General features: G+C 39.5%; 3 protein-coding genes across 5 annotated transcripts; 1 reads left to right on the top strand and 2 right to left on the bottom strand.

The window, feature by feature from the left end:
* Positions 1-10,574: 10,574 nt before the first annotated feature.
* cass4 (Cas scaffold protein family member 4) lies at positions 10,575-34,486 on the bottom strand. 2 transcript variants are annotated; one of them, XM_084726776.1, is made up of 7 exons: positions 34,328-34,486; positions 18,472-18,885; positions 16,497-16,580; positions 16,278-16,394; positions 13,446-14,756; positions 13,243-13,320; positions 10,575-11,566 (listed from the first exon to the last, which is right to left on the bottom strand). In XM_084726776.1, exons 1-7 carry the CDS (start codon positions 34,328-34,330, stop codon positions 11,153-11,155), a joined length of 2,421 nt encoding a protein of 806 aa, XP_084582902.1. In that variant the 5' UTR covers positions 34,331-34,486; the 3' UTR covers positions 10,575-11,152. The 2 variants fall into 2 exon arrangements, with proteins under 2 accessions (XP_084582902.1, XP_084582910.1); XM_084726784.1 differs by lacking the exons at positions 16,278-16,394; positions 16,497-16,580.
* A 4,014-nt stretch (positions 34,487-38,500) lies between these two features.
* cstf1 (cleavage stimulation factor, 3' pre-RNA, subunit 1) lies at positions 38,501-55,329 on the bottom strand. The gene is made up of 6 exons (XM_084726764.1): positions 55,263-55,329; positions 54,656-54,858; positions 54,151-54,428; positions 53,854-54,051; positions 49,642-50,032; positions 38,501-39,006 (listed from the first exon to the last, which is right to left on the bottom strand). Exons 2-6 carry the CDS (start codon positions 54,822-54,824, stop codon positions 38,747-38,749), a joined length of 1,296 nt encoding a protein of 431 aa, XP_084582890.1. The 5' UTR covers positions 54,825-54,858; positions 55,263-55,329; the 3' UTR covers positions 38,501-38,746.
* An 8,364-nt stretch (positions 55,330-63,693) lies between these two features.
* Positions 63,694-80,844, top strand: znf831 (zinc finger protein 831). Of its 2 annotated transcripts, XM_084726751.1 has the most exons (5): positions 63,694-64,182; positions 65,697-69,990; positions 75,031-75,305; positions 78,680-78,778; positions 78,902-80,844. In XM_084726751.1, exons 2-5 carry the CDS (start codon positions 65,745-65,747, stop codon positions 79,589-79,591), a joined length of 5,310 nt encoding a protein of 1,769 aa, XP_084582877.1. In that variant the 5' UTR covers positions 63,694-64,182; positions 65,697-65,744; the 3' UTR covers positions 79,592-80,844. The 2 variants fall into 2 exon arrangements, with proteins under 2 accessions (XP_084582877.1, XP_084582869.1); XM_084726743.1 differs by having other exon boundaries at positions 78,680-80,844.
* Positions 80,845-113,976: the final 33,132 nt, after the last annotated feature.

Genomic DNA, 113,976 nt, shown 5'->3' with positions numbered 1-113,976 from the left:
TCACCCCTTACTCTTGAACTGATACGATAACCATAACGGCACCTGGAATTCAGTACTAGTACCCAAAGGCACCTTTTTTCTGTATTTTACTTGCTCTAACAAAAACGTCACTTCTGTTGTAAAAAGTAAGTCCAAACCTCTCAATTTCAACGTTGTGATTTATTCAGAACATTTTATTTTTTTAGAACATTTTACACACCGCACAAAATGGTAAGCAGTCCCTCCTTACCTCCCTCTCCCCTTCAAACCCAACCTGCAGCCTGTCAGTCTGTCACCAGGGTATTTAATGCTGTTGTCTGCATCTCGAAGGAAGCGCATGTAATATCGTTCTTGTATGTTGTTGTTGTTCTTACTTACACAGTTCTTGCATATATTAATATTTCCCTGTTAATAATATGCAACACCTCTACAACCTGAAAACGACCTGACACATGGACGCTCTGTCCAGCTTAATTGGACATGTCCAGACATGTTTGAGCCACCAGAGCCTGAGGATGGTGACAGGATGTTTTTTTTTTCCTTCTGTGTTGGGTTGTTGGAACTGAAGCGAGCTGAAGAGAACTGCTGTACTGATTTGGACTGAGAGAGTCACTGACAGTACATTCAAAATTGACCATTAGGGAGGGCGAGGAGAGGGGGAGGCAATGTCATTTGTGGGTCTTGGACCATGGCTTCGACATGTCACCAAACCATGTTTCAGTTCCGGCAAAAACTCCTGAGCACAGAAATGATTAATGACAGTTTAATGGTTCAACTGTACAATTCAGCACTACATAGTGGTCAGTCTTTTCATATGTCTTCTGCAGCTATTTTGTAACATATATAATGTATTTAGAAGAAAAATGCTTTTCATTTTTTGAAAAAAAATTTAATCACTGGCTTTGTTTGTGTGACACAAATAATATCCTCATATGTCTGTACTGAGGAGTAAAAGCTTTGCAGTTAATAAGTGTGATGGTAAAAAATAAATTAGACCCAGTGTGAAGGAAAGCTGGTTAACTCATGATTTAAAGGGTTTCAGGAGACCCTGACATCCGCAGAAACATTTATTGGATTCCCAATGGAGGAGAATAGATGAGCAACACAAAGTGAATCACAGTGTGATTGCCGCCACAATTATGAAGGTTTCTTCCTGTGTTTAATGCAAGCGAGTTGTTGAGTGTTGTATCATAAAGAAGAAACTATCGTACCTAAGTTAACCTAAGTCATGTTTGCATGTCACCTAGAAACACCGTCAGTATCAGACTGTTTGGTTTAAGGTAAAGCACAAACATCCTCGTCTGGCCTTGGTCTCTTAACAGAGACAGAAACAGTGTGATCAGGACAGCTGCACTTATAGAGTGTGAATTACGTTGTTGCTACATACTGATTTATGTTAAAACAATCAGTGCCAAATTTTGATATGTGGGGGTGCATCTGGGTGAAAGTAATTTAAAACATAGAGAGAAAGAACGTTAACCCTGCAGCTTGTTCGAATCACAGTGAGTCAAAGCCAGATCAAGTTAAGTCGCAAGTGTAATTAAACTAATTTTCAAAACTTGACACAAACAACACTTGCTGAAATATTTGTAATACGAAATCCAAAGCTAACCAGTGCGACAAACAAACACAAAATACAGTATATCTAAAAGCTGTAGAGTACAACATTTTTCTTAGCCTGAAATCTAAGTCTGCCACAGCAGCTGCAGCTGTTTGCATATCATCAGCTAGCATCTAAACCCTCCACTGACAACAAAACTTTATTATTTTATATTTTAAACGTTATTATTTTAGCTTTTTATTGTCTTGGTTGATGTTTGCTTAGCATTTTTACTAGCATTAGCCAACACTCAGCCAGCAGCTGCATCTGAAATTTCCCTACCAGAATGATATTTACTCCCATGTGTGTAAGATTTATTAGTATGTCTGAAATCTTGGAACCATGTTCATGAATTACAGACTGGGAAATATAACAGTATGCAAGAACTATGATGGTAAAGAGAACAACAACATAAGACAGAGACACAAAAGAGAGCGTTAAATGCCCTGAGGAAAGACTGACAGGCTGCAGGAATTAGTGATGGGTTTAGGAGGAAGGAGGGATGTCCTGAATAAATAACAATGCTGAAATTAAGAAGTCTGGACTTACTTTTTACAAATGAAATTCCATTATTATTATTATTATTATTATTATTATTATTATTATTATTATTATTATTATTGTTATTGTTAGAACATGTCCCAGTATTGGTACTGTATCCGTTCAAATGAGAACAAAATGCAACACCAGCACCAAATACATCTGTCCATCAGGACAGTCCGTAAAATGCTTCCTTACTGTATAAACCCAGTCAGTCTCAGAGACTGTGTTCAGGACCAGGTGTTGCGTTAACAGCAGCTTGCAGTTACAGGTAGCTACTTGAGTGTAAGCTGCTAAAGCTATCTGACAGGAAAGCCAGTGAAAGCCACTAGGAAACTCTGTAGGCTAATTCAGTTGATAGCGACACCAGAGGGAAAACAAAACGTCTGACTCTGCCTTCTCTCCAATATAAAGGGACTAAATGGGACTTGGCTTGTGCTGCTCAAGCACCAAAAAAAAAAGATTTCCAAAAATCATGACCCTGTTACTCAAGATAATCCACAGACCTTGTGGTGAGCAGTTTCATGTTGGAACTACTTTCTTTCTTGTAAAAAAGAAAGTAGTTCTGGTAGATTCTACTGCAGAAAGAAAGTAGGTCCTATGTGAAACTGTTCTTATTTTGGGGTTAACTGTCCCTTTAACCCTCAAGGCATCTTCGGGCCAGAACGTGTACATTCTGCTTTTTTTTTTTTTTTTTTTTTTGATTCTCAATATTTCGGTCAGTTTAAAAGCTAATTGTGTGAAACTTGGCCAGGATTTGTTTTTATTATTATTTTCAAAATTCCATGATCAACTCTATTGCAAGGTGTATAGAATAGGAGATTTGCATATAGACCTACACTCTTTACCCTTGGGACCGATTTGGTCCCATTGACTTCCATTATAACCACATATTTGGGGCTATACAGCCTCATATACAACAAACTGATGCACTGTGTATTCTGACACCTTTCTATCAGAACCAGCATTAACTTCTTCAGCATATTTGAACAACAGTAGCTCGTCTGTTGGATCAGACCACACAGGCCAGCCTTCACTCCCCACATGCATCAATGAGCCTTGGTTGTCCATGACCCTGTCACCGGTTCACCACTGTTCTTCCATCAGTGTTGTGTCCATTCTGTTCATCAGTGTTGTTATCAAGGCTGTAATAACCACATCCCAAATATTCCACTTTGCACCTCATTTTTGGAAAATATTGCATATTTTATGTCTTTCTCATTTAAAAAAATAATATATACAATCTATATAATCTATATATATATATATATATATATATATATATATATGTATATATATATATATATATATAGATAGATAGATAGATAGATAGATAGATAGATAGATAGATAGATAAAATAATAAAAAACTTTATATCTTTGGTTAGGTCTGAAGTTGTTGAAAAGATTTGATGCAGTGAAAGTGAAAACAAATATTTATATATTACATTTTTACAACAATTATATAAGAGGGACCATTTTGGGACCTAAGGGAAAAAAGTGTGCAATTTTTTAAGGGTGCCTCGAGGGTTAAACATCAGTTTAGACTTAATGGAAACTTTCAGGTGAGTTATTTGTACAAATAATGTATACTCATTTGGTTTGACCACTTGTGGTATTTAAATAAACCTCCTCCACCCAAGCCTCCAGCTACTGTACAGGATGCTCTGATTTGTATAGATGTAATTTTCTCAAAATGGCAGATGATGTCTGTATCTATCTTTTCAGCTACATGAGAGAATATTTTTCTGTGTCTGAGAGTTAGTTGAGATTCCTCAGGTGTGTGACTGCTCTCATACCTATTTCTTCCAGGCTCATGAGCTGAGTTTTGAGCCCAACTCAAACTTTAAAGTTTCAAGAAAGTTTTACGACTAATGTTTTGTCCTAATCCTTTGACTTTCAGAAAAACCCCAAAATTCTTTTTCAAAAAGTAAAGTCGAGTAAAATCGAGTTATCTCAACTTTTTTCTTAAGGTTTGTTTTCGTGATGAGAGGAAGTTAAAAAATTGAGATGACCTGTTGTCTCAGCCTGAATGCATGTATTTTTTAGCATCTAGTGCGTGTATGCATGCGTATGGTAATGTGGAAATGGCAGTAACGATGGTCAGAAACAGTCATTAATGCACAAATTAATTTTATCAAGATTAATAAGGCCTGTTGTTAACTTTGGTGTGTCATTTTTAAAAAGCGAGTCCCCAGAAAAAACAAAACTGGGAAACACTGGCATATACAGTATATACAGAAGTTGCATTAGTTTAACAGACATATATATTATAGACATAATATTGTGGCCTGGGTGAATACATGATTCTGATTGGCTGCAGGGTGTCCATTAATTCCTGATAATGGATGATAGTGAAACAGTCTGTTCACTGTTCTAAATAAATGCACTGGCTATATAACATCAGCCTGTGTCATAGCAACAGGGACACAGTCAAAACCTGTTTGTGATTGATTGCAACACATTAACAAGCCACAGGATGGCGACTGTAACACACAAGCTGCATACAATTGATCGTCTCACTCTGCAGAGACAAGCTCCTGTGCTCGACAAATATCTCTGGCCTCAGATCCCCAGTTTTTGCCTTGTGATTCCTTGTGCTCTCCTGTTTCTCCTGTGTGTGTGTGTGTGTGTGTGTGTGTGTGTGTGTGTGTGTGTGTGTGTGTTGTGGGGATGACTACTTCATCAGGGCGCTTGGTGGAACTCAACACCTGTTTGAAATCACCACATCAACTCACTGCTCCAGCCATTCAGCGCCAGACTGTTCAGCCAGCTCAGTGGTAAACTATCGGCTGCTCAGTATTACTTGGTATTACTTGAGATTCTTTCCTCTTGCTATTTTTCCTAACATAGTTTTCTACTGTGCTCCAGGATTCCAGTGCCAAAGTCTCTGCTCAGCCATCTACAAACACCATCCCAGCTCATTCGTCCATCCACTCAGCCCTGCTCCTCCGTCTCTCTGTCCCCTGCCTTCACCAGTGCCCCTCACCCCTTCACCATTATTTCATAATAAATAATAATCATAATAAATCCACCATCTACAACAAGCTGCTGAGTCTGTGTCTGCTTCTGGGTCCAAAACAACAGTCCTAATACTGTCATTATCAATTAATGTATTGATTGTTCTCTCAGTTAATTGATTAGTTGTTTGTTCCATGAAAATGTCAGAAAATGGTTAAAAATGTTGAACAGTGTTTTCCAAACCCAATGTGTCCTCAAATGTTTCGTCCACAAACTAAAGATATTCAGTTTTATGTCATAAAGGACTTAGAGAACCAGAAAATATTCACATGTGAGAAGCTAAAATCAGAGATTTTTAACATTTTTTTTATTTAAAAAAGACTCAAAACAGTTATTTGATTATCAAAATAATTGCTGAGTAATGCCAATAGTCGATTACTCGTTGCAGCTCCATATGAATCATTTTCAGTAAATATGATTTTAACATGTGCAACCAATATAGATTTTTATTTCAGATTGAAAGTCAGTAATCAGGGTTTGTGTGCTTTGGATAAAAGCGTTACTTACAATTGATCAGTTAACCACACAGTGAAACTGGTGCGTTCAGAGGCCCATTTTGCCCTGTTGATAATCTAGCTTGGATTCATACACCCACAGAAAAAGTTCCCTGGTTCATTTTATGCAAGCATTTATAGGTTTCTGGTCTGTTTAACTGTGGGTGATAGACTGAGAGATGATATTAGATGCTTAAAATTGAATTTGTGAGACATTTTGTGCCAAACTGTGGAAGAAGTGCACATTTACATTGCATGTCAGTCCTCTGCAGTGTGCGTGGGTTTAACTCCCACCTGCGGCCCATTGCTGCATGTCATTCTCTCACTCTCTCTTCCCCTTTCCTGTCCTCACTTCAGCTGTTCTATCACATTCAAGGTACAAAAGCCCCCTAAAACATAAAAAATAGAATAAGGTCAGCCTACACATCTCTGTTTCAATATTGGTCATGATTGTGTTACTAGGAGAGCATAGTACTTTTTTGAGGTGGCACACAGAGTGAAAAGTTTGAGAAACACTGATCTAACAATGTGGCCCAAAGACAACCATTACTGTCTTATTTAGGGGGACAAATAATTACAATACAAAAATGGAAAATTAGCAGAAAGCTGAAAAACATTTGGAAAGATTTTTTTTAACTCTAACATTCACCACCTCTTCAGGGTGGTGTGCCAAAAATTGCAATGTATTTGGACATAAAGCCATTCTGCCTTAAAGGCAGGAAGCAACCAAAACTTTGATTGTACACTGCTGATATTGCACCTGGATTATTTTAATGACAGGACTTCAGTTTGAAAAAGATGTAATCTGTTGATACATGCATCTCGTGGTCATATTTGTGCCACTAGCAGTCTGAAGGTGAAAAGGTTCACATATTGCTGTCATCCTGTAGGTGGAAGTGGGCGGTAAAGGTTAACCATAGACAAAACTGTGTGCATCAGAGGTTTAAGCAAGACACTGAGCCTCAACCAGAACCAGGGTTTCTGTTCTGTAATGACAGACCCATGACCTCCATTTAGATCTGGTGCAGTGGAAAAGATTGTTTCTTCTGCAGTGAACAACAACAACAAATCACACTTTTAACGCAAAATATGCAAGTTCTGTAACTAGGCATCTCTCACATTAAAACAAAAACATAGTTTGATGATGTCATGAAGTAGTGTGGCATCATGGGAGTTGTTGTCTTCACTTTTTAACAGCCAGCATAGCTGATGAAATGATCTATCTGACATGACTCGGGCAGAAATCATGTTTATGGACAAGGTGATATTAATGTCTTAGTCACCTTATGTTTAGTCACGTGTGCCAACCATCTATCAAAAATATCCTGAATGAATTACAGAATCTTTGTGTTTAAACATTGTTGGAAACATTTGGGATAATGTAAGTGCTCAGCTCAACAAAATATATAACATATGCCGAGCATCTTTAGACATTTCAATGTAGATAATGTTACAGTCCTCCTGACTTTTCATTCCTAGTATGGGTGAAGCTCCAAAAACACTAGATCCTACATTTCTCATAATGCAGTCAACAGCATCTTAAAGGGATAGTTCACTCCAAAAAAAAACAAACATTTTAGGTAGGGGAGGAATTGATCCCAGTTGCGCCCGTCTTTTTCAGTGGACTTCCTCAACATGGCTTTAAGGCTCTTGTTGAACTTTCCTACCATCTGTCTGTTTGAGGGTTCTGAGGTGCTTGATCCTTAGGAGCAATCCTTAGGATCCTCAGGGTCCCCTGATCTGTCACTATTTCTTTGGGAATCCCCACTCTACTACACAGGAGGAAGAGCTCTTTGGAGATATGCTGGGCAGTGGCCTTTCTGAGGGGATAACGAGTGGCATAGTCTACCAGTACAAGAATATACTGATGGTCCCGTGCACTTTTGGGAAGGGGGTCCCACAATATTGAATCCTATCCTTTCAAAGGGGACCTCTACGATTGGGAGTGGGATCAGGGAATTCTTAAATGAGGGCCAGGAGGCAGTTAGCTGGCATTCTGGACAGCTTCTGCAATCATTTTCAACTTCTTTGTGGATGCCTGGCCAAAAGAACCACTGTAAGATTCTGTCTTTTGTCTTTTCCACTCCTAGATGAGCCCCAAGCAGGCCTGTATGGGCGAGTCTTAACACTGTGGGGCGGAATGGTTTGGGCACAGCTGCTCTGTCACTTCCCCTTGCAATTTTATTATCTGATACAGTAGACCATTCTTCACAGCAAAATGAGGTTAGAATAAGTCACTTTCCTGCCTTTGGTCCACGCCCTCTAGCACAGAACATTTTTTAAAGCATTTGTCAATGTAAGATTGTTGAGCTGAGCTGTACCATACTGGTCTGAAAGAGGTGGTGGTCTGTCAGCTGTTGGGCTGGCATCATCACTTGATGAGGGTCTGGCTGTTTCCTTGGGGCTCCTCCCCTTCAGGCCCAACCTCACTGGAGGATTAGGCAGCACCGAGCAGGGCATTCACTGGAGAAGAGATATGTGTTAAACAAGTTGTAGACCCATTTGTAGGTCTGCCTCGATTACTGCCTCTTACCTCTGGGACGTAATGTCTGGCTGGACCATCTCTCTTGTACATCCCTCCACAGTCTGTGGAACAGGGGGCAATCTCGTCCTATCAAGACTGAGACTGGCAGGGTGTCCAAAATCCCTGCATTGATTTCACACATGCCTTGTGTTGTAACTAGTTTCAAAGTAGTAATAGGATAGTGATGAGTGTCACCATGGACACAGGACACAGACTGGCTCTCGCCCTGGAGCAGGTCTGTTTCCTTAATAAGAGACTTGTGAACAAGTATGTATTCATTCCCTGTGACTAGCAATGCTTACACATCATCCAGCTTCACAGGACATGTAAAAGCTTGGTCATTGGTGCCCCCCATCAAAGAAGCATAGAGGTGTGGAGGCTGGCTGCCAGAGGATTCTGCTGTGGGCATCGGCCCATCCACTTTGTCACAATGCCACGAAATATGACCAAGTTCACCACATCTGTAACATCTTCTGGTCTCCCTGCCTGGGATTCGCCGTCTTTGCTCAGGCTCAGCTTGATATGGCCCTTTCACATCCATCTGCCTGGGTGAGCTACCTTAGGTGGGTTTTGGAGGTCGGAGACGGGTGGGGGGGACAGGTTGCTTCCATTTCCCCATGCGAAGCATTTCATTGGTGGCCTGGTACTGTTCAACTGCCTCAACCTGCCTCCAGCTGTAACAGGAGCACAATGACTAATCACTTTCTTTGCCTCATAAGGCAGGGCCCGTAGATATCAATCCACAACAATGGCCTTGACTATGGCTTCTGCAGAGTTTTTATTAGGATCAAGCCATTTCTTTGCGATACGTATCAGTTCATGCATCTGTGCCTGTGGGGGTTGGTCACTCTTGAAATTCCAGTTATGGAAATACTGAGCCATCCCAAACTTGGTAAGTCCTGTTCAACTCAATATTTCATCCTTCAGGACGTCTTCAGAATGTCTAGGTCTTGAAAAGCTTTCCCCTGACAGGAATGGGGCTAGGATGCCGACCCACTGGTCTTTAGGCCATTTTTTTCTGGTTGTGGCAGTCTCAAAGGCATGGAGATAGGCTTCTGGATCATCGGTGGGTCCCATTTTAGGAATGAAATCACTGGCACGTACCATGGGGTTAGTGGCTGGTGGCCCTGCTGCTTGTAGCTTCATCCTCTGTAATTTGAGTTCCTCCTCCTTCAACACATTAGCCCTGATAGCCTCTATTTGGAGCTGGTTGCTCTGGGTCAGCAGCTTCAACATTGCCTCCATTTCATCCTTACTGGTGCTCAGTTGTGCGAAGCGGGTGGTCAAATCACGGATGGACATCTCTTCTCACCCATGCCTCATGCTCACATTCTCCACCACTGTGGTGTCTTCAGAGGTTGGGAGCTTTTCTTTTGGGCATCTGAGGTGTGGGTGCAGGGAATGAAGACAGCCAGACTTTGCTTTTCAACTTAAACTCACTGTATTGAGTCTTCTCATAACAGGACAACTTGTTCTCAGCAGATAAACAAAACCAAAAACAAGATTTTAAATCTAACTGAAGTTAATTGTCTTCTTCCTAACCCAAAACCAAAAGGACTGCTCCTCTCTGCTTGTCTCAGAGCTGTCTCCCCTTCACACAAACTGCTCACTGCAGTCTCTGCCCCCTCTGTGGAGCAATCAGCTCATTGTACAACTGGGCAGTAACCCTTGCCCTGACTGCCCTTCTGACTGTGGGGTTTGTAGTCCTTTAGTGTATGCCATGATGGGTTGTAGTCCTTGCTGCAGCCATTGGGAGGGGATATATCTCCCCTCTATGACACAACCTCTCATGACATCACAACATATATCAAATAACAAATGTCCTATTTCTCTATTTGTCATAGTAATATTTATCCATCTAGCTTGTGATGTTCAAAATGTCAAAAAATGCATTTCAAAACTGAACAGTAGAATTTACCAAAAACTCTTTACAGTGTACTGGAAGAACTGTCTTTCTGCTAGAAAAAAGCAATTCCTAATAATTCAAGATAATCACAGACCTTGTTGTTGGTAGTTTCATGTAGGAACTACTTTCTTTCCACAGAGCAAAGAAAGTAGTTCCTCCCTGAAAGTGTCCATAGAATGCAATCTAGTGTGCGTTTGTATTGTTGATTTGGGGGTGAACTGACCCTTTAAACCCTCCCTGCCTGGTAAACACCCACATCTTTCCAACTCCATACCCCTGAATTGTAATGTTGATTATCTATTATAAAATCTGTCGACTCCAAGCTCAAGCAGAGGTTTCTGTGATGGTGAAATAAGATTTAATGTTTCATGATCTGAGTAGTAAAATTTATGTAAAAATACCTTTCATTTTAAATTATTTTACATAGAAATATATATTTATTTGTATATTTATAAATAAATATCCTTTCTACAGAAGTCAGTATTGTTTTTTTCATTAATAAAACAGCATAAAGTTTTCGGTTTCTAATTTTATTATCAATAAAAAGAAAAGTTTGGGAATGCATAACACATTTTTTAGAATATTTACATAGATATTCACAAAAAGTAGACTGTATCAAACTACTACCCTGGAGAGTATACATCTTATACAATTAAGAAATAAAATACATAAAACGTTCACATAACAAACAATATTCAGAGAATATAAAATTGTTGTAAATTATATAAAACAAATATCTTATATTTTATATTTAAAATTGCATTTCAAAATTGGCATGAGTACAGTATCCTAAATGTGCAATTTATTTCCAAACTCTGAACTCAAACACTGCATCCAAGTCTTGTTTTAGTACAAATACTTCATATTTTAAATGTTCTGCTCACCTCACTGACTTTTTCTAACATTAACATTTTGAGTAAATGTACCAGCATTCATTATGAGAACATTCAGCAAAAAGCAGTGATCTTTTTGGCAAGTGAAGCTCGAACTTAGCTGAATATGAAATTAATGAAAAACGAATAAATGACTTATGAATAAATCAAAGTCTTTTTCTGTACAAACAAATCAGTTTGTTTGATGTGTGCGCCCTCAGAGGTCAAGCGATATCCGAAAGTGCTGTGCTCTTTGAGACAGTTCTTTTGCAAACTCCAGAGCCTCGTGCAGAGCTTGCTTATCCGGGAAGTGCAGCGCCGCCTTCTTGGTGGCCACAGCCAGCTGCTTCAGGAGAGCACACAGGTGGTTGCTCTTACACAGCAGGCTCTGGCTGGACCCTCCACGTTGGGCCTCCCTGCACAGGGTGTCCACCAGTCTCTGGCCCACCATGATGACCAGCTTACTTTGCGAGATGAATTTTTCCGGTGGCTGTCCATCTTGAAGGCTGCCCACGAATCCGCTGATGGCCTTCTGGAGGGCGCCGAAGTAAAGCCGGCAGTGCTCTGACAGGGACGGTCGCTGATCCTCACTGCCGCTGCTGGACTCAGACGAGTTGCGCTTGTTATCAGGCTGAGCAGTGGAGAAATGGAACAAAGAAGGTGAAGATAGCAACATATCAAGTCTTCAGGCCTACAGTGTTTCCTGTCTTTTTATCAACAAGGAAAGCCTTAAAACAGGGATACTCAACTTGTGGCTCAGGGGCCAAATCAGGCCCCCAGTAGGGTATCCATTTAATAATTTATAAGGAAAATAAATTGATTTGCACTGTTTTTCCGCCCACTTAATTTCTGTGTACAGCTGACCACAGCGAAACTACTACGGCTGCATTTGGCAGAGATGAGTGAAGACATAAAACATAAAATAAAAGAAAGGTCAAAACAGGCAATTCAAAATTTTTCAAATGAATTTGCCTTTATTTTGCCATCTCATACGAATCCTAAATACTGTGTTTAATTTACCAAATGACAATCGTTATGAAAGGTTGCTAATATTGGCTAATATCAGCTAATGTCATGAGTCAAAATATGCTAGCTTCAGTGCAGTGTTCCCTCGAGAATTTGTCATTTTATCTGATAAATAACATTATTATTAATGTTTGATTAATAACTGGTCCTTGGCCTCCTGACATCTTGCAAAAGTGGCTCCTGGGCAAAGCAAGTTGAGTGTCCCTGCCTGAAAGCCTGGCTAACTACATTGGAGATGGATATATAAAAATCACACGTTCCAAGAAACAAAGGTGTTTTTTGTTTTCATCATGCTCATTAAAGGGTAACTTCAGCATTTTTCAATTCATTTTCCCAAGTTATTTAGGTCTAAATGACTAATAGGACAGCAATTTGTGAAACTGGTCCAGTACTGACGGAGACTGCTACAGCTGCCATAGGTCAAAATACAGCACAATCCCTCCAGGTCCACTAAAAGTGCTTGTTTTGCCACTGACATGGTTGTATCTGACATCATTATGGAAAGAATCCCTATAGACACTGACATTTTAGGGTAAGATGCATTTTGTTTAACCAGGAACAGACGATTTCTTACTCTCATCAAACTAACCAGACTAACCATTTGCAAAATCTGTCATTTGAACTTTAATCATCATCTTCATTCAAACTTGGCAGAAACAACATAAAACTCACCAAAAACATCTTGGCTCATCCCTCCACAGCTCCAGCAATCACCAACTCTTGTTATTTTAGAATAAACCATCTATTCACTGAATTAGGTGAGAACATATTCTTGCTGCTGCTTCTCACTGATGTCCCAATATTTTCACATCCAATGCTGTGAATAAAGGGTTTATTCCAACCAAACCAGAGTTGGTGATTGTTACAACAGTGGAAAGATGAGCTAAGACATTTTTGGTAAGTTTTACTTTATTTCTAATGAGTTTGAATGACAGTGATGATGAACAAATAACCCATTTTGCAAATGGAGTCTGGTCAGTTTGGTGAGATCAATAGAACAGCTGTTTCTGGTTAAACAAGACGTATCTTGCTCTTTGAAAGAAGGTCTATCTCTGTAAGGATCCTTTATATAATGTTGTCAGACACTTGTAGTAACAATCTGAGACTGCCGGTGGCAAAAAAGAATTTCTAGTGGACACACTTACATACATACATAGATAACTGTAGGGATTACATGGTAGCTCAGTTTTAGACACAATAACATGGGAAAATACTTAATACCTAAGATACCCTTTAAGTAGGAGGAATTCCCTTGCATTAATAGTAGATACTCACTTGTGCCTTGTTAGAAACTGGTGTAATGTTTTCTTTTGCTTCCTTTTGCACTTCTTTCTGCTGCTTTTCAAAATCATTCTTTGTCTGAAAAGTTAATATCAAAATTAGTACTCTAATAAGTAAGCTTTGAGTTTTCTTTGGTTAAAAGTTCAAAATTCAGTTACCATAGCAACGTGTATTATTTATGATAGATGGTTAGAAGCTTTCACCTGTAGCTCTACATAGTCGTTGTCATCCTCCACATCCTCCCCTCCTTGATCACCCCCATCAGGACTTTTCTTTGTCTCTGGCTGTCCTGTGGTGTTGAGAGGATCTGGCTCTTTCTGAGGGGCTTTGAACAGAAGCTTGCCATTGGCATTGATGATGGACACCAGGCGCTTGACGTCCTCTGGAACAGTGCGTGCCACCATAACGAAGCGCTCCAGTTGGTCAGGCGTCTGGACCTGCCCCGGGTCCTGGCAGAGTGTGTTGAGGGGCCAACCAGCCATGTTCAGAGCACTGACTGTTTGTTGTAGGATCACACCTGAGTCTTCTATAATGGACAGCTGTTTACAGAGCCTTGTCTGAAGGTTGGCATCGGTCAAACGGCGGGCATTGCCCTTGACATCAAGGGCAAAGTTCAGGAAGGACGTCAGGGAACATGCAATTCCCTCTGCTGCTTCTTTGATCTCCTTCAGATGTTTCTCCAGGTGTTGTTTGCACCTCCAGTGACTGCTGACAAAGTCCATGAGACGGGGCACAGCCTTGCAAATGGACTCCTGCAGGTCTAGAAGTCTGCGGCAGGCCTCATCCTGGCTGAGCGTCACTTCTCGCAAAGGCTCAGGTGAGGAGGAGCTCAGAGCCAGAGAGTCACAGGAGCTGGTGGAGGAGCTGGAGGCCGTGCTGATTCGTTGACTGTCTGCTGCAGAGAGACGTAAGGCCCTCCCTCGCTCGTCATCCTCCTGCGCCAGCAATTCCCCGCTTCCTTGGGAGGTTGGAAGGTTATTGAAAGATGTACAGGCCAGGAAGTTCCTCATTCTCTGAAGACGCACCCTTTTCAGTTCATGAGCATTGCTTGAGTCACCCCTGCACTCTAGGGGTATGTGATCACTGGAGGGATCACTGACAGCTCGGGTGGTGGGTTCCTCCTGGGGTGGAACTGCATATACCAACTCCTCTGTGGGCCTCTGAGTTGGGGGTTTGTCATAAATCTGGACCCTTGGCAGCACTTTGGGTGGACTTGAGGGTTTTGGTATATCATAAAGCGAGGGAGTTGGACTGCCTCTATGAACGGGCCAAGCATGTCCTGGAAGAGTGTCATAGAGCTGCCTGTAAACACCTTTGGCAGGCATGGTATCATAGGAGCCTTGGGGTGGACTTTGTTTCTCTGGACCAACTGGCACATCATAAATCCACTCAGGCTTGCAGGGATTGGGAAGGGTGCTGTATCCACCGACCATCTTCTGTTGAGCTTCTGTGGTTGAAGGAACAGGGATGTCATAGTTTGGGTCCTGAGGCAAAGGTGGTGGAACTGCATACACCTGTGTGCACAAGAACAAAATAGTCAATATCACAGCTATGCAGACAGACAAGACCTTTAGGAACGAAGAAGGCATTCATTTCTTAATGGAATGTAAGTGCTGCAGTATGCTTCCAACTAAGTGCTTCTCAGATTGTCTAAAAGTGTCTTGAATCCCGCCCCACCAACTGTTCATACTCGAAATTAGGGCTGGGTATCATTTAAAAAATTATGATACCAGTACCAATACCAGTACCCTTAAAGTGATACTGCTACTAATGGAGTACTTCATTTGATACCTTTCTAAGAAGGTTCTTCTTTATGAAGTTTTGATACTACTTGGTACATGGTCATATCAATCAGTACCTTAAAAGTGTTGAGTACTGATACCCATCCTTACTCCCTGTGCATCAAATATGGCAACTTGATCAGTGCCCCTATGCTTTAAACTATGACAATACAGGTATCCTTCTAACATCATTTCTTGATGTGCTATCCAAGTCAGGTGACACAGTATGAAGAGCAAGAAAGTATGGAGGAGGTGGGGTGGGTCAAACAAACAGTAGTTTTGCGATACTAGACAATCAGAGATCTTGCCACCTACTGATCTGCAAAGTAGTTGCTTGACCTGCTGCTAATAAAGAGAAGTGTCACAATTCTTTAAATCCATGATTTGATTTAACTTTCGATATTAAGGTCAGGATTTCAACACTGATAATTTTGCCATTGTTAAACTGTCGAGTCTTGATTAGTTAAGGTCAACATATCATTGGTTTTATGCCCTGACAACTGTTATTTACATTTTCATTTTGCTTAAAAAGATGGTCAAGTGTGACATAAGTGCCACTAAGCTGTGCAGTGTTGTCTTTGAAGTATGTTTTTTTTCTTCTGACACATGCTGGATGATGCATGAATGGGAGGAGAGGGAAAAAAACTGTGAGAATCATGATTCTGCCTTCAATTTAGATTTTGATTCGCTCATTTCGTTCAACTTTCAATTTAATATCAAAATTGTGGCTCCCCTACTAATAAACAACACCCCTTACATGAAAGTTGCTATACATGTTGCCCCCACACCTTTCTGACATCAGAACTGGGGGGCCTGTCATGGTTTGAATGTCTTCATCAAGCTCTCTTTTCTCATTTTTCAAAAAACTGCTTTTCATGTCTACAACAAAGTACAACACCATGAATGCCCTAGAGAAGAGACAGTCCAAAGTGTGCACCGGTATCTAAATTTGTTTGATTCATTGCATCAAACCTACAAAGCAGAGATAGTGAGCTCTTGGAGCGAGATGAAGAATGTAACGTGATGCAGCCAGATGGAGGATATGACTGCAGGATTTTCACCCCACCTTCGAGTGTGGCCTTTTGGAACAGGTTGCCTTGAAATGCAGTTGGGCATCACGTCACATGAACTTCTTCATTTCAAGCATAGTTGAGGTGAAGAATAATTTAAAAATGTGAAAGAAATACTGCATTTTAAAGTGAGCACATCATAGGTTCCTTGCTTCATTAAACCCTCCAAATGTCTGAGACTTACATAAGTGTCTCCTGGACTGCTACACCTTAAGCTCTCCGGAGAGTCAAATCTTTTCTCCAGCTCTGAATTTGGAACCAGTGAGTGTGCTCGTGGCATGTGTCTTGGAGTTGTTGATGCCTGCAAATAGAAGAAGAGACATCAGGCTATTACCTTCTCAAGCGGCAGATAAATTGATGTGGATTTTAATGCATTTTGTTGTGTATCTTTTCAGGAGCTCACAGTGAAAAGAGAAGCTCTTCTTCCTTGGCTTGGGACATCGTAAACCTCCCCTTTTGGACTGGACGCCATGCCTAAGAATGAAGGCTGCAGACAAGACAGACAGGCTGTAATATTGGCCTTGACTAGCAACACTTGAACTGCTTTGATCAAAGCTGCATATACCCCATTGACCCCTACATCAATGTGTTTATGGGGACAGTGTTTGCTCTGAAGCCTGTTGAGAGCACCGGAGAACCCCATTATGCATGCACTTTGCCAATTAACGTGGCTCTATAATAGAAACCATGCTGCTCATTGAATATTAGGTGGCTACTGCAGAAGGTGAACGGGGCTCCCCTGGAGCAGCAGAGGAAATGGTGAACATCTGGGCATATTTCTCCCCACCTTCTGCTGCACCGGCACCCGTACAGACACTTCTATCTTTCTGGGGTCCCTGGCGGCATGGGCTGCTGTTTGCAGTTAAAAGTGTCTGAAGTCTGTGTCTGTTTGTCTTTTACAGGCCCATAAAGACACCGGTGCTGCATGCCTGTCCCCATGGAGAGGCCCCTGGTCCCCATCTGTAAGCTCTTTTGCCAGCAGGGGTTTCACAGCGCTGCATTTCTGCAACAGTCTAGCTCTCTAATCATGAGTGAACACTTCCCAAGGAAAAGGACCAGCTTTGACCTCAGAGACAGACTCATTTCTACTCAATGGAGATGTTAGTCTGTTGTTTTGCTTTTCTCTACATTAATTCAATCATTTGCCTAATTTCAGAGGGACCCAATCCTGAACCAATCAACAGAGACCAACGTATACACCTGAATTTAACACCATTTTAAGTCACACCGGTCCACTGCCTGCCAACATACTTGGTTTTGCCTCTGTAGTCTATGGTTTTGTTAAAAAATAGCATGTGCATCTTTCTGGAAGAAAGAATTCCTCAAGGATTGCTGAGATGCTGCATAACATAAGGGGTTCTTGGTATAACACCCCCAGGTGGGTTCTAGATAAAACCCTTGGAAGATAAAAGGGTTCTTGGTAGAAATTTCTAGGTGAGCTCTAGATAAAACTTTAGGAAGATAAAAGGGTTTTTGGTAGTACCCCCTGGGTGGGTCCTAGATAAAAACCCCTGGAAGATAAAAGGGTTCTTGCAAGAGTAGGGTTCTTGGTAGAACCATCACACCATATAAAGGTGTTAATCCCTCTGTGGCACTTCTTGGCTGATCACTGGTCCCCACACGGTTCTCATTGATTGGTAATTTTTAAAAGAAACCCTGTTACATGTCACAACCACAAAATGAGCCAGCTGGGTTGAGTGGGCGGGTGTGAACCTCTGGACCAGAGATGGGACACACAAATACTGAATTACTGTACTTAATAGATTTTTCAAGTATCTGTACTTTACTTGAGTATTTATTTTTCTGACAACTTTTTACTTTAACACCCTACAATTTAAAACAAACATCCGTTATTTCTGCTCCTTACATTTTCAAAACAGGCTTGTTAATTAATAGGAATTATTAATTACTTCTTTTCCGGCATTGTGTGTCATCTTCCCAACATCAAGACTGATTTCAGCTTAAATGGATGACAATAACATGCAAAAGACGATTCTTTGGTGCAACACACGTAACAAAAGAAAATGACACAAGTAACAAGTAACAAGACGAACATGACAAAAAAAACAATTACATAAAAAATTGTAACAAGACAAAAAAAATACCTAAAAGGCAAAACATAGCAAAAACACAAAGATTTAACAAGACCAAATATGATGAAACAGACAGTGAGGCAGACTTGACTGGGGAGAAAAGCTGAGGTTCAGTTAGCTTTGCCCAGAACAGCTGGTAGAAACGTTCTTCAGAGGAAGACTTTTTACTTTTATGCTTTGAGTACATTTCAGAGCCCGTACTTTTTCCACTTTTATTTAAGTAAAGAAGTTGAATCAGTACTCAGAATGTGTGTACTTTTGTGTGTACATTTGTATGATGTTTACCTCTGGTCCGTCTGTGCTGTGCTTAAGTGCTGATGGGACTGGACTCTTTGAGGCTGATAAAGGTGTGGATGGGACCTTGTAGATCATATCCATGCGTTCGTATGCCGGGCTGTTGCAGGGCCGGGGTACGCTCGGGATCTGGTAGATGTTTTGCGCACCATCATTAGTTTTAGCATCAGATGATTTGTTTTTTTCTGCGCCGTGGTTGGGCGAGGCGGCAGTGGGTCCAGTTTGTGGTAAAAGCTGCAGTCTGTTTGCAGGGGCCAGGCCGTGCCGTCCGTACAGAGAACACATCCACCATCCGCTGGTGCCGGCCACGTTCTGATCCATCACCGTGACGATGTCCCCTTTCCTGAAGGCCAGCTCGTCTGCACACTCTGCAGTGTTGTCATACAGGGCCTTCGCAAGTTTGTTCTGCAAGAAAGAGCACAGAAAACGGAAATTAAGATTAAAGGGTAAAGCATACCTGTAGGCACATTTTAAAGGACGACAGTAAGATACTTGACAGGTATCAATAATCCCCAACAATGTTCATACGCAACAGTTACCTGGTCAGTTTCTATATTCTGATTTGCACAGTACAGATCCACATTTAGTTGGAAGTGCTTAAGTCTCTGATAACACTTTCTACGACCACCAAGTCTATAATGCATTATAACTAGAAGAGGTCACCCAGTAGAGTGCAGATCTCCGCCAGGCAACCGGAAAAACATATTTGAATGTAACCTCTTTGTAATGACCAACATTTTGGTAAGTAAGCAGTATTTTTCTCAGTAACTGTAGCAGATTCTAATTACATTTATTTGCCAAGGCCTTGTTTTCTAGCCTTGCAGTTGTTGACTCGATATGACTTGCGGCCCCTACTGACCTGTGAAGAGGACTGAGAAACCACCTGTCGGTACAGGTTATATATGTTTTATGACGGTGACTCACACAAGATTGTTGAGCACACAGTCATCAATATGCAGCAGGGAGACAATGATTTATAAACACTTTAGACCTAGCTTATAGCAGGGTATAATAATAGTTATCAGCACTCATAAATATTATGTAAGTGCTTAATTACAAAAACTATAACACATTATAAAGCATTATATAATGACTTATAAGGTCAAGTATCATAAGACTTTTTTGGGCAAGGATCATTAAGTATATACAGTTGTCATAGATGAAATATATTACAATGATTTCATAATGCACTATAATCACTGTTACCATTACAATGTGGTTAGAAGTTACTCTAGTAATGAAATCCCTGCAGTATAGACAGATATAATGCATCATGAGATGGTTATGAGGCACTATAAGTGGTCGTTGTTTGCTTTCAGTGACGGGGGAAAAAGAAAAAGCTAAAACGACAGACAAATATACTATACTATAAGCACAATATAATGTATTTTAAGTACGTTTATAATACATTTTAATGCATTATAGACATTGGCATCATAAAAAACTGTTCTACGATTCTTTCTTTCTTTCTTTCTTTTTCTTTCTTTCCTTTGTTCTTTCTTTCTTGCTGCTGCAGGCCTATGACACCACTTCCTCTTGTGAAACGCAGCTGCCAGTTGCACATCTGAGCCGTCATCAGATTCACAAGGGAGAAAATGCACAAAGTCATCTTACAAATAACAATTAACACAATTAGTCACTCTTTCCCTTGTTGTCAGATTGTGAAACAACAAAAAAGCTAAGCAGAGCTCTTTTCATTTCGAATGATATATATCTTTGCTCTGTGCTCTCACTTCCTATCTGTGCTTCCTTCTGAGAGGTAAATGGAAAACAAGTTTCTTTCGAAGCTTCCTCTTGCAGACTTATGAGCATCCTATCTCATCATAGCTCCAAATATACGTGCAAATGAGACCTCATTGCACTCTTCATATATTGAATCCTATGTGCACCCTGCAAACAAAGACTGATCACAAATTATTGTGCATGCTCTCTATCCTCAGCTAACCCAGTCCCCTTTATAACCTAAATCAGATATGGCTGCATGCAGTGACCACAAACAGACTGAGCTTCCTTTACTTTGGTGTCAACCTCTTTGCTGTGGTCGCCACTCTTGTGCAGATGGCCATCACAAGAGACAAGCTGTGAATAATGAAACATGTGTCTAAACCAAAACCACTGGGCAGAGCTGACTTCACAGCCAGCAGCTTGTGGTTTGACTTACTGTGTAGTTATATAGAAAAATGGGTGTTCACACTTATTTCATCAATATATATATGTTTGATTCTCATGAGAAAAATGTCTTATCAGATCAGCTCGCCTACATCCAAATGTGTTGTTAGAGGTTTAAGATCACAGTCACTGTGACACTTCACTCACACCTCACTACACTTCACAAGCTGTTAAATCCTCAAAGTATATATCAGAACAAGAATTTAAGAGCCAGTTTATAGGTAGTTGCTGTTCATATGACAGTAAAGCCAGTTTCAAGATCAGGAAAACACTGTTGCTCTGCCACAATAATAGGCAGAGTCACACACAGTGGAATAAAATGAGTTTTTCAGCCTCAGCTTGCAAGGGAAAACAGGGTGTCAATGAGTTCACCATTTCAAGAGAGAAACTTTCAAACTGTGAAATATCTAAGATGTTTTCTGCAAAGAACTATATGCAAAAATATCAGTCATTTCAACAGTTCACAATGGTAGTTGAGGATGTTTGTCCTCTGGAATTTTATGCATGAAAATTAAAACAAAGTATACTCATTTGGAGGCATCATTTTAGCTCCATTTTAATATCTTAAATGATCTTGCCATCTTACCAAAGAAATATACAGTTATTGTTCCAAGATGATACATCTAAACAAGAAGGCAATTTTTGATGAAAATGCAGTGTGGATGCTGAATGTGGAAAAGCTGATGCCAAACTGCAGTGTCAAGTTTAATGTGTATGAAGAAGCAGATGAAGAAATATGAAAATTTGGAGAAGTAGTAAAAGGTCACATTAGCATGGGTGGTTGACTTGTTGAATAGTAGTCAAAACATTTTAAGGTTTAAATGGACATCTGAAAGTATGAATGAGTAGATATGAGTTAGAGTTTGAAAAAGTGGGAAATAGATGAAGGATGCAAAATACAGTGTAAGTCAGGGATGTCAAACTTATTTTAGCTCATGAGCCACAAACTGCTCGGTTTGATCTCAAGTGGGCTGGACCGGTAAAACCATTGCATAGTGACCTATAAATAACAATAAAGAAGTAAACTCAGATGATGAAAAACAGATGATGAATTGCCTGAGATATTTTAAGAAATATAACTGCAGTTTCAACAATTTCAATCAGGAATAGTGGTGCATTTAATTGGAAAATTGGAATTAATGGCTTTTCTGCAATTGCCACACTTTGCAAAGTCAGTCACTAGGCCAGATCGGACCCTGTCGTATGTTTGACACCCCTAGTGTCAGCTATATTTTGACTGCCATGTTTTCCGCAGGATAGATTGTAATCATTTTGATGATCCTCTGACATTTCTGACTTTCACTGTGTTTAGTATTAATTAGCAAAAGCTTGCATCCTCACACACTAAACCACATTATAGCCTGGTGAACATCAGAGGATGTTCTACTTAATTAAGCTTCTCTTAATTAAATAGAACTGGCAGCACCAATGATGCAGAAATATGATATTACAAGTAAAATTCCAGCATTCAGAAATATTATCAGGAAAGCAAAAAGTGCTTTTGCTCAATGGTCACTTGTTAAATATTATATTTTTCAATTATTATTGCTGACACATTAACACAGAAACTTAATTTTAGATATTTGAAAAACTTTATATATTGTTTAGTAGTTTAATTAATCTGTCACATGGTTTATATTTTATAAGATAATCATATGTACAGTCTGGAAGGGAAAATTCACTAAAGCAATAAATTCCTCAATGTGTGCTATAGTGATGTGATGTCACAGTGATGTCATTAATGTTGAGGAAGAACTACAGGATATTTTCAGTTTATATTTTTGAGTCTACCTCTGGGTAGCCAGGGAATGTACTGGAAAAATGTTTTTTGTCACCTAACCCTATATTTTGGCCAACAAAGTATGGGGCGTGGATGTGAAAAGCTTGGGCGCAATGCGTCTTGGTACATGTGGGCTTTGCCAGCACAGCTCCGCAAGCAGGAGAACTCAGGTTTTCTCAGCCAATGAAGCAGCACTGAGGAATTTATTGCTTCAACTGATTACATTTACTATCAAAATTGACTGGACATCCATACGAAAAGTGGTGAATTTGACCTTTAACCTTCAAAGTCAATAGTTACAACTATCAAATACGTGTTTTGGAGTAAAAATTACAACATTTTCCTCTTAAACAGTGAAATACAGAAGCAAAAAGGGAAATACTCAATCATCATCCAACTACCTCATAACTGTACTTAATTTCCTGAGTGAAGTTACTTGTTAACATTCCACCACTGACTCATATAAAAACAGATCCAGGATAGGAATAATGGTACGGCCAGACTCGCAACAAAACAAACACACCCTCACACACCCAGACGCAGACACCACCCTCAGCTGATAAGTGTGTGTGTGTGTGGGGGGGGGGGCGGTTCTGCTGCTGCTGAGGGTGAATCCTCTGCAACAAAGAGCCCATTCACCATCGGAGCCCAACACGCTCAGCACCTGTCGGGATGCAGGCCTGTGGAGCACACTGACCGCAGCAGACTACAGCCCCCCCACCCAACACACACACACACGCACACACACAACAAGCCTCAGCAAACTCCCTGCCTAATCCTCTGGGTCATGCTACAGACATGCAAGCGAAATACACGGGGTCAGATGACAGTCAGCGACAGCACCACCAAGATTTATGTTGTTGTACTTTCCCTGCAATCATCAGTGTACACTATCCTGACATGCAGGGTTTAAAATGTATTCTGATACAGATACAAATTACCTGTCAAAAAAATGTAGTCAGTAACATAATCCAAGTATCACAGTACTAAAGTAATGTTACTTGATTATTGTCTGTAACAGTTATTTCCATCATCATTTATTTTCTCAATTAATCAGTTAACTATTTGGTTCATAAAATGTCAGAAAATGGTGAAAAATGCTCAAGATGATGTCCTCAAATGTCGAGTTTTGTCCACAGCTCAAATATATTGTTTCATGCCAGAGAAAAGTAAAGAAACCAGAAAATATTCACATTTAAGAAGCTGAAATCAGAGAATTTAAATGCAGTTTAATTAATAGTCGATCAATAATAGATGCAGCTCTAAGTGTTATTGGTAGGTTTATTAGCTTGTCCAGATGTCCCTTCCTTTGTAGTGCACAATTTATTGATTGATTTAAAGACAAAAATGGCAAACTTTCCACCCAGTGAAGTATTTTTTTTTCACTCAAAACTCCTCAAAAAATTGAGGCTATTATTTGCCACAATTTTCTTGAGTTCATAAACTCAAAAATTGGATTACAGCTAAATTAAAATGATTGATTATACCAACTCAAATACTTTAAGTAACTGCAACAAATGAATTGTCATTCAATCTTCTCATTGCACTAAAGAAAGTTAAGGTAAGTATTATTTTAATGAACACACAAAAAAGAAAATTCTACATGCACTAAACATTTTTAAGTTACTATCACTTCAAAGCAAAAGTTGAGTTTTCACTACTTACTACAAATAACTAATTCGAGTATTTGGTTTTACAGTTTGTTTTAAAATTGTAATCCTGCTAATAATCACTGTTTATTAAATGCATCTATAATCTGATTACGTCTTTTTTATCCGTAACTGTGATGGAATACAGTTACCTTTTTTGTATCCTGTCACATGTAATCCATTACTCTCCAAGCCTGCTAACGCGACATGAAACTCTGCTCGTGTTTCACTTGTACTGTTCATTCATGTCAGGAGAAAGTGTGTGTGTAAAAGCCTGCAGTTTCACTACATGTAACTGCAGTGGGCACAAACGCCATTTAAACCACAGCGTATCCTATGACCTCATTATTGGTGACAGTTTCTACCAGATTTTATAGATATAGCCATTGTTTCCAAAGCATGAGTCAGAATTCAGGTCACTTGTCCTGAGCTGAAGCCCCCGCCTGCCTCGTGTCCCTGATTCTGTGTCTGCATGTTGATCTCTGGGTACACTAACAAAGTCAGATTCAGCTGTGACTCTTTTGGATTCCTGCACACGCCTGCTTGTGCAGATCAGCCCCTCTGACAGCTGGCCTTCAGCACTTTAACTGCACAGCTGTCTCTGCCTCTCCCTCGCCTCTCCCGTCTCTCCCCGCTCCATCCTGTTCACAAATTAACATCGGCCCGTCGGACGCAGTGCGAGTAAAGCTTTCTGAAGTCCCAGATAGGAGCTCCTGTTCAGTCAGTGAGCCGCATCGAACCAAATTAAGAGGGTTCAGTCCATCAGCTACCTCAGATCCAGTGGGAAAAGTCCACACATTCTTTACTCAAATAAAAACACAGATACTTGTTTTAAAAAAGACTCTGGTAAAAGTAGAAGTACTAATTCAACTTCTTTACTCAAGTAAAAGTGAAAAAGTAATTATACTCAAAGTATGAAAGTAAAAAGCCGCTAACTGAGCCTCACCTTTTCTTTGCAGTCAAGTCTCCTTCTGTCTGTTTCATCTTGTTACGTCATTTTCATCAGTTTATATAGTTTTTGTCTTGTTTCTTCTTTTTCATTTTGATATGTTTCTTTTTTGTCTTGTTAGGTAATTTTTATTATGTAATTTTGTCTTGCTACGTCTTTTACACCTTATGTCATTTTTATCTTGCTTTACATTTTGTCGTTACATTGTTTTAATCTTGCTATGACTATTTTGTGTTGTTACATTGTTTTTGTCTCATTACTTTGTTTTTGTATCATTATGTCTTTTACCTAATTTTCATCTCATTATGTCAAATGCATTAAAACTAAAGTAACATGCCTGTTTAGAAAATGTAAAGAGTAGAAAGTACAGATATTTGTGTTAAATGTAGGGGGTAAACGTAAAAAGTTGTCAGAAATATAAATGCTCAAATAAAGTACAGATACCTGGAAAATCTACTTAAGTACAGTAACAAAGTATTTGTACTTAGTTACTCTGCTTAAATCAATACAGGTCCAGATGTGGAGTGGAGTCCTGTTTTCATGACACACTTTAAGTCAGAAAGAAGACAATTCTATTTTTAACTCACAGTATGATATGTTATATGTCAAACTGTTACCAAGACACCAAACAGTCAAACAGTCAAACAGTCAAACAGTCAAACAGGGCTGCAACTGCTGATTCTTCTCATTATGATGAATCTGTCGATTATTGCTTCAACTGACTGATTAATTGCTTAGTCAAGTCAAGTCAGTTTTATTTATAGAGGCAAAATCCTACCAGATGTTATCTCAGGACACTTTTCACAGAACAGGTCTAAACAGAACTCTTTGTAATATTATTTACAGAGACCCAACATTTCCCACCATGAGCGAGCACCTGACAACAGTGACGAGGAAAAACTCAATTATAACAGGCAGAAACCTTGTATAGAACACAACTTTTCTTTGTCTTTTTTTCCCAACCGACACTCCAAAGCCGAAAGGCCTTCAATGTTTGAAAAAAAAGGGGCTGGAACCAGAGCTTGATAAATGACTTAAAGGACTAGTCTGTAGGATTTAGTGGCATCTACACTTTGTCTTATCCTCCCCTTCCAAGTGTGCAGGAGAATCTCTGGCGGTCGCTAAAATGTGAATGCTTGTATCTGGAGCCGGTGGGTTTTTTTAGTCTGCATTCTAGGCTATCATAGAAACATGGGGGTGAAATATGGTCAGTTTGGTTAAAGAGGACCTGCTTCTGTTGATGTAAATGGCTCATTTTAAGGTTTTTAGGTGAATATACACTAATGAAAACATGCTATTATATATAACTTACTAATGAGAAGTTGGACATCTGTGTTTTGAGGGGGTTTTGATACATTCTTCAGTTATGGCAGAAAATACATTTTAAAGAGCTCTCTCTTGGCTATTTAACCTTCTAACAGGCCAACCTTCTAGTGATTACATTTCTTATTAAATATAGACGTCAACTTCGTCAGATGGAAAATCTGATGGAGTTGACGTCTTACACAGTTCACAAAGTGTTGCATTTTTTCATTTCACAGCAGAGTCATAGCGAGCAGCCATTTTACTCTTTTTAAAGTGTCTCAGAGTTCTCTTAATGTTAATCAAAATACACATTTTTAAACCATAATTCTGATTTAGCTTTGAATTTAGAAGGACTACAGAGTTGATATGATATGTTGAGACACATCTGATAGAAATATTATTGAATAAATTTGTTGAAAACTAGAATACTTGAGCAGTATTCCTGCCTTTTTTAAACCAGGAAGGGAGACAGGGGTCCTCAGGGTATAGCTGACCCTTTTTATGCCTGATTAAATTGGTAAATTGGTATAAATACGTTTTGTTCTGGTAGGATATAATTTGTCACAGTTCTCAAGAATGGGTGATATAATTGGGTAACTTTTCAGCAGTAGTAGTATTTCTTAACTGTGCTAAAGAAAGGGAATCCCCATCTTTGAATGACTGATGCTGTTGAGTAATTGCAACTTTTCTCCCACACAATCAGAGAGCACCTGTAGAGACACTACTGAGCCAACATTATAAGAGCATCCAGTCCCAGAAAGAAACTGGAACAGGAACCATTCCAGGAAGTGGCTCCCAGTGTGGGAACGACACCCTCATGGTTCACTCTGACCTTTTGGCCCTTGACAGCCTGGGCACGACCCGGGGGTCAGGTCAGCACCTCATCCATTATACATTCAGACACATGCCAGGAACAGCACAACACCCACGGTGGCTGTGAACAAATCTGTCACACACGACTAAAAGTTCACTAAAACGGAGAAAAATGTTGGTTTTCCCAGACAGAGCGGCGGGATGAGCCCGAGCACATAGTTAAGATAATCTCTTTACTTGCATTTGGACAGGAAGTCAGCCTGTAAATATGACATATTAGACTTTCCCACAGTATCTGAGATGCGGAGACGGGGGCAGGGGGAGAGACGAGGACAGACAGACAAACAGAGGGGAAAAACACTGAGAGAAATATTTGGAATTATTTTCTGAAACGTTTGGAATTTTTTCCTGGTCGATCAATTTTATCATCCTAAACGATCCTCAGATGTGCTCCGTGGAAAATCACCTCTGTCAACCATCTTCTCCAACGCAAACAAATCCAAGAGGAGGCTGCGGAGACGAATTCAGGCTCTGTGGCAGTGACACTGACTCGCTCACAGCTGCCCTGGTATTTCCTGTACGGGAACTGGTGAGAACTATGTCAAAATCTCATGCAACAACACACACGAGTGATGAAAACCTCCTAAGACCTTTTAATAGACAATCAACATTCCACATAGACAGCTAAGCATCTTCTAAAGAAACATTAAATGGATTCTGTTTTTCAAAACTAAACAAAAAAGCCTATTAAAGATGGATGACCTCCGATAGATTATTTTTTGCTTTTTGGGATGAAGATCTCAAAATGAGATTTTTCTTTGATCAGTTTATGCATGTTAAAATAACTGAAACATCAGTCTGATTTGAGAAGAACTGAACACTGGACAAAGGAAATGAGGTTGAGGACTTTTTATAGTGCAGGGGACAGAATGAGTGATGACAAACTGGAATATTCATGCAGTTTATCTGTTCTTTAATCAGTTACGTTTGCTTGTTTGGAACACACACTGTGAGCTTTAAAGTCGAGATGAAACTAAAAATGCTTTTTTTTAAATCAAACTCTTTAAGATCACATCCTCGGTCGTATTGTGCATGTATTCAAGAATATAAGCAAAAAAGAAAATTTAAAAAAAATTGTATTCTTATATCAAAATCCAGTCTTGGTTTCCTCATATAAAACAAAATATGATATGTGCTTATGCTTGAATTAAACAAGTTCTCCAATATTCATGGTGATGAACAGATCTTTTTCTCTGTTAAAGGGACCTCTGTATATGTCCATATAAAGGCTGTTGATCTGCTGTCATGTATTAAAATAAATAAATAAATAAATAAATAAATAAATAAATAAAAACTAAACAAAAAAGACATCCACCCACCAAACTTTAACTTTTAGTAATTTTAGAGCCAAGATTCACCGAGCCAAGATTCACAGTTAGCTTGCTTGCAACAGCGTGATATGCTGGGTTATGACACGCACCCTTTTTCTATTTTTAAATCCTTTCAACATGATCTCCCTTTCCTGTTTCACTCAGAAATATGTCACGAAGCAGAAGCTATATACTCTCAAATGCCGTCACCTGAACTGTTAAACCCAAACTATGAAATAACAAATACATTTATAAATGAAAAGTTTTGCACCATTTGTCAATTTATTAAACCCAGTGATTATTCTGCTCCAGCAGGGGCGTCACACTGAGTTTCATTCCAGGCCACATCAGCATTATGGTTACCATCAAAGGACCTGTTGTAAATGTGCATTTTTTAGGACAATGTATTGTAGTCATTGTAGGTGAATAAAATGAAGCTGGGGAAGGGGATAAATATTATGAGAAAAACTCATAAATTCTGAGATTAATGTTGCAAATATAAAAGAAAATAGTGCATGTATTGCAGAAATTATATTCTTTGCAATCTCTTGAGGGCCACAGAAAATGAGGTGGCGAGCTGGATTCTGCCCACGGGCCATGACTTTGACACGTGCGCAGTCGGTATGATGTTTAACATGTGAGAGAGAAACATTTGAATGACAACTTTTTTTAAGATTCCTGTGGATGAATATTTTTAAAAAATCATTCAAATGTTACCATTAAAACTTTTGAGGCTACTGTTACGAGCTGCCTACACAGCTAACCTTTTACACTGGTGTATAAAACTGTTTGCTGCCGGTGCTGCACTTGTTCATGTCTTCAGCCACTGAAGTACTGGTGTCAATAAGCTAAAAAGTCCCTGAAAACAGTGTTTTAAGAACTGTAATCACTCCCAGTTCCTTAAACTGTTCTTAGAACGATGAAAAGTTCCTCCAGTCTGGAACTGAACAACTTATCTTCCTGTTTGTGGTCCTTGTTATTTTAATATTAGTATCATTATTATTATTGTGCATTTTTTAAATTTGATCAAATTCTGTAGTGTGCAAGTACAATAAGTCATGCATTTCATTCAATTTTGTAGAGAAAGAAGTAAAAAGGGTGATTTTATTTAAGCACTACAATGACATTTAAAGACTTTGAACAAGCAGTGTTGATGATTAAAGTACTGGTGCAGCAATTTGAAGAATTTTAGAGAAGTATGAAATTGGGCCAACAAATAGCTGATTCAGCTTCATGTCACTGCATGACTCTCCTCCAGACTGCAGGTTTGTGTTAAAAGGAGAGGTCCTTTAATGGTCTGCGACAACAGATGAGGGCAGATACTGTGAGATGCTCTGCAGTGAGTCGTTTCAATCATCCACAGGACAGTTGGTTGTCTCCCTGAGGTGCAGCAGTAACAGTGGGTGACAGACTGACAATGTGAGCAGCAGCAGATAACAGGCGGACTGCAGGCTCGCTGCTCCACAGCAGGAACTTATCTTACCCTTCACACTCTGGTTTTTATTTATACTTGCACTTCCTCAGTCTCATCTTCTGACTTTTGTCACAGTGAATATATGGCTCTTAAAGTGACAGTTTCAGAGCCCGTCGGCTGCTTGAGACTGTAAGAACCAATTTTGGAAAGTTCTTACGGTCAGAATAAACTCTGGTGTTTGTGTTTCAGTGCAGATCATTGGTGGCTCCTTCTTTCTTCACAGGCAAAAACTACTGTAACTTAAAGGTGCTACATCAAATGTTTGATAAAGACTACCTTTATTTTCAGACAATATAATAAAATTGTATAAAAACAAATAAGGGAAATGTGCCATTTCCTCTGAGCCTGTATACAGCTGTTAATGTTGTGTGTAACACTGTTAAATTTGCAGGAAATCAGCTGGATAACTTAAAGGTACCCTGCAGAATTTTTGATCACCATTGGCATGATGGAGGAAAGTACTGACGAGTGGATCCTTACAAATCAGATTGCTTTATTTAGCCATGCCATTATTCCAACAGCCTATTATTCCATAACTCCAATAGCCCGAAAAATTAGTCACTGGACTGAAAGCCTATTTGTCCAACAGCCTGTTATCCCAAAAACAAACGGCCATTGCTCCAAACTTTACTCTTACATTATATACGTTATACATAAGTTTACTGACATACTTAACATTCTTATTTTAACCCAAACCATCATCTTTGCTGAAAACCTAACCAAGTATTTTGGTGCCTAAACCTGACCAAACAATTTCAAAATGGTAACCACGTGTTTATTATTGTTACTGCGACGACTGTAACTTGACTATGATGGCAAAAGTTTTTGCACATCAAAATACACTAAGTTATTAAGGTCAAAACCTCCAGTGATGGTATGTATTTTTGGAACAAAAGGCCCTTGGAGCACTGATCGTTTGTTGTAAAAATCCAATATTCAATATTCACTCCTCTCTTCTTTTAGCTCTGTTTTGGTCTCCACCAACTGGCTCTTTAGCTGCCAAATGCTCCTCCTAGCAGTTTGTTGCTAACATTGTCTGTCTGCTGTTTGGTATTGGGCAGGTTCGGTACAGTGGGTTTTCCAGAGCTTCTGTTCTCTGAAAGCAACTGCCTGCTGTGGCTGGAAACAATGCTAATGAGATGTGAAACAAGGAAATCATTTAAGATGTGGGCTGTCATTTTATTGATCGTCAATATAAAAAAAGAGGAACAAGAGCCTTAGTCTTTTTTTTTTCAGCTAAACCTCCAAGTAAAATGTTTGTCAGAGAAATGGTTGCGAAATGCCTTGATACTGTTGCAAGCCATAACTCTGTAATATTTATTCATGTTATCTCAGATTGTCCAAGTCTCAGTTCTATTCATGATTGACTCAATTATTTTTGTTTTCATACTTTGATGAGATTATTCAGGACCTTCTAGCCCAGTTGGCATGTATCCTCAAAATATTTTGGCTGACAGGATGACCGATGGGGTAGATAAATAGTCTCCAGCAGTTAAACACAGTGGCTGGATGACATAAAGGACAGATGGTGAATTAGACTCCAGAAAATGTTAATTTCAACTTCCTCGAGTGGGATGTGGAGAGGATGCTGCCACTTCTGCATGCCGGCCTCCTGCTGTGCGAGCCCTCATGACTGACTGACTCCTGCTCTCAGATGATAAAAACAGACAGCAGCGCAGCACACGAGGCGTCCCAAAAATAGCTCCCTGTGAACTAAAAAAGAAATAAATTCCAATACGAAACCTTATAGAACGGAAATGAGATTGCTTAAAATGACAATTAGTCATTGACCAAACCAGACTGTTTTTTTTTTCTAAGAAGAAACGATGAATAAGATGCACTCCATGGGAAATGTCAGGATGATGCATATCCTTTCCTTCTGCTGTGAGCAACTGATAGGAACCTGGGAAGATTATATTATATGGTATTAATCATGTCAAGGCTTTGCAAACATTTTCAACCCAAAGACCCCCAAACTAAACAAGGACTGGGCTGGTAGGCACGATCTGAGAGGAAATTCACACAAGTGTAATTACTCCCATGCAGACTTTCAATCACCAAATAACAAATAAATAAATATCCTCAGTTGAATCTTTTCTCCAGCTGCTACCTTGCTTTGCCATTAAATACTCTGACGCTTCTCTTCTCTTCTTCAGTCCCGTGTGTAAGATTTATGGGGATTTATTTTTAGAATATATCAGGAATTAATGATATAATTCACTACTCTTTCAAATATGTTTTCATTGTAGGTTCTCCTACACATATGGAAGTAGAGGGTGAGATGACGTGTTTCCAATCTACAAGTTCACCACTAGATGCTGCTAAATACTATGTACTGGTCCTTTAAAAAACACTAAACGATAGAGACAAAATGGTGCAAATACTTCCACTGATTATTTCTTGGTTAAGCTGCAAACTGTGCTGAAACTAATGATTATTTTGATTATGATTCATTATCATTATTCGTTCATTAGCATTTTTACAACTAATCGCTTGTTTAGTGTATAAAATAGTAGTGCCCAAATCCAAATATTCTTCATTTACTTTACATAAATGATGAAGAAAAGCAGCAAATCTTCACATATCGGAAGCTGGAACCAGACAAATGTTTCACATTTTACTTGAAAAATGACCAAAACAATTATCAAAGTACTACGCAGTTAATTTCTTATGATCACTTCATTGATTAATTGACAAATCGTTGCAGCTCTACTGCAAATAGACTATAAAAGCAAGTTAGTCAGTTACAGGTACTGAAACTAAGTACAACACTGATATTTGCAACATCCAGGCCAATCACAAGCCTTTTCCATCAACATGGGACTGCTCCCATTCTGGTTCATGAAGTGCACCAAAGTCTGAAAAGTTGTGAGCATTTCCACCACAAAAAGTTGGTTGATCCAAGCTGGAACCAAAAAAAAATAATAAAAGGTTTTCCTAGGGCACCAACGTGGGTGTGCCATATAATCAACGCCACAGTGTATTCTGCAATTCTCTCTGTTGATGATGAAGGTTCTGCTCAAAACTAGTGGAAACTAGAGTCACTACAATCACGAGTAATCAGAGCATTTCCAGTAAAAAATAAGGTGCTTAGGAACTCAAAAAGTGGGTTGGTCCCCAATGGAATCATAAAACGGCATGTGGATGTGACACATTCTACAAGTTGTTATGCATTGTGTGGTGCCCTTCATTGAAGAGCATCCATGACTATAATGGTTCTGACCAAAACTGGTGTAAACATGGGCTGGTTTGCCAAGTAGCACCAAGGTTCCAAGAATTATTAACAGTTTTTTGGGTGGAAAAATGCCATAGTAGAGATACAATGGTGTTAAGCTGCAAAGAGATTTAGAAAACAAGTCCACCAACTATAAGTAATCAAATTTATAAGTCAACACCAATTGTTGCAACATCTTTGAAATGCTCAGAGCATTTCAACCAAAAATAAATTAGTTCAAAACTCGAAAAGTTGGTTGATCCAAAAAATAGCAGGTTTTCCTTGGGAACCAAAGTGTGTGTGTGTGTGTGTCATGTTCTACAGGTTGTCCATTTTGCATCACCCTCTGTTGATGAACAACCTTGAATACAGTGGTTACACTAAAAACTGCTGGATACATGGGCTGGTTGGCTAAATAGCTTCAAGGCCCCAAGAATCTTGAGCAGAAGGGGTTCAAAAACAAGAGAAAATGTGGTGGAAAAGGGCCCTCTGTGACGGGTCAGTTATGAGGTTAAAGGGGCACCAAGCTGGACAGAATGCGAGGTGAGGTGAGTATGGGAACCGAACCAGCCACCAAATGTTCGCTCAGCACATCCGCCTGGTAAAAAGTACACACAGAAAGCTGCATGTAGAGCTGTAATTCATAAGTCAGTGTAAAATAAACCAAATGTACTAAGGACATGCAGATTCTCGTGTTCAAAGTGCAACATTTTAGGATATGAAACATGCACCTAACATCCCAATTATGCATCTGTGAGCAGCCTGAGTTGATAATCTGCCCTCTGAAGTCTTGTGTGTTAATGAGGCTCATAAAGTTTCACTCTCAGCTCTGTGTCAGGGTCGGTCCTCTCAGGTTACAGCCTACAGTGGAGCAGGTCAGAGAGGCTGCGAGTAGAAATAGGCGGTAGCTGACACCGCAAGTTAGAGTAAGTGAAATCCAAGCAGGTGGTCCACAGCGACATTCCTCTGGACGAGCAACAGAGTAGATACAAAAGACATCAGGGTGCACAAGTCAAAACCGAGATCGGGAATCCTTCAAAATAAAAGCTGACCGAGATACAACAAAAGTTATTTTAAGGTTGTGATTTTTAAGTCAGAGGCAGTGAAGCAGCTGCAGTACTCACCATGTTTGCTCAGCAGTTGTGTTCAGGGTCCTCTCAGAAATAAGTCCGTCCGCAGAGGGTCAGAGTTTTCAGTGAACCATCTCAACCAGGAGTGTGTGTGAAGACTCTCGGGGATTTACTCCTCCTGTGTGTCTCATGAGCATATTGTCTGAGCTGTCACTGAGAGCCAGACTGTTTTACACTCTGGGCGGAGACTCTGAGCTCTGTGTCATTGACAGAACTGCTTTTCTGCAGCCCCAATTGGCCAGAGAGACCCCCCCCCCCAGCTTCCCCGCAGCTGCCCCGCCCCACCACTGTTTTTTCTTTTTTTTTTCCACTCAGCTCATGCCACTCAGCTCTCTTTCCCCTCCATCTTTCTGATAAAGCAGAAGTACAGCGCTTAACTTACTTCAGTAGTTTACTTTTCCAACTAACAGGGAATTTTTGTCTCTCAACGTATTTTGCTTCCTCTTTTCTTATAAAGTTGACACATTCCCCAATATATGTGACAGATTTATGAGGCAGATTTGGGGGGGGGGGGGTGTTTGAAGCAGGAATTCTTGCTGCTTCGTTCGTTGTTGTCCTGACAACACAGACGGCAGCGTCTGGGAGAGTGGGGTCGGGGGTTGGGGAATGCAGAGGAGTGATGGGGGCACGGTGACCTTCCAGTCTGGGGGCGCAGACCAGAGTAGAGAAGGAAATCAGGACCTTTGATACATTTTTCTGTTCTCTTTTTTTTTTTTGAGGATGTCAACATGGTATCTTGTAATTATTACAGAAAATGACTCAGACGTCTCAGATTCAGTGCTCTTCTAACTGCTTTATGAATTAAGCCAATTAGTGAATTCATATCTATGACTATCATGGCTTTGTGTGTCTGTGTTGTGGTTGCCCATTTGTCCTCCCTGCAGGTTGCTCAGTTTTTGCAGCAACAACTGTGGTCTTAAAATATCAACAGGATATTGCCATAGCTGTGGTTATGAGTTCCGACAAGGGACTTTTTACTGTCTAATTCAATGAAGCAGCTTGTTCCTGTGAACTGTTTAATAAAAATCTGAAATTACAACAAAGGACACCGACAAAATAAAGAAGTAGAAAAGACAACAAACCAACTTAAAGGGATAGTTTGGACTTTTTGAAGTGGGGTTGTCTGAAATACTCCTTATTCAGTGTATTACCTTGAGTAGATGGTGGTCAACTCTCAGTTTGGAGAGCACCGATGTAAAAACCTGAGCCAGTACATTACTGGTGTAGACAGCGTCAGCAGCAAAATGGATTTTATACACATTAAAATGAACAATATCAGTTAAAGTGTACACTATATTTAATATTTAGAATGACAGCCTTTTCAGATGAGTTATGAAAGCCATATATCGCTCTCTTCAAACCAACCAAACTCCATTGGCAAAACAGTTATTTTACCTCGCTGAACACAGGACTTGCTGGTCTAGAACTGCCTCAACTGGTTAGTTAGTTTGTGTTACTGTGTAACTTTTGGTGTTTTTAATGGTTTGTTCGAATAAAGTCACACAATAACACAAGCAAACTAACTGATCAAGGCAGTGGTAGACCAACAACTCCTGTGTTCTGCGATGTAAAATAACTGTGGAGTTTGGTTGAGCATGAGCGAGTTTCCCGTTGCAAATAAGGCTTTCCAACAGCAGAATATAGGAGTGTAAATACTCTGCCATTGCTGCAGCAGCACGTCACTGAGACATTTGTCAGTGGCCCTCAGTAAGTGATGAAGCTACTTCAAATCAAAATGAATTAAATTGTTTTTATAGGTATTCAAGTATTCAAGTAAGTCAACTATTTTGATAATCAATATATTGTTTGAGTTTTTTTTTTCTTAAAAAAAAAGTCGAAATTGTTTGTTTTCAGCATCTTAAATGTGAATTGTGTTCTTTAATCCTCTCTGGTGGTAAACTGAATATCTTTGAGTTGTGGACAAAATGAACATCCCATTGAGTTTTGGGAAACACTGACACCATTTTCTGACATTCTGTAGACCAGGGGTCCCTAAGTGGTGGACCGCGGTCCAAGTCCGGACCCACACGCTGTCCTATACGGACCCGGACTCATAACCAATAAATCATTAATAGATTTTAAATTCTGACGGGACGCTTCTATTTTAACTGGCGCAACTTTTCTAGTCTTTCCGGCGCTGGTTTATCTGATCAGGAAACACACAGACCAACTGCAGAGAAGCTGCGTGTGGAGGAGACTGTTGTTAATGACGGAGTTTATTACAACACAAACTAACGTGATGGTTAATGACATCGACATCAACCAGATGCTCTTATAAAATGAAACAACTGTATAAGGAGGCCTGTACGTAAAACAGGAGAGTCTGTGTTTCTCTGTGAGAAACTTTCAGACCTTCTCACAGCAGAGTGAACAGGTGAGGGAGGAGAGGAGGACAGACTGATCACTAATCAATCACTGATACCGTCGTCCTCTCGGACTGATTAAAAAACATAAAAATGCCAAAGTTGGTGAAAAACCAAACCTGGGTGTCCACACAAATAAAGTCTTTGTGTGAAACACTGCAGAGTGTAACATCGTGGTGTTTACAGACAGTCTGCTGTCTGTAGTTTGACAGACAGAGACAGAGAGACAGAGAGGGTCGTGTCTAGAAGGGAACCCTAGACCCGCGAAAGATCATGAGAGTTGTGCAAATAAAGAGTTACCTTGTAGACACGACCGAAAAAGGTGCGCAGCTCAAAAAATAGAAAATCATGTCGTGGTGTCGATGTTTTTAATGCGGGTCGCCATAAATAAAACTATTCACTGAACCACAGAGAGTCACTGAAACACTGATCACTGACCTGCTGTGATGGAAAAATACTCACATTCTTTATGTAGGTATTTTTACATTGTGGTGTTAGTGTTTTTACTTAATTACAATTTAAATATTTTGCATGTTATTGTTTCCTTTTTTGAAAAATCAACATTTTTATTGCTGTTGTTGTACTTTAATTGTATTCTTATCATTATTTTTTGATGACTAAATACAGACGTGCAAACTCATGAGAGGAGAAAAAGGTGTCATGTTGGTAAACCAGTCCCCTGTCCTCTGTCCTCTGGGGGTCTGGAAGCGTCTGTCCTGCTCCAGAAGAAAAATGTTGTGATTTTAACGTGAACAAAACATTCTGGTGACTGTTTCAGTTAAAAGAGTTAGTTCACTCTTCTGTTTGTGGTTTCTGCAGACATTACTACCTTTAATTTTACCTTTGTACTTGAAAAAAAAAGTACAAAGTAAAGTAAATACAGTAAAAGTAAATCTACAGTAACAGTAAAGTTACTTTACGAGTATTTTTACTTTAGCAATTTATAGTTGTTTATTTAATAGACCTGTCTTATCTTCTCTTTTGTATATTACCATTGTTCTTAAATAAAGCAAAAGTAATGTAATAGAAAAAAAATGCAGAACACGCAATATTTCTTATCTGATTACTTGATTAATCGCCAGAATAATCAATAGATTATGCTTTAATTTTACTGGTTCGACCCACTTGAGATCAAATTGGTCTGTATGTGGCCCCTGAACCAAAATGAGTTTGACACCCTTGATGTAGACGTTGATACAACTACTACACTACTTCAGTATATATCACTTTCATAACACAAGTTAGACATTATGATGTTCCGGACCTTTGCTTTAGGAAATTTTCTCTAACTGGACCTCTTTGAATTTTAGTTGAATACGCCTGCTGTAGACCAAACAACTGATCGATTAATTGAGAAAACAATCGACTATGAAAATAATTGCTAATTGCAGCTCTATTCAAGTATTCAGGTATTCAAGATTTTCAGGAACAAAGCCCTTCTGTTAATATTCTGTATTGTGTTGTATTGTATATAGTGTATGGTCTCAGACAGACGCACTCTTCATCTCTCTCTGTTTTTTGTTTTTTTTGACATTACTGTTACGGCAGCCGAACTGCACAACTTCCCAGACATCACTGTCAAAAGTACCATTACACAAACAGTACAGGTAAAAATAGAAGATTGTACACTTCCTATGGCCTTGACCACCGTCTACTGCAGGTAATACACTATGGACAAATACCTCATGCAACCGCACTTGCCTTTAACACACTGAAGTGAGAAAAGTGAGAGGAGTTACAACTGAAGTTTCTGAGCAGTGAAAGAGTTTTTAAAGGTCAGACTTTCAAATCAATGAGACAAAAGTTTGGTTGACAAATTCACAAAGTTATTTTTTATCAAAAAGAGAAGACATGTACAGAAATCGAAATTTACTGTCCCACAAATTCCACTGAAGTGATTCAAATGACATCAAAATGAAAGTCACCACAGATGCTGAGGTCACTGAGGTCATGGAGAGCCCAGCATCATGTTTGGTTCTCAGTGAAACAAGATGAGGTGGTAAAGTGAGAGGAAGCAGAGTAGAAACATGAGGAGGAGGCTGGATGTGTCTCAGTCTGTGGTGGTGCGGCGGTACCAGAAACGGGCCCTGAAGTCGTCGCTGCAGGTCATGAAGCCGGGGTTGGTGGGCGAGTGGACGATGCAGCGGACGATGTTGTTATGTCCCAGGGACAGCAGGTTCTTCCTCTCGGCCGTGCGTGAGTCCCAGCAGCACAGGCTGATGGTGCGCTCGTCTGGCAGCAGCACGTAGTCCTCCGTGTGGTTGAACACGCCTTGTGTGCGATGCATCTGACGGCCACTCAGACCAGCGCCTACAAAACACAGGAAGAACCTGTCACTAAGACCACACAGTCCATATCAAATCAGAGCTGCCCGCTTTTGATTAACTGACCGCCTGTGAAGCTTTTCTTTCTTAGTTTACTATGACATTTACAGTAATAATGGTGGTTACCTTCAAATTCTGAGTAGTTTTCCAAACAAAGGGCTCGTTGACAGAGGTACATAAAAACAGATTCTCACTTCTCAAATGACTTTGTGAGCTGAAATGACAACTGCTGCTAGCAGATTTTAGCCAGCTTATTAAGCAGATGTTAGCTAAATGAGTTGAAAAAGCAATCTAAATAGAAGTGCAACTAATGATTATTTTCATCGTCAGTTAATCTGTCAATTATTTTCTTGATTAACTGATTAGTTGTCTGGTCTATAAAATTCCAGAAAATTATGAAAAACGTCAGTCATTGTTTCCTTGACTTTCTTCTTTTTCCCCACAGTGCAAAGATATTCAGTTTACTGTCAAAGAAACTAGAGAACTGTTACATTACAGAAGCTGATATCAGAGAAATTTGACTTTTTCCCCTTAAAGCTTATTCAAACTGATAAATCAATCATCAAAATAGTTGTAAATGAATTTAATAGTCAAACAATCAATTAATTGATTAACCACCAAAGCTCTTCAGGGAGTAGATACATTGGCTGATATTCTCTATTTATAAATATTAAATCCAAAATGACATCAGGGAAATGAAACAGTACAGTATTTTTTAATAATAATGAAATAGAACAACTAGAAAAAGTTAAATTCAGAAAAAGGATCAAACAAATAAAATTTAACTATGAAACTAAAAAACACTTAAAAAGAAACAAAAAACCCTGTCCAAACATATAAGCTGATATCAATACATATCAATATAGTTGTGTAAGGCCAATATCAGGCTGATAATATTAGCCTGTCATTAACATAAACACACTTAAACCTACACAGGAAGTGCATGTAAGTGTTTTGTTTGGTCCCAATGTGTTGTGTCTGAAACACACACTGGGCCTAAATATGTTGACAGTCAGAGCAAGACTGTGAAAAATAGTGTAAAAATGACTAAGACGGTGCAAAGTTTAAAGTGTTATTTAAAAACGGTTTGAAAATTTGAAAGCGCTGTGAATGTGAACATCAGCTGCTGTACAAACATTGCAATACTGTGCAAATTTACGAGAAATACATTAATATAAACTGCTGTAGATGTAAACATAAACTGTTGTAAATGTAAACATAAACTTTATATGTGTCAGCAGGAAGATCGCAGGTGTTCGTTTCAGTGCTTCCAGTGCTTCCAGTGGGAGCAGAGTGGTGTTTCAGTGAGTGTCTGATGGCAGGCTGGGCGACATCGCAATAGACTTGGAAATACACAAACTGCTTTGTTCTTGTACTGCAGTGTGGAGCTCCTTCAGCAGAGCTCAGTAATGAGGCTTGCCCACCTTCCTGGGGCAAGTAAAAGGCCATGTTGGGCAAGTAAATCTGTCATCTCACGCTCCTGACCAGGCAAGTGGTAAAAAAAAGAATTCAACTACTTTGATAATCAATTACTAGTTGTAGTCCTTTTTCATGCAAATTGTAAGAAAATACCATTTCAGCCTCTCAAATATGGAGATTTACAGCTTTTCTCAGTTTCTTATCATATTAAACTGAATACCTTTGGGTTTTAGACAAAATGAAATACTTTAAGACATGGGCAAGTACATATTGACTTCAGGCAAGTAGATTTCTGACCCTATTGCCCAACCAAACATTAACGTTGAACCCTGCCAGGGCTGTACCCTACCTGAATTCTGTTAGATCAGATCTGGCTGAAGATCTGACTATCAGTTCCTTTTTCTTCAGCTCAGTGCCACACTGAACTTTTACATCCGCTTTTTTTTTCAGCCTACGATGGGTTTTAATGTCTCTTCATCAACTGTGATGTGAACTGTGTGTACCTCTGGTGGTGTGTGAGGTCATTCTAGTGATACGCAAAGGAATGACACAAAATTCAGCAATTAATCAAAAGACTTCGACACTTCTAATGAAAACATATTAAATGAAATGACTGAAATGTTTCAATGTCAAGTCATGCACATAGCATTTATAATGTTTACTAAACCTGTTCACACCAAATGGCACAAGCCAGTAAGGTGGTACTTAAAGATCTCAGTATTTTCTGAGGTGGAACATGCTGTAAAAAGTTTGAGAAACACTGGATTAGAGCATTAGATTTATGCTTTATTGTTCATATCTTCAAACTGTATGTTTGAGTATTAATGTTCTAGGAGAAACGGCTCATTAGAAAGAAGGACTAACTGGTGTGTTTACTGAGTGTAATGCTACACTGTGGGGACTGTAAACTTTTCAAAGCAAATAAAGAGCAGGACAAAGTTGCTAATCTTGGTCTAGACTTCATGAAGCATCCTGGATCAGTTTCCACACAGCAGGGGAAGAGTACAATTCGTACTAAACTGGACTTAAGTTTAATTGCAGCCCCATAATGTAAATGCCCCTGGTCTTGAATGTAACTTTGAGTGACTAGTGTGGGTAGTAAGCAGTCAGCCTGGCAGGTGGCCTCCATCAGAGCAGAACAGAGTGAGAACCATATTTAATCCATTCCTTACACTTCTGCTCTTGTACTTTCTGTTCTGTGGAGGGTGAAGAAAAAAAAAAAAAAAAAAAAAAACACCATCCAAATTCTTCATAAACAGACAAGCTTTCTTTCAGCCACAGACACATCACCGTATCATGTGAAGAAATCGCAAACTCTTCAAGACTGCTTTTCATAGTCATAGTCTGGCAAAGTCACTTCTTAAATTTGGTTATAAAAAAATATGACTAAAACATATACTGAGCAGGAAATTTGACATTCTGAGCGTAAACTTGTCAGTGCCTTCTGGTGGACAAACTGTGTTACATAGTGGGGATGTTAATGACAGTAAAATGTATTAATCGACAGTATAGAAATGGTAGTAACTCTGCCTCACTTGACATTGTTTTGTCCAGCAGAGATATTTGTTGAATAAGGACATGTAAAGTGAACAGAAGAAAAGCGAAAAATGAAAATGAGGGGAAAAAATTAGAAAAGAAAGTTGTTTTGCATCTTAAAAATGACTAATGATTAAAATTTGCAACCCTACTGCATAGTTAAATAATGTAATAGTCGAGGTTCCTACATCTTTTCTGAAGTCAAATTCACTTTTCCAGCATTGTCAAGGTCCATTTTCAAGCTTTTCCATCAGCTTACAGCTGCAGTAAAAGACATGTATATACATATATGTGCTCAAAATTTTTAAATCAGATGTTACTGTGCTATAAACAACCAAAATTATGTTTTATGGCAGAATTTTACTGAAGGGAGACAAATAAAAGGAAAATATAACACCAGTCTGTGAGTGGACTTGACATCCTGTTACAGCTGCCATAATTAATCAATTAATTAGTTATTAACTGATACATTTCAGCTTCTGAAACTAATGACAATGACAACCAGTCATTGTCATTAGTGTACATGCAGTGTGAGTTCATTTGTAACATCCACAGTAAAAACTTCATCTCTCAGTTTAAAGTGATGTAACCACGACTGTCTGGTGTAACTCAGACAGAGAAAATGAGTCAAGTGTTGAAGAGACGTCAGCTAGGTGCATGAGTACAGATGAGGAAGTGCTCACACAGACTGTCATCTTGGTGTCAGTAAACATAATACAGAACAAAATATTAATACTGTCAGAGAAAAGAGGAATTAGAGCTACAACGATGAACTGATTATTGAATTATTCACCACATAATTTGATCATCCAGTGTTTCCTCTACATTCATTGGCGGGCCGCCACTCCTAAATCCTAGCCGCCACTGCTTCAAATTTCTTTTTTTTCCTTTCTTTTTTTTTTTTTTTTATTGTTGACGCAAATACACCACCGCCGCATCTCTCCACCTTCAAAACAGACTCCTGTCGAGTACTTGTGAGCACTAAGGTAAACTGCAGATAACTATCTTGCTCAGTATGGAAATATACTTGCGCGTGCTCATTTGCATGATGCTAGCGTTGTTTGGGGGGAGCGGTCGTCAAGCACGTCAAGCACCTAAGCGACAGGGCAGAGTCAGACGAGCAAATTCCCGAATTACAAATAAACAATAAAGCAGCGAATTACCGGCCGGAGAAGAGGAAGACGTAAGTTATTAGCTTGAGATAACTCGACATAGATTTTACAAGTTAAACAGACGTTCACAATATGTTGATGACCAGCTAACGTTACGTAACTTATTGGTAGTTTAAGTTAATTTGGCCCGGTGCCAACTCAGTGTCGCTAACGTGAGTAAACTAATTGATAGTATTAGGCTAACGTTAATATCTACACACCATTATGTAACAACTGACTGCATTTTTCAGATGAGTTTATTGAAATATTTCTCTAAGAAGAGAAACGGAACGCCTGCCCCCGCTGCTGAAAAAAATCCTAGAGGAAACACTGGATCATCAGTTAATCGGTTTGAGGTTTTTTTTTTTTTTGTTGTTTTTTTTTTTCAAACAAAAAACTGTCAAATGATCTGCTTCCAGCTTCTTAAATGGGAATATTTTCTGGCATTTTTACTCTTCTTTGACAATAAACTGAAAATCTGTGGGTTGTGGTCAAAACAAGACATTTGAGCACGTCATCTCAGGTCTTGGGAAAAACTGGTCAACATCACCATTTTCTGACATTTTATAGACAAAACAACTGATCGACTAATAGATTAATCCACAACGAAAATAATCGTTAGTTGCGGGAATAGAGGAAACACGAGCATTTCGATCCATCACCTGAAACACACCTGTCATATAACATGACGGTTACAAAACCAAGAAACTGACAGAAAACTGCATCTCCAAGTGTCTGCTGATGTCTTTGAATCAGGCACTCCAGTCAGTGCAGAGTAGAGGTGGAACAGTGTGCTAAATTCAAGGACCTGTGCGTACCTCATGTTTGGCGGAGCAGTTTGGTACATTTGTGTCATTTATTTTGAAAAATGTAAACATTCAACAGTGGCCAATCGTCCATAATGTCCTCAAATACTGACTTACTGTCAATATGAAAAAATAAAATAAATAAGTAAATATGCTCCATCGCAAGACTCTGACCTGTTGATAATTCCTGAAGTTGTTCTCTCAGAGCAGCACAACAGAGTGACTAACATGTACACTGAACACACCCTGTAGCAGAGCTTGAGGGTAAGTAAACTGCCGTGTCGGGGAAGTAAATCTAGCAGCTCACATGCCCACCCAGGCAAGTGGTAAAAAAGAATTTAACTATTTTGAAAATCAAATAATTGTTGAAATCATTTTTCATGCAAAAATGGCAGAAAATGCCTCTCAAACATGGGGATTTCCTACGTTTCTCTGTTTATTATCATTTTTAATGGAATATTTGGGTTTTAGACTCACAAAACAAGACATTTAGAGACCTTTGAGAAACTGGGATGGACATGTGTCACTACTTATATATTTATTATACATTTCACAACGGTGAACCCTGCTAAGTCTGGTCACAAATAAACACGCCTATATCATTAGTTATTGCTTTGGTGTGAATCTACAGAGAGAGGCTGTCTGAATGCTGTGGGGAGGAAGTGTTTCCACAGACAAGAGCGACATCAGTTGAACAATGTTGCCACAGAGTTGCCACACTAATCTTTGTTTATAGTCACTGTAACTAAGTGGAGCAGCAGCACTACATGAGGTTGACTGACAGGGCTAACCCGTAATTTACACTGAGCGCAGCTGTGCCGCGTAAGTGAGTCTGCACGGGGTCTTTTATTTTGAAAATTGACCGGATTCTCCCCAGTTTTCCGTGCCTGACTTCCTACCCATTCGACCTGCTCTGTGCCAATTGACACGCCATCTGTCAAAAATAGACTTGCTGCGTATTCTCCGCGGAGCAGAGCACCGAGCCATTTCTGGGACGCTGCTGAGATGCGCCGCGGCGCTTCTGGTGTAAATTACAGCACTGACTAGAATGGGAGTGTAGTCCTCCGAGTGCTGCGGCACAGCCGTTACGCAGCCGCGCTCAGTGTAAATTAGAGGTCAGAACACTACAGCTGATACACAACAACTGGTGCAATGCCAAAAAGTTCCAGGTAAAACTCATGCTACAATATTTCTGTTCCACATGTGTGAATATATGTGAGTATATAAATAAATGATTTGGACAGTTTAGGTCGGAGGTCTGCAGCCTCCAGTGGCACCCTGTGGCTATGCCAAAAAATTGTATAGAAATGAATAATAGTTATTTGAAACATTTTAATTTATCATTGTTGTAGATCTACACTGAAAAGGAAAAGGTGAGAAAACTAAAACTTAGAGACAAGACACTAGGGTTGGGTGACTGGACGAATACATCATCTATCGACGATGGGCTGAATCCATCGCCGATTGCTTTTTTGGCCAATTTTTAGGGTGATATTTGACATGTTATTTTGCTAATGTAACAGTGTGCAGAGCCAGCCTCTGCTCTACACAGTTCACACCCACTCAGCCAACCATGAGTGAGCTGAGCTGGATGACGAGTGAGAGGAAAACATCCTGCAGAGTCAGACTCTTTAAACTCTTTCTACATGATGAATTAAGGATTTATTTTGACCAAACCAGAGTTGGTGATTGTTGGAAGAGTGGACAGACTAACAAAGACGGTTTTGGTGAGTTTTATATGTTTTTCTGTCAAGTTTGAATTAAGTGTGTTTTCCGAGGCGTTAATGAGACAATTAAGGTCGTCTGAGTTCAGTAAAAGAGAGAAACTTGAATTCAGAAGGTGAACGGTTGTTGTTGTTTGAAACGTGTGTGAAAATGTAATTTCTAGACACTCTGTGAGTTTATTTTGTCCACAGGACGTAGAGAATGTACAGTGAATTCACCGCTTGTCCTCATCTCCCAGCTGAGACCTGAGAGGTCGGGAGAAGGTGGGAGGGGGGGACAAAGATATCGCCAATCACCAATGGATGGGCTGACGATGATGATTTAGAAAATTTTAAAATATCACCCAACTCTGCAACATACTGGAATAGATTCTTTGAGTTTTGAGTCCAAGTCAAATGCTTAGGTTTTGAAAAAGTTTTATCTAACTACAAATATTTGTTTAGATTATTAACTTTTCTTCTTCTTTGAATAAACTTAAGTCTGTGAATTTTAGAAACCATGTGCATTTGTAAACTACAATCTGTTTTATTTTCCTGGATGCCGACTGATAAACGATAGCCCGACTGGAAGAATCTCAGTAGACTGAATATTTTCAGGGAACAGCCCTGTTATTTCTATAGCTAGTTCCTGTGCACAAAACTGGGGTCATTTAATTAACGGGGTGCCAATTCTATACTGTTCATCTGAAGCAGATGTACAGATCCTAAAATTAAAGCTGAGTCTGTACTCTGCACCCCAGAATCACTATTCAATTACAAACTGAAGCTGGTGTACAGAGCCAACACATCAAAATGTGTCACTAAAATGACACACTGCTAGTTACTGTTAACTATTGCTTTATGATATTAAGTAAGAAACTAAGACATACAGTGTCTAATGCAACATGATGAAATCAGAAGTAAACTTTTCTCATAGTGACACATGAAATGCTCATAAACGATGTAAACTCCCGGCACTTTTCCCACACTGCTGTTACCTACAGACTGTTCTGCTTCTGCCTTTTTCTCACAGTTATTACTATAAGAAAGCGTACAGAGTTCAAACACCCTGATAGTCACAAAGAAAAAAAACACACTGTTCACTCAACAAGGAAAGATTTCATCTATGTGTCATATCACTACGTCACTGTGGGAAATAAATGACAACACTAAAGAAGGTGACGCCATCAGTCACTGAACACGGCGGGTTTCTCACAACAATTAGCAGAAACACATCAGCGGAAGCTGCGACATGTTGCTGTACACGTTCCTAATAATGTGGTCACTGTGATGAAACAGTCACTCTGTGATGTGTAAGAAGATTTGTGGGAAAATGGAAAATCACGTCCCTTCTTTCATTCATAGCTTTCACCAGCTCTGGCATGTTCCACCAAATCTGCAACCTTTTGCTCATTTTAATTTTTTTCTTTTATTTAACTTTATTTTTTCTATTTCCTGCTCATAAAACTGTATATCTATTCAGGATGGTGTTAACAAAATGCATGTTAACAGTGGCAGGTGAATTACTGAAAACCAATGTGTGAGACAGGACACTAAAAAACAGTTATTGAACTACATAATACTGACCTATAATATTAATACATTTTATAAAGTGTAACTCTATTTCACTCCTTATCTTATTATAATAATCATTCCTGATCAAACTCTTCGCAGCTTTGCAGCAGAGTTAAAATTAAAACACTTCTTCACTACTTGGCTAGGGGGCACTGCTGCCCAATTTAGTCTTCACAGGCTGATGAACGGCACAGACATCGACCCTCAAACGCCTCCAAATAATGTCTGAGAACTACTCAGTACAACAGATAATTGAAAAATTCTTAGTTTGCACAAAAAGGTACACTTTGAATCTTGTTGAATGCATTCCTAACTGACATATCATATACAAGCTTTTGCATTTTGAAGTTTTCAAACATTTGCTGCAAAAAGTATCTATATGGCTTTAATGTTTTTCATGCTTCACTTTGTAGTAGATGCCAGCAATGTGTATAGTTTTTAAGATCACAGATTACATGGCTTGGTTAAATACTCGATTCTGGTTGGTCAACGACAACACTGTAAGGTATGTTACTTCTGTACAGCAGACTGTTGCTGTGTATAACAGACTGTTGCTATGAAGAACAGATCGTTGCTATAGATACAGTGATCACAGACTCTGGAGGAACAATAAAATCATTGTTAAACCACCAACATAATTTTAAACTTAATATTTTGTGTCAAATTATTATTTGCTTTGGTACATAAACATGTAACAAGCAGGATAATGTACAGCGAGCAGGTCACTATTAGAAAATAAAGCCATAAAATATTTTTAAAATTAACATTTTGTGTCACATAAAAGAGGGACAATTTCTTTGGAAAGTAATCATGTAATAAGCAGGATAATGTACAGTGATGCAGGCAGAGGGGCCTTGAATATTGACCTGCTCACTGTACATTATCCCTTACTTATCTATGCCCTGTACTTTTAAAACATCAAAAAGGTAGACAGAAGACATCCATCTGAGGCATTTCCAGCTATATATATACATACACACACATATATATATGTAAATAGGACAGGTGGCTTTGCATGTTTGAACAATATGTACAGGTATGGCTGTGTTGAGTCATTTCATCTATACTGCTTTACAAGCTGTACACTGACTACTCTAAAGTATATCTAAGTTTCATTTCTATAGTATTGTCCCTTGAGAAAATATAATAAAATAGTTGTGAAACGTTTTGTGACATACTGTGTGTGTATATATACATATACATACATATATATATATATATATATATATATATATATATATATATATATATATATATATATATATATATACACATATATATATATATATATATATATATATATATATATATATATATATATATATATATATATATATATATACATATACATATACATATATATACACACACACCAGCTACATATATTAGAATTGGACAGTATCACAGCCCTCCCAAATGTGAAGCCAAAGCATCTTGATCGCCCCCTGGTGGAAGGCTGCAGTACAGGTGATAACTTCTGCCTCCCAGTGTTAATAAATGGAACAGGGCCAAACTAAAACATCAAAGTACACGTTAAATAAATCATTTCTCAAAGATGGTTTCTGAGGTTTTAGGTAGTTCTTATCACACTGATGTTTGTTCAAGTGTTCACTTCATGATCAGTTTGATTTTTAATTAGCTATTTAATGATATAAACGGGTTATTCTGCCAGGATTGAGAGCTGAGGTTTGGTCATGATTGAGTCAGCCGACTGTGTGGGCGGGAACTCGGTACTGCAGCTCCAACACTAGCCACTACCGCACAGACTCCAAATGATGCTGCCAGCGCAAGATGGCAGCGCTCGTATTCTGGATATTGAGGATTCATATTTGTACAGATGGAAGAAGTGAAGATGTGTCATCCATCTTTTATTTACCGTCACTTGTATGTACAAATTTTTCTTTCAGGATGACTAAAGCTCTACTTATCTTATCTGAACCTGTAAACCGTTTTTTTTTATCATGAGGCTGTAAGTCTTGATCTATCAATGCTGGATGGATGACACAGGTCCTAGAAGTGAGGTAAATAATAATCATACTGCATGTTACCGGTTGCAGAGGTTGCATTAACTGAATATTTTCCCCCTCTGAGTGTTTTTTTTCTAACAATGACTGAAAAATCTTAGAGCTGTCCATCATTTTGCCAGATGCACGCAGGGTGATCTACTGTAAAGAGCAGTTGTGTTGGTTGCAGCAAGGGAGAGATCGCCTCAAGTCATATAAAAGATAGAGAAATCTTTAGCCAAGTAATGCAAACTCACTACAGGAACATCATAAGTAAAAACATTCTTTAAAAATCCACAAAGCGAGGGACAAGATGAAACAAACAACAGTATCTAAGAGCTGTGCTGAATGCCATATTTTGGGCTGCAAAGCTTTGGTAGCAATAAACATGAGCCTGTTCTGTGTTTCTGGCAAAACCTCCTCCTCACCTGTGTACTTGACCAGCGTCCGGCCTGTAGAGATCTCCCACAGTTTGACCACTGAGTCTTTGCCGCTGGACAGGATGTACTTGGAGTTCTTAGAGAAGATGGCGGAGCAAACCTCGGCACCGTCGTGGGCCTTCTCAAAGGTGGTCACACAGCGGTTAGAGACCCCGTCCCACAGCTTGATGCTGCCATCCTTGCTGCAGGTGACATAGCTGTTGGCCGTGGGGTTGTAGCTGACGCCACTGATGGTGTCTGTGTGCTGGTCCAGCGGGTTGCAGGACACGAAGCACTGGAAGGTGTTGACGTCATAGAGGCGGAGGGTGGGGTGCTGCGTTCCCACCAGAAGAAAGTCACCTGAAGGATGGAAGGAGATGGAACGCAGCATTTCTGCTTCCTATAGGGTGGCAGATAAAGAGACAACTGGATTGCATCAGAGTTATAATAGTCAGCATGGTTTTACTAAATTGAAATACTGAATTTCCTCAGCCTTGTTTTCATAAGCTCAGTCAGTTTTGGGGGTGGGCTTCTAGTTTTTATATTGTCAAATTGTGTTTGCTTGCCAATAAATGATCTGATCGCTCTGATTGGAGTGAGCGGGAGAGTTACATCTCAGCTTGACAACAAAATACCTGCAAAGATGACTTGGGGTCAAGAAATGTAACAGCCACCTGGCTAATAGTGAAACCTATAATCCAGTTACCAACATAAACCTGCATGTTTTGATCAGCCACATCACAAATAATAACCAAAAAGCAACATTTACATTTTGGAATATAAAACAGCAAAATTAACATACTATCAGCCAAACATAGGCCAAAGCATGATGGGAAATGTGGGCCATCACTAGGCTAAACCATAATTATTTTGACCGTTAGATAGTGATACCATACTAAAGAGAGCTGCACGATTCTTGCTAAAATGTGAATCGCTATTTTTCTCCATAACTAAATTTCATAGGCACAGCTGCGTCGTGTAATGACCACGCTGTGGCAGCCACAGCTGTTTGCAGCCAGTCTACACAGTGCTTGTGACTCAACCAGTAGCACCTTGGAACATCCCATAAGTGTCTTTTGCTCTGCTTCAAATAAACACTGAGTCTATTTTTTTCAGTTGCCGCGTCAATTAGATCAGACAGGAAGTCAGACTAGGGCAGGACAAAATAATGATATTGTGATATGACACTAGATATCGTGATAGATTTTGGATATCGTTATATCTTGATATGTTAGAAGTGTTGTCTTTTCCTGGTTTTAAAGGCTGCATTACAGTTAAGTGATGTCATTCTGAAAATTTACCAGACTCTTCCAGCTGATCTCATATTTGCTTTTACTCACTTAGGCATTATATCCACATTACTGATGATTATTTATAAAATAATCTCACATTTTGTGAAAGCACCAATAGTCATCACTGCACTATTGTTGGAATACAATACAACAAACTTACTTTATCCCCTCAGCCTCTTCCACCCTTTGGAGTACACAACATATCAGTCACAACTTACATGATCAATAATTATCGATATCTACCGATATGAAACATATTGAAACATATGAAATATTTTTCAGCTGTATCACTGTATAACTTGAGAGAATCCAGACAGTTTTCAAAATAAAAGACTCTGTGCCAACTTGTGATCATAAAGACAGACAGAAAATAAACTACGTATTGTACTTCTCAATGGTAGAAGCATGAAGAGCAAAAAACAGGACCAAATCAACAAAATCTGAGCGACACTATCAGGCGGGCAAAACGCTCCGCTGCTGACATGCTTCTGAAACGCTGCAGGTGAGGGCTGCAGACAAGTAAAGGAAGGATTAAAACCAGTGTGCGAAATACAGGGGGGTCCGGGGGGGTCCGACCGCCCCGATTAACCCATGAGATCAACGAAAGCCTCAAAAGCAAAATTTGAAGGGGGTCTCAAATTTTGTCAAAATAAATATTTCATTGTCACTAATGGTCATTAAAATGTTTTTTTAAGCTCACCATGTCCAGTATTCAGAATTAAAAAAAAAAAAAAATACTTACAAATATTTTTTGCCAAAGGGAGCCAGCCAGTCCTGTGCATGTATGCAAATTAGCCATGTGCGCACCAAACAGAAGAAAGACGTAATGTTGAGAAGTCATGCTGGTCATACTAAAAATGGCAAGCAAGCGAAAGCTAAACCAGAGTGTATCACTCGCACACTTTGGGTTCACATTCAAAAAGGTGGCACTCAGAGATGAAGATGCTGGTGCTGGTGAAGTTGAGGCCGAGTGCTCTGAAGACGCAGCAGGTGCTGGGGTAACGTTAGCTGCTACTGCTGCTAGCACAAGTGACTTGCCACCTGGTTGGACAACAAAGCAGGTGGACGAATGGAAATACCGCAAGCTTTGGCTTGACATTAAGGCAGGGAAATATGTTCAATTATGTATCTGTCTGTCATATTTGCTGTAGATGGATGGTTAAATTATGTCACACAATCGGTCATACTGCAGACTCTCATTTGCAAGTGCACTGATTGCGTGCAGATAGGCTATACCTGACATTTATTCAGTCAATTGCTCTTGTAAATGCGCCAGATTGGTGCCAATTGTTGTTGTGTTTGCATTGTAATGCACAACTTTGCCTCTCCTTGTTATAAAACAACGTGCATCCATACAACTTTAGCCAATGCAACCTCCTATGTCAGTGTTGCTTTGCGAATACTATGGGATTATCAAAAATTGTTAAGTGTGTGCCTGTGTGCTGTCACGTAGGCTATAGACTGATTGTCTTGGCTTGCATCCATGAAATATTGTAATGTTATAGACCTACCGAATATTGAGAAAATTTAGATCGGTATTGCGCAACAATCGGGAGATGGGGACCCCCCTGAATATTGACGGGTATTTCGCACACTGATTAAAACCAATTAAACCCATGGTGCAGGCATGCCATGCCTTGTGGAATCAGCCAGTAAGAACTGAGATCATGATTCTCTCACATGATTCTTATGTTTTCAACATTAACATTTATTGCACTGAAGTAAAAAAAAAATCTGTTTGAGATGCTTGCTGTTTAGACAGGGCTTTAAACAGATGATATAAGGCATAACATATTTTAAAGTACTGGACTTAACTCAAAGTCTCTTGTAACAAGAAAATACCTCAAGTCTCCTTTCCTCTCTTACTTTAGAACATTTAATCAAAGTGGCAATGCACAATGAGGTTTATGTGGTCTGACAGCTGGGATTCTGTGATGCGATTTGTCCTACAGGAGCGAGTGAATCATCATCATTTTAAAGTGAGATTGCACAGATTTATGAATCAAGATCATGTTTTGTTTTTTTTAACAATGAATCATGCAGCCCTAACACTAAATGTTTCCCCCTGATAAAGTTTGACAGAGGAGAGAATATGAGAGGAATCAAGGGGTCTGACAAATAGAGTTCTGTCGACAACCAAAAAATTATGAGTGTAGATTATGTCTATTATCAGCCGTAATCAATCAGGTCTACAGATGCTGAATCTGTTGGATTGCACCAGAGCTAACTCTTTTCCTGTCAAAAGAGAGCAGCAAACCTAGGTTGCAAAATGTACATAAATATATATTTTTGTCTTGTTCAGTGCCTTTTTATTGGACCTTGCATATTGTCAAAAAATAGCCTTGAAGGATTGATAAGTGCTTCAGGTCGTGCTTATGCCCATGAGACACAGCTGAGACGTGAGCCTGCAGCAGCCACAGCAGACAGCTGCATAAAATAAAATGAGTGTAAAGTCACAGTCTGTGTGTCTGTACTTAAAGCAGCAATATCACAGCATCATGTTCCATTTAACATTACATTATCTCTTTCATATCATAATCGAAATCAAATCCATAACCTTAACTCCTCCAAGTTTTGATAAGCAGGTATATGGAGAACAGAGATCCAAGGAAGACACGGAAACTGAGAATTTAAAGTTATCATCATGCTGATTAACAGGCATGTTTGCTCACCGAGCCCCTGTGGGCAAAAATGCTGCTCCACCAGAAACATCTCATTATGGTACAGACTCTGGACTTATTTATGTCATTGTAGTTCTGATAGCAACTTCTTATCAAAGTCACCTTTATATCACTGTCAGAAAAATGCTTGCTGATCATGTCTTCAACTGTCCACATGAGATCACTAATCACTAATCTGCACAAGTTGATTTCAATATAACTTGCCATCTCCATGTATAACATAACTGCTGTTATTTTCCCAAACCTACCTGTATATATTTAAATGCTCTTTTTGCAGAGGGCTTGGAGTAGTCGAACAGTTTGAGGGTGTAATCTCTTGAGCCAGAAGCTAAAATCTGTTCAGTGGGATGGAAGGCAAGGCAGGTGACTTCATCTACGTGGTCATACAGTGTTCGGATCACAGGGTGGTTCTCCATGTTCTGCTGAGCTGTTTCATTCATCATCACCTGACAGACAAAAAAAAAAAAAAACAGAATAAACAGTCAACCAAAGCCTGCTGGATAAAAAACATGTAGTGTACTCTGGTCTCAGATTATCTGCCTCACCTCAATAGGCATGGCACTCTTGGCCAGCATGCGCTCAGTATCCAAGATCTTGATGGAAGCGTCAGCGGAGCCTGTGGCGATCAGCTGGCCATCACGACTGTATGAAGCTACACGGCATGGGCCTTTGTGGGACGTTACATAGCAAGTCTCATACTCTGACGCCTCTGGAGACATGGTCTGGACATCGGCATCAAACTCCAGATCAATACCCACACCAGGTGCCACTGTATCTGAGCGCCCAATGGCGTACTGAACTGCACTGTCATCATTCTCCATCCCTGGAAAAGGTTGGAAAGTGTACACTCAGGGGCTCCTGAACCTTCACACTAGAGCTGCACAAATAATCACATTTGCAATAAAATCGCAATGCAAAATTAACCATTTCCACTAATCATATCTCAATTTCCGTTATAACTGCATTATGACTTTTTTTTTTCATCAAATCGTGAAGCCCTGCTTCTCACACACAGCTCTAACATGCAGACATGTACAAAACAACCCTTACCTATCTTAGCCAGCTGCATCAGCTGTTCGGAGGGAGACACCACAGTCTGTGGTTTGACCTCGTTGATGAGACTGTTGGCGATCGTGGTGTATCCATCATAGAGCAGCTGGCTGATGATCAGCTTGTACAAATGCTGTCGGTCCTTCAGAGTTGGTTTAGGACGATACATGATGGGTCCGGTTGACCAGGAGCAACTTGTCTGGCTGTAACAAAAGACACAATGTTAACAATTTACTTCACTACTGCGTTAGCTGCTGTTAAATTACACACACCACACAAAACTAGAGTGTTATCTAATGCAGTATTGTTACCAACAGCTAACCTGCTACCATATGTTACATATGTTCCACACACACCATTAGCTGGGACTATTCTAACGCTATGGGCAGTTATAACGAATGAATGGAACTTGTAGCTAGCAGCGATGCTGAAAACGTTAGCTTTGTTGCTACAGTTCAGACATAGAAAAACCAACAGTAAGTAAAGCGCGGGAAAACCCCAAGTCAGCCTGACGTCAGTGCTGTGCAACAGCAGCGTTATGTAGCGTTTAAGGACATGGGCTAATATTAATGCACGCTATTAATGTTAAAACATAAAAATGTCGAACCCTCTTAAACTTCCAATGGCGCTCCAAGACCCAAACGTGCGTCACGCTGTACGTACTTGCGTCCTACGTGAGAGCGCTTCTTCTTCTGATGAAGTATGTGGCAACAGCAGACTGTCGGTGCTGCCCTCCACAGGTCACGTGCACAACTCCATTGGCATGAACTCTCCAAAAGCCTTTATAATATAATCTTTTCTTTGAATAACACTGATGTATATGATGTTATATGAACAGTCTGTATGAAGCCATATTCTCTCAAACAATCTAACAGAAAATTTGGCCTGAATAAACTAGAAATAAAAATAAAGATGAATCATAAATTGGATGCTAAATGAATTAAAAGAGTTGACTCAGTAGAGTACAGATCTCCACCAGGCAACAGATGAAGTATTGTAATGCCATACAACCAGTACCAGACACAACCAGTGGAAATAAAGTTTCTTTTGCATTGTGTATTAATAATATAAGTTTCCACTGAGGAGGTCTTCAGGTAAACAAATTTTCAGATGAAGTAATAATCAACATTGGTGTAATATTTCCATAGTGAATGGGACAGTAAAAGTGATATTGGATGTGACAAGCTAAGCTGTGCAATGTGACATTTAGGGAAAGAAAACAGCAGCCCTATGGCAAGCCATTTTAGCATTTAATAGCTAGGCTGGATTTGTATTGCAGAGATCTGTAATTCAGTTCTTCCTATTCAAAAATAACATTTCAGATATCCACAACATCATTCTTACTAGGACATATGATGTCACTCTCCCCCATTCATGTGTATGGGATTTGTCATTACAGATAGTTGCAGATATCCACAACTCACATTGCAGATCTACATCTGAATCTAATTCCAGTTAGAGATATCTAAAAACATAATTTTGACTTGTCATAATTCCAATTTCTTTTAAGTATGGTATAATTACATTTTTTGAATAGATTTCCCATGCCTATAGGTTGTACTCAATAAAATTCATTGAGTAAAAAATAAGTTAAGTAAATCATGGAAGTGTCACAGAATTATCTTCATTTAGTATGCTGAAATGAAAAAGAATAGGAAATGCAATGATTATATTTAAGTTCAGAAAACTTAAAATTTAAAAATAAATCACTTAATTAAGTTAACTGAATATATTTTTTACTTGCATCTGTACTTAAAAAATATTACCACTACTTAAAATATTCTTAGATAATCCATTATGACAGACATTTACAGTATTTTTTTTTTTAACATGTTCAGGTTTACAATGGACTGCTGGAGTTTCTTGTTTTCCTGTGAAACTCCAGCAGTGATTTGTGGTCTACACAAACTAAACCTGACCATCAGCATGAGAGTGAGTAAATAACTGGGTGAACTATCCCTTTAAGTAGACAATTTCATTGTTATGGTTGTCTTTTTGTCATGAATCTTTTATAGCAGAGCGCCTGCAGGTGTAGTTGCATGGCAGCTGAGGGCAGCCTGCCTTTAGGCCAAAACATTCAAAAGCCCAAACCTTTCTTTCTTTTCCTCTTTCGTGACAAACCAACAGACCTTTTCCACAGCAGCCATATTGATAGTAGTAAAATAGCAGTGTAAACACAGGTGTTACCAATGATAATTAAGGTTCCACTCAGGTCAAACAGAGTCACTGTGCCGCTATTGTGCATGTTGGCTCACTGGAAAGGCTCTGCTACACCAGATGGAAAAAGACTGTAATTAGTATCACTGATAACACCTGTGTTTACATGACTATTCATATCAATATGTTTGCCTTGGAAAGAGTCGGTAGCAACAATTAACTTTCTCCTAACTTAATTTAGAGCCTGTGATTACTTTTGAATTTGTTAATTTACATAAAATTAACTGGCAACAATTTTGATACTGATTCATAGTTTAAGTTGGATGTTTTTATTAAAAAAAAAAAAAAAAAAGCCAAATATTTGCTGTTAACTGTTTCTAAACTGTTTGGATTTGCTCCTTCTCCCTGTTTGATATAATTTTTAAATGAATATATTTTCATGTCAGAAAAACATTGTAATAGGAATTTCTCTCCTTTCTAACATTTTATAGACTAAACCAGTGATCGCCAAAGTGTGGTCCGCGGCCTGCTGGTGGGCTGTGACAGCCTTGCAGGTGGGCCTTGAGAGGCAATGAAAAAGGAATTAAAATGTTTTTAAGTTTCAAGTTTTATAAGTTTGAAATTACCATTGCATATTTATCATTGATTTGAAAAAAAATCCAAACTAATAAAACAAAGCCAATCATGTTATTCCTCATGTGTCTGTGTTACACTGTACCAGTCACATTAACACCAGAATCTATCTTAGATCTTGTCACTGGTCCTAGAGCTGCAATCAGAAATCAATTATTAAATTAATCGACAACTGATGATCAATTAATCAGTTTAACTGACTACTTTTTTTGATGAAACAGAAGTAAGAAATTCTCTGATTTCAGCTCCTTGAATGAGAATATTTTCTGGTTTCTTTGCTCCTCTCTGACGGTAAACTGAATGTCTGAGTTGAAGACAAAACAGGACATTTGAGTACATCATCTTGGACATTGTGAAACACTGATCAACATTTTTTTTACTATTTTTCTGACACTTTATAAGCAAACAATTATTAATCGATCACTCGAGAAAATAATTAACTGATTAATGGACTATGAAAATAACTGTTAGTTGCAGCCCTAATTGGTACAATTAGTCTCATGTTTTTATCAGAGTTGTGATTAAAGTGATTAAAGTTTTGGGTGGTCTGCAGAAGATTTTCAGATTTCAGATTGGGTCGTGGCATTCTTAAATTTGGAAGTGGCTGGACCGAACCATTAATGAAAAAAATAAAAATCAACAGATTAATGGATAATATAAAATAACAGTTGGTCACACTGGTTTTAGGCTCAATGCTATGTAGTTTTCTGTGTTTGGGTAGCCTCACTTCAACCACACAAATCATTTTCTTCTTCACACGTCATCATATATTTTCCCTCAGATAGGCCTACATTAATGTTCCAGCAGAGGGGGCTCAAGTGCAGCATCTCAAAGACATGAAAAAACAAAAGCTGTAAGCTTCTGCCCAGGTTTTGATCTCAGTTTTGTTGCTATAACAGAATCGGATTTGCATTTGTAAATTTAAATATGCATTTTGCCGAGCTGCATGCTGAGCACAGCAGCTACGGCTGTGTTATAGTAAAACTGAGGTGATAATTATGGTTTTCAGTTCAGCACTGACAGGTACACACACTGTGTTTGGCAGCTGGTAGTGTTACTGGTAGTGGTGCTGAAGACAAAAGTGGGGCATGAGACTGCTATTCTTTAGCTACAGAAAAAGCATAAGTGAACATGTAAGTGGATATAGGCCTCCAGCAATTCAGCACCACCGCCCACACACAGTCTCTCAGTTGCCACCTCCTGCAACGTGGCTCATCAGTTCAAATGCTGGCCAAAAAGACAGAAATGTATTGTAATACATGCAGATGGAAGATTAGCCCGTTCGAGCGATAGGCCCATTGAAATCATACATCTGTTAGTTGTCATTTCTTGTGCAAAAATGCAGCATGGGACCCATTCCAACAGTAATGAAGTAAGCTGGATATTTCCCCTGGGTACCTTCAATCGAGGGCAATAACTTGAAAAAGCTTCTCTGTTACAGTGTGCAGAGGCAGGCAACTTCACAGTCCTCATAAAATTAGATAAATGGCGAGGAAATGTTTGTCTCAAGTTATCAAAAATGTACATTTTTCCTCTTACCTGTAGTTCTATGTATCCACCTAGATTGTTTTGGTGTGAGCTGCTGAATTTTGGAGATACTGGATGCACAAGCTAGCTCAGTGGCACTAACATCACAGCTCAGTCGAGGAGGATGCCATTAATGTTTATGAGCACAAGCCTCTTGTCCTTGAGTAGACGGACACTTCCTTTAACTGATACATTTGGCGGGTTTAGTTTGGTAGACAGAAAGTAGTTCCTGCATGAAGCTGCTCACAACAAGGTTTGTGGATCATCTTGATTAATTTGGCCATGTTTTCTGGAAAGAGACTGTATATTCAACAAAAATGTACATTTCTTTACACCCATTTGTTATGAGTTGAGGCTGAAAAAAATATGATGTCTTCTCTACACACAAAAGGTTTATTCCTCTCAGATTTTGTTCACAAAATCTGTGTAAGTGAGCACTTCTCCTTTACCATGATAATCCATCCGCCTGACAGGTCTGGCATGTAGAGATGCTGATTAAACAGCAAGATTACTGCACAGGTGAACCTTGGACTTATTACAATGGAAGGGCACTCTAAAATGTGCAGTTTATATTCAAAAAAGATATGTATTAAGCACTGTGGCTATTTCTCATAGGGCTACAGAAACTAACTTTTCCCCTTTTACTCTGCTTCTGATTGCCTTACTGTGATATTCTTAACCCTAACCAGTCACTCATCATGCCTAAACCTAAAATGGGTCAGATGCGGCCCACTGAAAGGTGTCAAGTGGCCCGCAAGACCGTCATGGAAATACAAAAAAAAAGTCAATACCATTTTGCTTACCATTAAACAGTTATCAAACCTTTATTTTGAAAGGGGCATCACAAGCCAAGTGGCATTTTGTTCTAGTATATTGAAGAGGCAGCAGAGATCTCCAAAACTGGTGTGAACTGTCCCCTTAAGTTCTAGTTCTTGCATGATGGCATTAGATTTTTGAGAATTGTATTAAGAGGCATTGATGATTGCTGAGATTATGTCAGCTTTAGTGTTCTACATGTGTCTATTGATTCCAATCCATGGCTAAAAACACACGAATAGCTGTAACCACATGGATATGTAACCGCAACAAAACAACAAAGTTCTTTTAACAAAGCAGAAGTTCAGCGACTGGGAGACCACGATGAGTAGCACAGCACATTTTATTGGTCTCTGGCCACTGCTGACCATCAGCTGTAAAACTTGACTCAACCTTGTATCCTAGTAACCTGAGTAACATAGCCAAAATATCATCTATCAACAACACTGAGTGGCTGCAGACTGTTTTGGAGAAGACATCTGTATAAATCCATGTAGACTATACACACAACTGTGATTTAAAAACACTTAATGTGACTCAGCCTTTAATACATGCAAACATAACTGAAAGTACGCTTCCGCCCTGGAGGACTGTGAGCTGTATGAGGAAGGACAGTAGAAAACATGCGTGGTAGGTGGTGTCTTGTTACCATGTCAACACAAAGCATGCTCTCGGTGGACCAGCCTGCAGTTGCCTTGGAGACCAGCGAGAGTCTGAAGCAGTGGAATGATATGAAAACTATTTGTTTTCTTTCAGCAGATGTCATCTGATAATTGCATGGTCGATCCCACACGATGACACACTGTTCTAAAATTCAGAGCTCTGAAAACACATCAGAGGTACTGAAAGTAGCAATATTTTATTCATTCACCTGTTACATTTATTAACATTTAAGAAAATGCAGTAAACTTAAAGTGGCTATAGTAAATATTTTTTTCATTAATAATAGATCAGTTGACAAAGAAATGAAGTATCAATGAAGAAATGAATCTTATTGTCTACAAAGAAATATCACCTGATTGTAGTTCCCCTTAGCTCCATGGAGAATTTTAGCTTATTTTAGCTCATTGTTTTGGTTTTACAGCTCATAACTTTCCTGTTCTGGTTCAGTCCACTGACTGACAGCTCCCCGAAAGTGAAGCAAAAACATCTTGATTTCCCCCTGGTGGCTGGCTGCGGTACAGGTAATAAACCCTGCTCCCTCAGTCAGCAGAGGGAACTAAAAACTAATTTTAAAAATTATCCATCAAATGAATTTTTCTGAGAGATAATTTTGACATTTTAGGTAGTTTGTATCATACTGATGTTCGTTCAATTTTCTGGGAAGTTTGGTTTTAATTAGTCATTTGAATAATAAATAAAGGGGGGTTCATGTCATGACTGACAGCTGAGCCCCACTTGTAGTTCAGTCAGTGGGGTATATGGGTGGGACCTCAATACTGCAGTTTTAACGCTGATCACTTCTGCACAGACTCTGGCTCCAAATGTCACACCACCATAAGAAGGCAGTGCCTGTATCCAGGATATTTTAGCTTCAGTTTTTTACAGTGGGAAAAAGTAGAGACACGTCATTCATCTTTATAGGTAGTCTTTGTTTCAGTCTCACTCTCATCAGCGTTGTTTCCAGCAGTAGCAGGCACAGCCAGATATTTTCCTCAGGATTTGGTGGAGACCAAAAGAGAACAAAAAGGAGAGTGAATTCTGATTCATACATTTGTCAGGTTGCCAAACCCATCACTTCAAATACATGCAAATGTTTCTTGGTATCTGCTGGATATGTAAACTGGCAATTGTTTAACTTTATAAGCTGATAACATGTCACTGTTGTGTTTACAGCTTGTTGTTGCATAATTTTGTTGATTATCTATATATCGATTATCGATATAGCAGGCCGTATGAAGCCCCCTGCAACATTACAGCCAGAATATTCTCCTTATTTCATGCTGTCCAGTGTCCGGAAAGGTACGATCCCAATTTTACCTCTGGCACTGACTTTGGTCATTACGAGGAGTTTGGTCATGTGGACAAAAAGTGGATGAGAATGTGAAAACGTGTGTTTCATATAGGGCCTGACCAAGTTTTGGGGCCAGTGCTGCTAACAGTATTAGGGGGTAAAACAGTTCTGTTACCTATATATCAGCCCATTCCTCAGGTAAATCCCGATCTCTCAAATGTGCGCATCAAACAAACACAAAAATATATAATGGAGGCAGCAGAATGACAACAGGTTACTCAAACAGTAAACTTGCACAGATTATTATAAATAAGTACTAATATTATACAAATATATCAAAAAACAAAAAGTCTGAAAAAGTCATGAATTATCAAAAATCTGCAGCAGTTTTTGGATCTCATTATAATGCTTCTCAACTTGTATACATTCTCCTCTGTAAATCAGTTTTATATCACCATTTTGTCTTGACAAGTAGAAGTAGTAGAGGTACCTTTTTTACCTTCCACTTACTTTTTATGCAACGTTACTTTTAAAAAACAATGTCTAGGAAGTCTGGAAGAAGCTGTGCAGTTTGGCTGCTCCAACAGTTGCGTCAAACTTAAACTCTGGACAAAAACTGAGGCTATTTGATGAAGAGTGCTGCTGTCAGAGACCAGAGACTCTGCAGAGTGTACAGAGGACCACCATGTCACAGTGGATCAAAAACATTAACAGACAGGAACTTTGTTCCTGAAAATCTTCAATACCCAATGAAAAATGTGAATTAATATGTATTTTTTTTAATGTGGCAGAGGTGGTCTGTGTTTTCTCTTCTTCATTATCCATTTCTGGCTGTTGTCATTACCAGCATCTAACTACTATGTAACATTTGAATAACGATAATAAAATGAACCTTCACCAGTTACTGAGGGCCGCTGTCAATCCAATCATGCATGCTGTCACTATTAGCAAGTAACAGCAGACACGAGAGTGAACAGTTTGACCGAAAACACGACAAATCTTGCAAGATTCTCGCAAATTTGGGGTTCCTTTGTAGATCCAACCAGCAGATGCCGAGAGTGGTGGACATGGCATGCCACCACAACAATGGTGGTGCTGCAAGATGGTGGTCACTGGATTCGTCTACACACACACACACACACACACACACACACACACACACACACACACACACATACACACACACACACACACACACACACACACACACACACACACACACACAGATATATAGATAGATAGATAGATAGATAGATAGATAGAAATACAGAAATAAAAAACAATCTGCATGTTCTCTCAAAGATAAAGTTTTCATATCGGCACATATGAGACAATACCAATATAGCTGTGATCAGCCAGTATCGGCTGATATCCGCCAACTGATATATCTGTCTGGCTCTTGTTTGTCTTTTTATACTGTCATGAACTGAAAAAAAAAGTTGTGATGCTGGAATGTAGGTATGACTACGGCACAATAACATGAATTACAGCTGAAGAAAAGGCATTCCTCAGGATAATTCAAATTCCTGTTTGAAAGGAGCAATATAATTTGAATTCTGTTTCACAACTTTGCTGGTTTCAACCAGCAACAAAGAGCACAAATGAGACAGTGTGACTGCACTACTGTATAAGCATGTGCAGTGTGAACTGGTGTACCCGTGCAATGATACATATTTTAATGGTTGCTGTGGTTGGAGGTGGGAAATTCACTACAGCCACTCACAACTCATCCATCTGTTCTCTGCCTGAGAGAGGGAGAGCAGTGCACGTGCAGCCGAGCAGCCACATCAACATTAGCTTTGCTGCACCCTTGTCTATGTGGGTGTATGCAACACAGTGTGTGGGAGGAAGTAGGTAGGTGGGGGAGCGAGTACATAAGTGAGCCAGAAGTCAGATACTGTTGATGGTAAAGTCAGTCAGTCAGTCAGTCAGTCAGTCAGCCAACGTGACTGTTGAAGGTAAGCTCGCCTCTGTCACTGCACTTCCTCTCCCAGGCAGCTTTCACTTCTGCACAACACTTTGTATTAGCTGTAAAATCCTTCCATCTGTGCCTGCGCAAGGCCTCTCGGCTCTCTCACTCCCGCTGATCACTCTGTGTAATCTATGTTTTCAACTTGTCCTCCGGAAGTCTTTGTTTGACAGCCACACACCCACCCAGCAGCAGCCACCCAGCCAGCCAGCCAGCCCTTCTCCTTCCCTCACTCTCCTCCTCTCTGCCTCACCACTTTCATAGTGCATCTTCTCTCTCATTTGCATTTGTTCCGCTTCCTCGTGACAAGAAACAGTTCATGTCAAAGAGCTGTGCGAGAGAATCAGATTTGAGAACGGCCTGGATGTCAGAGCAGATTGAAATGAGCAGGAATCCCGAGGATGTGGCTGTTCAGTGTAGAAGACTTTCTAAGCTGGATAATTGTTGCTGATTGAAGAGCAAAGCGTGAAGGTAAGTGACTTCTGCTGTTTTACTTCTCTCTTTATAACTGTTGTGCCTGACTTTTGGCCTAGTTATGGCATGTTGTGGTTGCTTGTAGTTGTATTCTTACCTACACTGTGTGATGGCAACACCATTAGGTATTTCCTCTTTTCAAACGCTCCATTTACACAGTCTGAGCAAGAGAACATTTTCTCTTAATGACACAGGAAATCAGAGAAATCAAAAAGACTTTCTTTTTATTTACATTTTAATGCTGATACTTCTTCTTACTGTAAGCAGGAGCTGTTTTCAGTACAGATTGACCTCTCCCTGAACCCATTCCACCCAGGACACACTTGTACACAGTTTTAAACTGTAGAAAAAAACACCCTTCTTAATGATTCAAAGGTCCATACAAGTGTATGTCTTTATGGATTTGCTGAAAGTGTATGATTATGTCATATGTACATAGCTGTAAGCAAGTGAAAGCACGTTATAGAAAGAGTGTAGATCTAAGCTCCCAAGCAAAGAATGTTTGAAAATTAAAATACACTTGCACACAGCGTCTGGTTTTGACAGAGAACTGACTCAAATATGAGCAGTAACAAACTTTCCTCAGCTCACAGCACCACAAAAAGTATCTAACGTGGGCGTGCTCATGCTGTACAACTAACAAAGAGTGTGCTCCATGCCAACGGTACCTCTGTGGGTGAATTATGCAAAATCACAATACATGCAGAACAAGCAGCATCACAGCAACAGGAAATGAAATTTGCTTGACCTAATATGAAGCTATTTATCTTTTCATGTAGGTGGCTGCACGCTTTGATTAGATTACTGCACAAATATGACGGTCTGTCGGGAGACAAAGCCGCCACATGCTACTGTGAACATCAAGGGTTTGCCATTTAATTGGTGCAGACTGGTGACAGAGGCAACAGCTAATGTCAGCAGACACATTTCATTTGCGGAGATAAAAGCTTCTGCTGTACTGTATGAGTATCTGATCTCACTCCCTCTTCCCTCTCCTGATGTGAGTCATTCTCCTACATCACCCTTGTTTCTCTCTACTGTATGTACACATTTCTCTCTATGTTTTTGTCTCGTATATGATCACTGCCTGCGCACAAAACCTGCACCACCTGCTCTTGAAATGAAAAAGCAGAGATTCAAATGCCTCCACTTTTCTCTGCGCTCTGTAACCATGGGTCTTACTGCTTATCACAAAAATGATATCACTGAGGTATAAAGGAGAAAAACACATCTCTCTGGAATTTATTACATGCAAAATCCAAACTGGATTAATTGCTTTATTAGCCATCTGTCCTGAAGGGTGCTGCATATCTGTCATCATTAACTGCTTTAGTGCATTTATTCATTGCTATGCTCCTTTTCTCTGCTCCACTGGCACAGTTACAAAATATTCTCCAGGAATGTCTCCCATTTTGAAGACCTAGAAAAACATCCCCGCTCAAACAGACAGATCTGCCCCATTTGATCTGAGGCAAAGCAGAGGTCTAATGCAAACTGTTCTTATCTTACAGGTAATTAGAGTCCTGGCACTAGTACATCACGACAGCAGCAGTGTTACCATGGAGACTGGCAAGCCAGGATTGTCGAGTGCTCCAGTGCACATCAACGCCGTTGCAGCGCAGACAGAGAAAAGGATGGACATCCAGGCCCCGCTGACGGCTGTTTACATCCACGCAGTGCCTGCTCTACCAGCACAGCCTTACCCCCAGCCTCCTGCAGCTGCCCGCGAGCCAGCCACACTCCATCTGGCCATGCCGCCGCTTTACTCCAAGGAGACGCTTCCCTTTCTGACGCTCCATATTGCCGGTGGGCTGCAGTCTCAGCCGAGTTTGAGTCTGGCAGCTGCTTCTCCCGCAGCCAGACCCAAGTCAGCAGGGAAGCACGTGTGCCCTCACTGTGGACGGGACTGTATGAAGCCCAGTGTGCTGGAGAAGCATCTCCGCTGCCACACCGGGGAGCGGCCCTACCCCTGCACTACTTGTGGAATTTCTTTCAAGACTCAGAGCAACCTCTACAAACACAAGCGAACTCAGGCTCATGCTCGCCTCTCGTCTGAGTCGGAGCAGAGCAGTCTGGGAAGCCTGGACAGCAGCATGTCCAGCTCCAGAGAGACTTGTACCTCCAGTTTGTCTGTGGAGGAGTCAGCCAGCATGGAAAAGGATGCTGCGCTACCTGCCGCTGCTGAGATCATCTGTCCAGCCAGTGCTGTAAAGGTCTGCTCTGTAAAGACGTCCGGTCCTGTCGGTGAACACAATGAGTTGACCGCTGCAGATCAAAAGACCAAAGAGCCAAACGAAAGTGGAAAGGTAACAACAGACATTGTTAAACAGAGGCTGGAAAACGAAAAAGCTCAGCTGACCACTGGTCGACACCTTCCTCTTCAGAGACAAGAGGCCACCCTGTTCTCAAAGCAGTGGGAGAGCTCTGTGTCCAGAGGCAAATCACAGAGCCATGAGAGCACCGACTCTGGCTTCAGTGAGAGCAGTGACCACTACCCAAGCCCCAGCAGCGTTTTACCTGATCACAGCATGGATTCTCTTACTGAATCCACCAAAGAGCATCTTGAGGAAGCCGCTAGTACACAAACACTGTCAGAACCAGGCCAAGGCGGACAGGAACCCAAAGACACTGTGAGGGAGCAGGAGCATAAGACACTGGAGGAGCGCATATCAAAGCTGATTTCTGAGAATTCAGCTGTTGTGGAGGACAAACAGTTGGAGAATGTAAGGCCACGGAAGACAGTTCTGTCAAAGCAGGGTAGCATCGACCTCCCCATGCCATACACATACAAGGATTCCTTTCACTTTGACATGAGGATCAGTAAGACTCCAAATGTTGGGTTACAAAGAAACAAGAAGCCTGGATTTTACAACTCTGTGCCCACTCAGCGTTCCAACACCATGGAGCATGCCCCCTTAACCCGCAGCAACTCCCTGCCTTTCAGTGTGACCCTCCTGCAACCGGAGAAGAGCAGCCCAACCTCTTCCTATCAAAGTGATTATGTAACACTTGTTCGGAGGGGAAGCTCAGGCCAGATCAATCCAACAGGTTTCGCCATCAAGCCTGTGAACCAGCAGTCATCCACCCACCGCCCACTGGTCCGGCAGACAGCCGTAGACTGCAACCACGCAACAGACGGTATCTTCATGAATTCATCTGTGGAGGAGGCGTGCGCCGGTAGTCTCAGCTGCGACGGGGACGGTGGTGACATTTGTGGAGAGCCAAGCAACAGAAAGTTCCGCAGGAAGAAAGCTCAGAAGTTTGCTTACAACAAGTGGTACATGTACGGTGGAGGTACGTTCAAAAAGCTCTACAATGCTGAGAAGGGTGGTGATGACGGTGTTATCAAAGGCAGGAAATGTTCGACGAATCCAGAGCATGAGGTTGTTCAGGGCTTGCAAAAAAGGTTGTCAGCAGCTCAGAAGGAGGCAACGGTAACAACAGGCTCAACAATAAACTTCACAAGCAGCAGTGCAACAGTGTGTCATCCAGACTGCCCTCCTGCAAAAGTATCCTTTGTCTCTGCTGCAGATTTTAATCTAAAAACTAGTCATACATCAGGCAGCTCTCTCAAGTCTCCTCTCCGGAGAAATCTGTCTTTGTCAGTGATGCCATTGCCTTTAATTGGATCACTGGTTAGCCAGAAAAAAGACAGCATGAGCAGAGCAGAGGATGGGAGGCTGATTAATGAAGAAAAACATACTGACTCCAGCTCACAGCTTTGTGAAGCCCACGTTCCTTCTGACAGGAAAAAGCAGAAAACTGATGACAAAATGATTTGCACTCTGGAGATGGAGACTGACCCAAACACATTGACTCATCCCCCTCCCTCTGTCACGGGCAGTGCACCTCAGCAGGATACAAATCTCAGTTATATCAGCCTTCAAAACAATCTAAAACACTCTCAGCTCAAAGGAGCTCTCTTCCCGCCGTGCATAATCAATGCAAATATGCCGTCTGTTAACACCTCGCTAGCCACTTCCACCCCCTCTGCTGCCAAGACCAGCTTCCTGCCCAAATACCAGCTAAAGTTACCCAGTGCTGCTGAACCTGAGTCAAATTCTTCAGCACATGTTGTGGATAAACCAGCAGGAACCGATGGCCGCAGTTTCACCTCTCACGCTGAGCAAACCCCGCTGTCGGTCACAACTTCTGAAAAGAAATGTAGTGATCCTGTGACCTCAGCGTTGCTGCAGACTTGTGATATCAAAAAGACGCTCAGCTCCACACAAGGCCAGCTTCTCTTGCCCTGCACAGTCTCAACCCTTTGTCAGGTTGCAACATCAAGTCTCAATAAAACTGTGACATCTAGTTTAGTAGTGCACAGGCAATTTGCAGCACCCACAAAAACCACAACCTGTCGACAAAATTATCAAGCAGGATTATGCAGCACTTCAATACAGCCCTCAAAATCTGCAGTGGGCTCAGCACCTGCGCAGTTACCCAGACCTCTTGTACCCATGGTTGCAAATTTCACAGCTACACCTACCGTAACCACAACAAACAGATATCAGACATCTCAGACAGCTTTCTTACCAGATCAGCCTAACCCCAACCCTCCTCTGTCAAACACACAACTCTCGCCAGCATATGCCAGCTCAAACACCCCGATTGTACCTTGTCAGGTCGTACCATTTGACCAGATACAGCCAGCCGCTCAAAATGTGTTCCATGTTCACACAGCAGACCTACAGATCTGCCTTCAGATCATATCTGATGAGCAGCTGGCTCTCATTGAACCACAGATTGAGAGGCAAGCAGTTAATGCCCTCACACAGAGACATGATACGGAAACCCATGATAAAGCTCGAAGCTCAGTCACCATGGAAATTAGAAATGAGGGACCGGACCGTCACCAGCCAGGACATCAAAGGGAGTCTTTATCCTCGCTTAACATGGAGAGAATAAAACCTCCACTGTCTGTACAATTTGGGAAGGGAGAGCCAAATCTCCACCTGACTGAATTCAGTGATTCCAATCAGGCCTCAGTATCTGCTGAATCTAAACCTCCTGAAGGCCTGTTGCGACACTCACACAAATACAGTCATGTAAACACGGTCACAGAGACTCAGAGCAATACTGTTATGTCAACCGCTGCTTCACTCAAAGGTGTAAAGTCAGGAAGGAGCCAAACGTCAGAGGAGGATCATGCCCTTTCTCTGAACCACTGTGCTGAGGAATCACTTTTACCAGGCAGGAAGGTCGGCCAGGGTGGAGTTGTCTCTCAAACGCTCTCTGGCCAGTACAAGCTCATCATGACCTCCGTTTCTTCGGGCATAGTAAGCCAGGATAGTGCGAGGAGAGAAATACTGGGAAAAGAAAGTGAACTCCAAAATCAAGGAGCCACGTGTCATGAAGGCACAATGAAAACAAAGGGTGAGGCCTCTGTATACAAAAGGTTAGAAATCGGAGAAAGCCACACCCCTCTGCAGCTTGGTCAGGCCTCTGGTGTTGCATGTGCGGATGAACTCTCTGGCTCAGTTTCTTCGAATTTCATCAATCAGTGTAAGGCTCCGAGACAGCTGAACCCACAAGCATCAATCCACTGCAGTAATCCAGCGGAGTCGACATTGACAGAGTATCCGAATGCATCTAAACAGGCAAACATGGGATGTGACAGGGTGAGCCCTATGGACAGCTCTGCCCCTTCACAGGAGATGAGTCTAGGTGAATCACAGGAAATAATCAGCTCACCCCACTCAGAAAAACAACTGGCTCAATTTACTCCAGCCTCATGTAACATCCAGGTGGAAAGACCCAAAGACATCCCTGCTGTGTCACAGAGTGTTCAGAGCCCTGCTGCAGGTATATATGAATATTTAATGATAATAAAGGGACAGCTCAGCCCATAATCAAAGATACATATTTTCCTCTGGCCTGTAGTGTTGTTTATGCATCTGGTTAGATTTTTGGTTCTGGAGAGTCTTCTCTCCAATATAATGTACTGGGCTTGTGGTGTTCAAACTGCAAAAGAAAATACATGGTAAAACTCAACACCAATGTCTCTTTCCAGAAACCAGTTATTCATGATAATCCATAGACCTTGATGTGAGCAATTTCATGCAAGAACTATTTTCTTTCTACCGAACTACACCCGCCAACCGTACCACCACGCTAGCTAGCTCAGTGATGCTAACGTTACAGCTCAGCTGAGTAGGACACCATTAAAGGTGCAGAAACTGATTCTGAGGAAATATAGTTAATTACTGAGTCTCATTCTCAGTCAGAAGAGGAGCAAAAGTCTAGTCTTCTCAGACTACTTAAATTACATTAAGCTTAAAGGTTGCGATAGAACTTATGCATAGTGCACGGTAAAAAAAAAAAAATAGTAGTTAGTTCAGATGACTTTAAATTTCAACAGACTGCAATACATTTGTGTGTTTTGAGCCCAACTCTAACTCTTAACATTTTGAAATTAACTTTAAAAAGTTTTGTTGACCTATAAGCTTTAGCTGAAATAATTTACTTTTCCTCTTTAGATGAACTTGACTCTTTGAGTTTTAGAAACTAAAACAAAACAAAACAAAAAAAATTAAAATTGGTCACAGTGAGCTTTGAACCTGATTTGTCTTTTTTTTAATTGACTGAAAAATTAAGTAGTTTAAAAAAAACCTCAAAGCTTTAAGTTTATCTGAAGTAAAGCAAATAAGTAAATTATCCCAACAAAAGATCAGTAGCTGGTAAAACTTTTTCAGAGCTTAAGAATTTGAAATTTATTGTAGTCTGTTGCCGAAGTTCAACTTTTTCATTTTTAGAGTGTGACACCAAAAATAAACCACTCCAGCATTAATGTTTACATCATGCTCAGTCACAAGCACAAGCCTCTTCTTCATGAGTGGTGATACGGTTGCTAGGTGTAGTTCAGTAGAAAGAAAATGGTTCCTACATGAAACTGCTCATGAGGTCTGTGGATTACCTCTTGAGTAAACATGTCATGATTTCTAGGAAAAATGACATTGCTGTTGAGTTTTGAATTTCTTTCTTTTTTTTTTTTTTTTGTACTTTGAGCACCACAAGCATCTTTCCAGCTGATATCTCCAAATCTCTGCAACTCACACCAGAACTATCTAGATGGATAAATATCACTGCACTTAAGAGGAAAAACATGTAGTTTGGATTTTGGCGTGAACTGTGCCTTTAAGGATGTGAGGAAGTTTGTGGATTTGCCATTGATTTGGCTCTGTACTCCAGCACATTGGATTTGCAATTAAACGACTATGAGGTTAAATAGCTTCACAACAGTCACATCCATTCTCAACGTATATTTCAGGCTGTGTTTATATTTGGCTTGTTTCTATTCCAATACCACCAGTATCAGAAATATTAGTGAGTACGTGAGTCTATGCACCAATCTGATATCATGAACTTTATTAGACCCACCACACACTGGTGTTGTATTCTGGCTGATACACAAAGTTCAGGAGTCAGAATCAGGAAAGAAAAAAAATGGAACATCTCCAGTTTAGTCTCCAAGTTTTGGGACAAAGTAGTTTTATAGCCAGTCAGAAAAATGTTCTTGCTAAGTCAGCCACCTGACTTCATTCCAGCTGATCGTGTATTTCACTGCTGAAGACCAGACTGAAGGCAAAAAGCCACTGAAATACTGTAGGCTACAAGGCTAATTTACTAGTGCTCCAGGCCACCACAGGCTCCTAAAGCCCCGGGTTCTCTGTGTCCAGCTTGTGGTGATTTGGGCCTCTGTTGTAACAAAGTCTCGAGAATCTTGAGATCATCTGGCGTGGATGTGAACAGCCTCAGATTACCCCCATACTGCAGTCTCTTTAACCTCATAGTCATTCTTTGGTTCAGTCCAATGTCCAGGAGGACAGAGACAACACAACAGCTTGTCTTATCTAAGTACATTATTGTCCTACAAAGGAAATAGGCAGTAACTTCCCAGAGTGCAGAGCCAAAATAGTTGCAGGCTGATAACTGGATATGTGGCAGCTTTATATCAGGTTTATATCAGGTTGTTCTTTCTAAATATTAATCCTGACCTCTGATTTGACCTTTGACCTCATTTGGAAGTTGCTGTATTCTGCCTTTGCAGAGCTCACCAAAAAATATTAGGTTATACCAAAGCAAAGGGCAGTAACTTCCATTTTATCTGATCACTTTAAAAAGCAGTATAATGACAAATGTGATAAAACACTTAGTCTGATAATGATATAAAAATAAAATTGCAACTTTTACTGTTATTCCTTACATTATTATAATCATCATTTATTAACGATTATTACTATATTACGGTATGCTTGTGAAGTTCCAAGTAACTTCAAATGAAATGATTTCAATATTTTTCAGATGAGCATTTGAAGCTATTAATATTTATATTCCAATAAAATAAAATTGGATTTTTAAATATGAAAGGTGATGTATTGCAACAGATAAAAAAAATATTAAATACCATCAAACCTTTTCCAATAAAAAGACACTTAATTATGATGCTTAATTTTATTGTAATACATTTTCACACTTGGGATCAGAGTCGTAGCGATGAGTCTGTGATCTTATTTTAATATTTTTCTGTACTGTTGTTATAAAAAGTAGTATAATGCACATAGTTGACATATTTCTTCATTTTCTTGCAGATATTTTACAAGTTAGAAGTGAAGTTATGGTGGTTTGCTGTGGTTTCTCTATGGCTTTTTGCATTTACTGTAATTACAAATCCTGGAGAAGATATTTATCCACATGATAAATGTCTTTAATGTCACAAAAATGATTGTGACTCTTGATTAGTGTAACTTGAAGTTACTGCCTTTTTGTAGGGCAGAATATGACACTCAGTGTGCTTTTACTAACAGGTTTTAATGAGTGCATTTGATGGCAGAGACCAGTTTTCACCACACGATGGCAGTACAGGGTCACAGATTTGCAGAGTGGAGCCTTGGGAGAACCTGGTTTTGTGTACTGCACCCAAGCCAAGTACTCAAAAACCCACAATTGATGTGGGGGCATTCTGGTCTTTGACGGAGAAATTAAATGCACGATTTAGAAACAGAATAATCAAATGTTGGTTTGCTTAAAAATCCCAACATGGAGAAATGAAATCATGGTCCAAACCAGTGCGTGTGGCTTTCACTTTGACCATTATTATCCTTAAAACTGTGACATGTGAGCTGCCTCACAGAGCAGTGTTTTGCATTATTTTAAAGTGTCATTCAATCCCCATCACCAACTTAGCCACGCTTTAAGTTCAAGGAGCTGAAAGTTGCAGACAATTACAAAGTCAAAAGGCCATTCAAGGCAGAACAGGATTAACAAAACTCACTGACCTCTGCTCATCTGCTGCCTCCTGTCTAAACTGAAAGAACAAATCAGGTTTCTAGTCGCCCTGGAAGGACTGACACTGGAGTAGTCCTGAAAATGTGTCCACTGTAAATTGAATTTTCCAGCAGATTATTACTGTTTATGCCAGGTTAAGGATAAAGGTCACTCTCTTGCCGCTAGTTTTCAGTAGCATTACGGAGGTCACTGGCCCTGTTTACACCTGGCTTTAACATGCGTCCGATCACAAGAGGACATGAGTACCTGATTTCACACCTTGCATTAGAATCCGTCTCCACATATGGTCAAATCTCACTTCCCCGCTCTATATGCAAATAAACACGTGGCTACATCATATCTGTTTGCAGAGATTGTTGTTTTAAACTGGCTGCCCAGAAGTAGTAGCCAACACACTGGGCTAAACAGACGCCATGTTTTTACTAAAGGAAAGAAATTTGCAGAAGTTCTAAAAATGCACAAATAATTGAGAATTTGTCACTGACAGTGTTTCACAAAGTTGCAGAAGTTTATCTAACCAACTCGCAAAACTGCACAGTATTTTAAGGGAGTCTGGGGACTTTCTCCACGGGTCACATAGTCTATATTGGTTGTGTTTCTGTACTTTTTCTTTTTTTTTTTTTTTTCGAAATTTGGCATGTTTTCCATCAATAAAATGTCCTCTTCAGTCAAAACAGTGTTCAAATAGCTGTTATGTTGGCAAGTTGATGCTGAATTTACAACAAAGCACGAATGATTAAGAATTCACCATCGCCATTTCACAGTTAATTAAGTTTCCCTCATTTAACACCTCAGACTTGCTCAAAATTGATCATTAATGGGGAACTTTAAGAGGAGGAGGGATGGTGCTGGCCCATTTAAGCTTTCTTACAGCCTTTTTCCACCAAACAAGCTCTGGTTCTTGAATCCATTCCATGAAAGTATTTTGGAACTTTGGGGCTGTTACCACCAGTTTTAAGTGAAAATATTGTAATCATCAGGAGGCCGTTGCTCGATGTAAAACCACCTGCAGAATATAACATGCTAACTTTGGTTCCCAAGCAAAATCTGCTGTTTTTGGTTCTACCTAGGAACCAACTTTTCAGATTCTGAAACAGTTTTCTGGGAGTGGAAATGCTCCAAACAATTCAAAAGCAGGTGAGCAAAGTGGCTTGTTTGAGCACAATGCACCACCAGTCTAATTCTAGAAAGTCTAAAAGTTTGAAAAAAAAAAGGATTTTTCTCAGTTTTGATTTGTAACAATTGTGGTTACTGCACATCCTCCACTGCATATAATATCTGACCACATTAGTCCATGTGTGTATCACAAGAAATATGTATCCCACCAGAAAAAAATGGCCACATTATTCACTTTAATTTGGTTGATGGACTGGTAGAAGATTATATTCATTTTTATAATTCATTCATTCATATAATGCATTGTGTTTATCCAAAAGTAAATGTCACTACCTGCTATAGTTTTATAAGCTGTATAATCTCCACCTTAGTTTTCAGGAAAAAAGAAAACTGACAGTTAAGCAACACTGTGTCCTAAACAAAGTTTTTCTCTTACCTCAGGGCTCATTGAGGGAGACTCCCTGGTGGGACGTGGAGCCCAGAAGGAGCCGCAGACACTGGGATATGGAGGGACCCCTGGACAGCCAGACTGGAGGCCGAAGCAGAGCCAAGAGGCTGAAGAAACAAACCACCAGTGCATGGAGGGGCAGGGTGGCGGAGGGGCAGCGGGAGAGGATAAGAATGGAGGAATCAAGACAGACGAGGAACCGGGACAGTGGAGCAAGGCCGAGTCTAACTGCAGATACGTGTGTTTACAGGATACGACAAAGCTAGAGGTGAGACTTTATGGATTTATTCACCGCTCTCAGCACAGACACAGCATGTAAACGCATTCAGAATAAATATAAGATCCTAAATACTAATGATTTTATTGTTTAACATGCCACAAACCATCTCCAAATGACATGCAGACAATAGAGAAATGTCACAGAAGTGTCAGAAAACAGACTCAAAATGTCCCAAAATGTTTCTAACTCAGCATTCTTTCTGCATACTTTTTATTGTTTTGATTATTCTTAAACTCCTCTAAATCTTTCTACAAATCCCTCACCGCCAGAGATATTCAGACTGTCCTGATCTGGGGATCATGTGGAAGCAGGTTTCAGGCATAATGCGGTCGTTACATCACGCAATTGTTTTTCATTTTTTAAAGACGTTTAGCAAGAAGAGCGAAACACCCAAGCCAGAATTGTGTTTTTCTCACAAAATATTTGCAGAGCAGTAAATATGTGACTCCCAAGATGTGCCGCACAGAGATGAATGTGGTTTAAAAAAAAAAAAAAACACAGAAAGATTTACACCACATAACAAAATATGCTAAACAAAAATGTACATTGCAGAGCCACACACAGTGGCAAGTCAGATATAAATTATGAGGCTTTATGAGCCTTTTGCCAAAGCTGAAAACATCAGCAATCCATTATAACAACCCACAACTAGGCAGCTGACAGTAGTTACATTGGCATAATTCTGTTTTTTGGCAGAATTTCTTCCATATAAGGTTTGATTAGTTTAGTTTAGTTATTTCTCAGGGCTGGTGCATATTAATAGATAAACATGTAGAAGCAGGTCTCTGGCAAAATGTCACATGCTACAAAGGTGCGCAGAGAATGGTGAAAACTCCTCAAACTCAAGCAACTTAATTCTCAGAAACACACCATGGTGATTATTTTGACTGAAATTGCAATTGTGATATGTGATACGATTAGTGGAAATGATCAGTTTTACATTACACTTTTCATGTTCACTGAAAAAAGCCTATGAAAGTGATGATGATGTGATATTTATTGAGGTCTGAACCAAACAAACATGTTTTCTTTCATCTGGAGAACAAGATTTTTAGGTCAGGTCATCTTCTGCAGCTCTACAGTACTTCATTATAATGATGTTTCTCGCACATTTTTCCTTTTTCAAAAAATTGCAATTTGGTTCTGGTTTTGTGATTTGGATATTGCACTTGTCCATATTGTGATTTTATTGCAACTGCGATTAATTGTGCAGCCCTAGCCGATAGACACATCATCAGTACCAATGAGGCAGCAGTTTGATAGTTTCACGTAAATGCATTAAATGCAAACCACCATTAAAGCGTGTAAGGAATATGCCCCGGCTCATCAACGGCCTGTCATATCCTGTGATAATTGAACAAGCTAGGAGTGACACGTGAACAGCTCATTATTTAAGAGAAAAACCACACGTGTGCTCCCGCCCCGGCTCATACGAGTTACACGTGAGACAACAAACAGCGTGTGTGGCATGTGAGACAACGGCATGCAAAATAATAGTAATAATAATCTCTATAAGAGAGCACTTCAAAATCCACATTACAAAGTGCTTTGCAAAGGCACCAAAACAAAACAGCACATTACCAAGTGCTTCACAAGGGCAGCAAATGAAACAGACAGGTTGGAGAGTCATCAGATTTTAAAAGAAGACTGTGTTTATGATGTGTAAAAAAATACAGTGTAAAAGGCAAGAATAGGAAAATGAAAACATTTCACGAAATAAAAACAGTTAAAACCCTAAAAATTTAAAAAGAAAAGAAAACTGAAAAGAAAGTTTGTTTTAAGAGATCACTGAGTCAGCCGACTGCAGATAAAAAGGACAGGTCAGCTCACTGGCGTGGCAGTTTTTTGTATTTCTTGAAGTCAGACAACAGCTATCAGAGGTTGAGGGGTTCAGCTGGAGAAGCTGGAAACAGGACATCATGCTTGGTTTGCTGCCACCACAGCTGACCCCACCCTTTGGAGCACACATGTTATCAGTCACGAGCTACATGATTGATGATTATCCATATCTACCTGTATGAAACTTCACTATCATTATAGACTTTTTTAGCTATATTGCCAAGGCCTATTTGACACACTGTTGACACTACATGTTGTTTGAGTTTCACCTATTTGAGTATATTAACAAACATTACTGTAAATATGTCAGAATAAGCCAAAATGGTAGTTTTCATGGAAAAGTGGCAGCTTAAGATCAATCTAAAATTAAGAAGTTTATAACAATTATTGTGACGTTAATTGCAGTAAAAACTGAACACAGATGTGGGCAGCAATAAAAGCAGAGCAACTCTCAGTTCAACAAGGCAAGAACAAACAGCACAACAACAAACAAACAGAAGCAAGGACAAGAACAACAAGCAAGGACACATGTGAGACACAGAAAGAGAATATGTTCACAGCTTTCATGCAGATTCTAGCAGCCTCACATGTAATTTCTGATGAATCTGAAATTAGGTTAGCTAGGTTGTATTTAATCCTGTTTCAAACCTGTTCAATTAGAGACTTGAGTCTAACATCCAGTAAATTTGCATTTTGCACTTTGACAATCTTTGTTTGTTTATGTGTGGCTCAACAGTATTGCTAACTTTCTTTGTCATATACATAATACTGTTTTTTGACACATATAATTGTAGACAGCAATGTTTTAACCATTCAGTTACCACTGCGTTAGCTAGGATAGAGGCACTTTGGCTTTTTGCATTGCTGTGTACATATATTAGAGTGTGATTAGCATGCATTTGAGTCTCCAGGTTCGGGCATACGGATGGCAAATCATTGACGCACCTACCCACCTATCGGTATCGGGAGAGAAATTAATGGCAGATAATTTAGAGAGGAGAATAGCTTGAAGGCGTACGAATGGTAAATCATTAACACACAAACTAAATAGAAGTGGGCTCAGTGTGGAGCCTTGAGGGACACCAGTGGAAGAGCTGAGAGCCCTGATAAATTGAGATCTGTCAGAAAGGTAGGACTCCACCTCCACCTATCCACCTAAGAGCATCTGGAGAGAAATTACATGTAGATAACTTGGAGAGGAGGGTAGCATTAGCATTAAGATCTAAAAACACAGTCCCAACAACTCTACCCTTATTCAATAATGATTTAACCTTCTCTAACTTAACCTTCTTCTATAAAAAAAAGCAGTCATCTCTATAGAGCTGTATAAGGTAAGGATAAATAGTTGAAGAGCAGTGCTTGGAACAACTGATGTACCACCAATCTGATATGTTCTACATATTAAGCTTGTGGTATGTGAGCAATGCAGAAAGTTAATGAGAAACTTCAATGGAGGGTTAAATGGATATTATTGTGATGCTATAATGGTAATAGTCCTTCTCATATTCTTTTTTTATTAACAGGGAGAAGACAGAAAGGCCAATGTGGATTCCCTAAAAAGCTCTAGCCTATTGGAGCAGCATCTTTCCCAGACACACTCAGGAATGTCTAATTACCCTCAAGTGAGCCCTCAACAAGCTCCAAGCACGTCACATAACCTTAATTTACCTGCCAGCAGCACTCAAACTTGCAATTTTAATTCCCCACAGCCCCCATTTGAAATGACCAACTTTTATTTCCCACAGCAACAACACTGGGAAAGCAGCATCACCCACAACCAACAGACACAGATCTTGAGTGAAGCAATCACATCCAATCATCCAAGTCAACATATCAAAGTCCAGGCCCAGTTGTCAGAGACTCACAATGCCTTTTCACGAGTTGAGCCCGGCCCTCAACAACAAACTCAAACATTTTCACAACAGGACCAAAAGCAGACCAGCATCCCTCTGTCCGTTCAGTTGGGAAATACCACTGCAGGTCCCAACATCACAGCAGGAAGCTGTTGTACTAAGCTAACATTAGGAAGTCACCAAAGTTTCTCGCCTGATGTCAAAACATCCTCCACACACTCCAGCCAAGTTTCTCATTCTGCTCAAGTCAGTAGAGCTGCTGCTGGATTGACAGGGGTTGACCCGCAAACATCGAACAACAGTGTGCTGGATAATAATACTGTGCTGCCATCAAAGCCTTTTTCATACCCACAACCCGATGATTATCAAGACACGAAGGAGAGGGCACAGAGTGACTACACGAGTCAGAGCAGTAACTCTGGGAGGCCTGACAGCACCAACAAATACCAGTCTTTTCTCTTTGCTGGCTACCAGCCAGGTGAGAGTCTGACCAGTGGAGTAAGGCCTGTCCAAAGCTGCCAGGACTACACAGAAGACACCAGCAGTAGTGACGATGAAGGAAAGCTTATCATCGAGCTTTAGGACGTGCACATATGCTATTTGGAGTTTCATCTGCTGTAGATATGCATTTTTCTGAGGCAAAATTGTTCTGGCGCCAGAAATGTTATCAGTGGCTGAGTTAATTTAGTGGGCAGAGCCAAAGAACCACGCAACTCAAAATAAGTCAAAATATGAATAAAACAGAGTTACCGCCTTGCGGTTGTATGCCTCCGCCAACCAGTCAAGTTACAGTTTACATTCACGTCTGTCTAGACTCATAATAGAGTGAAGGAATTTATTAAATGGTATGTAAAGTGTATTTTTTGGCAAAATGGAAGCTATCACTATATCCACATGTATGATTCCAGTGAATAATCTCCAGTAAGAAATATGCTGTCTTCACAGTCTATTTTTTAAGTGTTTTTGCAGAATATTATGATGTCACAGTGAAGCTGACCTTTGACCTTTTGGATATAAAATGCCATCATGCCATTATTTTATCCTGTTAGACATTTGTGTGAAATTTGTGTGTCTTAATTACCATATGAAATCTTGGCCAAAAATGTGGATTATGAGGTTACAGTGAGCTTGACCTTTGCCCACCAAAGTCTAATCAGTCCAAAATTTCTCACAAGGGGTTCTTGAGACATTGCATTCACAAATGGTGCGTACAGATGTATGAACAACACGAAAATATATGTGGAAGCATAAACCATGCCAATGAATTTCACAGTTTTCATTACAAATTCAACATACATAATAATACAATACAAGGTCAATGTATAAATAGTGTAGATTAAGTGCAAGCTAATAATGCATTCATGTCTTCTTGTACTGAGTGTAATTACAAGCAGCCAAGCAGGAAAAATTCTTCATGTCAGCCTTCTACTTGCAATTCCAAAAGCTGAATTTCAGCTATCTTCCACGTGGCAAAAAGAACTACAGAAATCAGTGAAACAGTCACAAAACAGCTGCAAAGCCAGCACTGGTGGCAGTTACAACCTGTTCCCAAGCCGTCAGATACCACCCTCAGCTGTGAAGCACAAAGCATCTGTTAAGTTATCTTAAGTTTTAAGTTACTTCACATTATGTGCATCACATGATTTACTTAACATGCATATTTTAACCCAAACCAAGATCTTTTCCTAAAACAAACCAAGTAGTTTTGTATCCTGAACCTAACCAAACTGTGACTGCTTAATAATGCTAATCACGAGTTAAAAAGACAGCGTCTCATACAAACACTTAAAGGTATCTTGTGCATCAGTATGAGAGGTGAGGGGTGTGAAAAAAGCAGCAGTCGCAGAAGCTGCAAAAACTGCAGTTCCATGAGTGGCCACTTGAGGCTGGCTCCAAAAACGAGTCAACCCCCAAAGCAAATGCTTCCAGTCTGGTACAAAAACAAATTTGGTCTCCAAAGCTAATTTCCCCATTCATGACAACTGCACAGGGGGTGAATTTTATATAACTCACCTATTCACCTTATATTAAGGCTTAAAGTCATGCATAATTAAGGGTGTGCCCGCTTTGAGGGAGAGCTGGTTACTTACTAGGTAGCCGCTAAATCTGTTAACACTCCACGTCTTTGGCCATTTTTGGATTAGCCAGGAATAAGTTGAGTCAATGTGAAGATGGCGATGGCCAGAGTGTCCACACTCTGAGCTTCACAATGGCTCTTCAGAAACCTATGGATGATGACACAGACACTGTTATGTCATGTTATGTTATGAAAATGACAGTTAATTTTGAGGGCCACATGGCTAAATGGATGCTATTGGCTAGTTTTGTCCATCTAGCTTTGTTAATTAGCAAACATGCTGTGTCTCAATGTGCGTACTTCTGTACTGACAACTCAAAATGGCCAAAAAAGTTGAGTGCGGAACACTAAACACTTCTCAACCTTAACGGTTGCCATCTCGTCTATGTAGCAGAAGAAACAGGCTACCAAACTTGTGAACAATGTGGCCCAGGCAATCAAGGAAGTAGCCATGGTGACCACAGTGAACACTGAGTTAGCATGCATGTATTTTTAGCAGTGGGTACCACTATGCGGTTGTCGGATTGAAGCCAGTTATACATTTATTTGATAAGTTTGTAAAGATTTTGTACTGTGACTTAAATATAAATCAACATATTGGTACGTTTTAAACCTATTAAGCCGTCATCAACAGAGAGTATATTTAACCTCCTGAGAAACAGAAGGCAAACAAAAGTAGATAAAATTAAAGGGACATTCATGTTGACTGAGTTAACAGGTGTTGAATGAAGGGAAATTGAACACAAATGAATAAAAAAGTTGGTGGATGTTTTGGCAGGTGGGAGTAAAGCTCCGCCCAGCTTCAGTTTGCCAACAAAGAAGAATGCTGTTGCCATTTCTGGTCAGGGCACAACGGCAGTCTTTGATTTGAAATACTGCTACTCTGTCAAAATTTGCGTACTATGCAAGTGAGTACATAATGTCAAAAGTGAACTAACAGAAGTACCCAAATTGACACACAGCTGTAGGTAAGCTAGCTAACATCCCACACCTTTGACCTGTGTGCTTAATGAAGATTACAGAAAGGTCTCCATCCTATTCTCATTGTCTGTTAACTTGTGATACTATAAATACCTTAAATGAACTGTTTCTGTGCAGTTATCACTTGCAATCACTGGAAAACAGCATGGCTACGTTACAGCTAGCGTGCTTGCTTCATATCAGGCCGACTAGCTTCCTGTGGGTTAACCTCATGTCTTTTTAGCTTGCTTTCATGGATGTTGACAGACAAACTGTGCTCTTTAACCCCACGAATGAGACTACTTCTACCCCAAAGACTTCCGTTCGGCTCCGATGCGCTTACACACACATAATTTGCCATAATTTGTGTCTACCTTCCCACACTCACTCTCTCTCTCTCTCTCTCTCTCTCATAAACCTCCCCAGACAACACCTGTGTGTGTGAATCATGTACACGTTGCCAAATGCCCATTAAGTTGATCTCTGCTGCCAATCAGATCACACAGGTGAAGCAAGGCAGTGGCTGCAGGGCCATGACCCCGGGCCAAATCTGAGTCTTGTGATGATTCAGAAGCTATGAAAAGACACTGGAGCTCACGGGAACAGGAAGTGGGTGTATGTGAACATTTCTGTAGATAAATTCACAATAACAGCTCATGCTGACTTGCTTGTCAATTTCAGCCCACTGGTGATTATACAACTCTTTTGGAGCTTTATCTTCGATGCATCTGTTCAGGCCTGTTTGGTTTGACATGCTGGATGACTGTTTGACACAAACGGCACAAACGTGTGAAACACTTTACTAGGTCAGTTACAAGCTGATTTATTATTGTGTTACAAATATTTATAATTGTTTTGTTTTCGTTTTCTAATTTTATATTCTTGGTACAGATTGCATAAGTAAGAAAATGAATTCATCTCAAAGTTGTTCCACATCATTTTGTGTTTTCAACCCTTTCAACAAAAGAAGAGTAAATTAAACTGTACTCAAAACTGTTTTTTCCTGGTCTCCTTGTGTGCATCTGTTCAGTGAAACCAGTAACTTGCTCTATAGTGGATGCAAAGATGTGCAACTGACAGAGCAGGCCATCCTCTGCAGGAAAATGGCTTAGTCGCCTGTGCAAGCGGCTTACTATGACCCATATGAGGTATGTCAGAAAAGTAACAGGACTTAGTGTGCTGTATGAGCTATGGGATTGGCAGATTGCACCATTGTGTGACATATTATTGGAGAGTATATAAGAGAGAGTTTATACATTTTTCATGTGCTTTTGTTAACAGCTCCTAAATTTCAGGTTGTCAAGTGATGGGCACAGAGCAACAAACCCACCTGAAGTTTCTGGTCCGGCTGGGGAAAACTTTGTCAGAAGCACTTAGAATGCTGCAGCAAGTGTACAGAAATGAGACAATGTCACGCTCATGGGTTTTCGAGTAGCACAAGAGGTTCAAAGAGGGATGCGAGGACAAGGAAGACCTTCAGCGAGCAGGAATGAGGCCAGTGTTGAGTGCATGAGGTAGATGGTGTGTTGCGATTGTTGGCTGACTGTTCAACTGATCGCAAGTGAGCTGGGCATGAACCACGACAGTGTCTGTAAGATTATCACCTAAGATTTGGGCAAGCAGAAAATCTGAGCAAAGATGGTGCCAAAGCGGCACATGCAGGTGTGTCAGGACATCCTCGAGTGACTTGTAATCTTCCAGCTTCTGACAAAGTTTTCCCCAGCCGAAACTTCAGGTTTGGTTTGTTTCTCTCGCTTGATGGCCTGAAATGAAGGAGCTGTTAACAAAAGAACATGAGAAAACATACAATGGCTGCAGAGAGCTGAGATTGCAGTTATATACTCCTGGATATTACATCACACACTGACCCACCTTATAGCTCACACAGCACACTAAGTCCTGTTACTTTTCTGACACACCTCATATATCTGTTAATTGTTAGGTGGTGACCTCTAGTAACTGTAGTATGTATAACAGGAGAAGTATAGAGAGTCTTCATATGGAGAAAGGTGGGGTGGACTTAAAGTTTTCATTTACATAATATTACATCACATGACTTAATGTAGTGTACTTCAACTCAAACCATGATCTTTTTCTAAACCTAACAAAATGGCCTAGTTTTACCACCTAAACTTAACCTAGCTGCATGTTTAAGTGGACAGTTCACCGCAAAATCAAAAATACATCTAAAATACCTGGCCTGTAGTGTTCTCTAGATAGTTCTGGAGGAGATAGCAACTGTAGATATGTCTGAATGTCTAAATAGCATTACACTTGTATTGCTCAAAGTGCATCTGTGTCTTTTTCCAGAAATCAGGACCTATTTTCTTTCAACTAGAAGGAAAGTAGTTCCTACATAAAATTGCTCACAACAAGGTCTGTAAATTTTCTTTGGTGACTGGGTCATGATTTCTAGAAGCAGACACTGGTATTTTGTTTTTCAAATGTATTTATTTTTTGCACTTTGAGCACCACAAGCCATCTAATTCCATTATACTGGAGAGAAGGCAGACATCTCTACAGCTGATATTGCCAAAACTCTGCAACTCACCAAAACTATCTCACTGGATAAAAAGCACTAAAAACATGTGGTTTTGATTTTGGATGAGCTGTCCTTTTAATGTTAAGTGGCTTACATAAGATAGGCTACTTTAAGTCAAGTACATCTATCTGTGGTACTTTCCACTGATCATATGTGTCGTTTTGGAAGCTTTGACATAACACTATCTTATCAATATGTACATGACTTAGCAAATAGTATTCTCACATCCAGCAAAATCAATCAATCAGCATCAATTCTGAGGTTACCCAATTTCTGTGAAATGTGTAAAGCAAATGGCATAACTGAATACAAATGTCAGCGTAGGATGTAAAATTTGTCTTAATACATATTTGAAACTTTTTCATCTGCTCTTGTTACCATCACTGAACAAGACTACACAGAACATGAAGAGACTACACTACAAATTCCAACATGAGTATCACCCAAATGTTATTTTTTTCCAAGTGGACACGCCAAAGCTACTTATGTCGATAAAGCTGAAATGCTGAGCAGATCCGTTAGCAGAGAGATGTTCAGAAAAAGAGCCATGAATCACAGTTTTATCCTGTCGTGATTGTTTCCTGCTGCTGCTCTTTACCAAGTCTAGTTTCATCTGTCAGAAATATGTGGAATCTCACATTATGCTCTATTAAAGGATTAGGCTGGCAGTGTTTTACCCTTTTTTCTATCATCAACTATTCCCCCGAAGAGATAGAAAATCAGCAGTGAATTCATAATGTGAACACATGTTGTCAAGACCTGAAATGATTTTTCCAGTTGCCAGCCAACTTTTCAGTTTTACACAACATATTAAAATATGTAAAAGATTTTTTAATTCTGATTTATAATTTTGTTTTCATGTATTTTTCCTTTCTTCATCTACTCATATTTCTCTTTGATACTGTCAGTGCTGTTTTATGTTATATAAGTGGAGGATATGAATAAGTCACACTCCTGCACATTAAACTCTTCTGATGTCCTTTTTAGTGTAACTGCTGCAAATAAACCCTATAAACTATAAACAGCAGAGCGAAAGACTGATGCCATGGCCAAGTGCAGGAACTGTAGCATCTTTTATATATGACAGCACAATTTCTCAGCATGTATGCAATGGCATATGTACAGTAAAACACAAGGAAATATGTTTTCTGTAAGACTTTATGAGAGCTAACTACTGCTTCTGCCATAACTCTGCTATAAATGAGTAGACTGAAAACAAAGACCTGTACTGTGTAGTTAAGAATAAGGCCCTGTCCACACCTACACACACGTGCTTTTAAAAATAATAGTGTTTGGGCCTTTTGTCCACACACAAAGGCATTTTTTCATTGATTTTGTGTAGACAAGGAAGCCAGAGTTTTAGGGTTCTAAGGTCAGAGTGTGGAAAGTTGTCTCTTTTGTTTGATGCCACTATGTACTGATATCTCCATGGTTACCCTGTTTTTTGAGGGGCTGTGGAAGACGATGCATCGAGAAAACTTTTGCATGATTGGCCTGATTAACCTCAGTGGAAGACTAAGTCCTCATGTTGAAGGAGCAAAAAACAAAAATGAGCCCCATGGACGCCCACAGTACCACCATCCTGCTACATTAATTTAGGCTGAGTTAACAGGTCATCTCATTGCTTTATACTTCCTCTTATTAGGAAAACAATATAGGACATTTTAGCTAACTTCATAAATGACAAATATTTGCAAATAAGTGCATTTAGACAAAATTAACAGGTTCTTTTTTCCTTTTGTCAGTAAAACAATATACATATTTGAATAGTTTATAAAAGGTGTACTGTGTGACCCACATGTGCGTCCAAACCCAGGAATGACTGGGTTATGCTACTAGAGGTCCAAAGACCTACGACTGACAGACCAGGCCATCCTCTCTAGGAAAATGGCTAGGTTGTCTGTGCAAGCAGCTTATTGTGATGCATATTTATATTTGTCTATTATTTTAACTCAACCATAGCATAGTCTCGGTGCCTAAACCTTACCTAGCAGCAAACTCGTTCACCTCAAAATCAAATATACATATTTTTCCCCAGATGTGTGTGCTATTTATCCATCTAGATAGTTTTGGTGTGAGTTTTGGAGATAAATGGCACAATGAACTATTTTCTTTCTGCAGTAGAGTCGACCGGAACTACTTCCTTTCAACTAGAAGGAACTCTCCTCATTCTCCAGTTCTTCTAATCCAGAGCCCAGGTTGAGCTCATCAGAAGTCCAGTCCTCATCTCATCCAGATCATCAGCCGTCCCTTCACCATCACCACCAGTGTCTAGACTCCACTGGGGAGTTTGCTTTACTAATCACAGCTTCACTTTTACTAATCACAGCTTCACTTTTACTAATCACAGCTTCACTTCCCCCTTTATTCATGATAATGTCACGACAGAGTCTAGCCACCAAAGACTTTTCACGTTTCTCTCTCAGTTGTGCACCTGTCTAATGTGCACTCAGAACTCTCCTGATTGAACTACTTCTACCAAACACACAGTACTGACTGCACATGGAAGTAACACAACCCTAAGCACAGACTACCTCAGGTTTTGTTTCATGGACAATGTTGTCAATAATAGATTTGATGTGATGCGTAAGTGTTGATTAACATGCTGTTAGTGTGTCCATTCTGTATGTGTTAGTTAGCATTAAGCTCAACGGCTAAATTACTGTCCTTCTGTCAACATTTAGTGGTGCAGCCAGATACAAACATATTGTAAATTATCTGACTTAGTCCTCTTTGCCTCCTTGGGAGCATAGGACGTCCACCATGGATCTCCACCTCTCTCTCTTCCACACGGTGGTCTTTGCTTCCTGCCAGGAGGTCCAGATCTTGTTTAGCTCATCGAGCGTGAACTGCCTCCACTTGGTTTTAGATCAGCCGCTTTCTCTTTCCTTGTGGGTTGTAGTCCAGAGTCTTTCTTGTTATTTTGGTTAGTTCCTTTCTAAGCGTGTGTCCAATCCATCTCTGCTTTCTTGTATTTGAATGTGAATTTGCTCCTGGTTTGTCTGATTCCACAGGTCTGTATTTGTTGTTTTGTTGAGCCACCATATCCTCAGTATGTATCAGAGGCAGTTGTTAATTTTAATGTTGCTTGGTAGTTTTCCAGGTTTCACATCCATAGAGTAGAACACATTTTACATTTGAGTTAAAAATTCTGATTTTTGCACTTTTTGGGGAGCTAGGAAGAGAGATGTACAGGTCCAAGTGTTCTGAAGACACGTCATGCTTCGCTGATGCGTTGCTCCACGTCCGTGTCGGCTCTTCCTGTGCTCATGTTGCTTCCTAGATAGACAAACTCAGACACCTTTCCCTTTTTCTCCTCCTCTGCTTGGTCAGATTTGACCTTGGTCTCTCTGGCGTTGATTGTGAGGCCCAGTTGTTTACTCTGTTTCAGTCTTGAGTTGCATTTGTGTGTGTACTCCTCAGATCAGTGCCAAATCGTCTGCAAAATCAAGCTCCTCTAACTGTTGAAAAGGAGTCCACTATAACCCAGTCCTTTGGCCATCCACTGGCCTTTTCATGGTCCAATCAATGCAGACCAGGAATTGTAAATTGGTTCCATAATACCATAACAGGCCTACAACAAAGAGAAATGGTGATTCTGCTGTAAAGCAAATAAATATTCAAATGCATTTTAAAGAAGAACTATAAGAGTACAGAGTATGTGGCTATAAGCATGGACTCTGGAGCATGTGTTATGATATTGTGGAGTATATGAATGTACAAGCACACTGACAGAATGAATGTTATAAAACATATATGTTGAAAGACCTAAACAAAGATTGAGTACAGTGATGGAAAAGATAATCCGTCAACTGCTGTTTTCACTGCGGGGTGTGATGGATCACCTTACAAGAATCTGTCATTTGAAGAAGAGGAGAAGGGCTGGAATTCAGCAGCAAAAGAAGATGATGATTGTTAGGGTATTTTCCAGTTCTAGGTATCATAAGGCCTTGCAGTCATTGAGAGGCCTACACTAATTCTTAACAGACATACTGGGCCCTATCTTACACTGATCTAAAGTGCAAGTGGCAAGTGGGATACACCTATCAGATGTGCCCATGTGCCCTCATTAATTCACAGGCAAGTTTAGGCCGAACATGCAATAAACCAATCAGAAAGTCAGCTCTCATCACCTTTCAAGAGGCAGGTGTGCCAGCAGCGCAAGCGGTGTCAGCATGACGGCGGATTTACCAGGAGGAAACAAAGAGGAAAGATTTACAAAGCGATGAGACAGATCTCCTGTTTAGAGGAGTGAAAGTGTGAGAGCACACAATATATGGATACAGCAGGACGTCTCCAAAACAGCTTCATGTGTAAATAATTTATTTTACACTAACGTCTGCAAAAAACAATACAATAAATGAACCACAAATGTCATGCAGATATGTAACTGCTTGTATTTGAACCTGAAGCACCCTGAAATTATGTTGTATTTTATAATTAATTATAATCAAATTCTAATTAATAGTTATCATCATCTAACTAACTAACTAACTCTTCTGGCTGAGGAGCAGGAGAGAGATGGTGCAGTAGAGAGGGGAGGCGAACTGATCCAGTCTAGCTAAGCTAAGCTTCCTGGTTGCTCTGGCCCACCTGAGCCAGGTGAAGGAGCAGATATGTGGCTGTCCATACTCCTCCTTCTTCTCCTCTCCCACCTAATCCTCATCTCCTCCTCCCATCCTTGCTCCTCTGACCTGCCGCGAAACAATCAGACAGTTTCTGAAGTTTGAAGTGCGCAAAATTACGCATGGATACACCCAACCAGCTCTGACAGAAGCACACAGACCTTTTTCTCTCCGGGTCGGGCCGGACTCGTGTGGTCAAATATAGTGTGTTGTATATTTTCTATGTTATAGATCATAATTGTTCAATCATTGTTTTTCTGGATAAACTGATTCGAGGTACTGTAGATGTGTTGGCTTAAAGACTATCCCTGAGTACCGAAACTCCAGAATTGAAGGGAACATCAATGCCAGTCATGTACCGGTTATTCCTTCATTCTCCTTGATCAAGTATTATAAAAAAAACACTTTCAGCGTAAGATATATTGGACTCCTGTGCACTCTGTCCTTTCGATGTGTGGGGGCAATATCGTCCCCCCAGTTTTCTCAGTTTTGTGTAGTGTAGTGGATTTTTTGATGTAACGAACCAGCATTCAAGTGCTTATAAAAAAGAACGAACAAAATGTTTTTTGTGCCTGAAACTATCAGAACTGTTCTTACTTTTGATATATTCCATGTTAATATATTCATAGAACTAAATATTCAGTGGGTGTTGAAAAATCTGTGAATTTTGTAAAAAATGCTGGCTCTGGATCGCAACTTTTTTAAAAAACACTGGTGGGGGAGGAGTTAATATAAAACTGTTAATGTGAACAGCAGTCACAGTTGCCCGTCTCATCATTTTACAGTTTACTTCTTGTTTACATCAGCACACACATGCAAGTGAATTTCAGTGTGACATGCATTTTCAGGTGTGTTAAAATGGACAGAGATTTCTTCTGAAATGATGCCAGAATGCTTGTCTGGATGAGATCATTTTGGTTTTACATGTGGACGAGGCATTAACAGGCAGTCATTTCTTACTGTTTGACGTGGCAGGAAGCCAAGAGGAACCACATATATCTTACTCTGCATGAGTGATCCTAAATCTCCACATATTCTCACTGACATACTGCACAACGTGTCCATCCTATTAAATTAGATTTATACACCAAACCCATCTGAATCCCTTGTGGGCAGCCACATTAACTCTTATCTCATAAATGTCAGCTCAGTGCACAGGTGAACAACCAATTACAATAAGCTGTTGTTGGTTCTCATTTCCTCTGCAGGCCTATATAATCAGTGGAGTGTACAGCTGGGTGACATTCAAACCCGGTGACCTGATATTTAACTTTATGTAATGAGCTATGTACTGATGTTATCTGATCTTGAGTCTCTGGACAGACACGCATTAACTACATAACCCTACAATTTTGAAGAAGAAATGAATGGTTCAGTTTGTCGAGTCACATCAGAGGCGCCAGGCAAGATAAAATTCTGGAGGAGCCCCCATCTTTACGGCTAGGTAAAGGCAAAGGCTACACAATTTTACAGTTGGAGAAGGTAAGAGCATTAGACCAGGGCTCTGCAACCTGTGGCTTCAGAGCAGCATGCAGCTCTCCAGTATCTCTTTTTTTTAATATTTGAATTTTTATTTATCATTGTTGTAGACCTAAAGTGACATTCTCCAACTGTAAATTTTAGCAGTGGTTAGTGTTGAGTCTCCGTAGATTAGCTAGGGATACCAAATCCAACAGAATAAGAGCCTCCATGGAAAAGAGAGAATTTAAAAGTTGTGGCTCCAGACAGATTTTGATAGTAAAGGTTGCTGACCCCTGCTTAAGGCCTAATAATAAATGAAAATGAAAATTTCATATTCATTTCCGTATCATTTTTTGTCACAGCCACAGGGAGCCACTAGAGAGGGGCGAAAGAGCTGCATGTGGCTCTAGAGCTGCAGGTTGCAGACCCCTGCCTTAGGGACAGGGGATGTATGACTTTCTGACCTAGAAGAATGCATTTGACTCATAACATAAAATTACTATAACCACATATTATAAGAAACAATAGTAATAATCCATAAAAATACATACAAAAAATTCAGATATCAAAAATCTAGTGGGGCATGTTACAAATATCACAGTGAATCAATTTCTGTTTTGAGAGAGGATATCATAAAAACACCAAATCAAGTGGAAGACATTAATGATGAGTTTCTAACTGTGCTAACTTTTTAAGAATCTACTTTGGGTGTCCTGGTGGCTAAGTTGGTAGAGCATTTGCCCCACGTGAGTCCTGTACAGCGGCTGTGCTTTTGACTCCTGCCTACGGCCCTTTGCTGCGCATCATTCCCCAACTCTCTCTCCCTCTTTCCTGTCTTCACTTTGGCTGTCCTATCTTAAAAAAGGCCAAAATATATCTTAAAAAAAGAAAGAATCTACTTTGAACCTCAGCTTTTAAGCCTATGTGGATGAGAAGTCCCTGCTCAGAAAATGTGAACATCTATAAACTCCATCCTCTGACAAAAACATGTCAATATATGAATATGTAATATGATTAACTCAACATGCCACCATCTTTTAATACTGGAAGCAAATGAAAAAAAGCATCAAGGTGTGCATAATGTGGCCTCACTTAACATATTAAATTATCTGGTGTGTATTAAACAAAATGTGGTATAGTACATACAGTACAGCATGCAGAATGTTGCCAGATGTGGCCTCTGATGTGCTGCAAAATATATGCATGCTTGGCTTCAAAGATACTTCACAGAACAATATGCAAATAAACCCCTTGAAATCTCTGTGTGTGTATGAGTGCAGTCAGTCCCAGTACCCTGAGTTTAACTTGTTTTAAAGGCTTCTCTTCAGGGGTGGAAGTATACAACTTCTCAAATTACTGTAATTAAGTCTTTTTTTTTCTCCAAGTCTGTATTTTATTTGTATGCATACCATGTAATCTGGCCTACTTAGTTAATTTTAAAAGCATCATTAGTTACTGAACAGGCCTAGAATCTGAGGCAATGAAAACAAAATGACATGCAGACAACAGTCTGTAAAACAGTCAAACAGAACAAAACAGTCTGTTTCCACAGTGTTTATATGTTTAGCGTTTCCAGAAATGCTTTGCTTTGGCAATATGAACAGTGTCACGTCATGCTAATAAAGCTATTTGAATTGAAACTGAAAACCAACCAACCTTGCAGCAGGTATTGAGCATGACTGAAGATTACGAGAAAAAGAAACCCCTTTGATTGAATACTGCTACTGATAATTCAATGATCAATGAAAATAAAAAAAATACTAAATACTCTGAGCAGTTTTTGAGAAGAACACTTTGTACTTTTTTGTATTAGTTTTACTTGTAGTTGAGTAATATTTATTTTTTTCAACAGTACTTCTTCTTGAGCACAGATTTTCAGTACTTCCATCACTGCTGCTCTTGAATGCTTCACCTTATTAGAAAACTGAACACTTATTCTCACTAAATTTGGCTTGTTTGAGTTCCAATCTTCTGGTCAAGCTGTCAATACAGTTGTAAAGAAACTTAATGGCTAAACCTGTAATATATTTACTGTAAATCATAAAATAACTACGATGTGTTATCAGAGATCAAGGAAATGTGTTAAGCTGAAATAATCGCTTCTCTGACAGCAGGGCTACAGCTGCTGTGTCCCCCTTTGAAATTTCTATTCTGAGCCAGAGTAAGTTTTGGTTTGACCGTTTCACATTAATCGGACTTTTGCAGAATGAGTAAGTGTCTCTTTATGTGTATAACTGTTAGATTGAGCAAAATGTTAATGGAGTTTGGCAGGCAGAGAGACAGGCAGCCACTGAACTTTAAGCTGATTCAGTTATTTCAGAGCAGTGGGCTTTTTTTTTCGGGATAAAAGACTTAACTTTACACTGACAGACAACTGACAGTTATAAACAGCTGATCAACTTACAGTGGAGGACTCGTTATTGCTCATTATTGTCAGTTTACAATGCTGCACATGTCCTGCGCTCCTGCAGTGTTCCTGCAGCCTGCAGAGCTTTCCCTGAATCTACATCATATATTAAATTGAATTTCAACTTATTTTATATACAGTCTGTGGCTCAAACTCAGTACTCATTTTCTGCCACGTATTGCTCCTGTAATGGTGATAATATGATGGTATAAAGATGCAGGTGTCGGCTAAATATTGAAAACATGCATGTTGACCCGAAGCACAAACCACTACGTGTTAATTCCTTTCATTAACTAACCAAACCATGTTTTTTCTCTAACCAAAGTATGCAGTATACAGGATGTGACACCTGGTCTCTATTGTCACAGTCCAGCACTGTTTACATCCAGTATCCTCCCATGGTTGCCAAAATCATTTAGTAGCACACTATTGTAATTTCCAGAAGACGAGGTTGGCAGGTCATGTCTCCCACAGCAGCCTTTCTTGTTGTTTTTTTAGTGTCTTTTGGTTTCCGTGAGTGTGCACATCCGAGTGGCTCATAAAGCAAAAGAAGAAAACTACAAAGCTCCAGTGACGGTGTTTGGTGATTTTACTGATTTAATAATCACAGCATACAAACCACAAAGAGTCATTACACAACAGAGGATTCAGTTTGTCATTAAGACCCAGGCAGTACAAGATGTTTGGTTAAACCCCCAGCTGGCTCTCAACTGAAGCCAGGCTGTCAGCCAGTGTAGTGTAGAGTGAAGAATGGGCACAGGATGTGTCCTCTCATGTAACATGATGCAGAGCTCCAAGAGCAGTGACAGATCACCCTGTCCCATCCATGACACTATGTCCACCTTCGTTCCAAACCAAGAGAGGAAATGTCTGGGACACCGAGGCGCTGGTTGTATGGGGTAAGGTTACTGTCAAAAGATTTGTGCGCGCACACATAAAAAATCGTGCACATATTAAAAATGTGTGCATGTTAGTCTATAGCATAAATAAACATTTTGTGAACTCTTGTTTAAGTCAAATCATGCATAGATTATGTAGTGTATATTTTCTCTGTGAGAATACAACTCATAAAGTTACAACTTTACTAAATTACAAATACGGATTGCAGTTTTATGGGTGGGTTATTTTGCAAAATGTTTATTTAAGCACAATTATAGATTAACATGCACATGTTTAATACGTGCATGATTATTTATGTGTGCACGCACAAATCTTTTGACAGTAAACTTACCCCATACGGTGGACTCTGGTAGCAATTCATAATAGTCCATAGTCTTAAACTTCACATAGTTATAGGTAGGGGTGGAAGTAAGTAATTACAAATACATAAATTACTGTAATTACTTTTTTTTTTTTTTTTTTGGTACTTGTCCTTAAGTATACATTACAAGATCTAACTAATCTACTTAGCAGTGGTGGAGAGAGTAGAAAAATACTTATGTAAAAGTACAAAGTAGTCTTCTCAAAAACTATTAGTCAGTTTTTAAACATCAGTGCATTGAAAACGCTAATAATTGATTAATCATTTAAAAAATTATGATACAAAACATGTTTTTTTTTTTCTCTTTTTTCTCATTTTAAGTCTAAGTTTAAGTTTCAGACAAAACGTCAGACAAAACAATGTCACAGGTGCAATTACAGCCATGAATATTGATTAAATATTGATTAATACATTAATTGATGCAACAATCGATTAATCACTCACATCCAAACCCCAAATGTTTGCTGCTGCAGTTTTTTGTCCTGGTTTTCATTGGCCTGTTTGTGATCAGATCACATGATTGGCTACTAAAATGCAGATGAAAGGCCTGGACATTAATTCAAATTGTACTCAGTACTCAACTATGATTTTAAGAGTAACTAAGTAGATTACATAATCTAAAGCATACTTAAGTACAAGATACCTTAAGTAAAACACCAGACCTAAATCTACATATAAAAGTACAAGTGCCCCAAAAAACTACTTAATTACACTAACTTGAGTATTAAAATAGTTGTGAATTAATTTAATAATTGATTAATAATCAATTAATTGTTGCAGCAATATAATGTAATATCAGATAATATTCTTCCCAAACTTCCCAAATTACTTAAAACCACACATAATACAAAAAAAACAAAAAAAAAAGTGTGTAAAGTATGTGGCTGCTCAGTTCTCTTCAGTCCTTCATGTGAGTTTATCTCCACGTTCCTCTTCAGTTTACCATGGAGAACCCTGATGCACTGAGTGGATAATGTGAGTTCTACACTCCTGCAGCACATATGGTTCAGCTCATCGCTCACTGCTCTTGTGTTACAGAAATATTTGCAGTCTGAAAGGGGCACATCATGGCTGCATTATCCTACCCAGGGACCCCAGGGGAAAAATGAGCTGCGGGGCCCTTTTGACCCCCACCATTCCTCTACTCTTATTGTATCCTGTCACCCATACCCTGCCTAATGCCTGCTGCTGTGTGTAAATATTAGTACATATTAGTGCATATTCTCATGAGACTTGCAAACCAGTTTAGAGACAGGCACTGTGTGGTCTTTGGGCCCCTGGGGCAACATTTCATATACAGATTAGATAGTGTGCTTTGTTAGTTCAATTAGAATTGCAGTCTTGATGATGATTTTGCTTGGATCAGTTCTGTACAGTTCTGTTCAGTTTTCTTGAAATGTAAAATACATTTTCATGTCTGCATGTATCAGACAGACTGAACAGAATCTCCCTTTTTTCCTTTTGACTCACAAATGAGCAAAAAATAACTTCTATTAGTATTAGTTTCAATTAATAAATACAAGTTGATTAGTAAGTGTAATTTAATTACATATTGTTTGTCAGTTACTGTAACAGATTACAATTACATTTATTTCATAGTTATTTTTAGTCACTGTGACCTCACTGTTGGTCACAGTTCCAGAATTTCCTTGTGTAAATCCTCATTTGGACAAAAACAGCTTTTTCTGTCTGTGGAATTAACGTGGAATTCTTTACCTGTAGAACTCAAACTGGATCCTGATTTAGATCACTTTAAATTCAAATTGAAACAGTTTTTGAAGAGGAATCAGTCATGTAGTCATGAATAATTTGGTGTTTCCTACTCTATGGTGCTAATTATGTTTTGTAATTTTTATCCTGTAGTGTCCTGTATATCTCATTGTTTGTACTTTGAACTGTTACTTGTGTTTTGTTGCTGAGTCTTTTGTATTTAAAGGCCCATGTAACTGGTAACTAGTTACATGTAAGTAATTTTTCTCCAGCACTGCTTGTATCCTATTGGAAACTTGTGTGAAATTTTGGCACAGTTAGTGAATGAATTCTTGAGTTATGGCCAAAAACTTTGACGTTTAACCACCAAAATCTAAGCAGGTGATCCTTGAGTCCAAGTGGACATTTGCACCAGATTTTAAGAAATTCCCTCAAAGCTTTCCTGAGATATCACCTTCACAAGAGCAGGAAGGACATGAGATCACAGTGACCTTTGACCGCCAAAGTTTAATCAGTTCATCCAGTCCAAGTTCTTGAGATATCATAGTCACAAAAATGGGATGACCCATTTTGAATCCATTTACAGAGGTACATAAGCATACAGTCATGAATGTAAAAAAAAACTGACTGATGGGTCCAGTGGCATGTGAGAGTAGCTGCAGACAAGCTTTAAGTCTGTCGGTCAGGCACACACACCTCTTCCAAGAGCGCCCAACACATTCTTCATCTACAGTCGAGTATACAAAGCAACCAGTCATCTCTTTTTCTCAACACATGACAAAAATTATAACAACAATAGAAGATAATATGTACAATATGACCATTATTTAAATGAAGAGCTGTACAGTTTGTGCAGGAATGTACAAAATATCGTCCAAGAATGTGCAAGAGTTCATAGACTGAAGTATAAAGAATGTTTGCCATGTGCAAGATAGAGTCCATGATGGTACACACAGTAAGACTGATATGACATCCAGAGGGTGAAGGTGGGGGCTTGGGGAACGGGGCATGACAGATAATGTCAGTGGGGGCCCTAGGCCTTGTTGATGAGGCCAGCTACAGATGGGAAGAAACTGTTCTTGTGGTGTGAGTTTTGGTCCCAATCAAATCTAGAGTGTCCTTCCAGTGGATAAAAGTGTCCTCTGAAGAAATGGTTCCCAGCCTTTTTTCTTTATAGCCCCCCCTCCTTGTATCTAAGGAAAGCTGCCCGAACACATGGGCACATATACCAAAAGAATAGTGATTCATTCCAAAGTTTTACTGTCCATTATTGCTTCCACTTAGCTATTTTTCTTTTAAAATCTTAACAGAGTAGCTTATACATACTCATCCTGACCAAAAGAACAATAATGACAGAGTTGTGACCTACTAAATAGACTAGTAGTTTTAATTGAGGACATAAAAATGTATCTTTTTAAATAGTTTTGAATACAGACTTTTCTATAAATTGTTATTTTAGTAACATGCAAATCTAATTTTGAAAACTCAGAGCAGACAATTCGCTGTGATTTCTGGTGCCTTCCTAAGGGGGACATGGACTCAAAGATGGGAACCAATGTCCTTCTAGTGTACAAAACATATTAAAATGCTATCTAGAGTGCCCCTCTAGTGGACAAAATGTGGTAAAATGCTATCTAGAGTGTTTCTCTAGTGGACAAAATGTGGTAAAGTGCCCTCTAAAGCACACATCTCAAACTCAAACTCAATAATATACGGCCGGCAAGATAATTTCATGTGCCTATTATGAATGACCTGCTGGTAAATAGCATTCCCACCACTCATACTACCAATCCCACAATGCACTGCAACACCAACCCCTCCTCCCACTGCTTTAATGACACACTGATCAGAGGTCAGTGGATGAATGTATCGGTCAGCGCTTTTACTGTGAAACTTAAGCTAACCCCCAAAATAAATGACCAAACAAAAAGTGGACTTTGAAAACAGAGACTTTCAGAGCAGGTGGGAGGCATCTTCATGCTTATAAATGGTTGTATAGTTAGTACTTCCCTGTGTTTTATTACAGAGGTGTAGTAGTTACTGTACTTTAAGTTACATAATTAAAGAATTCTAATCTAACCCAGGGGTTGGAACTGGTGCCCTTTTTAGTTCCTGGCACCCAGAGTCCAACACTGCTTCTGCCAAATGAGAGTGTCTCAGAGAGTTTCATGGCCACAATCTTATGTGCACGCCTCAGGGTCCTGGGTTGAAGGGGGTCCATGCTGACACTACACAACAGTGATGACAATGAATTAAGCTGTGAAGTTAGGCTCACAACTACAGTGTGTAAAGAATTTATTAAAGCCAGTCTTGGAAGTATGGACATTGAAAAATGTGAGCTATCTGACTCTAAGTGGGCGATGCTTTGAGTCAGCACAGTTACTTCATAGCACAACCAGTCTGGGACTGGATCTTGGGCCCCCAATTTCCTCCCACAGTTGGAAGTCGTGAGTGTGAAGTTGTTTGTCTTTCCGTATGTGTTAGCCTGTGACAGACAACCTGTCCATATTTCCACACGCTCAATGCTGCTGGGATATATAATGTCCAGCCCTGTGCGACCCTGAGCACAGTTAAATGGACAGATGATTTACAAGTTAAACAAGAGAATCAGCTGGAAGTGTGCGCGCTCAGATCAGATTCACAGATAGCTAAATCAGTTTGGACCACTTCTGGGTTCCATATTGTGTTTCAATAAGCATGACTTACACTCAGCACAGCATGACTGTCAAATAAAAGACACAAAGACCTGAAGTGTGTTTTAGACTAAAGTAAACAGCATGTGCCCCGACACAGGCCCATATACTCTGAAGTGCTGAATGCAAAATTAAAATGTCAGTCTGTTAGCATTAACATTATATCATGCACACAGCCCTTTACCAACTTAAAATATTTAAGACATTTTCATAGGGTTCTTGTTTTAAAAGTCAGCTGGAGACGGACCTCTCAGCTGACTCAAGGACTTCAAGCTTAAGCATTAGCTGACATTAACTAGCTACTCTTATGAATGAAGTCTGAAGCATGTTGTAGTATCTGTAAAACAGTCATTTCAAATTAGGGTGGAAGCTGCAGCAATCTGCTGAAACGTCTTTCTACACAACATGGGCATAAACTCCAGAAATGCCATGTGTATGACACTTTTACACACGTGCCACTGCTTCCCAACTGAGCAACTTTTCCGTTGCCGAGGGTACTGGTAGAATAATGTCAGTGCAACGCAGGCAGGCTTAGAAGATTTTTTTCTTTCACTAAGAAAAACCTAAGTGAAAGAGCGTAAGCACCTGGAGGGGATCATGTAACCACTTTCATATGTGCACCTGTGTGTGTGTCAGTAAGTGTGTGCATGCATGCATGTGTAATCACTGGAACTACAGCTTGTCCGCCGCTAACCTCAGTAATAAAGTCATGACTGTATGCTGAAGGACCTCTGTGATTCAGAAGTCTTGAAAGGCCTTTTTTAATGACTTTTATGTCTGTATGTTTTCATGGCCAGAGGCACATTCTTGTGAGTGGCACATACTGAAACCAGTCAGTGCTACAAGGGATGGGAATTTAAGACTGGTTCCAAATTGTCCATTCAAAAACAATTGTCTGGCTCCAAGCTTATCAACTAAACATTCCCTAAGCCTCTTCTGCAACAAGCAACTGTCTAATCATAGTCGTAACTAGGAAATGCAGGTCTATCAAGCTTTGCGTGGAGCTCTGAGACTAGCAACACTGTGGAGTCTTATTTGTCATCTTTCAAAAATGGAAAATACAAGAGCACAAGTGGGGAAGAGATTAAACTTTGTCTTCATCTGCTCTAACATAAGCCGCAAATGTTAGCATGTCCAGCAATCTCACACTAGTTTACTAGCTGCAGTAACATTATCTCCAGCCAAACTCGCGTTAGATACAGATTAGGTTCTGATATTATGGATATATAGGTAAATGTCTTATTCTACATCTATTTACGATGCAGGACTGGAGCCATAAAGGGTTCTTTGGCTTGTCTCCAAAGGAGAACCCCTTTTGGTTACTCTTAGAATATCTTATAAAGGGTTACTGCGAAAACCATCTCTGAAATGTTCCACCCAGAACACCCTATGAGAAATTCTACAGAGAAGCCTTGGTGCAGTGGTTCCACCCAGGGCCATCTCTGGAGGTTCTATGAAGAACCTGTCCACCTTCTAGGGGTGCCAACAAGAACCCACCCAGGGCGGTCTACCAAGAACCTTTTTATACCCCAAGGGTTTTATCTAGAACACACCCAAGAGGTTCCACTGAGAACCCTTTTATATCATGATACAAAGAACCCTTGATGAAAGACTTCCTCTTTCAATAATCCTACAAAAATATCCAAGACAGGTTCTTTGGATGAACAGGGCTCTTAATTGAACCCTTGAAACCTTGACTAACACCCCAGAGCATCCAGACTGTGTCGCATTTTAAATAGCTGGGAATTACTAATGACTCACAGCTGACCTCTAAGAAAAATGTGAAGCAGGTGTGTGAAACTGTAAATTTCAATTCAAGGAACTTTAGGTATATTTGAAACCAGCTCTCCTTAAACGCAACCATCAAGTTATCACCACTGTAACATCATTCAAATGTATAATCTGCTGACCGTTGACAGCTTTGTGTGTCTTGTTGGTTGATCTAGTGTACAAAGTGATCAATGTGGCTGTTCCTCCAGTAAGAGTTCATATCACTGCCATCAGACAGCTATGATGTCCAACAGATGTGACTGTGCTGCACAGCACAGAAAGGTATTCCATCAACATGGATAAAGGGAAAGCCTGGCTTAGTCTGATAAATCTGGCTAATTTAAGTGAGAGACTTGTTCCATGACCTGTTTATTTAAAAGCTTAACACTTATAATTTATGAACAAAGTGTGCCAAAGTTATTTATCCATTCATTCACTTGGTTTAAGCCATGAGGACAAAAAACATTAGTCCAAACCACGACTTTCTGCTGTTTAAATTTATACCTCCTCTATTTCTTTATTTCCTTCTTAAACTTAGAATTGTTAAATTTTTTTTGCTTCATGTCCAGTTTCTGACTTTCAGTGCAAATTAGCAGATCATGCTTGTAAATCAAACTGATGTCCTGTGAAGGAGAAAATGTTTGAAAGAGTCGATCATGTAGTTGGTAATATCAACGTGAACAGTTATTGACTCATGTCCTGCAGCAGGTTAGACATTTATCAATAAATACAAATATAAACAATAAGCAGAGTCTTTTCTAAAATGACTTTTGTGACTTTTTGCCTTTTTTTTCCCTAGATAGTACAACTGAAGATAGTAAAAGGAATGAGAGAGAAAGGATGACATGTAGATTGAACCCATGGCGCTGCTCACAACTCAGTACACCGTAAATAAAACTGCCCTTATTTAAATTAAATAGTGCCTTTATCTTATACTAATCTTTTCTTTCCTGCTTACACTGAATTTCCAGTACTTTTTGACCTCATACTTGTTAAATTCTATAATGTTTACTTGTTTTTTCTGGGGAAGTTGGTGGCAATAATGCACAAGTTAAGTAAACTTAACTTGTTAGACTAGACAGCATACATGAGGCAGATGCTCGACCAAGTGAGCAGAGCAATTCATGCCTGGATCACATTATTTTCAAATTTACTTTTCCTGCGTTTTTGTGCCACAGTATTTCTTTCGTTTTGTTAACTGTGGTAATATTGGCCTTTCTTCATGCTGGTTCATGATAGTCTGATCTGCAGGGGTTATTCTGCAGCTGAGAATCAAACTGCTCTTGTTTTCCCTTTTTTGTGACATCTTATCGTCTTTTTTTTTCTACAATCAGCTGTTCTCAGTTGCTTGTGTTCTCCGTGCACACTTACAATGCAAGCTTGTTTTAGCCTGGCTTGAGTTAGCGTTGACTAGACCAGGCTTAATTGGATTAGCAGAACAGCTTAAACCTTGAGTGGAAGTTGAAGTTAATTCAAGCCAGGCCTTTTCATTTAAAGGGGCAGTTCAACCACAAATGAAAATTCAGTCATTATCTACTCACTCTCACGTCGATTGAAGGTCAGGTTTAGTTTTTTAATCCACAAAACACTGCTGGAGTTTCCCAGGAAAACAGAGTTGCGGAATCTCCCAAACAGTTTTAGTTTATGATGACCAGTTATCAAATGGAAAAAAAACAACTAAAAAAAAGAAAAAATGTAATTCAAGTCTCCTGAAGCCCCAACATGCTAAGTTGACTTGAAAGATGTAATTAACACCATGTTTTTAGCCTGAATCTTTACTGTAGATCCTTAACTTGGAGACAAGTTTAACTATGTGTGCACACCATCTGAAATGGGTTTGCATGGTGTGACGGTGTGTATGTGCAAGTGAATGACATGTTGGGGCTTCAGAAGACTTGAATTACACTAGACAAGCAGTATGGAGGCATTTTATGTATTTTTGGTTGTTTTTTCCATTTAAAAACTGGTCACCATTCACTTCCATTGTTTGAGAGATTCTGCAACACTGTTTTCCTGTGAAATTCCAGCAGTTTTGTGGACAAAAAAAACACTAAATCTGACCTTCAGTTGGCGTGATGGTGAGTAGATAATGACTGAATTTTTATTTTTTGGGTGAACTATCCCTTTAAGCACAAACTTATTTATCAGCCTTGATGGAACAACCCCCAGATCTACTGAGTTTGACAGATCAGTCTTCTCTGTCAGAGCAGTGCAGCAGCTTCACTGGTTTTAAACTGAAGATGAAATCATGACTAAAATCAACTCAGTCATGTACCCAAACACTTGGTCTTAGTGTTGTGAAATCTTGTTGTTGTGTCTTAATGTTGTGGTTTTATTGTTGTGTCTTTAATGCAGTGAAATTGTTTTTTGTTGCTGTTGTGGCGTTTTAATCTTGTGCAGTTTTGTCAATGTTATTTTGGAGCTGTGTTGTATCATGAATGTGTTCTGACTTACAATTATGTTTTTATATAATAGTGTTCTTGTTTTTTTGTTTTGTTTTTTTTAGCACAGATAAAGATGAGCTTATAACTCTGGTGCAGCTAAGAAGCTGTGCAATGCCCCTGTCAAACAAGCAAAACAAACAAACAAACAAACAAACAAATAAATAAATAAATAAATAAAGCAAATGGTTCTGGGCAGAATCTCAGCCCTTCAGGAAGAACTCTAGAATGTCTAGAAGGGAATCCAAGAACTCAGAATAATTAAACTTTTATTTATTTATTTTTGCGAATTCAGTTCTCTAGTGTGTATAATTCATGATACATTCCTAGTGAATATTCAACAACTAGTGGTCAGTGTGGCATTGGAGAATGATGCTCTAATTTATTACATTTATTACTGTTTAGAAGCAAAAAAAAAACAAAAAAACCCTAAACTTATAATGTAGTCTAAAGAAATTGGGTGACTAGTGACAAAACAAGCCAAAAATCACTGAAATTATATGATCATGTTAAAGTTTATGTAAAACAACAATAAATATGTGTTCTGAGTTTGTCACACCAAAGAAACATTATTAAACATGCAGATGAGTGATTAAAAAAAGTCACTAAATATGTAAAATTAGGTCTCAAAATCATGAAAAAATGAGCAGTTCTCTCTGCTCTGAAATGTGTGTGTCTCAGTGTCAAACACCACTACGACTTGTGTTTGGGGTTGTTGGAACTGAAGTGAGCTGAAGTGAACTGCTGGGCTGATTTGGACTGAGAGTCACTCAGGGTTTGTTTATAACTGACCATTAGGGAGTGTGAGGGGAGGGGCAGGTGGTTCATGTGTTGTTCTGTGGGACTTATATGGGCCTTTCCTCTGGTGCTTTTGGCTGCACTGAGCCGAAGCGTATCGTGGCAAGTTGCATTTCCAGTATCACTTTCAGTGTGCTGAGCTGCGTCTGAGATGAACCTACTCTGGAATGGGGCCAAAGCGAGTCTGGCCCACCTCCAAGCGGGCTGCGGTGACGCCAACCTGTGACGACCCTCCTTTCTCCCCCTCGAACAGGCAAGTGTTGTGACACTGAGCTAACATATGTGCAGGAGAGCAGAGAGGAGGACGTTTCTTCAAGTCTCTTTATGTTAGGCTCTCAGTAGTTTTATAGCTGCTAACAGAATCTTGTATGTATTGAAATTTAGTTTCTCTCCTGTGTTGCTGTTTGTACTTTCAGGTATCTGCGTTATCTTATTGTTTCATATTCACTTTCAGCTGTGCCAGAGTTGTGTTAAATTTCTGCCGCTGAATCATCTTCAGGTAAAAGACACGCCTTCAAGCAGGTAGCCTTGTTGTGATGGAAATGCAAACCACTTCCATGCTGGACCGACGGCCGAGTTGAGCCAGGCCAGCTCTGTGTATGGAAAAGAGCCAATATCGTGTTGGGGGATCATGTCTCCAGTACATTACCAAGCCATGTTAAATCCTGAACACAGAAATTGCAAACAACAATTTAACAGTCTAACTCCACAATTCAGTACTGCATAGTCCTGTTGTTCACATTTTTAGCAACTACTTTCCAAAATGTAAAATATGTTTAGAAAGGAAACTCCCTTTTTCCTTTACACAGATTTTAAACCTCACCCCAGCTTACAGACTCTAGACATAAAACCCCTTCCTGTAACAGTTTTCATTTTGACCCACATGTTTGCTTAATGAACAGCACCTGTTCTTCCTAATGTGTCCAATGCACTCAACATTTCATTTTGCTGTCTGAGTGCTGAGTAACAGTCTCGCCAACAAGGAAGTACTTGTTTCAACATGAAACTTGTAGTTGCTCTGCTCGTCTTTCATCGAGGTCAGTCACTCTAACAAGCACCTCCGACATTAACTTTGACTCAGTTCAGGCTGATCCCAGCTGACTGCCTGGACTATAAAACTCTACTCCACACCCACTCTGATCATGTATTGAATAGTTGTCGATTGTGGCTTGCAGTCACAGAGTGATTAATGCGTCTTCATTCCTCAGTGACTGCAGCTCATGAGAGTCAGGAAGGTTAAATAACTCTTATGTTGATCATCACACCAGGATCTGACTCAGGAACAATTACAGTAGTCTGGGTAAAATACTGCAACTCATTACTGTGTATGGTACATGCTGAGAAAGGACTAAGAATGATTTACAACTAGGTTGTGAAATGTGTTACAGTCCCCTTTTTGATTGACTGATTAGAACTGAGATAAACAAAAATATAGTACAAACTAGAAAATTTCAAACAAAATTTTGAGTGTCCCTGATGCTTGCTGCCCACTAGTATCTCCACCATATTGCCAGAAGTATTAATAGCAGTAGTTCTGCCCAGTAACTGTGAGTGAACATGTATCCACTGTGTAGACAAGATGGACATTTCATGAATGAATGAATGAATTTAACATTAACCAGCTCAAACTTTGAATTTATTAACAGTTGAAAAAGACTGCAGTCTAAAATGTCCAAGTTGGACACAGAAAGACACAGACAGAGACAGACAGACAGACAGACAGTGTTTTTAAACTGTTAATGACTTCACACTTTGATCTGCTTCAGGTGTAATTCTCTCTGTATGAGGTTTCTATCAGAAAACAGCTTTAGGTCAATCCACCAATCAGAAGACAGGACCAGCCTCAGGTTGGTGAAACTGGCCAATCACCTGTATGTTACAGAACAGAGAAGTTTGAATACTGAAAGGACCAAAAGAGAGAAAGAATTTAACCTGAAGCAGATCAAGGTTTGAATTTATGAACAGTTGAAATAGACCACAGAGTAAAATTACAAAAGTGGACACAGAAACAGACAGATAGGCAGACAGAGAGACAGAGAGAGAGAGAGAGACAGTCATTTTAAACAGTTAATAATTTTAACCCTTGAGCTGCTTCAGGTGTAATTGTCTCTGTATGAGGTTTTAACTGCAAAGAACTCAGGCTGCTGAAATTGATCAATCACCCGTGTGCAACAACACACTAAAGAGGCAAAAATTGAGACAACCTACTTCTCAAACTACAGCTGTTTAATGAAACACCATAATTGCTACAGCTAAAAAACGCATACGGTGAGTGAGAGGACAGCTGAACGCGAAGGTGCAAACTTAATTTCTCACCATCACAATGGAAAAAATTGGAATCATCTGCTTTCTGCCACAAATGCTGGCTCTCGCTTAACATGGGAGTCAATGGGGTAGTTGGTTGGACTTGTTGTCCTTTTGGACCTGGGCCAACCAAAACCATTTGTCTGTTTGCTTCAGCAGTCACACCTCTGTGACCAATGATGTTCTGCAACAATGATCTGCAAGTTAAAATGACAGATTTTGTCAAGTCGACAAGTCGTCGAGTTTAGTAGCTTTGGAGAGAGATATATCTGACTAATATAACAGCAGTTTCCTGTCAGAAAAAAAACTGTCTGGGATCAGGATGTCAGATACAAACAGCTCAGACCTGAAACACTGAAAACAAAAAACGAAAAAAAAAAAAAAAAATCTGTAATGTGCAGTAATGACACTGTAATCTGTCATACTTGAAAAGTTGTGCAGATGTGTAGTTTTTCCAGAGGTTTTTGTGTGTTTGTAGCGTGTTGGAAGTTTGGATGTTGTTTCTGTTCAGACAAACTGACTCATGAAATCAACATGTTGATATCAACAATCCAAATGTAGAGCAGTGGGAAACACTTTTATTCTACAGGTTGGGTTCAGTTCATTCACTTTGGTTGAAATGATTTCAAAGTTTTTATTTAGAAGAGATTAAAAAGAAACACCTAAAAACTGCAATATCTGAAGAGAGAATTATCAACAGAAATGCAATGATTGTAAGATGAAATCAACAATCTGGATGTGACTTTTCTTTCACATGAAGTGATTCTGACCTGCAGCTCTGTTCACTCAGCTGTTCTACATATGAAGTGGTTTCTGTTTGCAGCTGCGACTGAAGTTTTCTGAATGTAACGTGTTTGGTGTCGTTCTGTTTCTTCTTCATGTATGGTTATGATGCTTCAGCTCGTGGCCGTCGGTTACTGAGTGTCACAAGCACTTCAGATATTTATTCACAGATCAAACATTTTATAAAAGTTATATATTGGATGTCTATATTTTGGGGGGTGGAGCTTCTTTTGTAGGATTCTCTGATTTATTGTCTTCAGAAGTTGGATCAATGTTTGGACTTTGAGGACCCAGGTTTAATCCTTGGTTTGATTTTGAGACCTGTTTCCAAAGGAAAGAGTAAAACTCTCTAAGAAAGAGCTCGCCAGTGTCTCTGGTTAATTGGCTTAAGAAGTAAAATCACCACTCAGTGGTTTTGAGGCTCCAGGTTTCATCAATACAACAGAAAGATTGAAAGGCTCTCAGAAAGAGGCTTGAAGTATCTGTGATTCATTGCCTTAGATAGATAGATCACTTCTTCAAAGTTCAAGGACCCTGGTTTGATCCTTGGTTTAGTTTTGAGACTAGTTTCTAAAGGAAAGAGTGAAAAGCTCTAAGAAAGAGTCTTCATGTATCTCTGATTCATTGACTTAGGAAGGCAGATCACTGTTTTCAAGTTCTGAGGAACCAGGTTCAGTTCTTGGGTGAGTTTTGAGCTGAAGTTGATGCAGAGAGACGCTCAAGAGGACGACCTGCTAAGATTTAACTTCAACTCAGTGTTGGATTGAATCCTGCTTGAGGACATGTGTTGTCTTTAAAGACACCAGCAGAGCAACGTCCCCTACAGGCTGCTCTGGTTCACTGTGTATGTCGAGGATATTAAAAAAGATTCAAGACTGATTTGTAATTTTTATTTTATTTTGAGTGCAAATTGAATATAAAACTTAGTATTCTGATTTTGCTTTGATTTTGTTTGTACCTGAATCATCAGTTATTTTTCCACTGTGCTGCCTTCAAAATACCTAAAAATGAATATGAATTTGATTGTTTAATGATGGTTTTTAGGTTTATAAGATCAATTAATTGATAAGTTGAATTTTGAACATAGATATGATGATTTTGTGGTAAATCAACCTTTTTTGCATATGGCCAACAAGAAAAAAATTATATCCTAAAATAATTTTTAAAACTTTTAAAATACCAATTTTACATTTAAATACCCCAAATAATTATACAAACATGTAAATGGATGTATCAGTACAGTAGCTATTAACATCATAGTTAATAATCATTTGTTCACTTCAACCTGTTATGTATTGGTTTAAGTTGTATATGAAATATTTGACCTGGTCTCAACCTGACTGTGATCAGTTGTACCACCTGACAGTAATGACAGGAAATATGATGAATTATTGCATTTTTATTTCACAAACAAACAAGTGTTTTTTTTTTTTTAGTCAACAATCTCTAATGAAGTAAGTTTACTAGGAAGTTCATGTATTTATGATCAAATAACATTTGACTGTTTTTACATCAGCTGTACCACCTGACATCACAAGAGTTTCAGTCACCTACAAGAGCTGCATGATGTGACAAAAAAGTCAAAAGACAATGATTTTGACTGAATTTGTCATATGTGGTATGATTAGTGGAAATGATGAGTTTTCCATCACAATTTTCATGTTCACTGAAAAAAAAGTTACGATGTGATATTTATTGAGATCTGAACCAAACAATCATGTTTTCTTTGACCTGGAGAAGATTTTTAGCTCAGATCATCTCTGCAGCTCTTCAGTACCTCATTATAATACTGTTTCTCACACATTTTTACTTTTTCAAAAAATTGTGATTTGGTTCTGGTCCTGCAATTTGGATTTTGCACTTGGCCATATTATGATTTTATTATGATTTTATTGTGATTTTATTGTGATTGTGATTAATTGTGTAGTCCTACTGTCTACCAGTTGAAAGTTTGTATTTGGAGCAGCAGTCTCCTGTTTCCTGTTTAAACCTCTTTTCCTCATTATTAAAGTACGACTATTACAGTTATGACACCCCGACATTTGACAACATACAAATTGCTGGATACTTTTTTTTCAATAATCTCAACAGTTTTACCACTATGGGTCTTGTATTTTTATTTTTTATTTTTTTTTTTGAAAGGTTTCAAACATAAAATCATGTCACAGTATTTTATTTTAACTAACTATCATTAAAATATAATTTTTAATAGTTTTCTCTTACGGTTGCACCATCTGACATTTTGGGGGGTTTGAGATGTTAAAACATAAAATATATTATTTGAATGTTCAGATTTTTTTTAACTAAACAGCCTCCACAGTATACAGTTGGACACAAAAGTCTGTCTGCTGTGTCACTGACCCTGATATAAACGCAGGGGTGGAAGTAACTAATTACAAATACTCAACTTACTGTAATTAAGGAGTTTTTGTACTTGTACTTTTATGAGTAGATTTTCATGTCTGTAATTTACTCGCACTTAAGTATGCATTACAAGATGTAATCTACTTAGTTACTTTTAAAATCTTAGTGAGTACTGAATATGATTTCAGTTAATATCCAAACCTTTCATCTGAATTTTAGTAGCCAATCAGGTGATCTGATCACAAACAAGCCAATAAAAACACGACATACAAGCGAAAGACAACCACACTTCAAATAACCTGACTTTTATTCCTCTTACACTTGTAGATATGCAGCCTCTATGGAGGACATGTTGGAAGACGACAAGTGAGAGAACGTCTTCACTGTGGTAAGATATTTATTCTCAGTATGACCAGCTGCTGCAGACAAAATGTTTTAAATTGAGTTGCCTCTTTGTTAAAGGAGCAATCTGTAAAATATGGCCAGAAATTCAAATTAAAGCATTCAACAAATGAACAAACATTATCAGCTTTATCAAGTTTGTTTTTTCCAATATTCAATAACCACATGTAGTTAAAGCAGCATGTCCCCATGCTGGTTGGCTCTTGATTTTTGGACAGACACACTGGTTTTTAATTTTTCTAATCTACTTTTTGGTGCTTTAAGGACCACAATCCAAGTGTCATTTAGTCTCATTATGTTGGAGAGAAGGCAGACATCTCTACAGCTGATATCTCTCACCAAAAATATTTAGATGGATAAACAGCACTACAGACCAGAGGGAAGAAAAGTAGTTTTGACTGTGGATGAACTGTCCCTTTAAGAGTTGCTTTTCACTTGGGTTTTGAATTTTACAGGCAGATGTCCCCAGTGGTCCACTGTCAGAGAAGACGTAGATGCAGCAGCTTCTTACATCTCCTTATTGATGGGGGGACTCTGTCCTCTGTTGTCGTCTTCCACCTGGCTGGAATGCACCACTTGGGTGACAAGGAGGCAAAAATTAGAGAGAAATTTAGCATAACCCCCTGCTTGTATCTCTGTGGAGACACAGGAGGGGACACTGTCCCCTCCCAGCCCTGCACCTCCCTCCATGCCAGGTTCCAAATGGCCGAAGCAAGGGTTCGAACCAGACAGTGCACTGCCTGCTGACTCCGTAGCAGAACCTCCACAACGCCACCAGAATCCCTTTGCACTGAGAGTTTTTCCTCCAGGTCCTTTTAACTCTTCACTTTGGGTGTTGGACTTCAAAATTCAGTGAGGGTGATAAAGATCAAACACACAACCTATATATATATGATATGATCAATAAAGTATTTCCTATTCTGATTAAAATAAACTTACTCTGAGAAGTCTGTGATGATTTTTGATTTTCTTGTTTATTTTACCTGATAATGAGCTAAATACAGTATGCTACTTACACAAAGTGTTTGTCTAATTATAAAATAAATAATTATAAAAGGTCCCAGGCCGCGCATATCCCATGATGTCAGTTTGTGATGTTTCCAGGCAGGATGCTTTCAGCTGCTCCTCCATAGAAGTTGACAAGAACGTGGCAGGGAAATTTTGCCTTGTTAAGTTTCTTTAAGAAATACAGCCCTGTGTTTTTGAGCCTTCTTTAGCGGGGGTGGATCCACAAACAAATCAACAATTTAATCCTAATATAAAAAGTATCATCTTTGGATCAAGTTTCAGACTCAAACATGAGCCACAGTTAAACAGGTCTTGTACAGGGATCACCTGTGGAACAGGTAGAGGAAACCAAAATCCTTAGAGACAGATTAGACAGTGAACTGAAGCTGCCAAAGCAAATTAGGAAAACTGTTGCAGTCATGGGAGAAGTCTGCTTGATTTTTACTAGATAGATAGAGTTGAACAGTTCAACAGTCCTTTGACACTGAACTTTATGAGTTTCACACATGTAGAATTCATTATAGGACTGTTGCACAGCGCCTGATGAGTAATATGAGTCATATTAAACTGCCATCTCATCAAAACATTTCAGGATGTTGTCTTTCACTGTTTTTCATGCCTCAGCAAGACCTACCTGGTGAATACCTTGACACTGAGTAATGTCTGTGTGAGCCTCAGTATGACTGCACAAATACACTATATGCCCTTATATGTAATGTATCTGTAAATGTGCCTCCGTTGAGTGGTCAAATCAAGAACTGATCACTGTGGTAAAGACCACACGTGTTCCAACTACTGACCTTGTAGAGCCAAACAATGGTCGAGTGTTGGGAAGCTCTGCTGGGCCCCATACCAGCTGTTTTGGTAGGATTATTTCCCCTCTGGAGCTATGTGGAATGGGGTTCTCTAATTGCCAGCCATACGTTCCCATAGTTTACAAGGTGATGTGTGAAAGACATTCCTCCGCAACCAGCGCTGCGCTCCACATTATGCACCATTATGCCTGTATGTTTTCTGTCAAAATAGCAGCCGTCTCCAGAGTGAGACCCTGGCTGACTGAAAATAAATGTAATTGAAGATAAGATCTACAAATCGTCCATTAGTGAAAATGCAGCTTGTAGATAATGACTGTATAGAAGCCCTGAGAGGCAAACGAGAAAAAAGTTCTTCCCATCCATTTTCAAAGTCTAAAAATTGTTAGAACTAATTCAAAATTGTAAGTTTTTTTTTTCTCTCTATTGTGATGACTTAAGAACAAGTGAAAAGCAAAAGGGTTCTAAGTTTTCATCTGTGAAAATTACTGACATAAAGTATTTGGTGTCTATTTTGTGTTTAGTGTCTAGATGGGAACCCTGGATTTGCGAAACTCTTGTGCACGCACACTTGATTCACAAGCTGGTGTACTGCAATGTGTCCAAATCACGTTAATGTACTTTACATTTGTACTTTGAACACTTACACTACATTTTCTTAGGCTATACATAAAGACAAGCATATGGCTACAAAACAAAGTAAAAGTAAATACCGTATTTACAAGTTAAGCTGGGGGTCAATATCACATAACAAGACAGATAAAGAACAAAAAATGTAAACATAACAAAAATAGTGCAAATATAAATGAACAGATGTGCAAGTGATATTACGTAATTAGCAGAAGTTGTAGTGTTGTGCATAAAGTTGCTAGTGCTGAGTGTAACTGTGTGCATAAAAAAAGTTGTTATAGCTGGTGCTGTGTGGCTGTGTGGGATGGTGAGTTACCGTCCAGACTTTTTGGAGGCAGAGAGGACAGAGTTCACTCAGCATCCTGACAGCCTGGAGGCTGTTGTGCAGTCTGGTGGAGCTGGTGAAATGAGCTCGGAGGCTCAGGTGTCTTCTCCCAGATGGCAGGGGACTGTACTCGCCAACCTCGAGTTCTACAATACAGGGAAGATTTCAAAACCAAAAAGTTTGAGTTTCAGAGACTTTGTTTCCTGCATTCTGGTGACGTTTAAAGAATTAAAGTACACTGCAACAGCATTGTTCTATTCAATTTACTTTTAATCCTTAGGAAAAATTTCATACACTGCTGTGTGAGGGACAGATGGGGTCAACTGTAATGACACGCACCTTTCTGATGTTCAGGTAACGTTGGAAATCGAACGTCTCTTGGCTTTCAAATATGATGTTTAGGGTCAGCTACAAACTTGCTGGCAAGTCAGACACTTACATTGACATTCAAGCTCCCAGTCTGAAATTCATTGCTTTTCCTTCATTTTCAAGAAAAACAACAATAAATTCACACAAATTACACTTGTGGTTGCCATTACTCAGTGTCTTTGGGACATCTACGACAGACAGACAGTATTTCATTCCAGACTGGGAACATTAAGTAGTTAAGTTTTCCCTCAGTGATTTCAGGCTAAAAACAAACACAGAAATTACTACATTTGATGATGACATAACTTATATGAAAAAAATAAGACTTTCCCAAAATTGGTGATGTTAGAGAGAGGTTTTGTTGACCACGTGATCACACCCTCTGCCTCGGCCCCTGCTTCATCCCCTCCGTCTGTCTGTCAGTCTCCTTTTTTTGTCTGTGTTGTGTTTGATTACAGGAGTGGGATCAGGTGTGCGTCTAGCTGCAAATCATCTCCTGTTTCACAGCAACCATACAGACATGAAACAGTCATTTAAACACAGGTTCTATTCCATTCAGATCAAACAGAGTCAGGGTGCTGAAGCTCTGCTACACTAAACTGAACAAGACCTTAATCAGTGTCACTGGTGACACCGGTGTTTACCCTGTGTTGACAGCTTCGGCTTGTTGCTGCGATACATCAGTGACGCCGCCATATTGTTCCAGTCCACACTGGAAAAAAAACAAACTCTTTTTAACTTAAAGAAGTTTGTATCTGTGCTGCCTTAACATTTTACATTGACTGAATTTGAAAACATAAGTTGAGGTAATTTTGTGTGTGAAAACAAGTAACCATGAATTTAAGAGACACTGAAAGTGTCTTCTAGACATACAATAATCTTCCAACCATAAAACAGAAGGTTCTCTTGAGAAATTTAAAGGGACAGTCCACCCCAAATCAAAACTAAAACATTTTTTTCCTTGGCCTGTGGTGTTATTTATCCATCTAGATTGTTTTGGTGTGAGCTGCAGAGTTTTGGAGATATTATTATATTTTGGAGACAGTACAGATGCCTGCCTTCTCTCCAATGTAATGCAACTAAATGGCACTGGTCCAAAATTCAAGACCTGGCTAAAATAATCCACAGACCTTGTTGTATACTGGAACTACTTTCTCTCAAGTAGAAAGAAAGTATTTCCAGTTTCTACATGAAACTGCTCACAACAAGGTCTGTGAATTATCTT

The sequence above is a fragment of the Lutjanus erythropterus genome, chromosome 2, assembly GCF_056507025.1.
Source record: "Lutjanus erythropterus isolate fLutEry1 chromosome 2, fLutEry1.hap2, whole genome shotgun sequence".
Lineage (NCBI taxonomy): Eukaryota > Metazoa > Chordata > Actinopteri > Lutjaniformes > Lutjanidae > Lutjanus > Lutjanus erythropterus.
Note: the sequence above shows the minus strand (reverse complement) of the source record. Positions and strands in the feature narration are given on the sequence as shown.

Bases quoted from the DNA above. Each gene is read 5' to 3' on its own strand.
- cass4 (XM_084726776.1), bottom strand. The intron at 14,757-16,277 runs GTAAGTCTCAGA...TTGTGCACACAG, and splicing joins GCAGTCCAGGAGACACTTAT to GTGTATGCAGTTCCACCACC. The intron at 13,321-13,445 runs GTGAAAGCTTCT...TTAACTTTTCAG, and splicing joins ACGACTATGTAGAGCTACAG to ACAAAGAATGATTTTGAAAA.
- cstf1 (XM_084726764.1), bottom strand. From the start codon at position 54,824: ATGTATCGTCCTAAACCAACTCTGAAGGACCGACAGCATTTGTACAAG. The intron at 54,429-54,655 runs GTAAGGGTTGTT...AACCTTTTCCAG, and splicing joins GATGCAGCTGGCTAAGATAG to GGATGGAGAATGATGACAGT. The intron at 50,033-53,853 runs GTAGGTTTGGGA...GCCACCCTATAG, and splicing joins GAGCATTTAAATATATACAG to GAAGCAGAAATGCTGCGTTC.
- znf831 (XM_084726743.1), top strand. From the start codon at position 65,745: ATGGAGACTGGCAAGCCAGGATTGTCGAGTGCTCCAGTGCACATCAAC. The intron at 69,991-75,030 runs GTATATATGAAT...CTCTTACCTCAG, and splicing joins TGTTCAGAGCCCTGCTGCAG to GGCTCATTGAGGGAGACTCC. The intron at 75,306-78,679 runs GTGAGACTTTAT...TTTTATTAACAG, and splicing joins AGGATACGACAAAGCTAGAG to GGAGAAGACAGAAAGGCCAA.